The sequence below is a fragment of the Cyprinus carpio genome, chromosome B18 (genome assembly GCF_018340385.1).
Source record: "Cyprinus carpio isolate SPL01 chromosome B18, ASM1834038v1, whole genome shotgun sequence".
NCBI classification, from domain to species: domain Eukaryota; kingdom Metazoa; phylum Chordata; class Actinopteri; order Cypriniformes; family Cyprinidae; genus Cyprinus; species Cyprinus carpio.
In genome coordinates, this window is record NC_056614.1 from 27,694,187 (window position 1) to 27,838,365 (window position 144,179).

General features: G+C 35.0%; 1 protein-coding gene across 1 annotated transcript; it reads left to right on the forward strand.

Moving 5' to 3' along the window:
* Positions 1-4,165: 4,165 nt before the first annotated feature.
* On the forward strand, positions 4,166-68,485 carry LOC109063204 (sucrase-isomaltase, intestinal-like). The gene is made up of 47 exons (XM_042743639.1): positions 4,166-4,404; positions 5,405-5,528; positions 11,479-11,564; positions 11,644-11,764; positions 12,376-12,485; positions 12,569-12,723; positions 15,580-15,751; positions 16,636-16,735; positions 16,993-17,105; positions 18,501-18,626; positions 19,429-19,560; positions 19,695-19,811; positions 20,832-20,945; positions 21,597-21,681; positions 22,408-22,525; positions 24,035-24,206; positions 25,683-25,799; positions 26,241-26,395; positions 27,191-27,275; positions 29,410-29,466; positions 31,046-31,170; positions 31,959-32,047; positions 32,654-32,703; positions 32,844-33,017; positions 36,482-36,625; positions 36,755-36,949; positions 37,819-37,973; positions 38,704-38,872; positions 39,950-40,046; positions 43,274-43,386; positions 43,765-43,890; positions 44,972-45,103; positions 45,284-45,403; positions 46,187-46,249; positions 46,696-46,812; positions 47,935-48,025; positions 48,119-48,146; positions 48,489-48,507; positions 48,764-48,880; positions 54,770-54,918; positions 62,327-62,411; positions 62,638-62,694; positions 62,874-62,998; positions 63,256-63,344; positions 64,346-64,395; positions 65,027-65,188; positions 67,464-68,485. The coding sequence occupies exons 2-47, from the start codon at positions 5,405-5,407 to the stop codon at positions 67,536-67,538; spliced, it is 5,175 nt and encodes a 1,724-aa protein (XP_042599573.1). The 5' UTR covers positions 4,166-4,404; the 3' UTR covers positions 67,539-68,485.
* Positions 68,486-144,179: the final 75,694 nt, after the last annotated feature.

Genomic DNA, 144,179 nt, shown 5'->3' on the forward strand with positions numbered 1-144,179 from the left:
TAGCCAGAAACTTTATGGTTAAAACTGCAGTGTAAGAAGCAGATTTAGAAATTAACAAAGCCAGTAAGATGCAGCTAACAGGAAATGTTCTCAGATCTTTGGCTAACGTTCGGGCAAAATTGTAAACAAACATTCTCCCAGTATGTTACCTGATCCTTACTAAAGTTCTCAACACACACACACACACACACACACACACACACACACACACACACACACACACACACACACACACACACACACACACACACACACCACACACACGTTTGTTTTTGTGTGAATTGTGGGGACATTCCATAGGCATAATGGTTGTTTTTATACTTTACAAACTGTATGTGCTATTGCCCTACACCTAACCCTACCCCTTACAGGAAACATTGTGCATTCTTACTTCTCAAAAAAACTAATTCTGTATGGTTTATAAGCGTTTTGAAAAATGGAGACATGGTTTATGTCCTCATAAGTCACCCTCTCCTTGTAATACCTGTGTCATGCCCATGTCATAATACAAAGTTGTGTCCTGATATGTCACAAACACACACACACACACACACACACACACACACACACACACACACACACAAATTACACATTGTTCATTGTTCATTGTTCATGGAAGATGCTTTTTTCTGAAACATTTTAGTTGGATATTCATCTTACATTTTTTAAAATGTTACAACTTGTTTCAGAATGTTCAGAAAACATTCAAAAGTAATGTTCTCATAATTTTGGATTGTGATAAAAATGGAATGTTTAATAATGTTTGCATATCCAAGAAAGCAAAATGTGAACATTCAGAAATAACATTTTCATAACACAATGGGAAACGTTAGCAAAAAATTCTTACGTGGAACATATTTTGTTAGCTGGGTTACTGTATTTTTTTTTATTATTATTATTATTTTTTATTTTTTTTTAAGACTAGTAAAACATTTCCATTGCTGGTATATTTTCTAAATTTATAAATAGAAAGTAAAAGTAAACACATTTTTTAATTGGGTTTTCATTCATTCATTATTGTTATTATTATATGATTAAGTCCATGATATTGTATTAAAGCAAAATTTTAAACACATTTTGGGTTCAGTAAAACTTTTCATGTTTTTGAAAACAAATTACAAATAAAAAGCCTGTGTTAAATACAGCTAATAGTGTGAAATATTATTGCAACAAACTACATCAAATTTTTCAGGATTATTATAATTAATTACAAATGTATAGTATTTTTTTTAATTTTATTTTTTGTAACATTATAAATGTCTTCTCATATGATCAATGTAATCGGTTCTTGCTGAAAACATTAACTATTTTACAAAAACCTACAATGACCCCAACCTTCTCAGATTCATAATGTCATGTGTTATTGTATTATTGCCAGTGCTCTCGTGTGATTGCCCATAAATATCTTTTCATGTGCAGAGTCCAACGCTGACGACTTTTGCCCACCACAGCCTTATTTGAGAGACATCCAGCCTGGTAATTATTAAATGAGTCTCTTTCTACTGCTGCCTGTCTTTCTATACAGATCTAGCGGATGACTTTATTTCCCTCATAAAGTACCATCACAGCTGCTCTGTGAGTGTGATCAGTGTGAAGAACTGGAGAATCATTAGGGCATAGAGTCTAAGATCATACTTTGGAAGGTGGCTTGCATGTGATGTTATTGCATCATATTACATGTTGTTCTATTATTTACACTTGCATTATTGTTGTATCAGGAACTGATAAGGAAGGTTTTATGTGTTCATGCACGTATAATTAAGATTAGGAGCTGATATGAACATGTCAGTCAAGTACAAGTCAAAAAATCTTCGAAGAATTTGGGTAGGATTCCTGTTGGAAATCATCATAACTTGGTTTCTAATGGTTTTTTTTTTTTTTTTTTTTTTTTTGATGCAAAACAAAAACAAAAAACAGATCTGCCAGAACAAAACATTTCTAGTAGGATTGTATGGATTTTAATATAGTAGAATGATGTCTTAGGACATTAACAGGAAATTAAAGGAAATCTGTACAATATGACTAAAGCTCTGATTAGGATAATGCAATATCCAAAAGAAAGGCTTTTAATAATAACAAATAAATAAAAAGAATCTTGTTTGATTTCCGCTGGATTCCTTCAGGATGATTCTATAGTACTATGATACTTTCATTTAATTTTTATATGTATATGTGTGGCTAAGATGTATTAATACACATATTCAGTTTTATATATAACTAAGTCTATGTATTATTGTCTATTCATATTATTATGCTTTTATGTGCAGATTTGTTATGTGTAATTTTTTTTTCTTTGCAATATAATGTTATTCAATGACTGTGTGTCTTGTTGTTAGCGTGATATGTAATCAGTTGTATGTTGATCATTTTTCTTCTTCTCAGGGATGCTGTCTCCTGGTCTCACATTATTCTCCACTGCAGTCTCTGCTCTCAGTGCAGTTTGGCTGTATTTGTGAATTTCGGCTCAGCTCTCCGTTTCACTTTTGTTCTGCATCCATTTTCCCACAGGCGACTCCAAATCTATTCTCACACGTCGGACCTGCAGCTCCAATCCAATTCTGGTACCTGAAAGTAGAACTGGCAATTCAGTGGTGAGGTATTGATTCCTCTCCGCTGTGATAGCTGCTCGCGTTGCTCTTAACCTGATATGGCCATCAGAGCTTTACTGCGGGCGTACAGGCGCATCTGAAGAAATTGCTATGCTAGCTCACTGGAGAAAGCATGATGCCTCAGCACTAGCTCTGACTCTAGTGGTATCATCAACATGGAGTAGTTTTCAGTGAGCTGTTATATCTGAGAGACCGCTTCAGTTTCGAGTGCTAAAACACACCATAGGCTCTATGGGTCGGGTTCGGCCGAGTCCCGTCATGCAGCACTTTTCTGTAGAACTGATAACCCCAAATGGTTAGCTTTCAGAGTAAACAAGATGTGAATATAGCGACTGGATTGAACTCTGGTCATGCTCTCAATGAAACTTCTAAGAAACAGCTAAGAGTCCATCGACAATCCATCAACACAGCAAAATTATTATTTTCTTTCTCAGTATGTTTGTCTTATCTCCAAGTACATGTTTCTAAACATTCACAAATCAAGATACATTTACTTGAGAAGCAAAATGACAAGATAAGTTGTTTACTGAAAAAAAAGTGATTTTATACTTAAAACAATAAAAATGGGGTCAGAAAAAAAAAAAACTTGTTTCCCTTTAAATTAAGGAATATATATTAAATATATATTAAAGTGAATTCATTAATTAATTAACGGAAAGAAAAAGGAAAGAAAAAGTGAACAGTTGCTGTTGAACAAAATATTATGTCTTTATAAAATAAATGGTTATTTATATAATGTTTTAAATTAATTGAACTGAATAAACTGATTTTCTTTTTAAAAGTAAATTAAGTTAATTCTCCTTACCCCACTAGTAGATATTTCCTTGTTTTAATCATGAAGTCACTTAAATGTTCAGAGAACAAGATTTAATATCTTTTGATCTTTTTTTTTGTCATGAAGTCACTTAAATGTTCAGAGAACTATATCTATATATATATATATATATATATATATATATTTATATATAAATAAATATATATATAAAATAGTTTTTCTGTCTATCCAACATAAAATGGACATGCAGAAATTTCAACACACCTTCAGAAAGGCATTTTTTGTCCCTCACTCGCCAATCCTTTCGGGTCAAAGATCAGTCCTCAGATCGTAAAATAATAGGCTCATAAATGGCATGTGCAATTGGTTCATTAATATGTACTTATTAGTCTGCGAATAATTTTATGTCTCTAAGCTTTCATTCACTAAAAGGAAATCACATATTTCCAGCTTAAATCTGAACGTCTCATGAAACCAGTCTCGTCTAATTGCTTCTTTCAAGCTTTTTGAAATAGTTCATGCAATATTTTTGGAACAGAAAATATCCTGCAAAATTATTTTTGTTCATCACAGATGTGGAGCTAAAGACCCGCAACAGCTCAGTTATTTGACAGCTAAATCCAGTGTGGAGGATTGTAAAAAGTCCCGATAAACAATGCAGTGATAAAGTGGCCATTAATATCATTTCAGGTGGATAAGATGACTCTTACAATGTGAAGAGAGAAGAAATGCTTCATCATGTCTTACATAAACAAACAGCACGGCATGAAAAACATCTGGATCAGTCTGTGAATGATTCCTGAATTGTCTCAAGGAGCGTTGCTCCATAACCATGACCTTTGGTAAACCATCACGTAGTGTAAGTTCTTGTTGTAAAGCTGTAAATCACAAAAAAAAACTACTTAGGGTTTTAATTTCACTGCTACATAAAACAGACGGTCCAGCTCTGTTCTTCTTCAGTGTGCTCTGACTTCAACTCGCACACAGGACTGGAAAAGGAAGGAAATAACAACAGTCAAGGTAGGAAAAATACAATTTTAAATGAATATATAAATATATTTTTATGTTAAAAATAGTTTTTTTTTTTTGCAATTTTTTTTATGTTTTAATATTTTTTTTAATTTGCATTAAAATTTTGTCCACTATACAGTATATAAGTAATATACAGTATATAGATTTAATATAATATAATTTATTTATAATTTATTATATATAATTAATTAATATAATCAATAGAATTTATTTTAGTTTTAAGATGTCCTTGTATTAGTATTATAGCTTAAATGCAGTCATGTTTGTTGCTGTAAAAATATGTAAATTTTTGTTATCTTGACATGTTTATGACTCTTAATAGGCCATTTGCTACACATACAAATGTTCAGTTGTTTAGCAAGATGAGAATGCTTTGCAAACATTTTATCTTGATTGGATTGTTTCACCCCACAAGCTGCTGTGAAAATGAAAAACAATCAATTTAACTTTGAAGGGCTGAAATTAAATTGATCCATAAAAACAATTATGTGGCTTTTCTGTCTCGTCATGTGAGTCTGTTCAAGCGAACAATCTTTTTTTTTTTTTGTTGTTTGTTGATGAGTTGTGTTTTGGGTTAAGATGGAAGAAGATTGTAGAGTGTATATAGTGTTGTTATTTTTATTATCTGGCTGAAAACAAACTGAAAATAGACAAATGCAGCATGAAGTACTTCTTTTTGAATGCAAATGGAGAAGAAACATACAAAACATGCAAAACACAGATTGGGAGACACACACAAAAAATAATTCACTATTGAGAGAAGTAACAAACATTTATTGTTGGATGTTCCAAGCCTTTCACCCTACACAGGACTGCAGTTGTTGTATTTTAGAAGGGTTTAACCCTTCAGAGAGGGTTTTAATCTGTGTGAGTGTGAAATTAGCATGTGCATTTCATACACAGACTCAAGGACATGTACTGTGTATGTCAAAGATGTGCAAGGAGATGAATTATAGGATGCTTATGGTTGTGTGTGTGTGTTGATCAGATGGGAAAGCGGCGCTTCTCAGGGCTGGAGATGTCCTTGATGGTGTTGTTTTTGTTGGTACTGGTGGTCGCTGTCGCAATGGTCGTTCTACTGGCCACTGGGGAACCAGGGACGATGAAAGAAGGTTGGTGATCAGACAGCAATAATTTGCCTTACAACAACTACAGAGGCTCATACAGAGACACAAACACACAAGCATAAACTCTGCAGGGATAAAAACACATCTGGATGTTAGAAACCCCTGGCAAGACCAATAGGCTAATTTACAAAGGTATTTCTATGCAAATTAGTTTTCTTTAAAAGTTAAAAAAAAAAGTTCTAAAATAGAAGAATAGAATAAATGTTTTGTGTGTTTTTGTTTCCAAAATATAGAATTTTGTCATTTTCCAGTACAAATACTTATTAAGAAGCAAATTTACTACTAAGATATTAAGTCTTGTTTTTTGAAAAATTTTGTTGAACGTTTCTGAGTTTTTGCTTAAAAACATAGTATTTATATATAATTCAGCTGATGTGTGGTCAGAAGTGCATTTTATTTTTATTTTAAGTCCAAATTTCATTTATTGTATATTAATTTTTTGTAAAATAAATAAATAAATAAATAAATAATACTTTTATTTAGCAAGGATGCATTAAACAGATCTTAAGCAACATTTTCACATGAAAAAAAAAAATAAAAATCTTATTTTGGGTAAGAAAAAAATAATCTTATTTTTGTTTTTGCATTTTGAATTTTTCTGACCCCATTAGCAGATATGTCTTCTTGTTTTAAACCTAAATTTAATATATTTTTCATAAAACAAGACTTGCTTCTGAAGTAAACATATCTTGATAAGAATGTTCAGATATTTGTACTGGAAAAAAAGACAAAAATACTGAATAAGAAAATCATTGTTGACAGTGAAGAAGTTCTTTAGAAGACAAAAAATAGCAACATTTAAAATAATAAAAATAGTTTAAGATTCACCCTGTCTGATATGAATTATGATTTAATGACAAAAGAAAAACAGCCAGTATTGTATCCATGTTTACAACATTGTGAGTTTAATCATTTATCCAGTATACAGTAGTAGGAATGACCTGTCTAATGTTTAACACAGTTCTATAATAGAATACCAGTTCTTTTACATACATGCATACATGCATATATTCACCTTATATTCAATTAATTGTGATATTGTGACAAAAGAAAATTTAATAATGTATCCGATATTGTATCCAGTATAGTAGGAATGATATTAGACACAAAATATATTACCTTACTAATTATATATCACACACTTTTTTATATATTGTGTACTTTTTTATATATACATAAAAGTAAACATACTGTCCTGTGGGACTGCAGCTCTTGAAAAGCAGTTTATTAACGGCAAAAAAACAAACAAAAAAACAGCAGCCATCTCGTCAAGGACAGTGAGAAATGTGAGTTTTTGATGTTGCACTAAAGTATAAAGAATATGTCCATCCTGATTGTTATCAAGGACACCCAGCAGTGAGAAAACCAAAAGCAGAGGCAGAGTGCAGAGGCACTGGTGAACGGCTCGCATGGGGACGAGAGCTCAAGCATGCACGGACTGCCTTATTATGACAGCTGTCACTCTCAATTTCAATTTACTACCCTGATGTTGGTCAAGTGGTTTTTATTTAAAGGGGACAAATTGAGCCTGGGACAGCTGGTTTGGGTGAGGCGAGTCTGTATGCTCTCAGATGACCTTGTTTTAGGGGTGCCAGGGTACGGATGGAGATCAGGTTACAAAATGAACAGATTTCTGGAAAACATCATATGTAGCATGTTTTTAAGAGAAATGTGGTAGTGTTTGATATACGATTTTGGTCAATGATTACAGAATAACGTCTGTCTGATTATGTAATATGTACGTTTGAAGAATTCTGGTCTTGTATGTTTATGGTGTATGGCAATAAGCCAGTGTTTGATTACTAGTGATTGTACAACAATTAAGGGTTACGTTTAAGTTAAGTAATGTGTTAAAGACATTACATTTAAGTTTTTGTTTAATAGTTTTTGTGAAGCTTTTATCCAAAGCGACTTACAAATGAGAACAGTAGAAACAATCAGATCAACGAGAACAACAACGGTATACAAGTGCTATGACAAGTCTCAGTTAGTGTAGTACAGAACACGTAGCCAGGGTTTTTTTTTTTTTTTTTTTTTTTTTGGGAATATGATATAGAAAAAAAGAAAAAGGTAAGTACTAGTATTTAGTTGGTTAAGTGCAGGCGAAAAAGATGAGTCTTTAGATGTTTTTTGAAAATGAGTAAAGACTCAGCTGTTCGAATTGAGATCGGGAGGTCCATTCCACCAGCTGGGAGCAGTCCAGGAAAAAGTCCGTGAGAGTTTTTTGAACCTCTTTGGGATGGCAACACAAGGCGTCGTTCACTTGCAGAGCGCAAACTTCTGGAGGGTGCATAAGATTGAACTAGTGAGTTTTAGGTAAGTTGGCGTCGTGCCAGTGGTCGTGTTGTAGGCAAGCATCAGTACCTTGAATTTGATGCGAGCGGCTACTGGTAGCCAGTGTAACCTGATGAGGAGAGGAGTAACATGGGCTGTTTTTGGCTCATTGAAGACAAACCCTCGCTGCTGCATTCTGGATCAGTTGTAGAGGCTTGATAGTACATGCAGGAAGGCCCGCCAGGAGAGCATTGCAATAGTCCAGTCTGGAGAGAACAAGAGCTTGGAGCAAGAAGTTGGGTGGATTGCTCTGACAGGAAGGGTCTAATCTTCCTAATGTTGAATAAGGCAAATCTACAGGACGCCGGGTCGGTGTAGCAATATGGTCTGTGAAGCTTAATTGATGATCCATCACAACTCCTAGGTTTTCTGGCTGTCCTGGAAGGAGTTATGGGTTTGACGAACCCAGCTGTATAGAGAAGTTGTGATGAAACGAGTGGGTTAGCTGGAACCACCAGCAGTTCAGTCTTAGTAAGGTTGAGCTGAAGGTGATGGTCCATTCATCCAGCTAGAAATGTCACTCAGACAGGCTGAATGCGAGCAACTACCGTCGGGTCATCTGGTTGGAATGAGAAGTAGAGTTGAGTGTCATCAGCGTAGCAGTGATAGGAAAAGCCATGCTTCTGAATGACAGATCCTAATGACGTCATGTAGATGGAGAAGAGAAGCGGTCCAAGTACTGAGCCTTGAGGAACCCCAGTAGCAAGTTGTTGTGTGACTTAGAAACTTCACCCCTCCAAGACACCATGAAGGATCTATCAGACAGGTAGGAGTTAAGCCACTGGAGTGCGGGTTCCAGAGATGCCAATCTTTCTGAGGGTGGACAGGAGAATCTGGTGATTAACAGTGTCAAAAGCAGCAGACAGGTCCAGCAAAATGAGTACTGAGGATTTTGAGCTGCTCTTGCCAGTCGCAGGGCTTCAGTAACCGAGAGCAGGGCAGTCTCAGTTGAGTGCCACTTTTGAAGCCAGATTGATTGCTGTCCAGGAGGTTGTTCTGTACAAGAAACATAGAGAGCTGGTTGAACACAGCTCGTTTCGAGTGTCTTTGCAATGAATGGAAGAAGGGATACCGGTCTGTAGTTTTCTAGAAGTGCTGGATTTAGAGATGGTTTCTTCAGCAGTGGGCTTACCCGAGCCTGCTTAAATGCTGAGGGAAATGTTCCAGAGTGAAGAGAGGAGTTGATAATGTGAGTAAGTGAAGGTATGACTGAAGAAGAAATCGCTTGAAGGAGGTGAGTGGGGATCGGATCCAGAGGGCAAGTAGTGGATGACTGGACAGGATAAGTTTGGAAACGTCCGTCTCTGAGAGGGAGAGAAGGAGGAGAACGAGTGAGCATTAGTCGTTGTGAAGTTATCCTCAGTCTGCGGCGTGGAGAATTGGTCACTGATGGTTCTTGTCTTATTTGTGAAGAAAACTGCAAAGTCATCAGCTGTAAGAGTCGATTGAGGAGGAGGTGGAGGCGGATTAAGAAGAGAAGAGAAGGTTTTGAAGAGTGTCCGAGCGTCACAACAGTTGTTAATTTTGTCGTGGTAATATGATGTTTTAGCAGTGAAGACGTTTTGCAGAGAAGGAGGAGAGGAGAGACTGATACACACTGAGGTCGGTAGAGTTTCTTGATTTAAGCCATTTCCTCTCTGCAGCCCTGAGTTTAGAGCGATGTTCACGGAGTACATCGGACAGCCAGGGGGCAGATGGGGTGGTGCGTGCTGGTCTAGACGACAGTGGGCAAAAGTTGTCCAAGCAGGAGGTCAGAGTGGAACAAAAAGTGTCCGTAGCACTGTTCGTGTCCAGAGCTGAAAACTGCGGGAATGAAGAGAGTGGAAGGAAGTGAGGATGCAACCACAGAGGATAGGCGAGATGGAGAGAGTGAGCGTAGGTTTTCCGTCGAAAGGTGACCCGCGTTGGAGCGTGTGCCGCTTCAGGAGTAAGTGTTAGATTAGCAGTAATGAGGAAGTGGTCTGAGGTGTGCAGTGGAGTAAGTAAAGTGTTGTCCACTGAGCAACAGCGCATGTAGATGAGGTCCAGTTGGTTGCCCGATTTGTGAGTGGCTGTAGTAGAGACTCGCTTGAGATCAAATGAGGCGAGCAGAGTGTTGAAGTCAGCAGCCTGGGGTTTATCTAGGTGGATGTTGAAGTCACCAAGCAGTACCAGAGGAGTACCATCTTCAGGATAATTTGATAGCAGCACGTCCAACTCCTCCAAGAAGTTTCCCAATTGACCTGGGGGACGATAAATGACCACAAAGTGGATTTGAACAGGGTGGGTTACAGTAACAGCATGTGATTCAAATGAACCGTGACCTGTAGGTGGTGGTTGAAGATCAGATTTCCAATCTTTCGATATAAGGAGACCAGTACCTCCACCCCTCCCAGTCGTACGAGGGGTGTGGGAACAAGTGAAATGAGTGGAGAGGGCTGCGGGAGTGGCAGTGTCCTCGGGTTTGATCCAGGTCTCAGTCAGTGCCATGAGGCTTAGACCAGAATGAGTAGCAATAGAAGAAATGAAGTCTGCTTTGTTAACAGCGGACTGGCAGTTCCAGAGACCAAGTGGAATAGAGAGCGTCGGAGTAGAGGTCAAGGGACAGGCCTTAGATTTTGTCAGGCAGGCCTTCCTTCGACGTACATAGCGGGCTCTCCGAGTGTTAGTAGTGATAGTAGAGATCTGAAAGCACATAGTGACTACAAGTGACCAAAATAAGTATTTGCGGAAGAGCTGTACAAAAATTGAAGGGGAGAAAAGCAATACTCAAGTGCCCTGTCGGTGTCCTTGCTCGGTGGAGTCGCGCAGGTAGAGTCGATGGTCTTTACACTCGTTGGTCTTCACACGAGGAGGCTTCACACGAGGGCTGCCGCGACCGCTGCTGCGGTGACACCTACCACTTATATATTTGCCTGATTACCTGTGATTGAAGTCAGCTTGTCACGCCTCTCTATTTAACAGACCGAAACTGTCCAGTCCCGCGATAGGCAAACGCAAAACCAAACGCCACAATTCACACGTAACACACACAGTGATTAAAGCAAAGTTTCCCTAGCAACGATAATCACGCAGTACTCTAATGAGAAAACGAGGTAAAAACACTTACAAACTGCTGTCCTTCTCTGTCGCTCGACTGTTTCTTCCAGTGTTTGATTACTAGTGATTGTACAACAATTAAGGGTTACGATTAAGTTAAGTAATGTGTTAAAAGTCTGGTCACAATTGCATTATAGTTTTTGATATATATATTAAGAAATTAATTATTTAATTTAGCAAGGGTGCATTAACTTGATCAAAAGTGAGACTAAAGATTTACTTTGTTCCAAAAAAATTATATTGTCAAGTAAATTCTGTTTTTTTTTTACCTATCTATTCATAGAGTAATCCAGAAAAAAATAAATGCATAAAATATGAAGCAGCACAACTGTTTTCATCATTGATAATAAAAAGAAATGTTTATTGAGCAGCAAATCAGTATTGGAATGTTTCTGAATGATCATGTGACACTGAAGAATGGAATAATGGCCGGTTAATATTAAGCTTTGCAAAAAAAAAAAAAAAAGTATATCAAAATAGTAATTTGCTATATTTGTCAATTTGTCCCCAACTTTTGCTTCAGGATCAGATCCAGACATCGTCCCAGAATGTCCCAACATTCCAGAGGGAGAGAGAGTGGACTGTTTCCCAGATGGCAGCGCTTCTCAGGTAAACTGCAGTGGATATGGCCCACATTCCATACAAATTCCCAGCATGCTTTGCTAAATCTTCTTATGTGTCCTTACAGCAAAAATGTTTGGAAAGGGGTTGCTGTTGGAGCCCCTTGAGTGAGACTAACGTCCCCTGGTGCTTCTTCTCCAAAAACCACGGATACAGCGTGGTCAGTGAAAGCAAGCCAGACAGCACACGTGAGTTCAGCCTGTACCGAGATGATTCCGTAATAAAACATTATGATACGTATCATTGGCTTGTAGATAAGTCTTTGTATTAGCTCTTTTGTCATGAGCAAGTTATTCAGAGATTATTTTAAAGTTGGGAGTGATGTATCGCCACAAGATATCACCATTGTACCCTTGAGCAAGGTTATATCAGGAGAATAGTCTCTTTTCATGATGCTATTATATGGTGAAATTGTGTGAAACAAACTCTACTGACCTTGGTTTTGTAGTGACGAAAAAAATGATAAACTGTTTTCAAAGAAATATTTCAAGGCTTTTTGTAAGCTGCTTTTAATAAGGGTTGAGGATTGCAATAAACTCTTTATACAACTAGTACACATTTGTGCGATGAACATAAATGATATAACCATTTGGATTGTCAAGGAGAAGTTTGCTTTTACTTTTCTAAGCAATCAGACTTACTAAATCCCATGGGCATTAAATGAGGGACTCGAGCCATTTCCTTCAGAAAATGTTCAAATCTGCTTTCCATTGTACTTTGAAAAGTTTGCAATTGACCATGTAGCAAGTAGAGCAAACATTTCACAAAGACCTCATGGAAAATGTTTGCTTTGCTGCAGATATTGAGGCCAAGCTGACAAGAATGGATGCCCCATCTCTATTTGGAGCCGATATTAAAGAGTTGACCTTCTCCGCTGAAATGCAGACAGAAAACCGTCTTCGATTTAAGGTCTGTTTACGAACTGTCACAAATAGCCGAAGCAATGTGTAAACACATCTATAATGCTGTGCAATGTTCTCTTTGTCTACCAGATCACTGATGCAAATCAAGCCAGGTTCGAGGTTCCTCATGAGCATGTGCAGTCCCTTTCCGACACTCCCAGAGGACCCCTAAAATATAGATTGGAGCTGATCCAGAAACCCTTTGGGCTGAAAGTTTGGAGAACAACATCTCCTGAAAAACTCTTGTGAGTGGGGAGCTTCTCGTCTTTTGTCTTCCTTTTCACGCACAGATCATATGTTGACTCTTTGTTGTGAGCTTGGTGCATTGCTAACAATGCAGCACGAGTGTTTCTTTGCCTAAATGAATAGCAATCACAACACCAAAAACACAGAAATTAGAGGCATGAATAGAATGAGGGAATCCGGCGAGGTCTGAAAGAAGCCTGAAGCAATGCAAACAAGCTTTTTGGAAAGCAGCTGGTCTTCGTCTTGCTGTCTATGCGCCGTTGATGGAAATTGCTTTGTTTCCTTTTGTTATTGTCTGCCGTCATCTGTGTGTTTTTGTGTACTGTTGAAAAATGGCAGGAAGGTTATGAGTAAATCCTGATTCTGAATTTGAGTTTAATTTGATCATTTAGGAGTCATTGGATGCTACATGCACTTTTACAAGTTGTTTGAACTGAAATGTGTGTTGGCAGTGTGTGTACACAACCACCGTATAATGATAAATATAAACGCAGTGTTTTTTTTTTTTTAATCTAATTAAATCTTTTGTTTTTTTTTTTTTAATCTACTAAAATCTTTACCGTCTTTGTGACATCACACAGACAGGCTCCTCCCATGATAGTTTGATTGACAGTAGCGTTTCAGCACAGACTGGACTGGTGTCTTACCTTAGACCCGCCCTGAGTGACTGTCATCATCAGTCCTCCATTGTTTCACCACCGGAGCAGATGCAGACAAGAATGTCTCCTAAGCGATTGATGTGTTCTGTTGTTGGATGTAATAATGAACATAGCAATCATCATTTACTCCCAACATCTGAGCCGCTCAAGACGCAGTGGATTACGTTTCTTTCTGAAGGGAATGCGCCCCCGATCTACCTAAATGCATCTATCTTCACGCGAATCATTCGTGATCCAGCTTCACCTACAGAAGAAGTGCGTATAGGTTTTTTAATGAATCTTTGCAATTCGCCTTTCCTAATAATGTGCCAATTAGCAAGTTTCACGATGAATGGGGCTAAAGTAAACAGTCTCAGTGGTTCGGAAGAGAGGGCGGGTTCAGCAGAGCTCATTAACATTTAAAGGAAAATGCTACAAAACGACTTGTTCTGAAAAGGGCTGTTTTTGAAAGGGGGAAAAAAGGTGTTTTTTTACACTACCATTGAGAACTTTTCACCAAACTCTTTTCATTAAGAGCCTAATGAATCATATCAACTTGGGGAAAATGGGCATCAAAAGACCCCTTTAAGTGACTATCAGGCCTGCTTTATGAATGTTGCATCTGTCACCAAAGCAATTTATTTCAGTTATTTTCAGTCAATATACACTCTAAAAAATAAACGTTTGTCTGAGTTGAATTTGCATCTTTTTAATAATAAAATTCTTTTTAACCAACAATCTACATGCAGTTAGAGGAACTTAATTTGTAACACATTTTTAAGTGAATTGCTACAAAAATAATGATTTGTTCCAAGTAATTGGAAATAACTAGTCTTACCTGTTTAATATCAATAGCTAGCCTAGCACATCCTAAATGTAACTTATTTAGCATGTAAATCAAAAGAACAAAAAAGATATTACTTGTCATTGGCATTAGTGCAGTCATCGCTAATAGAGTCAGTGTAGTGTTTAGCTTACTATTCAGCACAATAGTACCCTTCAACAACAGACTCATAACAGACAATTTCATAGTTACTATAACTTAATTTAAAAAGTTAATGTAATGATCAACAATATTATGTCAACAGAACTCAACAAAATAATGTTTGCAACTTGAAAGTTTAAATTTTAACATTTAAAATGTAACTTCAGCATTTAAAATTCAACTTTAAAGCATTCAACAGGTCCTTCGATTTACTTTTTAGAGTATTTACTACTACTACTTAACCATTGTTTTAACAAAGACATATGTAAATGTTTACCATTTAATGGTAATATACAAAAAAAGTTTAAAAGTAATCAACAAACTGGTAACCTCTGTCCTTATGGCCATTATCAAAGGAAATGCCCAATGTAGTAACACCTGATTTTCATTATGAAGCAGTTCTGTTTTACATTGAAGCACTTACTGTATGACGGCTGTTGCAATGCTCAAACACTGCAGATGCAAGATGTGTGAAACAGAGCTTATACGTACATGAAAGAAGAAAATAATGATCTGAATTAGACGCTGATTCCACATGAAATATTGTCCTTATTAAAACAGCTATCAACAGCAGGATTGCCCAAAGAGAAGTAGATCTTATTTACAAAGAATACAGTGATTTGCCACATAAAGTACAGAAATGGAGCATTTTTATGTTTTTGCTTCTGTTTTTTTAAAGTCATTTCCTTTTACGTGACCATAGTCACATCTGTATGGGTGTTGCGAAACAATCAATGATTGGTAATCTTTTGTCTGATAAAAAGCCTGACTTAAAAGCCTAATAATGATGTTTTTATTCATGTTTGTATTCTGCTTGGACTGATATATCAGAAGGAGTGGATGTGTGTAATAAGCTCATTAATCTTATCTGTAGTGATGTTATTTTTAAAATTCCTAGTAGAGTTTTAGATAAGAAGATGCACATGTAACAGAATGATTCACAGCTATAAGTTTAGGTTTCGAGAATAGGAAGTTGTTTTCGTGGTTACAGCAGAAGATGATCTTTAGATGACCCATCTATCAGTGTTTGACATTTACTCTGATGTACATGTGGTTTAGTTATGCATTTTCAATGATTTTGGACCCCTCTGTATTTGAAGACATTGTTGAAGGCTATGACCAATCTATTGGTCAGCGAACATGTTCTTGACAGGTTTCTTGATATTCACCCACAAACTCAACTGTGCGAAAACTTGTTCTTCACACCATCTCTTCCTCTCTTGCTCTGTCAGGTTTGACACAACCGTTGGGCCGCTGGTTTTTGCTGATCAGTATCTTCAGCTCTCAGCTAAACTCTCCTCTCACAATATTTATGGCCTTGGAGAGCATGTCCATCAGACCTTCCGTCATGACACCAACTGGAGGACCTGGCCTATCTTCACAAGAGCTGCTTTTCCCAATGGAGTGAGTCATAACATTTAGATTTTCACTATTCCAAACCAGTATGACTCTTCAGTAAAAATACATGTTTTTAGGTAAGTTTTTTTGAAGAATATTCTGGCCACTCTGAGGAACTGAGGATGTCAAGCTTCAAAAGGATGCAAAAGCATCATAAATATAGTTCATAAAACTCATGCACCAAATTATATATCTTTAAAAGACATTTGACTGACATTAAAATCATTATTCTCTGAAAACTAATGCTAAAGGTTCATTGAGTCAGTGACTGGATCAGGTCTGATTCACGAAAAAATAATTTAGAACAACATTACTACTTTTCTGAGGAGGTCTAGGGTCGATATCAAGATTTACAGTGAATAACTACTTATAATTTTTGAATTATTTTAGATGACTTAAAATAGTGCATGAGTCATATAGTATGGACATTTTTATAATACTTTTTTTTGGCAATTTTTTTATGTATTTAATCTATTTTTTTTAGAGCTCAACTGCCCTAATTATAGATTTTATTTTATTTTATTTTATTTTATTTTATTTTATTTATTTTTTTTTTTTTTTTTTTTTTTTTTTTTTTTTTTTTTTTGTGAGAGAATATTTTTTGGTTTTTGGTGATTTTTTTTTTTTATCTATTTCTAACTGATCTGACTTGTATACATTACTTAAATTTTTTATAACCCAATGTAATCAGGTTGACTTTGCCATATTAACTATTATAAACATATCACGTGTAGCACTTTTTTTATACAGTGTAACATCTGTGAGATCAATTTCTGTGTAGTATTATGTTGACATTTGTATATCAAGATCATGAAACATAAATGTCCAGATTAACTGATTAAAAGATTGAAATTTGCCATCACAAATCCTAATGTCTTTTCTTACCGCAGGGCACACACAACCTATATGGCCATTACCCCTATTTCACATGTCTGGAAGATGCGAGCGGCCAATCCTTTGGTGTTTTCCTCATGAACAGCAATGCTATGGGTAAACAGACCCTCTCTTGGGTAGTTTTATTGTGATAGCTTTTTTTTTTTTTTTTTTTGCATTGCTGGTCACAATCATGATCTTTGCCGTGGGCTGAAGTCATAATAATCTTTAATAAAATGATTTGTGATGTCTGTGCACAGAGTGTATAGTATGTTTTTATGTGTTTGTGGGTTTTGAATGGCTGCTTTTGTTAAAGGTTAGCAAATTAAAGCAATTTAAGTTGTTTATGTCTGTCTGTTCATGGCTGTGTGCAGAAGTGACAGTCCAGCCTGCTCCAGCCGTAACCTTCCGGACTATCGGTGGGGTTTTGGATTTCTACATCCTGGTTGGAGAAACACCGGAAACAGTGGTGGACGAGTTCACGAAAGTGAGTATTGCAGGCGGATATATAGAAACACCAGCAACACTTGTAGGCGAAGTTGTTAACACTTTGGAAATGCTTTTTTTTCATGATAGAGATCCAGCATGATGGACACTACTCATGCTAAGACACAGTGAAACTTGTATGTACTGTAGCAAATAGGGTAATTTCCATTTCGTTCTTGTCATTTCTCCACTTTCCAAACAGATTTAAAGCAAAAATCTCATAAAGTAAAAAAAAAAAAAAAAAAAAAACATATATCACATTGATAGCTTGTATAGGAATTTGTCAGATGTTTATTCTCTCACAAATGTTACGTATATACAATATTCTTATTGGTCAATCATAGTATTCTGCAGTCAAATATTTTAGTATATTGACCAAAAAAATAAATAAATACAAAATCTGAAAAAAAAAAAGGTCTGAAATGCTTTATTGTGATTCTGGTCATTTGCGGCACTCTGCATTCAAATGTTTTAGTAAAATAACCACTACATCTTTTAATTACAAATTAATTTATTAATTACAAATATTTTGAATTATAAGTTGCAACTATTATAAATTCTATTCACATGACAAAATATTATATGATAATTTATTACACAACTCTCACCAAACTGCATAAGTGACTATTGTCCTATTCAAAATCTTATTTAATTTAAAAGAAAATGTTCAAATCACATCAATTTCAGGTTATTATTGTTAACAAAAACTAAAACCATAAAAAAAGTATTTAAATGTGAACCGAAATACAAGAAAAAAAAGTTTTATTTATTTATTTTCAGCTAGTTCCCAAGACACAATTTTTTTTTTTTCTAGAAGTGAAATAACTAAAACTAAAATTTTAATTAAAATTAATAACAAATATATAGACCCAACTATATATATATATATATATATATATATTTTTTTTTTATTGAATATATATATATATATATATATATATATATATATATATATATATATATATATATATATATATAAACTTTACAATTTTTAACAAATATAAATGAGAAAAAACCCATCAAAATAACAAAATAACTTTTATTTAAATTAAAATAAAAACAGAAAAAATAATAATAAAAACTTATTCAAAATAATAATAAAAACAGAAATAATGCATCAATGATAGTAAAATAACACATTTCCATGTATTTATTTATTTATTAATTAGTAAGTAGCCATAATACACAGTTAGCCAGTCATTATTGTAAAGTTAGCCCTGACAGCGTGATGAGGATCACACCATGACCTTCTTACCAAAACTTCATCAATGCTAATTGGCATTAGCTCTTGTCGAAGGTTGAAGTAAAATCATATAGGCCCAGATGAGGTTTTTGGATTAGCCTGAGGGAGTCCTGTGATGTTCAGCATGTTTAACACTGCTTTATGTGTCTCCAGCTGATTGGCAGGCCTTTCATCCCTCCGTACTGGTCTCTGGGCTTCCAGCTCTCTCGCTGGGACTATGGCAGCCTGGAGGAGGTGAAGAAAGTCGTGGAGAGAAATCGACAGGCCGGCCTTCCGTATGTAAGTGCCAGGAACAGAAGGAGGGTCCTCGCTTTGTTCTACAAAACTTGATTCCACCCAGTACTTCAAAGCCACAATCGAGAGCATGGAACCAAGCCTACTGATTCATGAATAATGACTCCACATATGTGCATTTCACCTATACACACAGTTAGGAGCGTTTAGCACCTTATGGTGAGGCTCTAATTGCCAAAAGATGGACTGAAGCTCAATGTTTGATGTAATTCGAACAAAGAGGGCATTAGCATGTCAGGATATTGCATCTCCGCCTGATTAGCATTAGAAAATTACTGGCAGGAGAATCTCACCATCTGCTGATGGTTGATGGAAGTCAAGCCTTCCAGAAAAATCAAAACAGACAAGAGTGAATCTACAATGTCAGCATGGAAAAGAGGCATTTGCCATTGTGAAGGCTGAAGTTGCTGACTCTAAAAGACGAGACTGCAGTGAAACATGAATGTTAACAACCTGTTTACGCTCTTAAAAATAAAGATTCCAAAAGTTGGTTTTCATAGCAGTGCCATAGAAGAGCCATATTTATTTCCCCAAAGACCTTTCAAGAACTAAGTAGTTCTTAAAATAATCACTATTTTCTTAGCCTAAAGAACATTTAAAGAAACTTGTAAACTTTTGTGCAATTGAATGTTAAACGTTCTTTATGGAACCATCAATGGCAATAAAGATTTTTTAAGAGTGTAACTTTGACTTTAAAGTGAGGCAGGATATTCAATGAGAGGAAACTTTAATTTCATGTTGATTTTACCAGGACTGAAAGCTGAATCAGCATTATTTTGTGTTCCAGGATGTCCAGTACACTGATATTGACTACATGGAGAACAAAAAGATCTTCACCTATGATATGGAGAAATTTGCAGAGCTCCCTCAGTTTGCTGACTACATGCATGATAAAGGGCAGAAATACATCGTCATACTGGTGAGCCATTGATATTGCAGTTTCATTCATGCAAGTTCTATAGGTTGCCAAGTTAGTTCTGGGTTTTGGATGAGTTTTGAGTCATACTTTTCCACCCCTTGCTGAAACACCTCAAAACTTTTTCTTCTTGGTAGGATCCTGCTGTATCCACAGGTCAAAGGATAAACGGACCCTATGAAGCACTTGAGAGGGGACATGCAGCTAAGGCTTGGGTCACTGAACCAGATGGGGTAACGTCTTTACTGGGAGAGGTAAACGCCTTTACTGGGATCTTGGCATTACATTGGTTAACTGTTACTAGGGTTTAGGATTGAGAACTGATTATTTTTCTTTAAAAAAACAAAATGTGTTTGGTTTTAGTAATTTTTGTTGGACATCTGAATTTTCACACTGATGTAGACACTGCATACTGTATTGCATTGCATGGTCCTTGCTGGTTGAAATACACAGCGTGAAGAGGTTTTACTGTATTTTTGATCAAATAAATGGAGCCTTTGTGACCAGAAGAGACATAAGTATAAATAGTTATTTTGAAATAGAGAATTGGTGCTACTTACTCAAAACAACTGAAAGAGCCAGAATCATTACATTTCTTACAATTCCCATCCACTTTTTTTAACAATTAAACATTATTTATTGGCCAGTGCTGTTTTGGGAGACAGTTACAGTATATTGTACTGACTTAGTGTAGGAATTAGCATTGTACCATATAAAAACTAGAATGAAACAGAATAAGAGACATAAGTGAATGATTGAATGAAGAACATCTGGAGTTGCCATGTGATTTGCCATGAGAGAGACCATTAATTTACCATCTGTAACCTTGAGTTAGATCATATGTCAGTCACCCCTCAGGGCAAAAAGGCACATATCACATGGCGATAATATCACTTATGATTATTTAGCCGATTAGGCACAGGCAGATGTTAATTGCTTTTTTATGGTTTTATTTCAGGTCAGTGTTTGCATTGATTTTGCATTAGAGTTTAATATCACGCTTTCATGCAGCTCAGAGCCACGTGAGATCAGAAACAGAAAAGAACTCAGGAGGGAATAGAAATGCCAGTGGCTTAAAAACTTAAAGCCATAAATAAAAGGAAACATGTAGACAGGCTGGGTTTTTTGCAGCTCTAAATGTCATCCATGACCAGTTGTGATGTCAGTGAGTGAATCTCTTGTATATTTGTTTGATTTTGTGTTCGTGTGTTTTTTTTTTTTTTTTACATTATTTTAATGACAATTAAGCGTCGTTCTCCCGTCTCATGTTCCAGGTCTGGCCAGGGGAAACCGTGTTTCCTGACTACACTAACCAGGCTTGCATTGATTGGTGGGTTGATGAAATTTCCCGGTTCCACAAGGAAGTCAAGCATGATGCTCTCTGGATTGTAAGTAACCCACAGAGATCATTACCCATGAGCAAATATTGAACTAAACATTTTACCTCTTGGTGGAAAGGTCATGAAAGGTTGTGATCATGAAAATCTTCTGATTCCAATCTCTAACTTCTTAGTCTCCAAAATCAATACTATTTATGTCACTGCATCAATATGTATTTATCATGATATTCGAACACAGCAAAGCTCTATAAACATCTGATCTAGAATACAATATAAACTGCAAAAGCTTTTAAGTCAACCTGAAATCAAAATCGACCTTGCTTATAGCAGTAATTCATCAATCTCCTATTCGATTTGATTATATTCAAGTTCATTTGTATAGCGCTTTCACAGTACATATTGTTTCAAAGCAGCTTTACAGAATATGTATGTTTCAAATATTACAATCAAGCACTACCCTCAAAGAAGAAACTCATTTTACACCACCAATCAATTCCTGACTGATAAAATCAAGTCCAGCCCTACGATTTCTCTCGCAGAATATTCTGATTCAGAAGTGCATCATTTTATGAAAGTAAAATGGTTGTGAATGCCATTTCATGTTGACTTTAAAGCCTCCCTAAAGGGTTTTGCTTTAATCTCGAGACAATTAGCCGCCTGAATTAGGGAGCGCTGAACTAATTGCTGTTTTATTTCTAAGACATGAATGAGGTGGCCAATTTTGTGAAGGGAGGCATCAACGGCTGCACTGATAACAAACTCAACTATCCTCCATTCACCCCAAGTGAGTTTAAAATGCATCTACGGCTAGATTTATTCTTTGCTCTTTGGCGGTCTGGGTTAAAATGCACCCCAGAAAAAGCAGAGGACGATTACGCCCTTTTTTATTTTTTTAAGTATTAGTTATGTCGCGATGACACAATTCACGCAATCAAATTTCCATGTTTTGATTGAACCTACTGTAACGCCGCATCTTACGTTACACTGGATCCGAGCGATGCAATCAGGCGACGCAACAAAAGACAATAGAACCCATTAAGAACCTCATCACGTAGCGTCGCTTTTGTCACGTCGTGCTGCTTGCATCCTGAGTCGAATTTTCCTTTCCCAAGTCCAACTGTTATTGCAAGTGAAATATTGTCCATAAAATATCTTTATTTCATAAAAATTATATTTTATTTCACCAGAAAATATAGATGCCCACAGTGGTCTCAAAGTCCCAAGTCCTGAAGCAGTTTTTCAAATTTGAGTATGATATCATAAAATAGGTTCCTGTAAGCTATCATGGCATGTTCCCAAAATTGCAACTAGGGTGCTCTAAAACGTAAACTGATATTCTATTTAGAATTTATTATATGAACCGAAATGTACTTACTTTGTACATTATGTACATAATTTCTTTGCCTTTGAGGGTCACATCACCTGACACCCCACTTTAAAAATGGCTGTTACGCCCCTGTCTTCAGCATCTGTAGACATCCATCCTCATAATTTCTATTCAACTCTACAGGTATCCTCGATGACCTGATGTACAGTAAGACCTTATGCATGGATGCTAAACACAAATGGGGGAACCACTATGATGTCCACAGTCTGTATGGGTACTCTATGGTCCTGGCCACTGACAAGTAAGTGTTGGTTTTTCCACATTTTGTATGCAAATGATCTTTGTTTTGATTGACTGATGCTGCTTTCAAGTCTTGTCAGAATGATTACTGCAGATGGATGGTCAAATGTTAATGTGCTCATGGCTGTTTCAACAACCATGATGATTTTGGAATTATGTTTTTGAATCATTTCAATAGTGGTCTGGTTGGTTGTAGAATGTTGTGAATGTTAGTGTATCTCTACATATATTAAAGTACTTTTTATTAAATTCTCTTTAACCCTCTGTTGCACCATGTTGCCTGTGGATAACAAACTAATTTTCTTCATTTTGCAAGCACCTGATTTATTTAAGTTGAAAAGAACATGGTTAATAATGCATGGATTGTTTTTAATAAACCAATAAAAGGATCTAGGTCAGACTATATCCTTGAGGTCATTTTTCTTTTTTTTCTTTTTTTTTTTTACTCCAGGATGCATATTTTTACTTTGAAGCACTGTGATATGAAATATGATTCACATTTCTTTATGAGTAAGCTTAATTTTTAAACAGCTGGAGTCAAATAAATTATCTGTGCATTATAAGGAATTGCTTAAATGTGTTTGTTTTCAAGCAACATTGTGTGACAGTGGTATAGATATGAACAATATTGATATGAATGTATTGAATGCAGATGCACTAGAGAATATCAGAGTTATGTAATGTTTTTTTTTTTTTTTGTATTATTCATTCTTAAACACCTAAACCTTTCTTTTTAGTATTTACTTCACATTTAAGTCAGAGTTAAATATTGTTGTTGATATATGTATATAAATGATCATTTATAATTTTATAATCATAATTTTATAATCATTTTAATAATAATTATTATTATTCTAATAACAAGATTATTATTATTGTTGTTATTATTATTATTATTATTCAGCATTTTTTATTTTAATTTCCAAAGAATAATAATAATAATAATAATAAAAAAAATAATAATAATAATAATACATGAGGTCAGTTGAATGCAAAAAAATAAATAAAAAAATGCTTTTTTTTTTCTTCCCTAGCGCATGCATTAGATGATTAAAAAACATGTTAACTAAAAGTTTAGAATTGGTGTCTTTGATGAATGTTGGACAGCAGAGCACACAACAGGTGCAAGTCAGTCACAGCACTGGTGACTCAAGCAGCGTCACCCGTGACTCAGTGTTTCACTAACGCACGGCCAGTTTTGTCATATAGCAGGATGTTTTCCTCAAAGGGGGGTGAAGAGAGTTAAGTTGTATCATGCTTGTTCTTTTTTCCCCTCCTTTCATTTTCAGCAGGAAATCTGTTTTACTCATCTTGTAATTTCTACATCATTGATTTGTTCCACTCTCGTTCCTCTACGCCCCCTCTCTCATTTTGCTTAACTCCCACATTTAACTCCTGCCTGTGTGTTTGTCATCTCTATGCATTCCTATGCCACCCAGTGGCGTTGTGTCTTTGTTTTATTGTGGTGCCAACACTCCCAATGCATCTAATATTGTGTTTCTGATTCCAGGGCATCAAAAGCAACGTTTGGGACGAGCCGTTCCATGATCTTCACCCGCTCCTCCTTCCCTGGGGTGGGCAAATACTCTGGGCACTGGTTGGGAGACAACGGTGCCAACTGGAATGACATTAAGTGGGCGATACCCGGCATGCTGGAGTTTAACCTCTTTGGAATCCCTTATGTAAGTGGTTTGACCCCACAACATGGGTAATTGATGGCCGACAGCAGTCTTCATAACACAACAGCCCCACTGAGAGACATGGAAAGCGTTTGGAGAAAGTTTTTGCTTTTGATTGAGTTTCCATGAAACGCAATGAGAAATTGAATGGGCATTTGGACTCCGTGTTCAGGTTGAATTGAATTAACATTGACTGGCCGACTCACCAGTCAGATCCAATGAATTTATCAAGGGTTGGACGATGTAAACATTTATTGCTGCACAATATTACCTGATCACCAAGTGTTTTGGGATTTGTATTTTGTGGTAAATCAAGTTATATTTATTATAATACTTTTTTTTATTATTTTATTATTATAACAGTACATATCTGGCGCATATTGCTTTCTCATTTTTGGTTCAGTCAAGTATCAACTTTGTTTTAGATGCTTCTTAGAAAATTTCATGAGGGATTCAAATAAGTATAAAGTTATAAAATATTATAAATAAAAATGAATATAAAATATAGAAAAAAAAACATATATATATATATATATATATATATATATATGAAACATTAAATATATATGTGTGTGTGGTGTGTGTGTGTGTGTGTATGTGTGTGTGTGTGTGTGTGTGTGTGTGTGTGTGGTGTGTGTGTGTGTGTGTGTGTGTGTGTGTGTGTGTGTGTGTGTGTATTTAATAATAAGGTCAGCTGAATGCAAGGAAATTTAATTAAGTTAAATCTATTTTTCCCTAGTGCATGCAATATATGAATAAAAAACAACTAAAAATATTTAAATGCAATAAAATTGAATTGAATATTTATTTGCTCTAGTGCATGCAATAGATGATTGAGAAACGTTTTACCAACTAAAATACATTTTTTATATGATCTGGGAAGATGAGGATGAGAAAACACGAGAACAGGAGACTTCAGAAAAACTCTCAATTTGCTCTCCAAATCATTGCTGCCTAGCAGAAAAATTGAGATGTCTTTTGGTGATTTTATTATATATATATATATATATATATATATATATATATATATATATATATATATATATATATATATATATATATATATATATATATATATATATATATATATATATTTATTTATTTATTTTCTTCTAAGTTTAGGAGATTCTCACTTATGGCCTCTTAACTTTAAAGAATCAGATTTTTCACTTAAAATTGCTCATGAAATATAAAAATAAATACAAATGTGAAATTAGTCTTGGAAGAGAATGACATCACATTTTATGCTTTTAATTGCAGAATGCAGATTTTGGTATTTTGGTAAATATAAGCACAATCTGAGACATTTTTGATCTCTTCTGAAACTCTAGGGAGATGATTCTCAGACTGTTGACTTTTTCATATATAAAATACAGAGTGTCCATTTAATCTCCATTTAAGTGCCTTGCTTTTTTGGTGGGAAATGTTTGAGATAATAAGGAGTGATTTTTCCATGAATCTCATGATGTTATTCTGCAGATCGGTGCGGACATCTGTGGGTTCTTTGACGACTCAACGGAGGAGCTTTGCACACGTTGGATGCAAGTGGGTGCGTTCTACCCCTTCAGCCGTAACCACAACGCACAAGGTTATGCAGTACGTATTGCCCTTAAATACTCATAAACATTCAGTCTCAAAGTGTACGAAGCGTCATCTTCTTCAAACATCTGTGCTATGGGTTTCTAGCCCAATGGGCAAGCCTCTGAATTACAAACTTGTCCTCTCTCATTAAATGCTATTTGTAGAAGATTTATTTCTCTAATCATTATTGTGAGATTGGCGTGAGAGAAGCAATCAGACCTCCGGAGCGAGAGTTTGAGAGGGCAAATGAGGATGAATGGAAAATTATATTCTTGGTGAAATTAGATGAATAAGATTTGACCTTTTAGTCGGAGAGTAATCATTCCATGGCTGTCTCCACGACCGATGGCTCTCCGCCATGATGAACATATTATCTGTATCCACACAGTAAAATCCATTTCTCTCTTTGCTCTTCAGCTTTCTCTCCCTGACTGGTTTTATGGCTCTTTCTAACAGGACCAGGACCCTGCAGCATACGGCTTTGACTCTCTCGTGGTGAACACCTCCAGGCATTACCTGAACATCAGATACACACTCTTGCCGTACCTCTACACTCTGTTCTACAAGGCCCATGTTAACGGAGAGACCGTAGTGCGTCCCGTGATGCATGAGTGAGTTTGTACGCACATGCAAAGAATCCTAAAGAAAATATAAGAGTTTCCATAAAAATATGAAGCAGCACAACTTATTTTAACATAATTATAATTATAATTTTTTTATACAATTATAATTATTAATTATGCTAATTATAATTAATGTATTTTAAGCAGCAAATCAGCATATTTGAATGATTTTTGAAGGATCATGTGACACTGAAGGCTGGAGTAATGATATTTGAAATTTTTCAAATGGTTTATTAATAACAACAAAATTGAACTCGTTTCTATTTCCTTTTTTCCCCAAATATAGCTTTTTTGTCTTATTTTGTCATGTTGTGTGTTTTGTTTGTTTATTTGATTGATTGTTTTTTATTTGTTTTGTCATATTGTGTTTTGTTCTGTTTGTTTATTTGATTGATTGTTTTTTTTTTTGTCATATTGTGTTTTGTTCTGTTTGTTTATTTGATTGATTGTTTTTTTTTGTCATGTTGTGTGTTTGTTTTGTTTGTTTATTTGATTGATTGTTTTGTTTTGTCATGTTGTGTGTTTGTTTTGTTTGTTTATTTGATGTATTGTTTTTGTCTTGTTTTGGCATGTTTTGTTTTGTTTGCTTTATTTTATTTGTTTATTTGATTGATTGTTTTATTCTTGTCTTGGCATTTTTTGTTGTTTTGTTTGTTTGCTTTGCTTTGCTCTGCTTTGTTTTGCTTTATTTGTTTGTTTGATTTATTGTTTTGTCTTGTTTTGGCATGTTTAAAATTCAGAAGTCAGGACAGCTTTATAAAAATTGTTTTTCCTTCTCTACAGGTTCTATTCTGACAGTGAAACCTGGGCAGTACACAAACAGTTCATGTGGGGAGCACATCTTCTCATCACACCTGTGCTGGATCCTGTGAGTGAACACACACACACACACACACACACACACACACTGTTATATGACTTCCTGTAAGCCCATGTGGATGACCTCCTCTGGGACAAATGTGAGGAAGATGGGACTTTTTCTCACTCTTTTCATTTCCATTGCCTCCTTTTCTCTCTTTCTAATGAGATCGTTGACCTCATTATGAAGAAATTAGAACTGAATGTAGATCGCGGCCATGTGAAAATGGGTGATGAATTGTTTGAAGAGTCTAATGTGCCTTCATGCATTTTATCAAGAATATGGCTGAAACATACTCTTCATGTTCAAAGAGCTTCCCACGAGATCACGGCAAAAGGCCCGTTTTGAGAAAGTTTGATGCATATACGTCAAAAGACGCCTGCGTTGGGGTTATTCAAATCTTCAGAGAGTGTATGTGATGTAAACACTTTAATCAGCGGCAAAATCCATATGCATCAGCTGCATAAAAGATTATGATAATTACTGGACCATGTGGTACGAAAAAAAGTTATAAGGTGCTATAACAAGTTGCAGGGAAGAAAAACTGCTGTTGTTTTTCATCTCGCAAGCATTAATTTAATGACACCCGACATCTAACTTGCAGATCAGCTGAACTTTGATCTTCTCAACATGGGTTTTGACTAGGGAAATCTATTCCCACCTTCAGATTTTTTTTGTCGTCTTTTTTAAGTGCTCAAATGTTCTCACTCATCTTCGTGCTCTCAATTAAAGAGTCAAGTATGTTGGTGAGCTTCAAAGAGGGAGAAGCCACCACTGTGTGAAGGTCAGGACTACTTTCAACTCCCAAAAAAAAAAAAAAAATGTTGTCTATATGGCCAGGCACAAAGAAAGACTAACCAGTCTGTGGCTTTGAGAATGACAGAACAGGCTTTATATGTTTAAGAAGATCGGGCAAGTTTTACTAATTCAAAAAATATACGAATTATATGTGTTTTTTTTCTATACACTGTCGTGCAAAATTTGGGGGTTGGTATGATTTAATAATAATAATAGTAGTAGTAGTAGTAATAATAATAATAATGATAATAATAATAATAATAATACATGCATAAAAAGATGCATTCAATTAATCAAAAGTGACATTAAAGGAATTTATTTACAAAATAATTATTGTTCATACAGGAATAAATATTGTTCTTTAGAACATTCTGTTCATCTATGTTTTCTGCAAAATATTAGGTCGCACAAATGTTTTCAGCAACTGATAATAATAAGAAGCATATTTTTGAGCAGCAAATCAGCATATTAGAATGATTTCTGAAGGATCATGTGACTAAAGACTGGCATAATGATGCTGAAAATGCAGCTTTGAAATAAATTATATTTTAAAATATATTTAAATAGAAAATAGTTATTTAAAATTGCAATAATATTTTTCAATATTACTGTTTTAATGTAGTTTTGAGCATAAGTGACTTCTTTACAAAAAAAAAACTAAATCAACCCCAAATTTTGGACGGTAGAGTATCTATTTTATTTTATTTTATTTTAATTTATTTTATTTTATTTTATTTTGACAAGACAGGATGGATGCATGCTTTTATTTTTTTTTTTTTTTTTTTTTTTTTTTTTTATTTTATTTTATTTTATTTTATTTTATTTTATTTCATTTTATTTCATTTCATTTCATTTCATTTCATTTCATTTTATTTTATTTTATTTTATTTTATTTTATTTTATTTTATTTGTTCCCTGTTATCCCTGTTTTATATTTTAGAGTCTAACTATGCATAAAAATAAAAAAAAAACACTATTGTTATCTTTAAGTCACTCGTGGTCGGGTCTTCGGTGCACAGTGCTTTCAGCTTGATATGAATATCATATTTGAGTGCCACCATCTGAAGTGTACAGTGGGTTTTCCCTCAGGCACAGGGATGAATCATCTTTTCTTTTGATTCGTTTGCTGCTTCGCTTTCTGTCAACTTCTTACTCTCCAATATCTCACTCATATATTCTCTTTCTGAAGCTTGAAAAACAATGACAGGAAGAGCAAACCTCTCAGAAAAATCCCCACTGGTGATGGTCTGCCCATTAGTTTAATGAATAATGCAAATGATTAAACCATCAAAATAATGTCTATCTTTATGTTCAGCTGATTTTCCTGTGTTTATTATTGTTTTAGGGTGTTGAATTTGTGAATGCCTATATCCCAGACGCCATCTGGTACAACTTTGAGACGGTAAGACCATCCTCTGGCATATTAATGCGAATGTTAATTTGTGGGTGAATTATTCCTTTAAAATCTGCTTGAAACCATTGTCTTCTTGATCCTATTGTGAGTCTAAGGCAGAGGCTTTCGTTTAAGCATCTCTAGAGTCTGGTTAGTGCTCTAAGAGCCAGATTAACTAGCCCTGATCAGATCACTGATAGGACCAGTCCCTTGCGTCTGTGTGTTGCGCGTCTCAGAACGGGTCGATTACAGAAGCCGTGATTGGCAAAGCAGGGCTTGAGTGACCCTGGCAGAGCGAGAGAGAGTTTGATGGAGAGGAGCGACATGGAGAACCTGATTGGATCTGAAATGACTTATGGATAGAGCGGAGACTCGATGTCTGTCTCGTCGTCTCGGCATTGACCTAGTCACACAGTCAGAGAGAGGGGTGAGGGGTCTCAAGCTAGAGATGGGAAATGCATGCAGTTTGTGAGGTGAAAAACATACTGAAAGTACAGTAAGTGTATGTTAAGTTCAGTTTCTACTAAAATATAATGAATACTTAATGTTATTACTGTAAATTAATATGGGATCTCTGTCAAACAGTGTAAGAAGCTTTCAGAATATCTTTGTCACTTATGTAATTTTATTATTTTTTATAAAAATGGTGGTGAATACCAAGTTATCAACGTCTAGCAGAATCTATGACTCTGTTCCTAAATCCAGCAATCCAAGTTGTTAAATACTAATATATTTATATCAATACTTTATGTTTTATATTACATATATTTATTCGAATCAATACAAAAATTATTAAAGGGGTCCTGATCTAATTCTAAATTAACACATTTTTGAGACTATGATTATTTTTTTTTTAATGATAAAATATCATAATTTATCTCTTTTTTAAAAAATAATGGTATTTAGATTCATTTAATTTAAATAATGTATTCAAATTAATTTGTATTTATGCATTTTGTTGTTACTGTCATGCTCCCCCTGAAAAATCTACAGGAATACACAATAATAATTACAATATTTAAAATGTATATTACAAGTTTGGGGTTGGTGAGATGTTTTAATGTTTTTCAAAGAAGTTTCTTTAGCTCACCAAGACTGCATTTATTTGATTGCAAAATATAGTAAAATTAATATTGTGAAATTATGTTACAATTTAAAATAACAGTTTTCTGGTTTAATATTTTAAAATGTAATTTATTCCAGTGAAGCTGAATTTTCAATGGTCAGTCTTCAGTGTAACGTGATCCTTTAGAAATCAAATTATTTTATTTGAAATATTTCTTCTTATTATTTTTATTATTTTATTTTATTTTATTTTATTTTATTTTATTTTATTTTATTTTATTTTTTTAACCTGATATATTTTTCAAGGATTATTTGATGAATAGAAATTTCAAAAGAACAGTATTTGTTTCAAAAATAAAGTCTTTTGTAACATTCAAAATAATTTTACTGTCACTTTTGATCAAATACATGCATCCTTGCTGAATAAAAGTTTTTTTTTTTTTTTTTTTTTTATCATGTTGATTTTTAAACAATAATGTATTATGCAATTTATTTACAATGTGATTTTTGGTTTGTTTTATAGGGGGTAAAGATAACAGATCGCAAAGCAACAATTAACATGTACCTGCCAGAAGATAAAATTGGTTTACACATGAGAGGCGGAGGCATTCTGCCTGTACAGAGACCAGATGTCACCACTACATACAGGTAATGATAATAAAAAATAAAAAACATATAGCCTTAAATGACTAAAAAGCTTATATTAAACTACTGCTCTGTCACTAAACCCTATCCATGAAAAATACAGCCATTAAACACATCTAATGCCCCAACAAACAGTATCTCATTTTTAGAGATTGCATTATAGTATTTTGGACAAATACTGTGGTATTCTTTGAATTACCATAGTATATGAATATGAAAGCCATTCAGTACTTGGTTCTACGCATCACTATAACATTTAATATTGCAAATTTAGTTTATAATACTGAGAACGGACAAATATTTATGGTGTTGTGTTTTTGTGCACCTGCGTCTGTGTTTCAGAGATTTATTGCTTGTTTATTATTCCTGTCAGTGGTAGTTCTGTGTTTTCATTCAGCTCATTCCTGTTCATCTGATTGAGGCCTGAGTTTCTATTTAACGTTTTGAAGATAGTTTGAATTTCTCTTTGTTTTCAGTAGCAATTGTTTTATAGTGCTTTTATTTTCCTCTGAATATGACACCTTCAGCAGCAGAAATGGACATGCACTGTATCTCTTAAAGTATCTTTTAGGGTGCGCTAGCATTCAAAGTAGGGGTGATACTCAAATGCATCACAAATACAAGGTGAAGTACAAGTTATTTAAAATTAACTCAGCTGTGCTGTACGGTGTCTGTGACATATTCACAAACAAGAATCCCATCTGAACTTCAAAGGATCCATTTTCTATCTGCTCTTTAGTTTCTGGTAAAAAGTTATACGTTTGTGTGATGAAAGTTGTGTGTTCCCTCAGTCGGCGTCATCCCATGGGACTGATCGTCGCACTCAATGACAACAAGGCTGCGTCAGGCGAGCTATTTTGGGATGATGGAGACTCTCGAGGTATTTCGGAGGGGCTTGCTAATAATTCAAAGTTGTTTTTCTTCTACAGTTCACTGTCAGAAACAAAAAACTTAAATTTCTACTTAAATTTATTCAAATGTTTTCCCTTTTATTTATTTATTTATTTATTTTTTTTTAAGTTTATTTATTTTATAATGAAGTGCATAAAAACACAGGATATATATATATTTTTTTTTTTTTTTTTGCAAGAACAGTTATAATTTAACTTAATGATTGATATAAATTCATGGAGCAAACATTTTGCTTGGATGCGCCCAAGACTTGTAATTTTAAATTAGCAGAATTTGCAACATCAAAATGTTCAATAAATTAACAGTGCCAAGAAAAAAATAAATGTTTGAGTTTGCAAGGCATAAAAACACATGAGCTTGAGCAACAAACATGAGATGTAGTGAAAAAGCAACACTGGCTTGAAAATCTTTCAAATTGGTCACAGGTTCATTCTTGTTGATGCCTCTTATAATAGTCTTTTTGAGGCTATATTTAGATTTATCCAAATGTTTCTTGGAAAAACAAATAATCCTTGTGTGACTCACATTTAAGTTGATTGGTCTCTCATAACTTTTTCTTCTGTCTGCTTCTTAGATACTGTTGCATCCGGTGATTACATCCATTACCAGTTTTCCGTGGCTAATGTACGTCATCCTAATGTCTCATTTTTGTTTGTTTGTTGGTTTTTTAGATTGCATTACATTGCATGTCCATCTATTACAAAAATCTGTTTGAAAATTTTATTTGTTTTTTTTTTTGTTTGTTTGTTTTTTGGCTGGATCAGGGTATTTTGTCAATGCAAGTTGCCCACAGTGGATACCAGGATCCAAACAACTTGAAGTTTGAGAACATCACAGTGTTGGGAGTGACTGCAGCTCCAGCTCTTGTGACCGTTTCAGATGGCAACACTGTTATCTCTCTGTCTGACTCCCAGATTCAATATGATATTTACAAGCAGGTAATCATAGTTTAAATATTTTTCTGTTTTCTGTTCACCACCAAAGCCAATATGTTTAAAATAGTTTATTCAAGAACAGGGTATAAAGGACATAAGTTATAAAGAAGTTAGTGTTATTTTAGCATCATTGAGATACTACACTGAAAAAAAGTGATGCTATTTTTTTTTAAGGTAAGTGGATTCAAACAATTTATCTTTTTTTTAGTTACTTAATATTTCAAAATACAAAAAAAAAATTTAAGTTGAAAGTAGTAGTTTTAATGGGTCTATAGCTAAATTTTAGTAAATGTATTAAATTAAGAAATGTTGTACTGGGAACTAGCTGAAATATAAGATTATTGATTGAATAATCAAACGTGTACTTTTAAAGTGCATATATATATAAATAAATATATATAGATATATATATATAATCGTCAAGTTTGAATTCATAATATTTTTTCAGTTCGCTGCTAAACTGCTTTTAGATCTTTGTTTCAGTTGTTTTCTGTGGTTTGAAATCTTACTTCATACGTTTCAAAGGCTTTTATCGACAATTTCAAATAGTCAATTTTGCATTTGACCCTTCACAGGACCTCTGCAATTCGACTGGGCATGCTCTCAATCAACTTCTGGGCCAAATCCTGACTGATAGCAAACCCATTCTTTCATAATAACTTCTTGGAGTTTTGTCAGAATTAGTGGGTGTTTTGTTTGTCCACCCGCCCTCTTGAGGGATTGACCACAAGTTTCCTCAATGGGATTAAATCTGGGAGTTTCCAGGCCAGACCCAAAATTTCACATTCTGGGTCCCTGAGCAACTTAGTTTATCACTTTTTTATGGTACGGTGCTCCCATCGTGCTGGAAAATGCATTTGTTCTTCACCAAACTGTTGTTGGGTTGTTAGTGAGGGTGTTTGGTACCATTCTTTATTCATGGCTGTGTTTTTTGGCAGAATTGTGAGTGAGCCCACTCCCTTGGATGAGAAGCAACCCCACACACACATGGTGTTTTTACTGTTGGCATGACACAGGACTGATGGTAGTCTCACCTTTTCTTCTCCGGACAAGCCTTTTTCCAGATGCCCCAAACAATCGGAAAGGGGCTTCACTGGAGAATTAGACTTTGCCCCATGTCCTCAGCAGTCCATTCACTATACTTTCTGCAGAAGATCAATCCTGTCCCTGTGGTTTTTTTTGGAGAGAATGCTGCCCTTCTTTGACCACCAGGCCATCTTCCAAAAGTCTTCGCCTCACTGTGCGTTTGCAGATGCGTTCACACCTGCCTGCTGCCATTCCTGATCAAGCTCTGCATTGGCACTCCGATCCCGCAGGCTGAAGAGATGATCCTGGCGCTTGCTGGACTTTCCTGGACGCCCTGAAGCCTTCTTTACAAGAATTGAACCTCTTTCCTTGAAGTTCTTGATGAACCTATAAATTGTTGATTTAGGTGCAATCTTAGTAGCCACAATCTCCTTGCCTGTGAAGCCATTTTTATGCAACGCAATGATGGCTGCACGCGTTTCTTTGCAGGTCACCATGGTTAACAATGGAAGAACAATGATTTCAAGCATCACCCTCCTTTTACATGTCAAGTCTGCCATTTCTAACCCAATCAGCCTGACATATTGATCTCCAGCCTTGTGCTCGTCAACATTCTCACCTGAGTTAACAAGATGATTACTGAAATGATCTCGGCCGGTCCTTTATGACAGCAATGAAATGCAGTGGGAAAGGTTTTTTTGGGATTAAGTTAATTTTCATGGCACAGAAGGACTATGCAATTCATCTGATCACTCTTCATAACATTCTGGAGTATATGCAAATTGCTATTATAAAACTTAAGCAGCAACTTTTCCAATTTCCAATATTTATGTAATTCTCAAAACTTTTGGCCAAGACTGTATATTTATTTATATATATATATATATATATATTATATATATATATATATAATATATATATATATATATATATATATATGTTCACTTTTGTATTGAAAGTAACGTTTGTATTGTTCTTGCCTTGTAATAATATATATTAAAAATTGACACTATAATAACAAATTTTGCATTACAGTAATAAATAATACAGCAGTATGCAAACATAAATGATGCACTGCAACTGAAGTAAACAATGAAAGCCAGCAGGCAGATAAATTGACAGACACCCCAATCTAATATTTTTATTAAAGCCAAGGTTTTCTCAACAAAAAGCCATCTGAAAATAGCCGTCCTTCAAAGGGCTTTACAGAATTCTCCGAAATGTATTTGCTAATTTGACATTCTGGGAACATCTCTAAATGAAGTGAAAAATGAAAATAAATAAATAAATTCACAGCCAACGTAACGTAATTAGGACTGTGAGCCAGTCCAACAAACCATGTCCACAAAATGAAGCCTGACTTGTGTGTAATACGGAGCAGGATTCCCTAGGGTGCCAGGAGAGGCCCTGTCATTCCAAGTGAGTGTCCAGGGATGCTCACGGACCAGAGATTGAATTTGTCAGGGCTTTCAAAAGCACACACGCATTAGCCTAAGATGAAGGGCATCACTTTCTCTCAGAGCTCAAGGTCTTGGAATGACAACACGAGGACATGCAGACTTTGGTCTTAAACTACGCATGACACATTAATGTCAGCTGCTATAATTTATGGCACATCCTCCAACTAACGCAAATGCAACAGTGTTTGTCATTTTCGTCATCCACATACTTTAACTAGAGGCATTATCGGCTCTGGCTAGGATTCTGATGAGAATACACCTGCTGTCTTTTTGTGTGTTATGAAAGACAGATGGGGCCAGAAGTCTTTAAACGAAACACGTGAAATTTGATCATAATTTATGGTACATCATCGGTGCTCGCTAGGATTCTGATGTGAATATACCTGCTGTATTTTGTGTGATATTAAAGTATGGAAGACAGATGGGGCCAAAAGTCTTTAAAGGTAACGTGATATTTGACCATGTCAACATGTGCTATTTGTCCGTGTTAATATGACAACATGCACACCAACCAATGAAATTTCTGTATTTTGGACTAAATTTGCATATGCAATGCAGCGATACGTTGGTATATATGTATACAAACATCAGATGTCATGTTTATTTATGAAGGATGTCTTAATGGTACACTGGTATGCATGCATGCCTGCAAACATGGCCAGAATACACATACAAAAAAATAAATAAAAAAATGTGTTCATAATTGATGAACATTGTGTCTTGACATGGCCAAATTTTACATATTCCATTTAAAGACCATTGGCCCTATTCCCTGCCATATTAAAGGGGTCGCAAAATGGAGAATCAGATCAAAATGTTCTGACGTTCACAATTTACAAGACTTTGTACAGTATGTACTCAAGGAGGCGTGCTGAACAACTCATGTCTGTCCATCAATCACAAGAGCCATTCTGCTGTTAGGTAAAGAAAATCTGTTAGGTCTGCTGTTAGGTACTTCATTGAGTATTTTTGGTCTTCTAGGTGCTAAATCTGAAAAATCTGGAGCTGGAACTGGGGAAGGACTACACAGTCAACTGGGAGGCCAAAATCTCTGCAAATATTGATTGCTATCCTGAAGGGGGTGAAAATCAGGCCAAATGCGAAGCCCGTGGCTGCATATGGGAGGTCAGAGAAAGACAATATTCAACCCTGTAATTTTCAGATAGAAAGTTTGGTTTGATGTCTGTATATGGAAAGTGAATAGCAAATTTGTACTTTTTGCTGTAACATGAATGTTTTTATTCTCTTACTTAGCCATTAAGTGTCCCACGGTGCTATTACGCCGAGAACCATGGCTACATCACCAGCAACAAGGTTGAGACACCAAGTGGCATCACTGTAGATATAGATCGCAATACTGAATTTCCAAGTCAGCGTTCTCGATCTCGAGACATCAGCAAGTTACGGGTGGATATCACATACCTGAGTGGAAGAAGCCTACGCTGGAAGGTATGCTTTTCTAAATTTAGAATTAAGAACAAAAGAATGACTGAATATACAATTTACATTTATGCATTTGGCAGAATCTTTTAGAGGTTCAAAGAGGTTCTCTTGTGGTAGTTACTAATGTGGTAGTTTTTACTGTAGTTTTCACTGTGAAAATTGTGCATGTCCATTTATTAAAAAAAAAAAAGTATTTAAGTATTAAGTTGGTGTATATATATATATATTATATATATATGTGTATGTATATATATGTATGTATATATGTGTATGTATATATATATGTGTATGTATATAATGTATGTATATATATGTATGTATATATATGTATGTATATATATGTATTGTATATATATATGTATGTATATATATGTATGTATATATATATATGTATATATATATCTATATATATATATATATACTATATATATATATATATAATATATATATATATATATATATATATATATATATATATATATATCTATATATATGTATATATATACACACACACACACATATACATACATTTAAATTCAGGCATTTGGCCCAAAGAACCTTTCAGTAAATGGTTCTAAGATTAACAATTTATATGTAAAGAACTTAATTTAAAGAACCATTTTTCAACTATAAAGAACATTTTGTGCAATAGAAAGGTTCCATGGATGTTGGAGGTTATTCATGGGACCATAGATTTGGAACCTTTATTTATAGGAGCATTGGGAATCAAACCCATAAGATTGGCATTACTAGTGCCATGCCCTATTATTTGAGTTTTTTTTATTGATTTATTTTTTTTTCATGAGGAATTAAGAAAATAAATTAATACATTTATTGACTGAGATTAAATTAAGATTTTGTTCCTATTCATCTAGATCTTTGACCCAGAAAATGCACGCTACGAGGTCCCCGTTCCCCTCCACCTGCCAGCCACACCAGAAACAGTGGAAGAAAACAGAGACTATAGGGTTCAAATCAATGACAAACCATTTGGAATCCAAGTGATCAGAAAAGGAACAGAAGAAGTTATGTGAGTAACCTGAAATACTCTGGTAACAGAGTTCAGAGAGGTTCTTTTGGCAATATGGTAGTTAATAGGTAACTGCAAGGTATCTGCATAGTAAGTTAAGTTATAAGTTATAGTGTGTATTTTATCTGCTGTCACCAGGTTTTGAGGTTTTTCACCATTTGTAATCACCTTATACAATACATTTATATGTATGCATTTAGCATATACATTCATGCTTTTGACCGATCTAAAGCAATTTTGCATTGCATTCAAGGTATATTTTTTAATGACTTCATGTATTTCCTGGGAACTGAACCCATGACCTTGGCTTTACTATGAACATGCTCTACTGTTTAAGTTAAATGAATAAATGTTTTTACATGTTATTTATTTATTTAGAAACTACATTAAATACAAATTTAATATATCGTTTATATATTAAATAAAATCCATACATATAATAAATATAAATAAATATATAGTTAATTTTAAAAGCAAGACTAGCATGCAAAAGTTCACCAAAGGTATTTCAACTACAAATTAACTGGATAAAGCAACAATGAAGCAGTGTTGTAAAGGAGCACATGAGTTGAACACAGAAATAGCTCTGAATAGCAGTGCTGATGGTACACTTTCAGGGTTTCCTGTGAGTTTTAGGATTATAAAAGCACAGTTAGCCTTCTTAATGAAAGCAACTTGTTCTTCAGAAGAGATAAAACAGTGTTCTGTATTGTTAAATCTCATTCTCTAGATGGGACTCGGCGGTGCCGGGGTTCACATTCTCCGATCAGTTCCTTCAGATCTCCACACGCCTTCCCTCGGAATATGTCTATGGTTTTGGTGAAACAGAGCACCCTACCTACAAACATAGCCTCAACTTCCACAAATACGGCCTGTTTGCGAAAGACCAGCCTCCAGGGGTGAGTGTCAGAACCAATGGTGATGTTTTACAAGCTTTCCTGAATGATAAGTTATCTGCGCTTTACACATCACGATACACATGGCCATGGTGTATAGTTGGGTCACTCAGTACAGTAATCAAAAGCAGTAATGCTATGACAGTTCACCTCAAACATGAAACAAATACAGACATAAATATATAAATAAATTATGACAGTTCACCTCAAACATGAAACAAATATTGAATTAATTATATAGATTATTTCAGTTTTGACATATTTTTTTCCTTTTATTTATTATTTATGTAATAAAAGCAACCTTTCTCAGATTTGATTTAATTTAATTTTTGTTTAATTATTGCATAATTGAAATATGCTTATTAAAATGAATTTAATTATTGCGGTGTTTTCACATTACAAATAACACATAAAACATTAAAACATGCACATAAAAATATATATTACAGATTTACACAGTAAATAATGTTTTCAAATTTTTCAAAATATGATAAAAAATATTAATATAGTAGTACTGTTAGTATTATTTAATTATTGTATGTAAATTATTGCATAACAAATACCACCATGAAATATGCTTTTTATATTAGAATGATTTCTGAAGGATAATGTGACACTGAAGACTGGAGTTATAATGCTGAAAATTCAGCTTTGATCACAGGAATAAAATATATTTTTCAATATATTCACATATGAATTGTTTTAAATTGTAATAATATTTCAAGATATATAAAATATATAAGTAGGTTTCAGAGAGTTCCATACAGGAAGATTGATTGTAGCTGAGGTCTACTAACTGTCCTGTTATTGGCTGTCAGTCATTCATACTGGACAAACTAACAACCTTATTCTCTGACTCACTTCATGTCACAATGCCCAGAGAAACACAAGCAAAGAGAGAGCTTTGTGAAGGAAGAGAGAGGGATGTAATTAGGTTAATTAAAACAGAGAGATTTGCAGGGCTCATTCCTTTAAGCCAAATAAAAATCTCTCATTAACACTTAATTGTCTGTTAAACACTGAGAACAACTGAAATTGCATCACAAACTCAAACTCTAATCTCTTTCTCCCCATCTGCAGTACAAGCTGAACAGTTATGGAGTTCATCCTTTCTACATTGGTCTGGAGAAATCCAAAAATGCTCATGGTGTCCTCCTGCTCAACAGCAATGCTATGGGTGAGTGAAACCAAACACACTAAACATTTGTGTTTCACCTGGACACACAGGACACAAACTGCACTGGATGGTCTTTCTTGTAGGCTGAGATATCTTAAAGCAGCCTAAGATGGTTTCCTGGTTTAAACTGTTCTAGCGGTGTAAAAGCACAGAAGACATTTTCAAAATAATTTAGTCAGTTACTTAACAACTAATCAGGAGTTGGAAAATAAAATTGTTATATAGTTTAATAATAATAATTTATATTAATTATTCATTTATTGGAATTATTTTCCAATGTTTTATTGAATATTTTATATATAAATTAGGAGGATGTCTTACATTCTTTTGAACATTTTATTAGACCGAATCTGTGTGTGCATAAAAATGTGCTTTTAAGATAAGAAATTTTGCATTTAAGTGGATGTCTTAAATTATTTTGGGTGTTTTATTATTCCGAATATGTGTGTGGTTATAAAATAATAAATATTACTGAATTATGTTTTACAGGAACATACGTGTCTTTCTACTTTTTAAAAATCACGTTTCATTTAATGTGATATTTAATTGTGAAAATTACTAACAACAGTGTTTGACCAATTTCTTTGACCAGAAAACCAATTTACCCTGATTTCAGTTTTTTTTTTTTTTTTTTTTTTTGGATACTTTGAGAGAGAGACATTTAAAAGCAGCATATACATGGTTTTGGTGCAAAATCTGTTCCAATTGGTCAGCAGAAACATCATGATGTTGTAAAACACCTCATTTAGATGACAAATCGCAGAATGCATTGGAAAGAATCGAGAAAAACATTGCAATTGTAGAATAGAACAAAGACATTCCAGACTTTTCTGTTAGACAGAGTTAAGTTGTAAAAAACACAGTTGTAAGTGCCCTTCACATTTCTGTTTATGTAAAGGGCACCACAGTAGCTCCGGGAACAATGTTTTTATTGTCTATTTATGAGACTAAAAGTCGTCAGTCAGCCACTTGCTGCATCTTTAGCATTAGAACAAAAAAAAGCCATCGCTTACTAGCTCCAACGCTGGCGTGAGTTTTGTCAGCAGGTCTTAAGGTCGTGATTATAGCGGACGCTATTTATCAGAGGCGAGAGGCTGTCATTGAGCTTTAGTGTGAGGAACGCTTATGCTTTTTTTCTTATTTTGCTTCTTGAGCTTATTGTGCATTGTTGTGATGGTGGTTTTGGGGTTTTTGTGGTGTTGTAAAGTCTTCTGCACTTAACCGCTGTCTCAGAAGCACTCACACACACATTTTAATTCTTACATAAACACACACGCGCAGGCAGTCGAGTAAATGAGCATCCTGAGAACCGCAGCAGGAGAATAGCTTTGATGTGGTTCACGTTACCCAGAGAAGTTCACAGTAGTGCCCTTCAGTTTGAATGCAGATGTGTTTAACACCTCAACGCATACAGAATGACACAGAAATGGAGGCTTTCAAGACCTCTGAAATGATTTGAAGGTTTTATTGCGCGTGTTGACATACTCTTTAGTCGAGGGCAGCCCTATTTCTTTTGTAAAAGGAAGTTGGGAATGTAAATACTGAAGGACTCTTTCCTTTTTTAAATTAGCTAATAGTTTAGTTTTTTGTCACAGTCCAGCAAAATCACATTTGGCAGCTTGTGCACAGACAAAAGCAATAAAGGCACTTTCAAAATAATAAATCAAAGCCAATTACTTCACAACTAAATTGTGGTTGGAAAATAAATGTAATTTACTGAATAATAATAATAAAAAAAAGGTATTATTTTTATTATTCATATTATTTATCTTACGATTTATAAGACACGTCCATAATGAATATATTACAGCCAATTATTTCACGGAAGAATTTTAGGCCTAATAAAAAATAAAAAATAAAGGAAAAGCTCCTACAGTAATGAGAATTTACTGATAATAAAGGGAATTATATATTCAGGTGCATCTCAAAAAAAAAAAAAACATTTCAAAAGGTGAAACTTTCATATATTCTAGATTCGTTACATGTAAAACATTTCAACAGTTTTTTTTTTTTTTTTTTTTTTTTTGATTTTTATGTTGATGATTAGATTTTAGATATTGTGAGTGAAAATTCCAGTATCACAAAATATTAGAATATTTACATTTGAATTTCATTAAATGACCATCCCTACAATATACATTCCGAGTAACTCTTGTTCTTTGAAACCACAATAATGGAGAAGACTGCTGACTTGGTCCAGAAGACAATCATTGACACCCTCCACAAAGAGGGTAAGTCACAGTTGCAAAGTTGCAAATGCAAAGTTGACTGGTAGGAAGAAAATGGGTAGGAAATGGATCACAAGCAACAGGGATGACAGCAAGCTTGAGAATACTGTCAAGCAAAGCCGATTCAAACACTTGGGAGAACTTCACAAGGAGTGGACTGAAGCTGGAGTCAGTGCATCAAGAGTCACCACGCTCAGACGTCTTCAGGGCGTCTTCAGGAAAAGGCTACCATGCCACCTCTGAAACATAAACCACATCAGAAGCAGAGAAAAGAACTGGACTGTTACTCAGTGGTCCAAAATCCTCTTTTCAGGGAAAAGTAAACCAAACTGAGAGACCATTTTGAAGGCTCAGGAAACCTTTGCATGTGTTTTGAGTTGATTAGCTGATTGGCATGTTACCATTTTCTAATTTGTTGAGATAGTGAATTGGTGGGTTTTTGTTAAATGTGAGCCAAAATCATCACAATTAAAAGAATCAAAGACTTAAACTACTTTAGTCTTTGTGCATTGAATTTTATTTAATACATGAGTTTCACAATTTGATTTGAATTACTGAAATTAATGAATTTTTCCACGATATTATCATTTATTGATATGCACCTGTGTGTGTGTGTGTGTGTGTGTGTGTGTGTGTTTGTGTGTTTGTTTTTTTTTTTTTTTTTTTTTTTTTTTTATCACACACACACAAACAGGCTTCATTTTCTTTATCCAATACATAATTGCACATTTTTCTATTTTGATCTTGGGATGAATTGTTAACTGGACGTGTTTACTGGACCCATAGACCCATGGACTTAAAACCACAAAATTCTCATTTTATGTGACCCTTAAGATGTAAACATTGTCCAGTGTGCTGTCTGTCATAAAAGCGTTAGAGGGAATCCACTATTGCTGTTCAGAGACTGTAAGTGTAGGTGTGTAAAAAATAAGCTGATGCGACACATTAAGTCATAGGGATGATGTTATCCTTATTTTTTTTTTTTTTTTTTGCTCTTAGATGTGACCTTCCAGCCTACTCCAGCTCTGACCTACCACACCATCGGAGGTATCTTGGACTTCTATATGGTGATGGGACCCACTCCAGAAGAAGTTGTTCAGCAGTACACTGAGGTGTGTGTGTGTGTGTGTGTGTGTGTGGTGTGTGTGTGTGTGTGTGTGTGTGTGTGTGTGTGTGTGTGTGTGTGTGTGTGTGTGTGTGTGCTATTCAGAAGAAGTTGTTCAGCAGTACACTGAGGTGTGTGTGTGTGTGTGTTTCCTGGCTTGATGAGGTTTAGAAGGTGTAGTCTATCTGAGTAATTGCACAAAGTGTAATCAATATATGAAATGCATAAATGAAGTACATAAATATTTATCTAAAGGAAGCTCACTTGTCACATAGACAGAAGGGGCTATTAGATTCTCTTAAGCCACTTGAATATTTATGCCCTAAAATGTATTTGCATAAAATGTAAAATATTTTTCTCTCGGTTTGTGTATTTTGTCTGACAGATGATCGGCCGCCCGGTTCTTCCAGCCTACTGGTCGCTCGGATTCCAGCTTTGCCGCTACGGCTACTCCAACGATACGGAGATCGCGGATCTTTACAGAGACATGAAAGCAGCTCAAATACCTTATGTAAGAATCTCATCTTGTAGTTTGTGCATGTGTCTTTCAGTCTCCTCCTGAACACAATAATAAACACAGTTACGTAACTCTCACCGACCTTCAAAACTTGCATTAGAACTTCAGGAATATTGCGTTTCTCACTTTAAATACCCCAAACAGTTATTTTGCTGGGATGTGCAGCCTGAATGATAAAAACTCAGCATTCTGTAGCTGTATTAAGACTTAAAATGGTAACTGGAGTGAGTCACCAACTCATAAAGTTCATAAAAATGCCTCCATGGTCCTTTTATTATAAGTTTCTTCTAAGAAAAGCATCACTGGTATTTATAATTGCTCATAGTTTGAGCTAACAAATTGAACAAACCCCCAAATCTTAGTATTGTACTCGTCTTGCACTGTCTGCTGTTTAATTTTCAAGGGATTTTAGAAAGGTGTGTACTTTATATATTGGAACTTTATCATCTTGGAACTAAATTACACTTGGCAGCTTGTGAATGGACAAAGGCAATGATGAAGACACTTTCATAATTAATAAATTAAAGCCATGTATTATTCATGTTTTTTATTATTATTTTTTTATTGCAATTATTTTCTGTACTTTTGTTTATGTAATATTTTCTCTATAATTAATTTGAACTAAATTTGTATGTGTGCATACCAATGTGTTTTTAAGAAATATAATATTACAATTGTTTTTGTTTGTTTGTTTTTTTGTTTTTTTTTTTTTTTTGTTTTTTTTATGTATGTTGTATAAAATTTTAGGAATATGGTAATTGTATGTGTGTACGTGTGTGTGTGTGTGTTTTTGCTTAAGTAAGAGGTGTGAGATTTTGTGAGAGAGAGAGAGAGAGAGAGAGAGAGAGAGAGAGAAGTTCAGTTACATTAATTAGAATCTGATAGGAAATTGTGAACATATTGTGAAAATTTCTCATCCCAACCACCCAGAGCACCTTGACAAATGCATAGCAGCTGCTTACAACATAATACCATCATTAAAGGCATTGCTAAGTTTGCGCTCAATTACTCAGTCAATTTGGAAGTTCACATTTAAGTTTAATAATTATAATAATTGACCTTTGATCCCTTAAAGGATGTGCAATATGCAGACATTGACTACATGGAGAGGCAGATGGACTTTACGCTGGACCAAGTGAATTTTAAAGGACTGCCTGCTCTGGTGGACCAGATGAGGGCTGAGGGAATGCGTTTCATCTTCATCCTGGTACAAACTATTCTCAATTACTAGGAAAAACAAAGTTGTTTCCATGAAATGGTAACTGTAATGAGAACACAGCAATCGATGTAGTCTGACATCAATACGGTCTTCTTATTCTGGCCAGAAGCATGCAGAGAAATGTATTCTGTACCAGAACTACATGCTTTGTTTGTTTGTGTGCTTCAGGACCCGGCGATAGCTGGCAATGAGACAAAAGGCTCCTACCCTGCATTTGATACCGGGATTGAAAAAAACGTTTTCATCAAATGGCCTCCTGAGCTTAGCAATGACATTGTGTGGGGAAAGGTATGACAAACACAAGGAGGAAGAGGAACATATATTGATTCAAAGTCAATACCTCATAGTTTTGTTGACAGTATATTTTGCTCTGCTCTGCGGCACTAGTTTGAGGGCCTTCGTGTTCTGCAGTACATTGAACTCTGTTTGTAGCTTGGTTTGCTTGTGTTGTTTTTTAAAGAAGTATAATACAATGTATTTTTTCCAATTTAGTCTTAATTGGGAATAACCAATGGAAGGCGGTTTAATTAACCCCTACTTCAGTGAGTAGAAGTTGAACATCATCTCCAAAATGGTGATGAAGTGAAAAAACATGTTGATTATTTTCAAATGCTTGTGGAAGAATTCAGAATTCAAGTTAAATGAGGTTAAAGTTGCCCAATGCAAGTTTCTGACTGCACTAAATCATAAAATAACATAATGCATTTGCAGAAATTCAGGAAACATGCTAAGTTCACATATTTTTTTTTCTTTGAAAAACAGCCAGGTATTCTAATATCAAATGTGTTGGAATGTCTGTTTTTGTTTTGGTCTGTGTGACTCTGCCCTCTGCCAATGTACCCAATAGTATTTTGGCACCCCAGGTTGCCAGTTGGTATAAAATAAAACATACCACAGCCATGAAAGCCAGCAAACAAACTGGGTCAGAGATTGCATATTATATCCAACCTAAAAAAGCCTCGCCATCTGTATAAAAAGCTCTATGAACAGAGGCAAATTAAAATGTGTATAAATCAACTCATCAATGTACAGTGTAAGACTTGTCAAAGTCTTCTCTTCTGTCTGTCATAGGTATGGCCTGACTATCCCAATATCACTGTGGACAATTCTTTGGACTGGGATACTCAAGTGGAGGTATCTGCCTCTCTCCCTTCATTATCTTTCTCTATAAATCACATTCTTTCTATCTCTCTTTAATCAGAGAACCGGACAGCTTTTCTCTTGTCCCCCCATCCAAGTCTATTCATTCTGAAATCATCAGTACAATGGGCTATAATTGCAAATGCAGTCAAGAGGGATGAAGGTGACATCATAGATACTATCAACCAATCAGCATGTAGAAGACCCATTTAGCACATAACAGTGTTATACTATATCACCCACTATTATATCAGCCAATCAGCATGTAGAAGACACACCAACAGCCAATGAGAACAGATCAGAAGTAAATCAGCACATTGTTATTTAAACAAATTAGCATTTTGCACTGCTGTAATATCTAAAAAGCATGTAGTGATCATTAAAGCACTGCATCCAGCCTGCAGCAATTATAATAATGTTTGTTTCACTTAAACTTTCAGCTATTCAGAGCTTTCGCAGCGTTCCCTGATTTCTTCAAGACCAGTACAGCAGAGTGGTGGGGAGAGCAGATTAAAGACTTTTACAACAACATCATGAAGTTTGACGGACTCTGGATCGTGAGTGCTTTGTCTTTTTCATTTCCATGTTGGAGTGAAAAACAAAGAAATGTAAAGTTATGCTTTATTTCGATAACTATAAGTAACTAATAAGTATGCCAACTCTTGGGATTTTGCAAATATCAACAAGCTCTCATTAGTTAGTAATATAACTTAACGTAGCGAACCATCAGAATAAAGTGTTAGCATATATTAAGCAGACTGTTTCATGTACCTAATGAAAAATAACTATACTAAAATGTATTTGAAATACATTTATTTCATGCCTAGTATACTACAAAGACATTTACATATTTATGTACTTAATAAAAATACCCTGCAATTGTACTTTTAGTATACTAAAGTGGTATACTTAAAGTCTGTTAAATTGCACAAATTAGCATGTTGTACTACTGTAATATCCAATCAACACGTAGTAATCGTTAAATTGTGTGGAATTAGTGCTGAAGTCCAACTAAAGATATACTGAAGTATATTTGATTATCCTGAAGTGGAATTATTGCAAGTACACTTCAGGTACAATTTAAATATCTTGTGTTTAAAGACTGATATTTTTCAAAGATCATACAATCCTCATCAATAGTGACATTAAAACACATTTTAGACAAAATATTAAGAAATGTGCATTGTGCACAAGTAGTAATCCAAATAAAGTTTAATTATAATTTTCATAAGTCTGGAGCGATATGTCAGTAAATATGTTAATAGGTTTAAACTATACTTAGTATTAAATGAATTTAAATATATAACTACTTTTTTTTTACTAGGGGTAAGCAGACAAGTAAGCAGTCAGTTTTATGAATTAAAATGGTAAAAGATATTCTTTGAGCACATATGTGCCATTACATGATGTTGTTGCTCACATCTAGCAACACATCGTAACCGATAAATACCCTTAAAAATCAGAGGAAAATGATAGATTCATAGGAATGTTGTTGAAATCTTGTTGTTGATTGTGGAATATGTCCTACTTGACAAAGTCATGGTGAGCTGTGCAAGAACAAGTGAAAATGTTGCATAGCCACACCCCGTTTATGCACTCATTTGCATATGGTCACAGTTTTCTCCTTTGCATTCTTTGAATGATAACCTTGTCATTGTGTTGGTGCTTTGCTTTCTGAAGACATGAATGAGCCGGCCAGTTTTGTGCATGGCACCGCTGGAGAAAATTGTCTAGGGAATAAAGATTTGGAAGATCCTCCATACATGCCCCGTAAGTTCCTATGAGTGCACGATGGTCAGCATTTACACTTGTATTTAGCATTTTCCCTCCAAAATTAATCGGGATGTGTGTGACCTTTCCCAGCACTGGAGTCCATGCACAGAGGTCTGAAGCCCTTCGAAATTTATCGTGATTTTTTAGGACTTTTTTAGATTTTGAGTAATATATCCAAATTGTGTTTTAATTGTGTTTTTTAATATTATAAATTTATTGTTGTTTTGATTGTGTTTTTAATTTGTTTTTATATGACCATGTTTTTTTGTATGGTATTGTTTTTTAATTGTGTTGTATACTAAATGGGAAAGTTTTGCAATGAGAATTTTTATGTATTGGTCTTCTGAGGCATCAAAAATGTCCTGACATTTTTTAAATATGGTGCAAAAAGAAAAAAGGAAAACTAAGTGCTAAACTGTATCTATACTTCTTTTTTTTTTTTATTTATGTTTTTGTTGAGTGTTTTTGGCATCCCTTACGTAAGTGCCTCTCTCATCCTGCCGCAGCACTTGCTATTGATTTTTAATTTGTGCTTTATTTCCTATCAAACAATGTTTTTAGTTCAATTGGGCACATTACACTAGCATGCAGCCATTACACTGCCTATAGAGTTTATTTATTAACATTTTGGAGTTGGCTCTTGTGGCCCTGTTTTTACAGAGATCTATATTTGTGTTTCTCTCTCTCTCTATGTCTCTTTTCCATTCTCATTCTCCATTTTCGCTTGTGTTTCAGACTGGTGCTGATATCTGTGGCTTCTTTAACGTTGCTGAATACGAGATGTGTCTGCGCTGGATGCAGCTTGGAGCTTTCTATCCGTTCTCCAGAAACCACAACACCATCAACATGCCAGTAAGAACACAGCTTTAGAGAAGGCTTCTTTAACGTTGCTGTAGCTCAAGTGGTAGAGCATTGCATTATGAAGTGCAAGGTTGGGGGTTCGATTCCCTGGGAACACATGATAGGTTAAAAATTGATAGTCTGAATGCACTGTAAGTCGCTTTGGATAAAAAGCGTCTGCTAAATGCATAAATTTAATTTTAATTTTAATTTAAACACAGCTTTAGAGAAGCTTTATTCATGTATTTTAAACCAGTGTTAACCAAAACGTAAAAAATCTTATTCTAAGCCTAGGTATAAGGTTAGTTTAATCAGTCAAATTGTGTCAGAGCCGTTTTTACCTTCAAAAAGGTCTTATGCTTTTCAACACATTATTATAATTTTTGGATCTAAAAATGGGGATTTTGATACAGAAATTTGTTGTGCTGCACATTTGGTTTTTATTTATTTATTTATTTTTATTAATTAATTAAAATCTGTATATTTCAATTCAAAAATCTGATTTAAAAAAAAAAGGTCCAACTTTGCTGAGCTTGTTTGTAGGGGTGTACAATATGTTTAGAAAAATAGTGATTAAACATTAGAAATTTGTGATTAAATATTAATATACATTTAAAATATAATATAATATAAAATAACAATTTTATTTAAAAAACATTAAACTAAAGAAATATTACTGTTGTAAAATAAAGAAATGAGTATTTGAATGAGAAAATAATAACTTCTGCTTTTCTTTGTCTTATTATTACTAAGCTAAAATATTAATCTAATAAGAAATATCACTTTTGTAATATTCGTAGGGGTGCACTACATGGCCAAAACAATTAGTGATTATATATCAGTATGCCTTTAAACAAACAAACAATTTTTTATTATTATTATTATTTTACAGTACAACTTTTTTGACAATTTTACCAAGCAATTTTTGGTTTTATTAAGCTTAATCATGCTCAGAAAATTGATGGATGTGACAGGGGACATGTGGGGCCATTGTACAGCAAATAGTGTGAAACGGACCTTAATTGAGTCTTTTATGGCGTTAAGCCTGATAATCAGTGACAGTGAGTGATGGGCATCAAAACAGAGGGTGAAACAAGATAATGTCACTGTACAGCGATGACAACTTCCTACATGAACGCTTGTCTGTATGACGCCCTGAGAGAGTAAAAAAATGATCCGTGAATCACTGAGACAGACAGTAGCTCCAATTGAAAAGGGCCTCCCACATGGGCTCTGACTAATATCTGGGATCTGCAGACAGGTGGGCTGTCAGGTATTCACTCCGGCACTTGTTTAAAATGTGACCTTTGCAAGTGCTGGGACCTGTCACAAAAGTCCAATAAGCCCGGGGAGTGAGAGGGATCGATATAGTGTGGGGAAAATTCTTCAGTGAGTGGATGTGGCAGCTTTGTTGCTAACAGATACATTTGGGGTATAATTAAATGGTCAAAGTTATTCAGAACCCTCCTGGGCTTCAGTCATTTAGAAATGGCTTTGCTAAATGAGTGATTAAACAAAGGACGAACAAACAGAAATAGAATTTGGATTGGAAATGTAAAATATATTTATTTAACTTAATTTCAAATAAAATAAACCTAATTATATATATATTTAACTTAATTTCAAATAAAATAAACCTAATTATATATATATATATATATATATATATATATTATTTACTATGGTGTTTGCTTAAATTAAACTCGTTTCATTTAAAATAAACTTAATGTAATTATATATATTTACTATGTGTTTGCTTAAATTAACCTCGTTTCATTTAAACGTTTAATTAAAAATAATTTAATGTTCTTTTTATTTAATTTAATGTTTTTTTTTTTTTTTATGGTTAAAGGAAAATCTGTAGAGAATCTGTAGTAACTGTAAAATCCATTAAGATTTTCTTTAAATATCTTTTGCTATCCTACTTTTTTTTTTTTTTTTTTTATCCTGTTGGTAATTATGACAGTCCTTTTGGGAACAGGGTATTGGGAACTAAAATATCAAGTTTTTGTTTTGTGTTATGTTACAATCATATGAGAATTTCTGTTGCAATCCTTCAGGATTTGTTGCAAATTATGACAGAAATTGGGGTTGAAGACATAGCGTTTGATACTGTATCTGCTCCCTATCATTTTGCTTTCTTTGTTAATAAAAATGGCGAAAATAGCAATAGAGAAAACATTTGTGCAATATTATATGTGCATATTCCTTTGGGATTTGGGCTAGAGTAAAACACAGAAGTAAAAATGCTAACAAAAATGCTTTTAAAATAGCATGAAATGTATTAATTCTGGTATTCGACATGTACTGAAAGAGACCAGGGAATTTAGAGGGCTTTATTAAAACAAAAGTGCAGAGCAGTGCTTGCACGACAGCATGTCTGCACATTTTCCGCTGGTGTTCTGCCGAGTCATTCACTTGCTCCGGTGTGGATGTGTTCTCCGTGTGTCTCAATGACAGTTTCAATAAGAGACTGTCCTCAGCTGGCCTCTACCCTGCGCCTGCACGTCCCCTTGCTGCTGTAATTACCCCTCCAAGATGTCATTAGCTTTAATGTGGCTGCGTAGGCAAATGGAAGGTCATCCAGAGACAAACGGCAAAGGATGGAGGGTGTCAAGGTGATAGAGACAAAGACATGTCAGATAGTGAATAAGAGACACTTAATGTAATCAGTTTTGCGTCATGTGTATGGTAGTGTACTTCTAAAAGTTGAATAAAGTCACTTAAAGCATTCAAAGTATTTCTATTGCAGGAAATGGACTAATATTAATTACCTTTTTTAAAGCAATGGGCTCTGACAAGCACTGGTAGTTGCCAATCCTGGTTCATGGCTGTAGTTTTTTTATTAATTTTATTAATTAATTTCAGTGCTAATTGTAATTATTTTAGTAAATCAAGTAAAAATAAATGAAAGTAAGAAATTATGTGTTGACAAGTAGCTAAAATAAAATAAAATAATGTCAACATATCAAAAACTTATATCATCAAAACAAAAAAGTAAATAAATACATGATCTAGAAATTGTTTTATGTAATCAAATTAAATGTTAAAAATTGTGTGTGTGTGTGTAAGTGAGTGACATGACATACAGCCAAATATGGTGACCCATACTCAGCATTCATGCTCTGCATTTAACTCATCCAAAGTGCAAACACAAAACAGTGGTAAAAAAAAAAACGTGAAGTGAAAACAGGAGCGGTGGGGTGGGATTTATTTTGTGGTGCGGTGGGAGGGGAGCAGTTGGGGGTTCAGTGCTCAAGGACACCTCAGTCGTGGTATTGCTGGCCCGAGGCTCGAACCCACAACCTTAGGGTTAGGAGTCAAACTCTCTAACCATTAGGCCACGACTTCCCAAGTATCTATATGTATGCGTGTGTGTGTGTGTGCGTGTGTGTGTGTGCGTGTGTGTGTGTGTGTATATATATATAGCATTTTTCATGATTAATATTGTTGCAAAACAGCACTTCAGGTCCAATAAGAAAGAAAGATAGTAAGAAAGACAGAAGTTGGTTTCTGGTAAAACAATAAAACAAAATACATGAATTTAAATAAATAAATGATTGACATAATTTTTAATTGTCATTCTCAGATCATATTCATATGCAAAAAAAAAATAAAAAAATAAAAATAAAAACATTCGTAAAAAGTGTCTTTATGTTTTCCAGTTGTAAACAAGTTTACAAGATCAGGAATTTACATACTTATGCAAAATATTTAGCAGAAAATTTTGCAGAATATTGTGAAATTCTCAGCTCCGACCACCCGTTTCAGTAGAAACTGTATGTTGAAGTTCAAGTGCAAAACAAGCTGGTGGGGGGTAAATGATAGATGAACAGACAGTGAGAGAAGTTCAGAAAGACCACCTTATTTGCTCCTAATATCTGGCAAACTCATTTGCCAGTACAAATATTCTGATGCTGATGCCAGCTGACAGAAAAAGAGAGAGAGAGAGAGAGAGAGAGAGAGAGAGGGAGAAGGACTTCTGCAGCGCGGCTCATAATTCTTACACTCCTGCAAGTGTTTCCAAGTTAGTCCGTCTCTCCATCACGCTAAGTCACATGCTAATGGAGTCAGAGGGCAGTACATTTGGAATAATGTGGATTTTTGTCTGCAAAGCAGGAGTTGGCTTTAACAGGAGGAAGGTCTAGTTCATTCAAACTCTTTAACACAGAGACATTAGCTGTTCCCATTACATTAGCAGAAGGAGTTTTCACTCTATGAGTGAGAGAAGGGACAATACTAAATATTCTAGAGGTCAGAAGGGCAAGAACAATATAAACTTGTTTGGTTAGGCTGCCATTAATATTATTATTATTATTATTATTATTATTATTATTTTATTTTTATTTTTTTTATTTATTATTATTGGCTGGTTGCAGCCTCATGCTGTGGGGCTGTTTTTCAGCAGCAGGGGCTGAGGGACTCATCAGAGTAGAAGAAACGCTCAATGCACCAAAATTTTGAGAAAGCCTTAATGAAAACCCAGTCCAGAGCATTCAGAACCTCAGACTAGGCAGAAGGTTCACCTTCCAACAGGACAATGACCCTATGCACACAGCAAGAGAGGATTATAGACAGTAAATACAGTAAAATAAGATTTTTTTTTTTTTTTTTTAGTAAAATAACCCTAAAAGCCAGAAATCTTTTTCTGAAAGAGTATCTTTGTGTTTTCCAATTTTAAGCTAATTTAAATATCCTTTGAGCAAGATAAGTTTACATAAGAAGCAAAACTGCATAAGATATTGAGGCTAATTTTCAGAGAATTTATGTTTAATATACTGTAATAATATTTTTTTGAGGCAATGAGATATATTTAAAAGCAGGTGAAAAACAATTCAATAACAAGACTAAATATATCTTTATTCAAGAAACATTCTCTGAAAATGAGCTTTAATATCTCATCCAGCTTGTTTTAAGGACATTTAGAGGAGCTTTTTTTATGCCTTAGTATAACATCCAGAAACTGAGAGGAGTTCTCACTTCATAAAGTGTTTAGTTCATGTTTAAGTGTTAGCCCGCATGCATTAGCGGTCAGACCTGTGAACGCGTGGCACTTGAGAAATAATTATCAGATATAGTTCACCTTTATATCTGTGAGCACATTAACTCACACCCACCGCTCTTAACAGCACTCAGACCCACACACAGTCCACATCCTCTCTCTGTCTGACAGAGGATTAACATTCAGTCTGTACACACACACACACACACACACACACACGCGCGTGCGTGCGGGCACAGATGATGAACGGGGTGTACAGTTATGTCTGGATTCAGCGGGACACAGCTGTACAGATTTGGATTGTGCAAATATGAAATATAGTTCAGGGCTAAAGTATTTATTCCCATGGTGTCACAATGCATAATGCAGAACATGTGGTGTTGTTCCAGATCTATCTGTTTGCATAAATAAATAAATCAGTTACTGAGAAAATGCAAAACATATTTAATAAAATACTCATATTAACTGTACCTGTTACATATATATATATATATATATATATATATATATATATATATGTGTGTGTGTGTGTGTGTGTGTGTGTGTGTGTTTGTTTTTTATTATTATTATTATTATTATTATTATTATTATTATTATTATTATTAAATAATCTTTTTACCAATAAATTCTAATTTATTTAATTTGATCACTTCAATTTTACATGATAAATTTTGTTGAATAGCAACTGTATATAAAGTAGTTCCATACAATTATTGAGCAGGCTCAAGACAAAACTGGTAAGGAAAATATTTGTAAAAATTATATCACAATAAACAATAAAATTATCCTAGCATGTACATTGCAAGAGAGGAGGAGGGAGCTTTGCATGAGAATCCATTCAGGTTTTCTTCAGCAGTGCTGAATGACTGTAATGTGATGAGTTTTGTGATGTTTGACAGAGGCAGGATCCCGTGGCCTGGGGACCGGAGTTTGCTGCTGCGTCTCGTGATGTGCTGAACATTCGCTACACCCTCCTGCCGTATTTGTACACACTGATGTATGAAGCCCATGCTCACGGAAACACTGTGGTCAGACCCATGCTGCACGAGTAAGTGTCCACCATTTAGTTGACCCACAAATGAAAATCATCTGCTCACTCTCATACAATTTCAAAACCATAAGAAAGAAAAAAAAAAGTTTTAAAACCAATTTAAAAACTGTACGTGACCTTGAACATTTTAGAAATGTTTCTTCCTGGTTATGCAAACGTTAAGCAAACCTTCCATTTTAGCATTTTGCAAACATTGTGTGAATGTTACTTTTGAATGTTCCCTGAACAATCTGAAACAAGTATCATTTAAAAACTCTAAAAATTCTACTAAAACATGAAAAATGTGTACGGGTCAAAGATGAGATGTCCCATTTTGGTGACTGCATCAAATACATTTACAAAAGGGATTATTATATATGCAGACAGCATATTAAATCATGTTAAGTGTCTACTTTAATGTTTCAAATAACTTTTGTGAAGATAAAATCTCAAAATATGGATGAAATAATGCTCCAATGCATTCAGCATAACAAAAATATGTACATACAAATGAAATATGTGAAATATAAGTGAACATATTAAATTTATTATATTTTAAATGATTAAAAACTTGCTGCTGACAACTGGGTAAAACCTAGTGGTTGCTCAGAAAAAAATAAAGCTGCATTATACTTTTATTGTTTTGATGCTTGAAAACCCTTTTTCATCTTTGAGTCATATAATGTTTTGTGGTAACGTTTAGAGAACATTATTAAATACCATATAACTTTGAACAAACGTCTATTGACGTTACTTAAAGAACTTTTATTTTTTTGATGATTGTTCGGGCCACCGTATCTTTGGTTTACTTTCGTTTTCACTTGGAATGACTGGGCGGAGTTTTCAATTAACGGCGGAAGGATGGAGGATATAAAGGAGATGTGACGTACCTGAGAGAAGCGCGTCATCAGAAAGTTTGTGTGCAAGGTTTACAGGTGCATTGTTAGGAGTTCATGGGTTCCAGTGAGGAGTAAAAATACGGCCGCTTGGAGTATCTTTCCCTGTGAGTGATGTTTGAGCGGCGTGTAGTTTGACTAAACTTAAGCGTGATGCTTCCAGACCGTCTGTATTGGTGGAATATTCCAACAAAAAGCTGGCCGTTCATCCTCCTGTCCTGGTGTCTGACGACAACCTGCTGTTTCAGCTTCCTCACGTTTGCAAACTGGGTCAGTAGCCTACTTGTACGCCACCCCATTTCACACATTACTTCACACATACCCCCTCACATTAAATTCCTATTCTGTATGCTTTTTATTTTCATGATTATGCAAATGTTATTTTTGCTCTTTAAGACTGTTGGTTGATATTGTTCAGATTTAAGAAACAATAACAAGTTTTATTTAATGTTTCTTTCTTTCTTTCTTTCTTTCTCTCTCTCTCATCTTTTTCTATGGTCAATTTATGAATGAACTTGGACGTGAAACTGCCACTATGGAAAATAATAGAATGACGCGGTTTCTGCACGTACATCTCATCTTCACGTGTCAAGTGAAAAGTTGTGAGCTTTGTTTTTTTATGACCTTTTTTGTCATGTTGTTTTTTTTTCTCATGGACATTATGGAATAAATTTCCCTTGTGAATTATTCCTTGGACTGTTTTTCATTATTATTATTATTATTATTATTATTGTAACAGGTGGGTTTTTTTGCTATCCTGGGTTAACTTATAATTTTTTTGACAGGATTTATCTTGTCTGGCGCCCGAAAATTTTCTTTAAAAGCGTTTATTTGAGCTAGGGCGGCCACCACCGTTACAGAGTGGCGCCCGAACAGGGACTTGAAAACTTAAAGACCTGAACATTTATTGTGAATTGTTTTGTTGGGGAATTATTGAAACCTTATGGTAAAATTGTTTAGGGTTATTTTTTTTTGTACCATAAAAGAAAACTGTTTTTGGAAATTCTGTGCTTTTGATTACGGGAGTGTTATTAATTGGGAAAAGTTTTTTTTTGTGTGTGTGTGTGAACTTTTGAATTTTGAAAGTGGATGTGATTTATTGAACCCTTGAACAGAAATGTTTTAATTAACAAGGATGTTTTGTCTATGGTAAAAGTTGTGAAGTTTTTGTGGAACTTGTATAAACTGTGTCTGGGGACGTTAATTGGTTCAGTAGAGGTTAACTACTTGTTGTCTTTTTATCTAGCCATTTCTGAAAATTGCTGTTTTGTGAATAGTGTGGTGCTTGGAATTACTGACAAACACAATTATTGATTTACATATACATTTACTGATATTCTGCCCAACATTTCTTTCACCCACACAAGCACAACACATATGGCGACTTCCCCTCTTTCCCCATCCACATTTATAGAAATGGAGTCACCTCCAGACATCTCCACTCCTGTATGGCCACCAGCAGTGCGATCTCTGATGCCACCAGTAGCTCCACCTGTGAATCAAACCCCTATTCCCTTCAGCCCCATGCATCCTGTGTCCCGTATGCTAATGGATTCTCCTGTTCTGGCTGGCAGCACACCCATGCAAACAGTCACCTGGGCACCCCCAGGGGATAACATGCAACTATGTACATCATCCGAAGGAGGATCTCTCTCAAGTGCTCAGCATGACCTACCCAACGTTCTACCAAACTCCTGGAAAAGAAATCCAAAAGTTTACTTCTCAGGTACAAGGGAACTGGGAAAATTTATTTGACTTGATGAAAAGACAAGAAAAAACCATGAATGATTTTACCCAAGAAATGAAAGCCACTTCTACTCAAAACAAAAATCAACTCTCTGAACTCGCTGCAAAAGTGGAGGATAACAAGAGTCAAGTCTTCACTCTGCTGACCACTACCAAACAACAAGAGGAATCTGAAAACAGACAAGTTGATTAAAAGCTATGAAGCAAATGATTACAGCTGAACTCCAAAAGATGGAATCTACCTTGGTGTCAGAAATGCGTTTCATGGTGGATCAACTCCAGTCAGAAGTTCAGCAGGACATCAAAGCTGTGCAACACACATTTCAAACAAGCCATGATCGCATTACTATAGAACTTCAGCAATTTGTCACCCAAAATAACCAGTTATCCAAATGTGTAAAGGAGTTGAGAAAAGAGATGGAGAAAGGATTTCAGGATCTAAAAAATCAAATTGACGAACAACAAAAATTGGCACCACAAATTTCCAGCTCCATTATTTCAACTACGCCATCTGTGTCTACTCCAGCAATTCCTTCAACTTCTTCACCCCCCTTCCCCCCACACCTATCGTAAAAAAGTGATCATATTAAATTAACTTTTTCCCACTTTTGGTAGACCATCAGATGATGCAGACCCCCTACTGTACTTAACCAAATGTCAGGATTTCTTGGCCCTTCATCCCCTAACTGATACAGATATCCTAGCCACGTTCCGTACTGTCCTACATGGAACTGCACGTGACTGGTGGGAGGTCAGACGTTCCAGCATCTCCACGTGGAGTGAGTTTGAGGCTGCATTCCTTTCTGCATTCTTGTCTGAAGATTATGATGATGAACTGGCTGAACGGGTCAGAACAAAAATTCAAAGTGAGAAAGAATCTATTAGAGACTTTGCATTCTCCTACAGAGCCCTTTGTAAAAGGTGGAAGGCAGATCTAACTGAAGGTGACATTGTTAAGATGATACTTAAGAACATCAAGCCTTACCTTGCCAGCCAATTGCGTAGTCGGGTGAGTACTGTAGAAGAATTAGTCAAGTTAGGACACCAACTGGGAAAAAGATTATGAGCAACAGCTTCGATATGAAGGGGCGAATGGGCCCTAAGCATCCAGCCACATCACAAAGAGCCTCATCGAACCAACCTGTTGAGAAAATCCCAGTTCAGTGTTGAAGATGCCGAGGACAGCATCCGCCAGGCAAGTGTCCACACTATATCCCTCCACAGTCACCTCATCAATCATCCGGTCACCAATATACCAGCAGCAAATATCCTTATTCATCCCCTCAGACAAGGGGTCAGTCTTCTAACCACTCAGTTACTGCTACAGAAATGCAGAAGCCTCCAACTAAAAGCAAGAAAGCCTCTATCTTCACAAACCTTAATGCATCGATGACAGTACCTCAGCAGTTGGTTGTTCCCGTTAGCATTGCTGCATGGACTGGAAAAGCCATTGTTGATACTGGGGCAAGTTACACACTCATTCATGAAAGTCTCATGAAACAGCTCACATCACCAGATCAGCTTCATCCCTGGTCTCGTGGTCCTCTCTACCTAGCAAATGGAGAAGCAGAGATTCCATTAGGATGGATGAATACCACCATACAACTCCATGACCAAGATTTAACTATAACTGCTGCTGTTTCTGTGATCACAAGCCCTCACCTATGCTGTAGTTCTGGGGTTGGACTTTATTTTCTTCAGTGGAATGCAGCTTAATGTCACAGATCCAAAATATTCTTTCAAGTTTGCCCCTGTAAAGGAGTACCCCTTTCAACCAGGTAATGCTAGTGTGCCAATTGTGAGTCCCCAATCTGAATACCTGCAACAGAAGAAATCAACACAGAATCTGTCCCTGTTGAGTTCTGTTCCACCTCCATTCCCCCAACTGCTAATACACCAATCTGACCTTATGGACGAAAAAAAATGTTAATCAAAAATGCAGTAAATGAAGCTCATTTACCTCCAGATGGTAAACAACAGTTGCTCCACCTCCTGAAAAGCAATCCTCAGGTATGTACTCTCCGGACTGGACGCACTGATGTTCTGCAGCACCACATTTATACCACTTGTCAGGTACCCATTGAGCAAAAAACCATACCGTTTGTCCCCTGTTAAGCAACTTTCCATGGAGGAATCTAAAAACATACAAACGACTCCAAGAAGTAGCATTCTGGCCAGGCATGTGGTCTGATGTAAAACATCATGTGAAAACCTGTGTGAAATGTCAAATAATAAAACATGACAATCAAAAACCTGCTGGGAAATTGCAGCAAACCACTACCACTCACCCAAACCAAATGCTGGGAGTTGACATCATGGGTCCACTACCAAGAAGTACAAACCAAAATGAGTACTTGCTTGTGTTTGTTGATTATTATTCTCGATGGGTTGAGCTGTTCCCCATGCGTAAATCCACTGCCTAGAATGTTGCCTCTATCTTTAGAAAAGAAATCCTGACTCGATGGGGGTGTACCAGATTTCATCCTCTCAGACAGGGGTGTACAGTTTGTCTCATCTGTCTTCAGAGAGTTGTGTGGAAATTGGAGTATTACTCCTAAATTAACTACCGCATATCATCCACAAAGTAACATAACTGAACGAGTGAATCGTACTCTCAAAAGTATGATGGCAGCATACGTGGACGATAACCACAAGAAATGGGACCAGTTCTTACCTGAATTCCCGGTTTGCTTTAAATTCAGCCATACAAGAAACCACTGGACTGTCTCCAGCAGAGCTACAGCTTGGCAGAAAACTTCCAAGGTCCAATGGACAAGATGCTCGATAGGGCTAATTTAACCCCAGATGCTGCTTCCTACGATGTGGTCCAGCATCTTCATCACTTACAGGCCCAAGCCAAAGAAAACAGTAGGAAAGCAAAATTGAGACAACTGAGAAAAATACAACAAACAGAGAAGAGATTTAACATTCAACAGCAAGGATCGTGTATGGTTGCGTAACTTCCCACAGTCCAGTGCACAACATAATTTTAGTGCAAAACTAGCACCAAAGTGGAAGGGACCTTACGTATTCTGAAGCAGCTGGGTCCTTTGAACTATAAAATAGCCCTGGAAGACACCGGAGAAGATGTCCGTATAGCACATGTCTGTAATTTAAAAATGTGTTTTCAACAGCCGAGGATTTGGGAGTCCCAGGAAACACAAAAACTACTTGACCTGTTTCAAGAAGCCTCTGATGAGGAAGAAGAATTTCTAGGTTTCTAATCCATGCTTTCTTTTAAACAACCATGGGTTGTTTTCTTCAAGGGAGGGAGAGTGTGGCAGTGAAAAACTTCGGGCCACCGTATCTTTGGTTTACTTTCGTTTTCACTTGGAATGACTGGGCGGAGTTTTCAATTAACGGCGGAAGGATGGAGGATATAAAGGAGATGTGACGTACCTGAGAGAAGCGCCGTCATCAGAAAGTTTGTGTGCAAGGTTTACAGGTGCATTGTTAGGAGTTCATGGATTCCAGTGAGGAGGAAAAATACGGCCGCTTGGAGTATCTTTCCCTGTGAGTGATGTTTGAGCGGCGTGGAGTTTGACTAAACTTAAGCGTGATGCTTCCAGACCGTCTGTATTGGTGGAATATTCCAACAAAAAGCTGGCCGTTCATCCTCCTGTCCTGGTGTCTGACGACAACCTGCTGTTTCAGCTTCCTTCACGTTTGCAAACTGGGTCAGTAGCCTACTTGTACGCCACCCCATTTCACACATTACTTCACACATACCCCCTCACATTAAATTCCTATTCTGTATGCTTTTTATTTTCATGATTATGCAAATGTTATTTTTGCTCTTTAAGACTGTTGGTTGATATTGTTCAGATTTAAGAAACAATAACAAGTTTTATTTAATGTTTCTTTCTTTCTTTCTTTCTTTCTCTCTCTCTCATCTTTTTCTATGGTCAATTTATGAATGAACTTGGACGTGAAACTGCCACTATGGAAAATAATAGAATGACGCGGTTTTCTGCACGTACATCTCAACTTCACGTGTCAAGTGAAAAGTTGTGAGCTTTGTTTTTTTTATGACCTTTTTTGTCATGTTGTTTTTTTTCTCATGGACATTATGGAATAAATTTCCCTTGTGAATTATTCCTTGGACTGTTTTTTTCATTATTATTATTATTATTATTATTATTATTGTAACAGGTGGGTTTTTTTGCTATCCTGGGTTAACTTATAATTTTTTTGACAGGATTTATCTTGTCTGGCGCCCGAAAATTTTCTTTAAAAGCGTTTATTTGAGCTAGGGCGGCCACCACCGTTACAATTTTTTAAAAGGTTTTTTTTGGTTTATTGAGGCCACCAAGGAAAATCTGTGAATGTAACGAGGCCTGTGGATAAGTGATGACAGAAGTTTCCTTTTTGTGTGAAATATCTCTTTAAGACCTTCATTCATGTCCTGCTCCTTCAAAATATATCTTCATTACACCATCTTTTCTTTCTGACACTATTTTCAGTCCATCCTCTCGTTTCAATTACATTTCCCCCAAAGCATCATGGGAATGACTAATCAGAACTTGGACCAAATGCTCTGTGTCTGTATTGGTCTTATATTACTGTATCCATTTTTTTTTTTTTTTTTAAGCTTACTGTGTTATCACTTCTCTGACCCGTCTAACCTTCCTTTTCCGGAATCTGCTATTTTGTTCAGTATCTTAACCTCTGTATGTTCTCATTTCTTGCTCTAAATCTCTCTCTTGCTCATTTTTTGTTCTCTCCCTCTTGAACTGTACAGTGTTGAGTGGATGATGTTCTCAGTGCTGTGTCCTTTACTGTAGGTTTGTCACAGATGAAAAAACCTGGGGCATTGACAAACAGTTCCTCTGGGGTCCTGCTCTTCTGATAACACCTGCTCTGGACCCGGTATGAAAAACCCTGGCTATATTACTATACTAATGTAATACTACATTAGTGATAATTGTAATACTTATTACAAATAAGTAATTGTTAATATATATACAGTATTTCGTGTGTGTATATATTCAATCAGAATATATACACACTTACACTTACAGAGAGACTTACAGTTCTTATTATTGTTTGGGTTCTTATTTATGAATTGTTTTCTCATTAATTTTATTTTGTAAAGGGCGTTACTGTGGTCAAGGGATACCTGCCATATGGCGTCTGGTACGATTACCACACGGTAAGCATTTTACCAACATGCAAGTAAGCATTTTATTAGTCAGCATTCAAATCTTTATTAGCATGTCAATTTAACAACCAGTCATAATGAAGCTAGCTTCTGAAACAAATTCAGCCTGCGGTACATTGTCCTCTATATATTGGGGCCTCTTATCTGCTTGTATGTGATTTATCATCCAGGGTAAAGCTATAAGAACAGCAGGAGAGTTTGTGGATATGGATGCACCGTTAGAGAAAATTAACCTGCATGTGAGAGCAGGCCACATTCTGCCCTGGCAGAAACCAGAGAACAGCACACACTACAGGTGAAGTGATGCTGCATCTGTGTTAATACCTCTTTAATGGGCCATTTTGCTATACTTGCTTAGGCTTCTTGCCCCACAAACAGTCAAGTTTTCTTTTATATGCCCATTTTCCAATTTCTCCTCCTTTAAGAGTTCACACTGTTGTTTATCAAGATGAGCAAGTGCCTGAACACTGAATAATTAATATTATGTAAATGTGAGTGGTTGTATGTTTATATGTTGTACGTATGTTTAATGTGTTTTGTTTTTTCTTGTAGTCGTCAGAATACTCTGGGTCTGATTATTGCTCTTAATGATGGAGGTGTAGCAAAGGGATCCCTGTTCTGGGATGATGGAGAGGGAATCGGTGAGTTTTGTGTGGTTGTGTGTCTGTAGGAATGGGAATCATGGGAATTTGATGGTTTTGACTCCGCTTGATGTTTCCTCTTCCATTAATGATTTATTCAACCCGGTTCACAGGAAATATGTGGAAATACAACAATTCTGCAAAATGATTACATTGCTTCTTGCAGCATTTTGTGACACTTTAAAAATGAAATGTTCAGGGAGTAGTGCTAAAGTTGCATTCATTATTATCCAAAACAGACAAAGTTGATTTTGGCAATGTCGGTTGTTGGTTGCACATATTGTGGAACTGAAATGTCCAGTAAGTGGCGCTAAAAGGTTCATGGTCTATTGCGTTTGACAACAAAATAACACCTACACTAACCCCTACTTTATACCTAAACGATAGCATTAATAAAATAGATAAAAACACATTTTTTCACTACTTAAACTAACACATTTTGACATTTTGACACTTAACCAGCTCCATATGTATAGATTTGCTAATGTAGTAAACTTGCTCTGTAGCGCACCCAGTACAGCATTGCACTCATCATGTACAGTACTACGGTAAAGCATTCTGGGGTCATTACATAGTATTGTGCAAAGAAACATGTGCAAATAAGTCTTGATTTAGCACTAATCTGTCCCTGTAATTATAACTTGTGTGAAAAGGAATACAAGTTGTTAGCATATTACTGCCACTGGTTTTCATTTTAGCTCGAAACTGCAGTGAATTGTATGTATAGGCGTGTTTTTGGAGTTTAGCAAAGAATCACATATTTCCAATGAACCTGTGGTGGTTTTATTGTTTTGTTTGTTTTTTCATAGTAAATACTGTTATTGGTAACATATTTAAATTTAAAGTCTTATCAGCAATACAGTCAGTAAAACCCCATTCTGAAAGCATATCTTTATATATTATTTTGTGTATGTTGTCTTTAGTTTTATGTAGATCATTCTAAAACCATTTATCACAATGTTTCCTCTCTTAATATTCTTGTTTATTCTTTCTCCTTACAGATACTGTCCAGAATGGCCAATACCTCTTGACATCTTTCTCTGTGTTTGATGTAAGTTAATATGTTTTGAAGAAGTGTGCAGTTCTTTCCAATTTATTTGGACTGTGGTCATTAGATCCAATGGGGAGTCCAAGATTGTCCATCGCACTTGAAGCCAAACATCTGTGGCCACTCTCTATTTATAAACAAATCCAGATCCAAAACTATTTCATGCTGTAGCAGCTCAAGGCCACTTGGCCCAGGTCAGAGCTCTCTGGACGTTCTGTGGGTTTGATGGCGTACTGTATGTGGCGAGATTATTTGAGCGGTGGGGAAAACACGGCCCTGTGGAGTAGAGAACTGTTTGTAAAACGAGGTCAGACTCAGCTAGGTTGAGTTGTCTCGGCACAGATGTTACATAAATACTGAAACAACTATTTTCTGTTATTATTCATTCTGTTCTAGTAATATCTAAGTGAGAAAATCTCAAGAAATGGGTCATATGTCCAATTTATTTTTATTTATTTTTTTGCATTGTGACATTATTTTCATGATAATCAAGTGCATTTTCCCCACAAATATTTATTACTGTAATGTATCTGAATGTTTTAATGTCAGCACTAATCATTTGCAATAGCATTTTTGCTCATACTGTAAATGGGCATGTGTGCGTTACACCTGTGTTGTGTGATTATGTTTATAGCGTACTCTTACCAGTGAGGTTCCTGTAAATGGCCTGGCCGAGGCTGACAGACTGACCCTGGGTGTCGTGAGGGTTTGGGGTATAACAAGCAGTGTCACTCAGGTTACCATGAAAGTGAATGGAAAACCTGATGCCAACTTGGGATTCACATATAACTCTGAGGTGAGGTGATTCATGCAAACATGTACTTTACTATGTGTTTTTTTTTTTTTTGCTATCAAAACCATTGATACAGTTATTAAAAATGGTACCTTTTATGTGGACAACAAGAGGTGCTGCTTAAAAGAATAAAATCTATTTTATTTTAATTCAGTTTTATTCATTGGAAAATATACTGTACATGTAAAATATCATGTTACCTTGCAATGTTTAAGAATGTAAAATACCAGATAATTGTATAAATTATATTTATTAATTATTTAATATTATTTAAATTAGTCATTTTATATGCATATTTGAATATGCATTTTAAATTGATTGTTTTTGAAGCTATGTATTTGCCATTTGTTAGCCGAGTATGTTGTATATAACTTTTATGACAATGTTATTTTAATTATTTTGTTTATTATTATTTATATTTTTATTTATTATTATTTTCCTGAATATTATAAATAATTAAATTATTTAAATTTAAAATAATTTATACATCATGGAACTATTTATTTGCTGTGTGATTATAAGAAGTTATTTTTTATTTTTAAGGAGATTTTAATATTTTTATTTTAATATTTAAAAAGGAAATCATAAAAAGGAATAATATTATAAATAATTATAGAATTTAGATTGAAAACAATTTATACATATAAGTATATATTTGCTGCGTTTAATTTATCCTGTTCATATTTCACCCCAAAATCAATACAAAAAAATATGAATTTATAATGTCCTTAAAAATTATTTATTTTAACTGAAAATTATTTACACATCATGGAAGTTGTTTTCTGCCTTTAATGTGTGCAGAGGACAATAATAATAATAATAATAACAATAATAATAAAATACAGTAATGAGAATCATTATTGAGAATAATTTAGAAGGTAAACTTCTGAATGCATTCACCCCATTAATTCCTTCTTTTATTTTTTGTAAGATGTTTTCCTAGTCCTCCATACCTTGCCCATGCACTTTGTGCTTGATGAAATACATAGAGAAGTTTACATTCTCCTGGACTGTTAATATATATATATATATATATATATAGAGAAGTTTACATATATATATATATGACTGTTAATATATATATATATATATATATAAAGTTTTATGTGCATCGACCGCACCATTTCTATTAATAAGACTGCAGGCTGGCGCTCCAGAGACTTATACGAGTCATGAGAAGAACTGAAGTGGGGGTGACAAACAAACTGTGTGCATGTGAATCTGAATAACTAGTGTTCCAGCCCACACTACATCATTTATCTTTCTTAGTATTTCCCGACTGCATAATAAGTCTGAAAGAGGCGAGGCAGCTCCATCTGTCTCCATGTGTGTGTTTGTCCTCAGTGGCTTATGTCAGATCAGAGGTGGCGTTTCCCAACGATTCGCTTGAACATCTTTTATTTTTCTTCATCATGCCATTATGAGGTCATTGACTGAATTGGTCTGTAATCACACACAAATTTAAGCTCTTAAAGGAATAGTTCACCACCAAAAATGAAAAAGTGCTGTAAACGTACTCACCATCAGGCTATCAAATATTTAGAGGAGGTTGTTTCTTCATGGGAACAGATTTGGAGAAATGAAGCATGCCATTGCTTACTCACCAATAGATCCTCTGCAGTGAATGGGTGCCGTCAGAATGAGAGTCCAAACAGTTAATAAAAACGTCACAATGCACAAATAATCCACTTTCTATGAAGCGAAAAGCTGCATGTTTGTAAGAAACAAATCCATCAAGACGTTTTAACTTCAAACTGTCGTTTCCGGTTAAAATATGTCCATGATATAGCTTTCTCCAGTGAAAACGTTGCCTCATCTGAATCAGGAGAGAAATATGCACAGATCAAGCATCGTTTACAAGCAACAAGAGTAAGAAACAGATCTAAACAAATATGTGTGTGAATTTTGATGTGAGAGGACAACAGGAGATTTTTTTATTTTTTTTTTACTGTAGGAAGCGTCTTGGATTATGGACTCGTATTTTGGCCAAAAACAAATGTTTTAAGTTAAAACACCTTAATGATGGACCTGTTTTTACAAACATATGCAGCTTTTGGCTTCACAAAATGTTAACTAATGGACTGGAGTGGTGTGGATTACTTGTGGATTATGGTGATGTTTTTATCACCTGTTTGGACTCTCATTCTGACGGCACCCATTCACTGCAGAGGATCCATTGGTGAGCAAATGATATAGAGCTGAAATTTAACTTTCATTTTGTTTGGAAAAATGCATTTTTCTGTTGGATTAACGCTCTCTTCCTTTCCCTCAAATTCAGGAGCTGTATTTTGACACAACATCACAATCTCACACCATCGAAACACCTTTCACTATCACCTGGACCACAGGATAGATATGGACACAAGTCTACGGAGACGGACTTGACCCAAGAGCAATCGCATGATTATTTACCTTTATTTATGAATGTTCAGTCAACTAGTAATTTATTTAGCATTTCTGCTGGAGGCTTTTTATGGATATCGTCTGGACTTAAAATATGAAATTATTTCTTCTAAAATAAACGTTTGACGTTGTTTTTGGTTTGGATCTGATTTTAAAAACTATTAGTGGTTGTGCAAGTTCAGGCCGAACTTGGAAGGCTGGATCTGTAATGCCGGCATTTGGGGAAGTGGAAATATAATGATAACCCTTAATTATCGACAATCACAGCTTTTTAACGAGAAAACCTCTTAGCGGCGGCTACCTGCCGGGCGTTCTTCACGCATGAGTACAGTTTGAAGTAATGATACAATAATCAATTATTCATTCTACAGTAAACATAATGATATCAATTAAGCAATGGAGACTTCTAAATTGATTTCTGCTCTAATTGGCAATCATTGCGAGCTGGAGAGATGGACGCCGCAGGGAAGAGGGCGGGAAGGGAGTGCCTCCGATATTTAGACGCTAGCCAAAAACAATGATAATTGAGGAGCTTTTTTTATCCGAGTGTGAAACAGGATGGAGCCGTTCTGACTGAGAGTTTAATTATTTGGGTTTTCTATTATGTGAAAGGGGTTTATCTAGAGCTTGTATTTAATTAGCGAAGAACAAGTCCTGCTTTCCGTGGTTTTTACAAGAAAAAGAGCAGTTTTCCTTCTCTAGTCAGGCAGTGAGGAAACATACAATTATTCATGGAGTTTATACAAAGTTTCAAACTTCTGTCAGCTCTGCCTGAGTTGGTTGTGTTAATTTTACCATTAGAAGTTCAACGCTGTCCATTAAGTGATATATGAAAGAATAATACAGCTGTAACGTGGAGAAAGATTTTAAAACTGCAATAAACTGATTTATACCTCAGGAAGCCTGTGACTGATTTGACTTGCTGATTTTATGGTAATATTTGCTTCTTTCTTTTGTTTCTTTCCTGTATGCAAGCAATCCAGACATCAGTCAGAAGTCAGGTGCATTAAAACAATCAATCTGATTCAAATAAATCAAAAACAGACAGAGAATGTAGTCTTGATTTAACCAACCCTCCAAACAAAGACTGGGATTGAGAGGAAAGTACTCATGGGGAGCAAAAAAATAATAAAAAAATAGAGGGTAACAACAAAAAGACGACATGAAAGATCAAACGCACACTCAAGTGACTTCAAAGCATCGACATGTGATTGTGAGTGTTTGTGACGTTTGTATGCTGGAATACATTACACAAAACATGGGTTAGGGACAAAAGTGCAAAGAAAACATTGACGCGCGCTGATCTAGAACACTAACGCTTTGTTTCCACGCAGGTTACAGATGTGACATGATTTCATGTCAAATATTAAAAATAGAATTATATCTGGAGTTTTGTGATGAAGAATAATGTGTTATAATCAATGATATTACACTGTATATTGTTTGACTCTTGTTATTGTCAACTAGCCTAAAGTTAAAACTATTAAAATTATTTTTTGTTATTTGCAATAAAGTTGAAATAAAACAAGTAGATGAAATACGTACACTTCAAAACATACTGAAGTAAACTCACTAAAACTTTATTTTTTATAAAAAAATAAAAATAAAAAATTACAAAATCCTACAAAATCACAACAAAATTACTAAAATTAAATATGAAAACTGAAAATACAAAAACAATTGCTTGTCCCAAATATCAACAAATAGTATAGTCTATACTGAAATAACACTGGTTTCACAAACGCTATGTTAACAGGTGCAATTTTGTAGTATTAGTATTAAATGTGAAATTATATATATCACAAACGCTATGTATATATATATATATATATATATATTAAGATTAATAAATGCTACAGAAGCTTTGTTCATTGTTTGTCTATTTTAACCAATGTACTTCATTAGCATGTCTATTTAAAAATTTATTTGTTGAAATACAGTAAAACAGCACCTGACAGTATAATTGGGTTCAAGTCTTAAAAGATGAGAATTAAATATATATATAGGAAAGAAAAAAGTTTATTCAAATAAAACTTCTGTGAAAACTTTTAGACGGTTATCTTTTAGACAGACACTTTGCATTTTGTCAAATAAACCCTCAATACTAATAGCTTTCCATTATGATAATTTGCTAGCAATAAAGCTAATAGCTTTCTAAGATGGAGATTATGTTCTTAAAAATGCGATGCTGGGATTGAAAGAGATGCTGAAGGCCTGGGTTGATCTCAAAACACACATGCACGCTTGTACTGTCAATCTTAACGCGACGCTAAATCGCTGACAGACCCAATAACAGGCGGCTTCCTCACGAGTCATTTCACCACGTGACACTCGGTGACAGGGCGGCGCGCCCACGCAATTTTCCCTTCACTCGCGCGCCACTGACGACAGGGGGCAGAGAGGGACGATACCTGGTAATTGCAGCTGCTTATGCTTCACTTCACACCGGCTGTGACAGGTGTGTGTGTGTGTGTGTGTGTGTGTGTGTGTGTGTGTGTGTGTGTGTGTGTGTGTGTGTGTGTGTGTGTGTGTGTGTGTGTGTTTTGAGTCGAACTGAAAATATTCGGTCTGATTTGAAATTCTTTTCTATTTTGCTATGAATTGTGCGGGTAAACACCGTTTATTGTGCTTGCGTTTCCCACATGCGCGCATACTGACTTCTAGTTTGCAAACAGTAATTTGACGCAACAAACAGTTTGGCTGAAAGGAAAAATACCCCCCGACAAGCAATCAGAATATATATGATGTTTAATAATGTATATCCTACCGCTACCTATGTGGAAAAGGATTTTTTTTAGGTGCTGCAAAATAGAAAAGCACAATAAATGCACATATTTTATTTTATTTTATTTTAATATTTATTATATATTTGTATTTAATTTGTTTAGTTCATTCTTATATGATTTAATCGTGAGCATTAATAATTTTTAATGATGATAAATAATTTTCAATTCATTTGAAATTATTGAGTTAGTTAGCTACAGTGAAATAAAAACACAAAGAGGATGAATGCAAATTGTATTTAATAATCCACACTAGGGCAATAGACCGGATGCCAAGCAGAGAACAGAACACAACTAATATAGTGGAGCAAATGAGGATAATTAACCAGACACACCTGAACTAAATGACAAAATCAAACATGAGGGAAAACTGGGTCACAGAACACATGAGGAATAAAAAAAAAAAAAAAAACGGCCTAAATATAGTTTAATCAACTTTTAATATTTCTTATTTGAAATAAACTTGTTACTTTAAATGTAAAGTCTTTGCAAAACAATAAAACTATTATTCTGATGTGATGGGAAAATCTTGTGTTTAGCATGAATGTGCAAATGAACAACTTTTCTACAGTGCTTTCTACAATGAAAAATAATCTTGTGAATGAAAAGGCTACAATATTTTGAAAACAGCTATGGTCAGCAACGATATGTCATGTTTCTTGAAAACTGTAGGAAGTATTTTTTATATTATATTATATTATATTATATGAGTATATGTATATGGGATTATAATCATTTTAATTATATATCATTAAAATATATAATTAATGTTATATAACTGTATTTTATAATTACATATATTTTATTTTGTACATTAGATATATTATTAAAATAAAAAAATAATAAAATAAATATAGTTATCAAATATATAATATATAATATTATAAATTATATAAAATGAAAATTATAATTATATTATAATAAATTGTTTTATAATATAATACAATATAATATAATATAATATAGTATTGCTTAATTTTAATAATAATAACATTTATCGTAAAATGCAACTTGTTATATTTCTTAATTGAAATAAGACAATCTATGACAATATTATTCTGAAATTAGGCTTTAATCACTATTGAAAGAACACAAGTTTGCACTAAATTTGTAAAGAGTGGTAAAGTTTTTCTCTGTTGGTGTCTGTCTCAAACATGGCGTCTCTGTTTGACCCTCAGCATTCATTCTGCTGTAATTTTATCTGCTTTTAGTTGGGTGTTTGCCCTGGAGAGTGTTGATTTGAACTGTACAACTCCTGAGGACCGATAAATGCGCTCACAGTCAGGTTATTACCTTTCCGTTTAGATCCAGCACTGCATGAAGCTTTACATTTCAAACCAGATGTAACACATTTACAAAGTTGATTCTGCTGTAATTCCTTCACTGATTCCCTGCAGTGTTAGTCTCTGCTCACACTACAAGATTTATTCTTCAGCTGTTTTGAAACCCTAGCTTGTCTACAAACTCTTTATAATTTAAAAGTCAGATGATAGAATTGGAATTTAATCAAAGCAGAATTTTTGTATAACAAATACAACTAATAAACTAAAGTTGAAAACAGTGATGAACTTCAGCTTTTCACTACATATTTAACATTATAATACAGATTAGATTATTATTATTATTATTATTATTAGTAATGTCCATATGAACAACTTTCCACATTGCTACAAATATTTTGAAAACAGTTAATATCAGCATATTAGTGTCATGTATTGAGTAGGTTTTTTCTATTCTTTTTTCTATTCTATTTTATTTTATTTTATTTTGTTATTCTATTCTTTTCTATTCTATTCTTTTCTATTCTGTTTATTATTGTTTTTTTTTATATTTTTTTTATATTTGTATTTTTTAGAAGGTTTTTTTTTTTTTTTTAGAAAATGTGTAAAAATATAATTATAACTAATAATAATATAACACTTCATTGTATAAGTTGTATATATGTAAATTATAATAATTATAATAATTAATTATAAAATATTAAGTTAATTATAATAATTACTGAGTGTTTGATAATGTTTTATAATTATGTTTATTATTTAGTATTTTAGAAATAATAAATATAATTGTAATTATAAAATTGTATTAAATTAAATAATTATAATTTATAATATAACACTTTATTGTATACTAGTTTGTGAATATGACAAATATAATAATTATATTATATTATAATATTTTATTATTTCATGTTTAATTATTGCATTTTATATAATTACATAATAAATATAGATATAATATAATATAATATAATATAATATAATATAATATAATATAATATAATATAATATAATATAATATAATATATTAGTTCATATATATGTAAAATGGCACATGCATTCCATGAAATGTATTCAAACAGCTTCTTTGAAAAGTTTACTGAAAGACTACAGTTCCCCCAATGCAACCATCCATGACCAACCAAAAGAGATACGCTGTTTTGTCTGAAATGGCTTTTGCTGTTTTCGCTCCATAACGGTCCCTGAGATTGAATGGGATTCCAGTTGGCAGTTTAAATCACAGGGTTTGCCAAGAGACCCATTTCATTAATAAGTGAAGCACAGCACCTGACATAATGGCACTCAGAGCGTCAGTTAAGAGAGTGTTGTGCAAAGTCAACCGCCGCTGTAGATGGACATCGAGCACACGAGGCCAGAGCTAAATGCTGCTTTAATTAATACACATCTGCTGTCCTCACAGAGCCGCAAGGTGTGTCACAGGTGAGCAATCAGTGTTACCATCATTTCAGCAGATTGCACTGTCTATAAACATAAAATATGAATCTTTTAATGGGTGGACATTCACTGGGAGATTTCTAGAGACAATCAGGACAATTTATAGAGCGACGGTTCTTGCCAGTTTCTCGCTTCATTTCACTTCCCCCTTTAGACCTGCGAAGTCAATCTGGATTCATCATTTTTAAGCAGATTTGTGTGGGTCTGTGGCTTGCATCTGATTTTGCAAACAAAACCTCAACAAAATTTAGAAATGCCACTTTGACAACTGACTGAAATAAAATAGCCTGAAGTTGAAATACTGAAATTACTCAAACTAAAAGTGCAACAAAATAAATGCAAGCTAAATAGCAGTACTTTTAAGTTGAAGTACTAAATTTACTAAGCTAAAAGAGAAATAAAAATTAATTATTAGAAATATTTTCAGGTTTAGGTTGAAGTACTGAAATTACTAAAATGAAAACAAATGAAAATAAAATAAAGTTAAATAGAAATATTTTTAAATTGAACAAAGTAATAAATTACTAAAATTAAATAGAAACAAGAATATCAATATTTTGAAATTTAGGTTGAAGTTCTAAAGTTATAAAAATAGAAATAAAATAAAAGTTAATAGAAATATTTTTTTCATTTAGGCTAACTTGAAATACTAAAATTATGAAACTTAAATGGAAATAAATATTAAAAATAGAAATATTTTATGTTTAAGTTGAAGTACTAAAAAACTAAAACTGAAATAAAATACATAAATGCTAAATAGAATAAAAAGAATAAAAGATTAATTAAAATGGACAAAAGCCCAATTTACTGAAAAAAAAGAGAAAATAATAAAACTTAAACTAAATTTAAATTTAAAATGTGGTTCCTTGGTGTCCATCTGATTTAACAAACAAGACTTAAAGGTTAAAAATTATAATTTTAAGTGCTAAAATAAATAAAGAAAAATTATACAAGCACATAACAAAATTATATATATAATAATGAATAATGATAATCAATTATAAATATTGAATATTTTGGCACAAACTGTGTTGTATAATATTCTCTGTGTATAATCAATGATTAATAATTTTTCATAAGATATATTTTTTTTCATTATTTTATTGCATTTTATTTATTTATTTTTGGTTTCTAACCCGTTATCAATGCTGAATTAAAGTTTTTCTGGATGTAGTTTTGTAGATTTGTTTGTGTTTAAAATGAAAGAAGCACTGACACCTGTATTTTGAAGGCTAAAGACAGCAACATTATTAGATTTAACAGAAATGTGCAGACAGGATCAAATCCCCCCACAACAGAGGCGTAAACACAGAAGCCAACCACTAAACTGATGAAATATCACTAAAGACACGATCATGATCATTCAAATAATTGCTAAAAAAAAATTTTAGTGCGCATATTCCAGACACTTCTAATAAAGTATCATTGCTTCTTCTCAAAGCATCTTAATGACCCTTCATCTCCTCTCAGAAACTCTAATAAAGCTGTGTGCTTTTTCAATCAAACCACAAGTAGTTGGGTGACCAAAATATGAGTCGTTTTATATCATCGCAATGGTATAAATCATATTATAGTACGTGTGTGGCAGCAGATGTTTCTGGCTGAATGATTTTAGTGATTTTGTGATATTTTAGTATTATTGAGTTAATATTATGTGTTTTTTCTTTATAATATTATGGGGGGGGGTCTTTTTTTCTTTTCTTCTTTCAGTATTGTAGTATATAGCCAGATTTGTTAAGTTTAGTTTCTAATAAATAAATAAAAAAACTATATCATTTTCAGTTTTATTTATAGTTATTGTAGTACTAAAACTAAACTAGATGAAAATTTCAGGTGTAATTGAGTCGGAATATGAGCGTCCAGCCACATGCCAGTCATCTTGTCTTAAAACATAAAAATGACTTTGTTTCTTGTTAAGTCATCACACTGTAAATGGAAGGTCATGTCGAGCGCATTGCATTGTGAGAAACCGTTTATCCTGCAGTGTGCTCTGATTGCATACTACACACTTTGGCAAATGTAGCAAGTCATGAGTATTTCATGCAGAAAGTTTGCATACTGTGTGGTGCTTGAGGATGAGGAAGGACTAGATGACATTATGATTGTTTATTTGTTTAAAGGAAGCTTCATGCTGTATGACATGTTAGTCCAACAGATTTAATGGAGCATTTAGGCAAGTATAATAATTTGCTTCATCGAGGCATGCATGACTCAGTAGTATTGATTAATGGAGTTAGCTGTGGCTTTGTTTTTAGATCGGCTAAAAGCCACATATCTCCAATGGGCCATTTTTTGTACACACAAAAAAAGAAGTTGGAGAGCTTGTTAGATCTGCTCTGACAGAATTATCTGTTTTAGAGGTTCATTCATTCAACCTCTTTTCTGGTTAAATAAAGGTTATTAATTATTAATATATATATATATATATATATATTATATATATATTTTTTTTTATTCCTCTTATGCTTTCCAGTGCTTCATACAACAGTAATATTTTAAATATTACAAAAATTGCTGCTCATATAGAAAACAGTTGTTTTAAATTGTAATAATATTTCACAATATTATGGTTTTTTTTATTAATTTTTGATCAAATAAATGCTGCCTTGGTGAGCAGAAGATATTTCTTTTAAAAAACATATTTAAATTTAAATATAAAATATAAATTTAATCCCTTTTCATATGTTTTTATATATTAATGTAACGTATTACAAATTTGTTGCTTTTTCTGAGCATTGGTTTGTTTTATCTCTCTTCTTGGGAAATTTATTCTGATTGGACAAATGCTAATATACTGTATGCATCATATATCAATATGGAGAGGTTTTGAAGAATGACTTGTGTTTGTGCAAGTGTGTAATGATCTGTCACAGTCATGTGCAATCCAGAGCATCGCTTTCCTTCAGCACACACATGGATCAGAAATTTTATTTATTTCAGTGGTCATTAAAAACCCCAAGCTCTTTCTTACTAATTCTAGGCTAAGTTTAGCTGCTGACCCAAATGTAACTCTGTCATGTACAATCGGTCAAATCTGTCCTCCACACTGAACCACTAATATTGCAAATGAAACATTACTTATAGATAGGCACATACACGTTTTAATTTCACATTTAAAGATTTTTTTATCATTTCAAATAAAAGTATTCAACGGTTTTGTTTAAATATCAAAACAGTAATAATGCATTGTAACTGCAGATTAAATGCATTTATGTCCTGCATTAAACAGTGTGTAAATGCATCTAAATGCCACTTCTAATGCAGCTTCTGTGTTTTCTCTGCATTGCAAAGATTAATTTTGTCAATACTGATTTAATTTGCTTGGTAACAGCGCAAATGACTTATTATTCTAATTGACTGAAAAGATGATGCAACTTAAATAAAAAAAAAGGGGGGGGGGGGTGACTTATTGGTAAAAAATGCCCATAAAAGGTAAATCAATTTAAACTTATTGGAAAATATTAATTTCTATCACTGATGTGAACAGATCACCACACAGAATATGAAAAATATCAAAAACTTTAGGAGTCAGCTGTCCATGGTAGTCCTTAAGATATCAGCACAATAACACACTCAGCAAAATATTGTCTATTTTTCGTTATCGATACAATCCCAGAAAATATTGAGATATGTTTTTGTCAATATCACACACCCCTAATATATTTAACGTTTTGTTTAGAATTTTTTTTTTTAAATAAATATGAGAAGTGCCCTTTTTTTCCACATCTGTGCATGTCCCTGCTTATAAAGAGGGGCTCTCAGTTTGTGTTATTTTGCATGTGTTGCACATGGAGCAAAAAAAAAAAAGAAGAGAGAATGACATTTACTTTCTTGTGCCTCACTTTAAGCCCTTTGTCCTGTTTGAATAACATATAACTCCTTTACATATTTCATTGTTGAGCCATTGTCAGCTTTCATGTCTCAATTGAAATTCTACCCTCTAAAGCAAAAGAGGAAAATTGAATATGCGTCCAACAAATCAACATATGACTAAATTCGGTTCCATATTTTATTCATCAGCAAGCAGTTAGCAAATGAAAGAAGTGATGTGGTTGCAAATGGAAGGGCTGAGAGATTGTGTGCCTTGATTTTAAGCAGCAGTTGTAATGTAGTGTCCTCTGGGCCTTGTGCATTATGCAAGTGAACATCTTTTTCCCCTCAATAGGGATGACAGGGACGCATAGAGTGGCTAGAAAACATCATTTGAAATATAAAAGATTGTGTGATTTCTCTCTCGCTCTCTCTGGGTGTGTGTGTATGTGTCTGGTCTTGGATTTATTCAAATTAGCAAATAATGCATGTTGTCCTACATGATCTCATTAGCATTAAATGTAAGTTGATGTTTTTTGATGGGTTTTTTTCTTTATTTATTTATTCACTTTTTAGCATTTTCTTTGGATAGACACTGATTTCAGAGTTGTTTACAGTTTTCATTACAGAAATTTTCATAAATGTAATAAATTTTTATTACAATTACAGTCTATATATATATATATATATATATATATATATATATAATATATATATATATATATATATATATATATATATATATGGGTAAATTCTATGCATTATGCATTCTATAAAACTGAACAGAGGATTAATAAATTTTTGTACATATCTAAAGCAGTAAATATATGTTACAATCTGTCCAAATACTGAAATTGTTCACATATGTATTTTCTAACAGAATAATTAGACACGAATATGTAAAAATAATAATGAGATCACTTTGTATTATACCATGTCAGAAGCATAACTAGCTGTCATGTCAGACAATATCAGCAGACATTTCTCAGTTATTACAGACATGAAGTTTATTATGGATCTGTGTGGAGCCTCTCAGACAGTTTGTTCAGGCATCAGCTCAGGATGAGGAGGGAGCCGCTGTCCATGGTGCTGAATTGCCGGTTGTGTTGTCTGTAGCAAAGTCTGCAGAGGTTACCTTAAACCCTACTGACTGACTGAATTAATTGCTTACTGATTGACTGAATTATTTAATTAATGTTACATATCAAAGCAAGGTGCTGTTCTGGCAATTCCAGACTGCTGAGAAACTGGAGTATCTCTTTGCCTGTATTGTTGTGTAAGGACAGATATCTGAGTGATCGAGAGCTTTTTGCGATTGCCTGTTGCTCCAATACACAAGTTAAAAAAAAAACAAAAAAAAAGGAGCAAACTCTTGTAATCTTCTCCCTCTTTCTCTGTCTCCCTCTCTATTTTTACTTGGCCAGCATTCACTGTCAACCTAATCCTCTTTGGTTTTGAAGTTTGCACTGTGTGACTTCTGAAACAACCTCACATTCTGTCATCAGATGCATGCATGCAGAAATAAAATATGAGAATGTGAGAGGAGAAATAATAACTGATGGACAGAACAGAAGAAAAGAAAGATGACAAGGCGCGGAATGGTCATTTAGCTGTGTGAAGCCAGACATTTTAAGCAAGCAATAAAGCAGATGAAATTGCATTGAATTTGTTATCATTATTATGTTGAAACCATCATAAATTAAAGATATATCTAGATCTATCTTTACAGTAATAAGATTGATCTTTGGATGGTAAATTAGTCTTGATTTTAATGAAAACAATGTCAGATTGCACAATAAATGAATGAATGAATAAATAAATAAATAAATAAATGTGAACTAGTGGGGCTCTAGTAAGCTGCTTCTGTTTGTTTGCTTTTTTTTTTTAAATAAATATCTTAATGTACTTAATATATGTAACATTAAAATCCTTTTTAATTTTGACAAACTGTTTATCATTTAGTCTAAGACTTCAGCTCTGCCGTAAAAATATATTTCACTGACTAATTTCTTAATTAGTGTGAGGAGTGTACATAAAATCAAAACAGTAGTTTTAGTTTTAGTAGTTACTTTACTTCACATCAATATTTTACTTCACATTTCAATTAAGAAATTAGTCACTAACATATTTTTTATTGCAAAACAGAAGTCAAATATTGAACCTTATTTATTGAAGCTTCTATTTATTTTCCATTAAAGTAATGAGATTGGGGTGAGAAATTGTGCTTGATCTTTACTAAAATAAAGGCAGAATGGAATTAATTAATTAATTAAGAAAACACAATGGTCTGTCATTTGGTCCAAGATAAGTAAATATTTGCAATATCTCACTATATCACTATATCTCATGATGACTAATTTCTTAATTAGTGTGAGGAGCAGCTGATATAAAATATAGGGCTATAATAAAAGTCCTGTTTTGATTTTATTTAGTTTTCATGGTGAAGATTCATTACCCAACATCCAATTAAAAAATGAAGTGTGCACTGAAATATTGATACTTTACTACACATTTCATTATAATTTCATGCTACTATCATACTACTCTTTTCTTCAGGTTTTGTGAGATTCACTCAGCTAAAGGTGAGCTCAGGAATCAGATGTGGAAAAAAGCAGACACTGACAATAGCTCGGGAAGCTGTGTTTGCATTATTTCATGCACCAAGTACATTTAATTACCAGCTTTTAATTACTGCTTTGCGGATTCATCTACATCACTTTTTTTGCCACCAAGCTCAATCTCACCAAGCCCAATCTGCTTTTAGCGTCTATCTCTTCCTCACCTCGACTGGCCGAAAAAAAGCCTTGCAGATAATTACTGAACATGGAGATCGCTTGCTGTGCGGTTTGGTTTAATTAGCTCTCCTTCCTTCATCTCTGCCTCTTTTCTCATTTTCTTTCCTCCAAGCTGGCCGGCAAGAGGAAGTGTGCAAAATGCCCAAAAGGTCACTGATGATTCATATATGGCCTGCTGTTTCTTCCTCCTGTGTATTTTTGGTTGTTTGTAGCATTCTGCTAAACTCCTGGTGGCATTTGAATACGACACCGAGTTCTGCTGTTACCGAAGACCTCCAAAACATATGGATTCACTTCAGCAAATGTCAGGCATTAAATTTGCTGTGAAACACTGGGCTGGCGAGCAGATGGTGAAGTGAGACGACAAATATTAGCAATGTTGGAAAACGGAAAATGATTGAGTTAAATATGACAAAAAAGGACATTTACTAAAATAGCAGTTTTGTCTTGCGCTAACAATCATTACAATCTGTTCCTCATCATTAGCTGTGTCTGTTCACGTATATCTGCATCGAGACAAGGACAAAGTCAAGGAAAAATATCTCAATTATGGCACACAGGGAGTTGAGTGCAGGAAAAGCAGCATCAATAGTGGAATGTGATTCAGTCAGCACTTACGGTCTTCGTTTGAAAACTCCATTTTTCACCGATGACATCTTTCAAATGACGTAAATGAAAAACTGTTTATTTCTTCCTTGCAATTAAATACAGTGTAAACAACTTGTTCATGAGGCTCTGCAGTATTTCTATGGAAGAGCTTTTGGGGCTTTATTTAGTGTCTGGAATACTGTAGTCAAAATATCCACTGATCACAACCATCTGTGTCTAATTAGGCTGTAGCTATTTGATATGACTTGATTAGTTTTTAAACGAAAGTCTCAACTGTAAAAGTCTGTGGTTTGTAAATCATTTTTGTTTGTTTGTTCATTTATTCATTTATCTTAGGGGGTGCCCTGGAGGCCTCTCAGGCTAGGCTCACCCCGGACGGACTGCCTCCAGGGCAGTATCGGTTCCAGTACCCATGGCGGAGCAGACAGTTCAGGGTGCAGGGCGTAGCAGGCAGTTCAGGTGGCCATGGGAGAGCGGGCAGTTGAGGGGGCCATGGCTGGACGGAGACTTATAGCACCAACCCCCCCCCCCCCCAAATAAACATTTCTTGGGGGAGACTCCATGCCCCCTGGCTAGAACTGGCTCTGGGCTGGGCTCCGAAGTCCACTCTGGGCTGCATTTTGGAACTGACGACCTCCCTGGGCTACCCTCGGGTACAGAAGCCCACTCTGGGCCAAACTCAGGAACAGGAGACCTTCCAACAACCCTCTCTGGCCTGGACGTGGGAGCAGGGGCCCTCTTTGGGCATGACGTGGAGACAACAGTTCTCTGTGGGCCAGACATGGGGGCTGGAGCCCTCTCTAACATTGGTCAGTGACTAGAGCCAACTCTCAACTCTGGTCAAGGGCTTGAGCCCTCTTTCGACTCTGGTCATGGGCTAGAGCCAACTCTCGACTCTGGCCAAGGGCTTGAGCCCTCTCTCGACTCTCATCAGGGGGTAGAGTCAACTCTTGACTGGTCAAGGGCTTGAGCCCTCTCTCAACTCTGGTCAGGGGCTAGAGCCAACTCTCGACTCTGGCCAAGGGCTTGAGCCATCTCTCAATTCTCGTCAGGGGCTAGAGCCATCTCTCGTCAAGGGCTTGAGCCCTCTCTCGATTCTTGTCAGGGGCTAGAGCCAACTCTCAACTCTGGTCAGGGGCTAGAGCCAACTCTCATCTTTGGTCCTCTTTGGGCTAAGATGAAGTAGATAGCTGTGGTCAACATCGGGTTTGGGAGTGAATTGGCTGGTGGGCTTGACGTGGGCCGGCAGGCTGGACAACTGTGGGGTGGCAGCTGTTTCTGGGCTGAGGACAGAGACGGAGCTCGGAACTGGAGACAGGAAAAGGGATGTGGATCGGAGTGCTGAGCGGACTGACTGGCAGGCAGGGTTTGTCAACTTGGCCCCTAGGTCAGCACTAGCAAAATTTGTGCAGGTTGTACCAGTGGGCCCTGTTTGAAATTGTTTAATTTGTATGTTCGATCTATTTATTTATTTGTGCTATTTACACAATGTTTACGATTTTTCAAGTTTGTAAGCAACCTGTCCTCCAACTAATACGCTCGTATAGGTCGTTTGTCCAAATCCCTGAAATACGACCCATCAGAGCGTATACTACAATTGCGCCCCTATCGACAAAAGGTCGTTTTCATATTAATGTTTTGTACTCTTTTATTTGCACTGTGATTTGCGTTTCGTGTAGCTCAGTTGGTAGATTATTGCGTTATACTTTGATATGCAATCATGCTATCATGGGTTCGATCCCAGAGAACGGACGTACAGGTAAAATGTATATGCTCAATAAATCATAATTTAGCATGATTTCTGTGAGGGTTAGGTTTAGGGGGTGGGGTTAGGTGTGGTCATTCGAATGAATAAGCAACCTAGTAAAATATGTACGAATTACTGTGAGATTGGTGTAAAAAGTCCACACATTGCATTTAAATAAACATGCGTTTTGATTGGTAATGACGTTATACGTCATTTTATGATGACAGACGCAACGCGATACTGTCATTCTTTTTACGCCCGCTAGAGGCCGCTTAACTTTAAAACGTAAATATAGGTCGTAATAAGGTGCTTGCACAAACGACCTATATGGTCGTTTTTTGTTGGAGGACAGGCTCGTTGTAAGTGTCCAGGTACAGAAACCGAATAATCAAATGTAAAATAGCACTGCGTAGTCTTCATTGTAAAAATTAAACATACAGTCAAATGAAAATTTATTTAGGCACTTCATTTCTCACATTTCTCACAGTTTATTTGTTGTTATTAGTTTAGAAAATGGTAATAAAATATGACAAGAACAAATTCATCTTGATAATGTCAGACAACTTTGATAGAAAGGTATGTAATGGATTACAATCAGCTAAAGATTCAGACAGCTGTTAGTATGCCAAATTGCCAATATTTATACAACTATCAATAATTTGTTGACCAATTACCAAACAATGCTTTATTTAGTTCAGTCTGTGGTGTAAAAAGATCAAATTAGCAATACCAGAACATGGTCAGGTCAAAGTGTCTGAATAATTTTTGGTTCTAATTTTTTTCTCAATTTTACTGGTAGTCCACTGTATGAAGAATATTTGGGTAATAATATGTCACAGTTTGCTTTATTTTGTTATGCTCACTTACATAAATGAACTATAATGTCCTGCACCCACTAGTAAAAAAAATATCAAAAATTATATCTGGAGTGGTGTCTGAATAATTGTTGGTTTGACTGTGGATTAATTCTTGTTAAAACTTCAAAGTAATTCAGTCAAGAGCAGTGAGTGATTTTCTTTCATTCATTTTCTTGGATTAACATTACAGCAGCTAGTAAATTAGGCGCCGTCACTTTAAGAGACAATGCATCCATTATAATGAAACATATCCGATTTCTTTCTCCACTGTTTACTTTCACTTAAGACATAAGTGATACTTTCCATGATGGGTATTTTCACATAATTTTGTATGTATTCGTCGATATAAGAGGAAGAAGAGGCAAATTCGATGTTCAAGCGCTTGGAGACGTGTCTCTCTCCATGCGTGGGTGCTGAATTGGACTCTTTCACATTTTTGCTGTTTGCATGTTTAAACTGCAATTTGTATTTGTTCGTTCAGGTGCAGGAGGGTGCAAGGAGAGCTCGGTTCGGTGTTGCTGTCTGTGAGACACGTCTCTCTGCGTGCGCACCGAACACGGTGTGTGAGTACTCAGTTGTGTCATGTGTTTGAATGCTTTGAACTCTTTTAAATGTTTAAATTGACAAGGCTTAAAAACACGTGCAAATGATAAGCTTTCATGACGATGCGCAGCAGTGGCCTGTCAACTGTCCTGAGCTCTTTTTTATGTTTTAATTGTTTAGTTTGTTGAGGTTTAAAGGGAGGCCCCCCTCAGCCGTGGTTCCCTATAATCATCACAAACTCGTGCAAATGATAAGCTTTCATGACGATGCGCAGCAGTTGCCTGTCTTATCTGTATGTATGTGCGTGTGTACAGTATATATGTATGTAAATACGAAGCTTAAAATCAATTGCCACTTCATATAATAATTAACTGAATATATTATATGAATTATAAACAATTACAAATAATATAATATAAATATAATAAATAAGTAGCTGCAAAAGTCTGGAATTTTGTCTCTAAAATTCTTTGATTGTAAACTGCTTTAATTTAAAGCGAGAGATACGGGAGAGTGGCTTCATTTCATCAGATATATTTCACTTTGCTCAAAGCTGATTGGTCCAGTTTGGGTTTGTGATCTCTAACCCAGAATAATACCTGCTCCGGAGCAGGGTAGCCGTGTAGCGCAAGTTACCATGGTGACGAAACTGCTAAAAACCAACCCACCTTCTTGAGCCCGAAAACTCAGTTTACTAAATGTTATAATTACCAAACTAAATGTGAACTTACCTTGGTAAAAACTGAAACCGGCTTCCTGCTACAGGCCACAGGCTGACACCTGGTTGAATCAACAAAAACTCAAAGTATTATGTTATCTGAACAAGATTTAACAAGATATGATAAATCATGTTTTTTTTTTTTTTTGGATTCTTTAGTTAACAGATGATAATAAAAGTGGTTTTATATATATATATATATATATATATATATATATATAATATGGTAATTTGAAGAACCTAATATGTCAATGACATCAAGAAAAAATATCTTGGTAGGATTTTAGATTCTCAGTTAAATTTTAAAACTCATGTTACAAAGTTGTGTAAAACAATTAAAGTAAATCTTACTAGCTTTAGAATAATAAGAAATTATTAACATATGATCATGTTTTTTTTGTTTTTAAATTTGATGATATTATCACACATGGTATATGGATTAGCTATTTGGTCTCAGACAAATCAATCCATAATTAATCAGGTTAAATGTCTTTTCAAAAGATTGAATTTTTTTCTTTTTAGAAGGGATTTAGATAATTTTATATAGTTTTCAGATAATATGTTATTATTTTATTTTGAGCTTTGCTCACTTTGCCTTTTTTCATTATGTAAAGTTTGTGTTTAAATGTTTAAATGGTCTTGCTCCTATGCCCTCATGTACATTTTTGGAGAGGTTGCAGGGAAGCAGTATATCTACTAGAGTGGCTTCTAGTGGAAACTGTAAAGATATACATTGTAAAACATCATTTGCTCAGACTGTTCTCTCAGTGAAAGGTGTAAGCTTTAAAAGATTTAAAATCTACTGTAAATTATAATCATTTTAGGAAAGCCACGGAATGGTACATGCATGGGATGACTGTTGTTTCATTATCATCTATGTTTATTTTATCTATCCCTAACAAATAAAACATTAAATAAATGAATAACATTTTCTTAAGGTGCAACCAAACTGCAACAAAGAACTCTTGAAAATCCTTCATTTTAAGAGAGTGTTTGTGAGATGTAAAAACTCAAACTGAAGTGAGGTGGCTGTTTTGAAGAGGGAGCAGGTGGGTTCTCACTGGGGCAAGCTGTTCTTGAAGATGATTTGCAGGCATGTTGCTTGCTTGCTACCTGTCAGAATCGAAAATTGTAATTCACTTTCTGAAGCTTCCAGCTGTGCTGCATAATCCCCCTCTTACAGTAAAAAAGTGCATAAAAGAAAGCCTCTCCAAATGTTTTTAATGGGGAAATGAGTGTCTAATACATTCAGACCACAATAAAAGAGCAGATAAAGGTTATTCTCCATCCAAAGCATGGAATCAAACTCTCTGTCATTTTATTTCTTCTCACAAACCTTTAAGTAAAAGGAGTCACATGTCCTTATGTAATGGAGCTAGGAGATGGACGACCTGCTGTGTGGAGCATTAGTAAGTTCTAAGTAATGAAGGCTTTTACGAGATTACATCAGGTTTAGATGTGAGGGAGAGTTTTGTAAGACAGATGCAAGATGCATTTTTGGAAGAGGAATATATTAAGAACTTTAAATGCATGCTAAGTGAAATGCTGAGCCTATTGTATTTTTAGTTACTAGTTAGTTAGTTAGTTAATAAAGCAAAGCAAAGTAAATGGATAGTTAACCAAAAAATTAAAATTCTGTCATCATTTACTCACCCTCAAGTTGCTCCAAATTTGTATGAGTTTCTTTCTTTTGTGTGTGGTTAACCAGTTACTGCTCCCCATTTACTTTTCTTTCTTTTTTTTTTACATCTCACAATTCTGACTTTTTTTTTTTCTCAGAATTGTAGGATATAAACTGAGACTTTTATTCTTCAGACATTTTTTCTCAGGAATTCTGACTTTTTATTCTCACAATTAATTGTACGTTTTTATCTCGCAATTCTAACTTGATAACACACAACTGCAGCTTATTTCATGTGATTCTGACTTTATATCTCACAACTGCAAACTCTTATAGTGCAATTCTTTCAGAATTTCGAGACAAAAAGACAACAGTTAAATAGAAAACAGTTACATTTTTTATCATTAGTTATTGTCTTAACAAAGTTTTTATAAAATGAGGATGAAAAAAAAAAAAAAAAAAAAAAGATTATTTTGTTTTTTGTTTAAGAGAGGAAATCATACAGGTTTGGAACAACTTGGATGTTTAGTAAAAGATGACAATTTTCATTTTCGGGTGCACTGTCCCTTTAAACATCATGCATTCTCATAGCTCTTTTTATTTCAGAAGTTGCTGTATTAGTAATGAACAGTTGCTAAGTGAGACTAATAAACATTTTAAAGAATGGATTTTTAAATTATTTTTTAATTATTATTTATTTTTTGCATTTTAGGCAAACAAATTAATTGCAATGAAAGGACGGGCCATTTAACAACAATTAAGCAATTGAGTAGTTAGATGTGATGTTTAACCCACTCCATGGGAAAACCTCAGCTGAATAAAACAGATTGAGAGACAAATTGTGGATGAACGGCACACCCACTGTTGAGCAGTGGGCAGCAGTATCTCAGTATGTAAGGCGTACGGACAGATGCTCACATTATGAGTGGGGCGGGCGAGGGGCGGATCTGTGCCAGTAAGAGCAGCTGGGGCAAACGCTTGCTGGAGACACTACGACCCCCTTGTGTTCTTCCAATGTACCGTCTGTCTAATTGCATTAATCTATGACATCAGAGACCTGATCTATCATATAATGATGGCATTATCTCTTTCCCATGAAATTAAATGCATAGAGAGTTCTGCTCGTCCAGGATCAGTGCTGCCATTCTGGAGGCCCTTTAACACATAAAAAGCATGTATGTTTTGTGTGTTTGTGTGTGTGTGTGTGTGTGTGTGTGTGTGTTGTGTGTGTGTGTGTGTGTGTGTGTGTGTGTGTGTGTAAATACACTGAAAGAAGAAGAAGAAAAAAAACAGTGTAGAAACATTTTTTCACTTTATAAATAAATAAAGTAATGCATTGAATTAAAATTAGTAGAAAGTAGAATGACTGAAATATTATTTCCTAAAAATGTACTTTGTTAATAAACAATTCTTTGTTTATTCTTTTAACTTATCTATTTATTTATTTACTTACAGTGTGTATCTGGGATATTATATTTAGCTTAAACTAAAAGTAAAACCCTAAAAAATGTTACTTGAAATAAAATACATTTTACTTTGTTAAACTTGATGTAATAAAATTACTGAAATAAAATTAATAAATTATATTTAAATATATATGTTAAACAATAAAACAAAAAAGGGTAATTGCGACTTTTTATTGCAACTTTTTTATTGCATGATATAATCTAAAAATTGTGAGAAATAAAGTTGGAATTGCAAGATATAAACTCACAATTCTGAATGTTTTCTCCCAAATCTGACTTGATTTCTCAGAATTTCAAGTTTATATTTCATAATTCTGACTTTATAACACAGTTGTGACTGTGCATAGTGCAATTCTGGGAAAAGTCAGAATTATGAGAAGTAAACTCACAATTGTGGGAAAATTGCAATGACCCTTTTTTATTTAAAAATAAATAAATAAATAAAATTTAAAAAACTAATAAAAATAACAAAAACACAACAAAATTCTTTCAGAACCCTGAAAAAAAATGGAATGGAATGGAATGTCCCCACAATTCACAAAAACAAACGTGTGTGTGTGTGTGTGATTTATTTTCAGATAAACTGCCACCCAGCATCCTCCAAGCATCATGGTTTCAAGCTTTGCATGCAAGCACCCGAAACTGCAGTTTGTCCTAGCATTTATTTTTGGCAGCACATCAGCTCAAATTAGTTCACACATGATCTTCACAAATTCCTGCCTACCTCAGAGGACCAGCTGGGAACACAGCGGTGGCTCTGTGAAATAAAGCATGTGAGCTTACCCATAATGCCTCCAGTGCCGGGAGTATATCAGCACACACTGATATAGCTTGACGTCATTGAGCTCCTGTAGAGGTGCACTGCAGTGAAGAATACACCTTCATTTTGGATTTCAGGGTAATTTTGATGCTCTCTTCCCCCCATTAAATGAGCAAGCACTTGTTTATTTTTGAGCTTGTGTGTGCAATATATTGTCTGGTGCTGGCTGCAACAGTTTTGCCTGCCAAAACAAGCAGTCAGTGTGCATCTCAAAGAGCCTGGCTTACATCCAGGAGCACGGCCAGGATGCTTTCTCACAATCAGTTTATTTCAGTCACCAGAATGCAAAGCATTGACGTCTTCTCGGTGATGTTGTCATTCAGCATATTGGTGTTCTGTTTTTTAACAACAAAATGCCCCCAAGCAACAGGGCTGATGTATGGAAACTAGTGAAGTGGATTGACAAAGAAAAGGAGAGAAAAGATTAGCTGCCTTGCTGTCAACTGCCTAGGCAGCTACCTACTAAGGCAGCGTCATGCAGACTATCAATCCCATTAATCACAGTACATTGTGGAGTGATTCTATCAGATGGCACGCAAATTCTATTGTATATCATGTATCATGGAACCAAATTTTATAGTGTATTCATGTACCATGCTGTTCACAGGCTATATATAGGGTATATATCCAAAAAAAAATTAAAATTAAAAAAAATGTTTAATGGGAGTATATTTTGTATAGTACCTATATATAATGCTATTCTTGACAATGTTTTTGCATCAAAAGAAAACATAATCATATTGTCTGGATGTTGTGTCGAGTTGCTTCAGCACATTTATTTTCATTCTGTGTTGTAAATTATCCACCTTATTTTGCAACTTCAAAGTAAGCTATTTTCTATGAATGTTTGAGGCTTACAGACTTTTAGTTTAATTAATTACAGGAATACAACAGCATCCATACAGAATCCATCATGACATCGCTCATCGGTTACTCAGGAAAATGGTGTATATAGGCAAATAAATATAAGAATAAAAAAAAAGTGCACTAAATATAAATCTATCTGCATTATAGTCACATTTACAGTGTGTTATAATAATGAATTCAATTTACATGAAAACAAATACCAGTTTGCGATATCAAATGGCGTTTATTACTGTTTTTGTACAACTGGAAGTCAATGACGCCAGAAGTCTCGCACATTCAGATGTACATTAAAATGAGGTGGATAGCTTTGCCCCTTTCAAGTAAAGTCCGTTTACTTGACCGCCATATTTGCAATGCCTCTGGGCAGCTCAAACAAGACCAAGTGCTATCTAACATGCCTGTTAGAACCTGTACCCACTAAATTGCTGAAAGAGTGTATCAAAATAACGCTTCTCAATATTATTAACTCGTCGTTACCTTTAGGTCACGTCCCAAAACCACTTAAGCTGGCGGTTATTAAGCCTCTTATTAAGAAACCACAACTAGATCCTTGTGAACTGGCAAAGAAACAGACCCATTTCAAATCTTCCGTTTATGTCTAAAATTTTAGAAAAAGTTTCATTTTTTCACAAGATTTTCAGTCATGTTTCAGGTCCCACCACTGCACAGAAACTGCACTTGTTAAAATTACAAATGACTTGCTTCTTGCATCAGGCCAAGGCTGCATCTCATTGCTAGTTTTACTTGATCTTAGTGCTGCGTTCGACACTACAAATCATGACATACTCATAGATCGATTACAAAACTATACAGGTATTCAAGGGCAAGCTTTAAGATGGTTAAGATCAGGGATAGGCAGCTTCGGTCCTGGAGTGCCGGTGTCCTGCAGAGTTTAGCTCTAACCCTAATCAAACACACCTGAACAAGTTAATCAATGTCTTCAAGATTACTAAGGCTACAGACAAGTGAGAGTTTTTTCAGGGTTGGAGCTAAACTCTGCAGGACACCGGCACTCTAGGACCAACGTTGCCTACCCCTGGTTTAGATCCTACCTGTCAGATCGCTACCACTTTGTTTATTTAAATGGGAAGTCATCTTTATTATCGCCAGTAAAATATGGAGTGCCACAAGGATCTGTCCAAGGTCCTTTGCTATTTTCAATATACATGTTGCCCCCTGGTAATATTATTAGAAAATACGGGATTAGTTTCCACTGTTAAACTGATGATACTCAAATATATCTTTATTTAAGCTAACAGAGTGTGTTAAAAATTTTAAAGATTGGGTGGCCAATAATTTTCTCATGTTAAATTCGGATAAGACAGAGATATTACTTATTGGACCAAAAACAGTACACAGAATCTCTTGGATTTCAATTTGTAACTATGCGGATGGAATGTTACTTCCTCTACAGTCAAAAATCTGGGTGTTGTATTAGACAGCAACTTGTAATTTGAAAATAATATTTCCCATGTTACAAAAACAGCATTCTTTCAACTTAGAAAAATTGCCAAGCTATGAAACATATTACTTGTTTCTGATGCAGAAAAGCTATTGACATCCTGTGGTAATAGGATTTACACAAGCTTCAGTCTGGATCCAGAACACCTGAGAAGAGATGATGGCAACCCCTCAGAGGACCTCAGATGATGCCAACCCTGAAACAACATACAGAACTACCAAATTTTGCTATAAGTTTGGTTGTATCATATAATAATTGCTGTTAATAGTGTTCATCGTCTGTTTGATTACGTCTTTAATTAATTTTTCCGTACATTTCTGCCATATGTACATAAACTGACAGTCACCACTGATAACCTACTACTAAATATTGTAGAAACTTAATTTTCTGTAAAGATTGCTTTGCAATGATTTGTATCGTAAAAAGTGCTATACAAATAAACTTGAATTGAAATGAATCCTGAAATCTCAAAAACTGAAAGATTGTTGTCAGAGATATGTTGTAACATCTCTCTGACAACTGAATGCACTCTTTGGGAATATATTATTTTGGTCATGAAAAAAATAACATTAATAAAAGACATCAAGCCTCAATTTCTGACATAAACATAAAGATTTTTATTTAAATATATTTAATGTTCTGCTGCATTAACTCGACTTTAATACTTTAAGGGAGTTAGGATAAGACAGATGTGCGATTGTGTGGTTTGTTCCCGACCCTGTCCATCAGAAGCAGATTCGGGTCTCGAAACACTTGTGAAACACCCCGATGCTTTGATTAGCCTTAGTCACGTGACATACTGTAGGGTGTTTCAAATCACACTTCGGAGGAGTGTTTTGAAACATCTGCCCTTCGGGATTTCTACACATTTGTTGAAACGTCTGTTTCGCGTCAGCCATCCCTGTCATAAAGTATAGGAGTGAACCATCTTTGTATTTCTATAGTCTTTGATAGCACCCATAGATATGGACATAGCTTTGTAACTTCTCATGATTCACCACATGAACGAGTGATGTCCAAATGGTTTGTGACCGATTCAAACCGCTGTGCCATAACTATCATGGAAAGGAACCGACTCAAAAGGGTCATTAATTCGCGAGTAGGAAATTGTAAGTCTAGTGTTGCCATTTTTGACATGACTGATTAGATCTTGGAATGCTCGACATTGGCAGGAAGTGTTAACGTTCAACATGTAATTTCAAAATGTGTCTTTTGTTCTCAGTTATAAAACTGTTATAACTGTTCTGTTCCTCTGATTGGTCAGCAGCTGTTTTTTATTTCTCAATAGAGCACAGCTATGACCGCTTTTTTTTTAATTTATAAAACTGTTATAACTGTCCCTTAGCAACCAACCTTAGAAACATAAACAATCAATAATCTAGCATTTAAAACTGTTCCATGTATTATGTATTTCGGCAGAATTACCTGTTTCTTATTTATTTAATGATGTATGAGTGAACCCTGCTGGCGTTATGTTGCCTCTTTCATCTTTAACTTTGAGACCCCGCCCGTCTTCCTCATTAGATGAGAGCAGAGGTGGGTAGAGTACCCAAAATCTGTACTCAAGTAAAAGTAAAAGTACTTAAAGAAATATTTACTCAAGTAAAACTAAAAGTAATAGTCTGAATAGTTACTTAAGTAAGAGTAAAAAAGTATTGGATAAAAAAATACTCAAGTAGTTAGTTGCTAGTTACTTTGGATTATATACTGTATATCTCTAGTCTATTTTTATTTATATAAAGATACAATTTATGTATGTGTGTGTGTGTGTGTGTATGTATATATATATATATATATATATATATATATATATATATATATATATATATATATATATATATATATATATATATATATATATATCAGCCTTTACGCCAGTCTTCAGTGTCACATAATCCTTCAGAAATCATTCCAGTATGTTGATTTACTATCAATGATGTTCTTTTTAGCTTTCTATTCATCAAAGAATCCTAAAGAAAATGTCACAGATTCCAAAAATTATTAAGCATCAAAACTGTTTCCAGCACTGGTAATAAATCAATATATTAGAATGATCTTTGAAGGATCATATGACTCCGAAAACTGGAGTAACAGATGATGAAATTTCTGATTTGCATCACTGAATTAAATGATATTTTAAAGTATATTAATTATGTATTATATATGTATAAATAACCTCTGACACCGAGAAGAGTGAAAACTCCTCACATGACGGCTAAATTACCTGAACATTATCGAACCAAATGCACATTGACGGATCTTCTTCCATCTGTTCTGCAAATGTAAAATGTATATTTCTGCAAGCGTAAATATTGTGGAAAATCAATATTAATTGTGTCTAGGAACAGAGCTAACGAGGGTTTGGAGGGTATTCATTTCATACTCTGTGACAGATTATTTAATGTAAAAATTATGCATTGTATTTAATTTATAAGTTACACGTACAACAAACTGGTAATGTCATATGGTATTGTGTACTGTAATCAAATGTAGCCTATCTAAGTTATACCTGTTGAACCGTAGACAGCACACGCTGTGTTCATTTAATAAAGATCTTCATCGCTACCAAACAATAGCCTTTGCGGATTTGATTTCTGCTGTAGATCCAAAGCCACGTCTTCAACGCTCTTAATGTTCTTAAACTTTCTGTTACAACTCTAAGTGAACTGCTTCAGACGATCAGCGCACGCGGCAGGGAACTGAACGAATCATTCAAACTGATTCATGAGCCAATTCACTTCTTTGCCAAATGGTTTGATCAAGCTTTTGAACAGAATTGACTCAAAAGAATGAATCATTCACGAATGGGCATCGCTCATTGCCAAGAGAAAAGTAGACGGCATGTTTGGAGTAAACTGAAGCATTTATAACTTGTATTGCATTAAGATAAAGTAACGAGAGGAATGTGGCCCACAGTAACGAAGTAAAAGTACAGTTTTTTCACTAAAAATGTACTTAAGTAAGAGTAAAAGTACCCATCTTTAAATATACTCCAAAAGTATTAGTTACCCAAAAAATGTACTCAAGTAAATGTAACTCGTTACTACCCACCTCTGGATGTGAGGCATGTTCGGAACATTCTCTTGCGTTTGACTGTTGCTGTCAGGAACTATTTTTTAGCGGAGGGACAACATTTAACGAACTTGTTTCAAAAAAGTAACATTTCAGTACATACATTTTTGGTTTTAATATATTTTATTTTTTATTGTGTGTTAACCATTTTATAAAAGCAATAAGGTACTCAAGGCCATGCTGTATCGTGAATAAATCACGGCTGAAGGGGTTGCAGGCACTTCTCTTCGCATACATACCTAACAATGCCCTTCAGCCGTGATTTATTCATGATACAGCACGGCCTCGAGTAACTTATTGCTTACTTAATGCACTTGTTTGGAAACACAGGTCTGTCAGTCGTTCCGTGTTTTGCAGTCCATGAATGTAAAATGTTAAACAGACTGACTGGTTTTAACACAAACCTGAAAACAAACTGAAGTCTTGCTAATAGCGTTCCAAGAGAAATTTCAGTGCTTCTGGAACATCAAATAATATATAATTTTAGTTAATTCTCTGAAAATAAATAAATACTAAAAGTATTACTGGTGGGCTGTATTTTAAGTTTCATTAGTTGCACATAAATCTGTAGTGGAAAATTGTATTTGTCTTAAGTACAGGATAATGGCAGTGATGAGGCAGCTCTTAGAGTCGTGGTTTTGGCTAAATCAGACTATCAACCTGAATGTTAGTTTGTTTTCGTTTACTTTGCTTTTACCTTCCATATTATTTAACAAATGCCTATTTTAAAACAGGCAAATTGAATTACCTAGCTTTTAGGCTTCATAATTAAAAGTTATTTTACCCTCACAGGCCAAAATAATGGAGGTGCCTCCTTGTAGCCTTGAGATTCGAACACACGCTGAAGTTTGTGATGCACACAAACTTGTTTTCCTATGTGTTCACTCTGTGAATTACGACTCTTCTTAATACTACAGTAATTTCTCTGTCCTTTAGCTTGCTATGGACTAAACTTATGTTGCTTTATTAGCAGCCTTAATTTTAGAAATACACACTGTTCCTGTCGCCTGAACCCTGCGACCCTGGTGCTTTGATTTGGAGCCAAGTTCAGATGCACTGTGTTTTTATACAACCAGGCCTTGTCCCTGGAGCCGTCCGTGTAGATAATTAGAGCACTGCCTCAATGGCACTTTCAGCCTTTTTAATATATTTGAAGAAATGTTTCATGAAATATTTAGTCTATTAATGATGGAAGTGTAAAACCATGCAAAATTCATTATCGATGGTTAAGCCAATGTAAGTTTTATGATGAAGGACTAGATTATTTAATACTATCAAATGCTTGTTTGTTCAATGGTTTTACTTCTGTCAAGTTAATTAGGCAAAAAATAAATATTAGTTGACATACGCTAAGAGTATAGTATGGTATATTTCTGAGTTCATTTTAAGATCTTCATATTGAGGAAATCTGAGCGCAATTTGAGATATCTGATGTCTCCTGAAACACTTTTGAGATTAACAAGTTAAATCTTATTAATCTCAGTGTTAAAGAGATATCTTTCGTGATGTTTCTTTCCTATGAGTTGATTTAGTCACAAAATAGCTTGATTTAGTTATAACACCCACAGAATGCATTCGTGTTTGGCCTTGTATAACCACAGTTTCTCTGCAGTTTTGGTTTTTGAGAGCGATTTAAATGTTTTGTGTTCGAGCTCGTTGAACCTAAACTAACAGGAGCTCCCTCAGGACAGGAGGAATGAATGACAGCGTGAGGCCTGTAATGATGGCCGCTGGAGAAACGCTCCTACTGGGAATGGCAGACTGGTATGATTACTATTGAGCTTCTAGCCGTGACCCTGGAGACATGCTACATTTGGGTGTAGATTTGAGCTCCATCAGGCCTTGAGAGCATTTGGCCTAGGAGAGATGGCACGGTGTTCAGTTTCGAGCTATAAGTCGTCTGAACACTGCTGCTCATTTTAACCATCACAATCTTTTCAAAACACCAGCAACAAGTATCATGAAAAACAAAGTGCAATTGATTGTCACATGACTTTCTGATGCACATCTTGGATTAGAAACTCTTTCCATTAAACTTTATGCATTTATTTTTACCTGATAAAGCACATTTATCCATCTCAAGTGAATGTATACATTTGTTGTGTGAATTTTAGGAACTTTTCTTTTTAATTTTTGTGTTTCCATCAAGCATTTTTTAAGCTATTACTCTAAAATTGGTAAACCAATATGCACAATCCCAATTTGTACTTCTGCATATATCAATATAAAATCTAACACCACTGCATCTATTACAATAATGTAATATTTGCAGTATACGTATATGTTGTTTCAAAAACATTTTATTTCATCATTCACTTTTATTGGGAAGGAGTAGGATGAATGTTCTGGTTAAAGATTTGGTATGACATGAGGATGAGTAAATGAGTTTCTGTGCGTGAACTACGTGGGATCCTTATTTTTTTAATGATGAGTTCTTTGTAGGACGTCTGACTCATTTTTCTGAACTGAACCAAATCTGTCCCTTCCTGAGCACAATGTTCTTGAAAGAAGGGACAACATACACGTAAGCAATTCATTATTATTTCACTGAATTACCAAAATTGTGCTGTTGTCCTAAAAAAAATATTGTGATCTGATGTTTTTGTGTTATATTTTTATATAATTTTTTTTGATACTGCATCAGCGCAACATAAAATCAATGTATTTTATTTGTTTGAATACAATAGGAATAGATGAGACTGTTGTTCAAAATGTTGGAGTCAGTAAGACATATGTATTTGTAAGAAAATTATACTTTAAATTCAGCAAGAATGCATTAAGTTGAGAAAAAAAAATGCTGTTCTTTTGAACGTTCTATTTATCAAAGATCCTGAGAAAAAAAAAAAAAAAAAAAGGTATCATGGTTTCCACAAAAATATAAAGCGGTACAATTGTTTTCAGTCAGAAATGTTCCTTGTCCAGCAAGTCAGCATATTAGAATGATTTTTTTAACAGTTGATAACAACTGATAATAAGAGTTCATTTATTAATTTTGAACTTTGTGTTTTATGAATGATTTTGTTTTTATGATATATTAATGTTTATGAAAGCTATTTTAAATTCTAAAAAAAATTCACATTATTTCTGTTTTTACTGTATTATTAATCTAATAAATGCAGCATTGGTGAGCAGAAGAGACTTATTTCAAATACATGAAAAAAAATTTACCGACACCAGCATTTTTAACAGTAGTTTATAGCATGATCCTGAATGATTACCATATTCATGCACCATGGTATGAACTTCAAAGAATGTCCAAAATACAGTTTAACTCTTTTTTTTAAATAATAATATACTATGGTATTTACATGCTTCTCCAATACTTCAAAGAACACTGTGGTACATGGTACTATTCGTAAGTGCACAAAATCAAAGGCCCCAGTATATCCGTGATGTTGTCTTCCCTCAGACATTTTCCAGAAAGTTTCTCAAAGTTCTCCTTTTTCTTGGTTAAATCTTGATGTATTGGCTGAATTTGTCCATTTTTTATTTTTTTTTTCTTTTAGACAGGAACAAACTGTCGCTGTCTGGAATTACTGATGCTTCAGCCCCTGCAATGACAGGAAGCGATTGAAGAGAATATGGAACAGCAGACAGATAAATCATATGACACAGCAACCATTTTAAATGACAAACATTCTGACCCCCAAGTGTCCTTTTGGTCAGTTAATACTCACCCGTTTCCCTCGGCTCATCGCTCACACACAAACGGATGTCATCCAGCAGTACAGATCAACCTCCAGACTCTGGGCTTCCTAACATAAGTCAAAACACATACACTAAATTTTCACTACAGTGATAGTTATCGTGATGTAAGCTTTACGTTTAAGCATTTGGTAAACAATATTTTCCAATAATGACTTACACCGCATTCAAGATTCTTATTCGTGCTTTCTTTCCCTGGGAGTCAGACCCATGACACTGCATTTATTTGATCAAAAAAAAAAAAAACTGTAAAAACAGTAATATTGTAAAAATATTGTTACAATTTAAAATTACCCTTTTTCTATTTAAATATATTTTAAAATGTAATTTATTCCTGTGTTGCAAAGTTGATTAATTTTCAATATCATTATTCCAGTTTTCAGTGTCACATGATCCTTCAGAAATCATTCTAATATGCTGATTTGCTGCTCAAATAAATAAATAAATAAATAAAATAATATAAAAAACTTGATTTTATGTTGCGCTAATGCAGTGTCACAGCTTATCACAACTTAAGTAATTACTGAACCCTCTGAGGTCATTCATAATTTTTTTCAGGGACAGGGCTGTTTTGGTAATTCAGTGAAATAATAACGAATTGCTTAAGCGTGTTGTCTCTTCTTTCAAGAACATTGTGCTCAGGAAGGGACAGATTTGGTTCAGTTCAGAAAAATGACTCAGACGTCCTACAAAGAACTCATCACTGAAAAATAAGGATCCCACGTAGTTCACGCACAGAAACTCATTTACTCATCCTCATGTCATACCGAATCTTTAACCAGAACATTCATCCTACTCCTTCCCAATAAAAGTGAATGATGAAATAAAATGATTTTGAAAACATATATTGCTAATTAGCTGCTCAAGAAACATTTATTATCGTCATCAGTGTTGAAAACAGTTGTGCTGCTTCATATATTTTTGGAATCTTATATATATGTTTTTTTTTTTTTTTTTTTTTTAGGATTTTTTGAACAGAAACGTCAAAATAACATTTATTTGAATAGATATCTTTTGTATCGATATAAATGTCTTTACTGCCACCTTTAATCAGTTTAATGCATCCTGGCTGAATAGAATAATTAAAAAAAAATAAATAAATAAAATGGTGACGTACTTGCATTAAGATTAAATTGAATTCTAGCTTTCCGTGGGTATCGAACCCAGGACCTTTACATTGCTAGCACTGATTCTACTGTTTATGCTACAAGGCAGGCTTTAAAATGTAAACATTACACATTTCACCAACTGTTTGCCTCCTTGTTTTTCTCTCTGTTGAGTTCATACAACTAGTTCACTTGTGTTTTTCAACAAACCTTTCCATCAGAGGTATGAAGAAAGCCTGAAAACCTAAATTGTTATCTTTTGCATAAAACATTGTTCACCGATGTCTGCTTTACACCAAAGCTTGTATACAGTTTCCCCCCTGAACATTTGCTTTTGTTTTTCTGTGCCATAATTGTAGAGGTAGATGTTTTATACCCCTTTTTGGGTCTTCTTTTTCTCTTAGATTTCACTATGTTTAAAGGAAGCTGTTTTTGGCAGTGTTACAGGGGCCCATCTTGAGCAGTTATGCCTGACTGCGGCTCTGCTGGAAAAATCGGAGGGGTCTTTTCAGCTCTCGGAGCTGCGGGAGGATCAAGCAGGTGTGCGTGCAAGACGTTTCATTATTTCTCTGAGCCTTCATCTGCATTGTTTGTGTGTGTTATTATTGTTTATCTTCTGCATTGTTTGTGTGCATGCTTTCTAGCTTCTCATTAGCCAACTGTCGCAGGCGGTTCTGATGTCGGTCCAGACGCCGCTGGTGTTCACGGGGTCGTTGCGGGTGATCCCGCGTCCTCGTTTGCATCGGAAAACGAATGGAATGTCGAAACTCTCCATAGGGCAGGTGCTGCTTTCTCTCCTCTCTGTCCTCCCATCTGCCACATTAACGCACCGGGGTTTGTCACTCCCTGATATTTTTAAGACAGCAGCGAAAAGTGGAATAATGAGCTCATCTCTTTTTTTAGTTGCATTTTAATGATGACTCATTTCTTCACCAGGACACAGGACTAAGGCGGTCATATTTAAACAAAACCTTTCATGGGTTTAAATAACCTTTCCAGCCAATCCCAGTTATTGCGACTGGATTTTGGATACACACTTTCATTAATTTCCTTTTACACCCCAGACAGAGTTCCAGAAATTGGCTGATAAACTTGGGGGCATTCGATTTAGACATGGCTACTCGGTCTAATTTGCAGCTCCCTGTCAACATAATTTCGCTCTGCCCTAATCTAACCTTTTTTGTCTTGGACAATTGCCTTCCATGCTGCAAACGCTAGTACGAACTTGCCAAGGAAACCTTTGGTCCCTTCCTTGGTGACCCTGAACCCTCGTTAGCATGATGGGCTCTGTCTTAGCTGGTGATTATAAAGTCATTTCACGGTCACATGACATTGTGACTGCAAAGAAAATGAGAGAATTTCCGGATTCAGTGAGATTTTAAGTGTTGTTGGCATTAAATGAATAGTTCATGATGTTTCAAATCCATATGATGTAAATTTGAAGAATTTTATTATTTTTAAGACGATTCATGGTGAATTGCACTACACTAAGTTTTAAAAGTTTAAAAGTCTCTCATTCTCACCAAAGCTGAATTTATTTGAATAAGCATGCAGAAAAAGCTGTAATCTTCTGAAATATTATTATATTTTTAAATGTAATGTCTTCCTGTGATTCAAAGCTGAATTTTCAGCATTGTTACGTCAGTCCTTATAGTGTCACATGATCCTTCAGTATTCATTCTAAAATGCGGATATGCATCATACTTTTTTCATAAGAACTGCATTTATTTGAAATAGAAATCTTTTAATTTTCATAAGAACTGCATTTATTTGAAATAGAAATCTTTTAAATTCTCCTGATAACCCCGAAACGAAACTTAAGTACACTTTCAGTTTTGATCGTACAGAGAAGAGCAATACATCAATGAATCTGTAAAGGGTCTACTTTTTTTTTTGTATACAGACATAATAACAACAAAACTTTGTGCCCTTATAAAATAAAGCTAACAAACAGGAGTGCTGTCTGCAGCCTTTGGCTGCGCTGATCTTCAGTTACAAACGCGTCATTAAAATGAACTGTAACTCAGTGAATACTCAACGAAGACATGAGAGAGATATCTATAGAAGCCTGACATGTCTACTTTTAAACTAAACGAGTGCTGCTGAAACACAAATATTCTGTGATAAAGTAATCCATATGAAAACAACCCGATGTCCGGTTTTTCACGTCTTCCTTTCATTATCTTCTAATTGCGACCACGCCTCCGCGCCGAGCGCGGCCTTTGAATTCAAATGTTTCACTGAAGCGCGCGGCTTTTGAATACGCCCACAACAACAGATGACACGCAGCGAGATTGTTCTTCAAGTTTTTTTATTTTACTGTTTGCTTTGCGATGAGAGGAATAAGACATAATTCACCCAAAAAGATTTGATGTGGTTGAGGATTTGAGATTTTGGATTTTAAAAAAGAATGGAGCACTTTATTCAGCAGAGATCATAAACATGGAGTAAGTCTCTTTTTATTTATTTATATACTTGTACTAGTTTTCACATAACGTGTAAACATTTTACTATAGACTTTTTTTCAAAGACTTTTTCCAAACTATAATTCCTGACTAAATGTATAATCAAGTGAAATATATGAAGTTTCACAATAACAATATATCCACTACTATACCATTCAAAAGCTTGATGTACATAATAATAAATGTAACATAAATGTAACTGTAATTGTAGAAATTGTCAACAATCATCATGCTGTTCTTTTCAATTTATCCCCCCTAAAAAACCTAAAAAAAAATATTCTCAGCTCTTTTCAACATTAATATAATAATAATAATAATAAAATAATACTACTAATAATAATGATAATAATAACAATAAATGTTTTTTTAGTAGAAAATAAGATTGTTAAAAGGATTTCTGAAGGATTGTGTGACTGGAGTAATGATGCAAAAAATTAAGTTTGAAAGTCAGCTTTGATTGTTCCTAATAAACTGTTTAACTGCACTCACAAGTGAATATTAAATTATGTTGTGGGATAATTATATAATTCTAAATAAACTACAAACATAAAAATTATATAGATTTATTTTGTCCTCACATTCTTTCTTGTTAACTCATCGCTCTCAGTGGCACAGCTGACTGAATGGCTCATTATGCAGGCCTTTGTCTTCTCAGGTGTGAATTCATGATAGTTTGACGCCTACTCGCATATGACTTTTAACCAACAAAAAGTGTCTTAGAAAATTAAATCATATATTGTTTTTCTGTAAGTGAGTAAACAAGATGTTTAGAAAAAAAAAATTCTAGGCTACAAGCTCCAGTTCTCTCCAAATTCCTGGGAACACCCATTTTCTATATGTGTTTTATTGCCTTTTTCAGTATTTTAACATTTTTTGTTTTTCACTAACCACGCATAACATCAAAAAACACAATCCTGTGTAACATGCTGCTCACATATTATTATAGCCCAGTGTGTGCTTATTACAGTGAGATTAGACTTTAGCCATTTAGATATTTATAAGAAAACTGAACAAAGGTCAGGGCATGACAAAACTTCTCCAGGCCCCAAAAATATTACCCTTAGGACTTTATTTGAAATAGAAATCTTTTAAAGACTATAAATGTATTTTCTGTCACTTGTGATCAGTGCATCCTTGCTGAATAGATGTATTAATTTCTTTCAGAAAAATAAATCCTACTGGCCTCAAACTTTTGAACCATAGTGTATTTGCATTCAGATGAAATAGTTTTCACAAAAGTATTCTCCTTTTGTATTCTGTAGAATAAATAACACCACACTGGTTTGATTGACTTGAGGGTGAACAAAAAATGACAGAATCTTTGTTTTCAGGTGAATTCCTTTAATTTGAATTTTTCTCTTTATTGGATCAATAAAGTGCATCTCTCTTTTTTAACTGTAGCTTTTTTGAAGTCACGGCAATGAAAAGAATAGACAGATATTAGCTGTATGTTTCTGCTCTCACAGAACAAAGCTTTCCAGTTCACTGTAAATGGGAGGTGAGCAGCACACTTGTGTGGGATTGACAGTTAAGCAAGCAATAAGACAGTCAAAATGTGGGGAAAAGCTCAAATGTATGCAAATGAGACTTACCAATTAAAATACCAAGTTGAGCCAATCACTGTTTTTTTATGTTTGTTTATTTATTTATTTATTTATTTTTATTGACATAAAGAAGTTTTCATTATGGCTGGGTTAACAAAAGTATATTAAATCAACATTGCATGTATAATTTGGGGATTCAGAACTGAAAAGACATAAAGCATAGTAGACAACAGCAGTGAACTTTTACTGTAACCTTACGGAACAAAACTATATGGGAATGTACTGTAAAATATAATGTGATATACTACATAGAATTGAAAACTAGTGCTTATATTTTTCAATATACAGTAATATATGAAATGACAATGTATGGATATTGATACATACAAATATATTTATGAAGACAAAGATAAATCTAATATTTATAATGTTTGAGTCTTTATTGCGTATATATTGCACATAGATGCTCCCATATAAATGTGAATGTGTGTACACACATTCATGCAGTGAGTTAAATCAGATCTCTGGATCCCAGCATGCGTTGCTTCTGACTGTTAAAGTAGAGTAAAAATTAAAAAATAAGTGTTATGTCATGTGTTTTTGCTCAGTTTTAATATAGGGGAGATCTGTTAGTGTTCAAGGTTGCATTATTTTTGAAATGTAAAAGTATTTCTGGTACAGTATGTGTAAGTTTGTGGGGTAACCATTGTGTAGAAGAGTATAGCCTGTGTTTAGGAAGACAATTGGCCATACACTGTTAAATTATGTTACTTCATTTAAAAAGTAATGGCTGTGCAATTTTTATCATAGTGATAGTCTGTTCACTAGGTGCTTTATTATGAGCAGGTGTGCTTATGCTATTGTAAACTAGCTCTATTTTAAAATATGAAATGTGTATATCATATATATTTACATATATGTGGGTATGTACTGCATGAGTAAATATGTTCAATATATTTTTACATATATGTATATCTATATATTATATATATAAATTTTTTTCAATATATGAAAGCGGCAATTCCTTAGATATTATTCAATATATTGTCATATATTTACACAATATATTATTCTGTATAATTTATCATTTAATATATAGATCATTCATATATTAGGAAATATATTTTCTTTGCGTAAGGGTAATGACTGAGGTTTTGTAGGTTTCTGATTGTTATTTAAAAGATTGAAGTGGCTTACTTAGTTACTAGTCATTTAACAGATGCTTTTCATGTAAGACAGCTCACAGTTCACTAATTGTAAGTCCAGTCTCTCTGGACCACCCTAAATGTTAAGTACCTTTCTCAAAGGCACTACAATTGTGATCTCAGCAACTTTGTAATTTCTGGCTCACCTTACTGGAATTAAACAGACAACCTTTGTGTTAGCAGCCCAGATCGCTCACTATTAAGCTGCCACATATATTCATGGAGGCTGGAAATAAACACACCTCCTGCATAATTGGCTTGCCCTTTTAATTCGCCACAGTGATTATTCAAAAATGTCTGACTTGAATTCATGGTTTGTCATTTTATGTGGTATAAATATTGCATGAAGAAAATATCCCAGGGTACTGTTCAAATTAAAGGTTAATACTGTGTGTGTGCTATGACGGGATGCACTATAGTTTTGGTTTTGTTTAGGATGGGATTAGAATTATAATGCAAAAAGTTTTTACACCTTGCATGACTTTGCATATTTTCATAACTTTCGCGACTCTTGAAACCTTCTGTAAAAAAAAAATAAAAAAATAATAATGCCCAGCATGAATGCAAGGAATGCCAAGAGTCTAATAAATAAATAAATAAATCTGTGCATGTCAATGTAAAATAGCAAGACTCAGTTATTCTATTTGACAATATGTACACAGCTGAACAAAAGTGTATGAACAAAAGCTGTGGCCTTGAGTACACTGACTGTGTTTTCATATAGATCAGCAATAGAGCTCAATGGTACCATTCTAGAAATAAAAACACCATTTAAAATGTCCAAAGCAAAATTGATTTTTAGCATATTGATTTTTAACATAAACTTTCAAGACAGATGAACCACAGCTCAGAGGTTGATAAATGATTATATATGCTTATGCAGATGCTATAAATCATACTATTTTTTTATGCAAAATGCCACATTCTCAGTGAAGGTTTACACCAGCAAGGGCACATGTTTGGCTGAAAATTTTATTTCTTAATCAAAATAGATTTGGAGAAATGTAGCATGTCATCACTTACTCGCCAATGGACCCTCTGCAGTGAATGGGTGCAGTCAGAATGAGAGACCAAACAGCTGATAAAAACATCACAATAACCCACAAGTATCCCACATCACTCCAGTGCACCAGTTTGTTTGTAATGTTTGTAAGAACAAAATCCATCAAGACAATTTTAACTTCCTTTTTAAACTTCCTCTATCCACAATATTGCTTTCTTGAGTGAAAAGTTGTCTTGTCTGAATAAGGAGAGAAATGGGCACAGATCAAACACTGTTGACACAGTTCGAAAGAGTTCTATAGAAATATGTTGGTGGATTTTGATGTGAGATACAACGGGTGATGGACTTTTTCACTGTTGCAAGCATTATTATGGATTATGGACTCATACAGTATGGTTCAGCTACCAAATCAGACATCAAGAGACTACGACAGACAGTCGGGACTGCTGAGAGGAATATCGGTGCCCCTCTGCCCAGCCTCCAAGATCTTTACATCTCCAGAGTGAGGAAAAGGGCTAAGAAAATCACCTTGGACCCCTCACACCCAGCCCACTCTCTCTTCGAACTGTTACCTTCTGGCCAGCGCTACAGAGCACTGACCACCAGAAGAGCCTGGCACAAGAACAGTTTTTTCCCCCAAGCTATATTCAGCCTGAACAATTAAACTTTCATAATTATGCATCGTCTATCTATGTTAGTACATAGGTTTAAAGTTAAAACACCTTACAAACATGCAACTTTTCACTTCAAAAGATGTTAATTGTGGGACTGGAGTGGTGTGGATTATGTGTGGATTACTGTGATGTGATGGGATGGCACCCATTCACTGCAGAGGAGCCATTGGCGAGCAAGTGATAGAATGCTACATTACTCCAAATCTGTTCAGGTTAAGAAACAAACTCATCTACATCTTGGTTGGCCTGAGGGAAAATACATTTCAGTTTTCAATTCTGGGTGAATAATTCCTTTTAAAATGGAAATCAGTAGAGTTTTTAGAGGTTATATGAGGCTAGATAGGTAATTATTGTAAATGTTAGCTAGCTACTTAAACATGATTGTGAATTGTCACTTCAGTCACCTGACTGAGAGCTACACAGTCTCCCGTTTATATATTTAAAGTGAGTGCTCACTACAAAGTGTGCAATCTGAAACCAATTTGGTCATTTGATCTTGTGCAACTAGCTCATATGAACCTGTGGTCAGTCCTACTATCAAAGACTCCCAGTTTGAATTCCTGCGAGGCCCATCAGAGTGGTTCCACCCACTCAGAAACACTGCTAATGTGTTGAATTAGCTTCTGTAGCATGAACTCTTTTGAAAACACCACTTGGCTAGACTGTCATTTCAAGTAAATATCATCTGGCTGACATTGCAAATTCATGAAACTGCTTTTCAAATCTGCTATGGAATATAACTACACACTCTCCAAATGTGCTACTCTTGTTCTGATTTAATTTACCTGCTCTATTATTAATCTTAATTGCCTGACTGGCCTCTCAAGTATTTAGCACTCAACACCTGATTTGAATCATTTACAGAACACAAGTCATAACCGGAGAGCATGGCTAAGATGTTGGTATGTAAAGATGTTTAACCTTTAATGGTGAGAGCCTGGAGAACAGATTGGTTTGGATTTTTTTAGCTCACTATTTTGATAGGGCAGAAAATGTACATATGAGGATGTTTCAATAAATAAATGAACAAAAGGTAGATTCAAATAGGTATGGAAAAAATATGACAAAAATTACGAATTAATCATATTGACGGCAAACGTTTCTTATTTAAAGCAATGGAGGACCCTGCACGTCAAAAAGTGACGCCAAAGAGTCCTGGCCAAGTGTCAATACGTGACGAGTTGGGAGTGAGAATGTGTTGGTTATTTGGAACTTTCTATTCATTAAAGAAAAAAAAAAATATTACATTTATTTATGTATGTGCTTTTATTAATATATAATGTGTTATTAATGTGTTAAAGTTTCCACAAAAAGTATTAAGCAGAGAGACTGTTTTTAACATTGATAATAAAATTAAAAGTATAATATTAATATATATTTAATATATCTAATAATAATAATAATAATAATAATAATAATAATAATAATAATAATAATAATAATAATACTTATTCCTAGAGCACAAATTCAGCATGTTAGAATGATTTCTGAAGGATCATGTGACACTGAAGACTGGAGTAATGCTGAAAATTCGGCTTTGATCACATAAGTACAAATTCAATTTTTAATATTTATGAAAGTATAAAGCGATTATTTTAAATTGTAATCAAATTTTTATTATTACTATTTTTGATCAAAGATGCAGCCTTGGTGAGCAAAAGAAAGAATAAGAAACTGAAAATATTTTAAATAGTAGTGGATATTATTATGTTATTATTATATATGTGTGCAGTTATAAAATATCAGACACATCTTAAGAGGTCTTTTTTTTTACTACAGTGCATGACTTAAACCTGGAACTGAACATCAATCCCAGCATGAGTCTGGCCCACAGGAGGAAGAAATAAGACGTGACACCAATATAACTGACAAAACAGATGCACACTCCATAATGCACCAGCAGGACACGGAAACCGCCGTTGCTTTTGTTTCCCAAGGCATTAAGAAAGGCTTTAAATAACTCATTTGGACATATGGACGACATCACTGCTTTACTTGGGATGCTTTATGCATATTCCACATCGCATTACACAGGTGCAGCACAATTAGAAATAAAGAAAGAAAGCCTCCTCTTGTCACTTACTTTCTCTCTCTTGTTGTTGTTTCTTTATGTTAGCCAGGCCTGTGTCTCTGCCCACCTGTCTTCTGTGGGCACAGATTGGGGCAGCAGACGTCCATGCGGGTATTTAGATTTGTGCACAAAGCCTGGTGAACAGGAAGTTGGAGGGACTTGCATCAAAGCCCATCTGCTCTCTACAGCTGGCTGCCTGACAGCTGGAAATTGATTCTACTGAGATTGGTACCTGTGTCTCAGACTCAGCACTGCATACAGCCTGACCAGTGCATTAATGCAATTAATTTAGCGAGCAGTCTAAAAGCCAAAGATGGAGAGCGAGAAAGAGAGATGCCAATAAAGTCATGCCATCAACACTATCATACCATCAACAGTAATGCTGATACAGTGCTTTGAATGGAGAGAGAGAGAGAGAGAGAGAGAGAGAGAAACTGTATTGCTTTATTCCATGAGGTTCATGCATCTTCTGAAATGCTTAGTGCTTTAAGTCTGACATCAGCAACATAAAAATAAAAATAAATAAAAACTTCAAAGTTGTCCTAAGACAATAACGCAGTTTGGTTTGAGATTGTAGGACAACTTTGATGAAAGATTTTGATCGACTTCAGATGTTGACTAGTATGTATATATATATAATTACCATCATCATCATCATTATTATTATCTAGGTTAATGATTACTGTTGAAGGTCATACCTGAGCAATTTCTAGACCCCTAATATATATAATGACATTTTTGCAAAAAAAAAAAAAAAAAAAACATCAGCATATGCAGCTAATTCCAAATATCCATCAGTTATGAGGCTTTTATGTATTGATTATAATTTTTTTTTTTTTTTTTTTACATTTTTTACATTTACATTCAATATTTTTATTTTATTTTATTTTTAATGTGTCTGCACATGCTTAAAAATGATATTACATGTTATTCTACAAGCCTGTAACCACCTAAATCAGAGATGATAGAAATATTTAACTCTTTATCTTCCATTAAAAACATTTACATGTTTGTTTAGAATCATGTCACATTTGCTTACCTATTTTTGTAAAGTTCTGAGTTATCATTTCGAAATTATAGGCTTTGGGGAATATATTTGTTCATTTTAATCTAAGCCATAGGCTATAAATAGACTTATGTTGAAGGTGTGACCCAACCCATATACTGTATAGGCACTCTAATATCATAAAGACTTAAGAGTGAGTCTAGGAACACAAAACCCAAATTACCTCAGTGCTGCAAATCAACAAAACATTGCAGTGGCAAGGTTATCCAAACACCATGTTTTCTAGACAAAATCTACAAATGACATTTCATTTGTTTACATTACTGTCTGCACTACTGTTCTTTCACTACTTGTGCACTGCACTGGCTAAACAAATATGCCATTTTGTCGTACCGATAAGACAGAGAAAATGAAAAACACTTGAGAGAGGCTAAAATGTGTTCTCTCTTCCTGTTCCTCTCAGACTGAGCTGCTCTGATTCAAGCAGAGAGATGGTACAGGATTGATTAGACTCCAGAGAGAGCGAGAGTGAGCGAGGTTTGATGTGTGAGGATATGAGCGAGGCTCTCAGCAGGCCTGGGACGAGCTGAGTGCTGACAGTCAGGAGTCTGCAGGCGGATGGATGCTGAATCAGCTCTCCTCATCTGACCACAGAGACACTGGGTCTGACACCAACAGCCAACGGCCCATAAAGACGTGCCGTGTGTTCACAAACAACATTACAATAGTACTTCAGCTGAACGCTGGCCTGCGGAAGAACCAAAAGATGAAAACGACAGCAATGATCGATCATGAAAAATGTGACTTGATTTCACCTTTGAGCATTATTGATTTTATGCGATAAAAAAAAACAAAAAAAAACATTAACATTAGCAAAAAAAGTATTCAATAAATGAAATTGTAGAAACTTACTGTGCAGCATTTTTATTCTCCAGACCTTTGATGAAACATTTTGAAACATGGTAAATCAGTGAGGAGTAATTTTTTTATTGAATAAAGCTTTCAGTTTTACAATGCTAAAAACATAATTTTTCATTCACTGGTCAATTTTGGCTAATGTGTCTTCTTTCAGGGAACAGAAAACCTCTAAAATACACATTTAAGTGTTTATTTCAATCCATATCTTTAAAGGCTGTTTTCTCAAAATATTTCTTTATTAATGAGCCAGAAATCTCTATTTCAAAAATGTTTTTTCTTCTACCTATTGACAGTATTTTCTGATTTAATATGTCAACAAAATTAAAAAAAATAATAATAATTTTGAACCTTTTCTATTAAATGCATGCAAATGAATATGTTTAACTAGATAATGCCTCATTTGCATATTTAAACATGACATTTTAGATATATAATTCAAAACAACCTTCTTATGAATAATCAACTGGGGGAGGTATGGAAATACTGTAACTATTAGTAAATAAATAAATAAATAACCTTGTTCACCTGTGGAGTCTTTCCTTAAAAAATTAAATAAATAAAAATTTGCAATTAAAGCCAAATTACCACAGCCAGAAAAAGAAAAAACACCCATGAATAATGAAACTTGATAAATCCTTGCTAAAGAGTTTCTGTTTTAGTTTGTGACAGTATTTCTTCACAGTCGTGAGATGCTTGTTATAATCTTAACAGCATCATCAGGAGTTTGAAAGAAGAATGTGAACCTAGAAGCAGAACGTGTTTAATCAGGTTTCTGGTGGCATGAGGGGCCCGAGGGGCCCAGACTCAATCAGGACAGAGCCTGATGGACTACCGAGAGGACACAGTGAGCAATCTGATCTTGTCATCTACTGAAGAGTGAAGATGCCTTCACTGGACTGGACAGATATCCATGTTTTCATTAAAAACTGTATATATATATATATATATATATATATATATATATATATATATATATATATATATATATATATATATATATATATATATATATATATATATATAATTAACAATACACTTAAAACTTAAAATCTAATAACATAAAAATTACAAATTTAATAAAAAATAAATTAAAAAAATAAACAAAATATAGATTGACATAACAGTCTAATGGTTTGGGTCATGTTATACAATTGTTACCAGACAAATGTCATAAATAAATAAATCAGCATTGTAATGCTTTTTGTATGTCTTTAAGTGTCAGTTCCATGTCTTTTATTTTGAAACGTAGTTTGCTTTTTTTTATTTTGAAGTATCACCATTTCTTGTGAGATCTTGTTTTATTCATTGGCTCTCCAGTGTTTGAATGCTGAAAAATGCTTCCTTCCCTTTCCAGTACATGGAGGTAAGAAGTCATGTCTCAATGCAATGTGTGTGAATCACATCCTATCCACAAACTAATGACCTTTCCCAAATGTCTTTAGTTGTATCTTGTTGTCAGGCGATCTTGTTGCATTGTTTACCCTTGTGCATTTACAGCCCATATGTTTGCCTTTGTGTTTATCATGTACTTTCCAGTGTTGTTGTTTATAGTCACAGTGAAGTTGCTATCTAGAGTTCTTCTAGTCAGGCCTCGACTATCTGCTCAAGTCCTGCTTTGTTTTGTATGTGATTGGAAGCGAAGCCAGAGGGAGACTGAGAAAATGACAGAGATAAATTGAATGTATAGAGGAGAAGGAATACTAAAAGAGATCCTGACAGAGAGCGATAGAGATTTGGGGAGCCACAGTTTCTTATCAGTAAAGGTCACTCGAGCAATTACTCGACATATTGATGAACGCACGCTATCAGAAGGCATGTGTTTTGTGGACTGAAGGTCTGTTGTTATTTTTCATGGGAATACATGCCTGAAAGTCTTGCTCTGTGACTTTTATTAAAGTATATGGCGAATTCAAGGTCTTTCAAATATTTACTGTAATAATTGGAGCTCGTTTTCATGGGCTGCATGTAAAGTGAATTTCATGGGTCAGACAGAGGACGAACTCAAGCTGCAAATATTGATTATGGTGAAGTTAAAATGTTAAACATGGAAACAGCAACTGCATATATATGGGAGGCTGATTATAGGGCAAAACTGTTTAAGAAAAAGAAAGAAAGAAAGAAAGAAAGAAAGAAAGAAAGAAAGAAAGAAAGAAAGAAAGAAAGAAAACTATTTTTTTGTGTGTATTTTACAAATTACATAAAAATTCATGAAACATTTACATACAGTACATAACATAAACATTAACTATATTTATTATGATGTATTGGTTATTAAAGGACATCCATTTTACCATTATCTATCTATCTAAATTTTAGGGTTTAAATTTGTTTTAAAAGAAGTTTATTTTGCTCGCCAAGACTGCATCATTTGATCAAAAACAGTAAAAATCAGTGTACCTATTAGTGAATATCATTTCAATTTAAAATGTTTTCTGTGCAAATGCATTTTAAAACGTAATTTATTTCTGTGGTCAAAGCTGAATTTTCAGCATCATTACTCCAGTCTTCAGTGTCACATGATCTTCAGAAATCATTCAAAAATGCTGATTTACTGCTCACAAAATATCTGGTTATTATCAATGTTGAAAACAGTTGTCCTGCTTCATATTTTTGTGATGATGATGATGAAAAATGTTTATTTGGACTAGAAAAGTCTTCATTGCCACTTTTTTTTTAATCAATTTAATGCAGCTTTACTGAATAAAAGTATATTTTCTTTATATTTTAACTTCTTACTGACCTCAAACTTTTGAATGGTAGTGTATGTGTGAACATATTTGTTGTGTAACAGTGTTCTCTCTTTCTCTCTTTCTTTTGCTGTAAAACTTGTGAGAATCCGATCGTTCACCCTGAAAGTCTTTTAGAGTTCACTTCTGAACTTTCTCATTTAGCAGATCGATCAGTCGCTGAGGACTCAGTCCGGCAGTAATGAATACCCACTGCTTATTTCTCTTTCTCTCGCCACTGATTTTAGCGTCCTGTTGAGAAACACTTGACTCGCTGAAAAGAGGAACACACGCACTCACATAGACATAGTTTACAAGTTCAATATCTTAATATTTTAGCATGCACTGTGGTTTTACAGTACCATTGTTTACTGCATACCAGGTTAAGCGTCATATCACAAGCTACCTTGGTATTATTTTTGAAGGGATTTTTGTTGATATTTTTTGAGTACACAAGCGTGTATGTAGATGTAGGTGGCATCCAAACCAGCAGACATAACTCCACTTTTGATTTCATGGTAATTGAAACTTTAATACTCAATTTTATTTTTTAAAGACATGTCAATCTCTGTCTTCACACATCAAGAGAGTCTTTGGGATCTTTTTTCCCCTCATGGTTTCCCTGGCAACACGCAGTTCCAAACCGAGAGCTTGAGTTTTTTCCTCATTTCCTCACATCTTTTTTCTCAGTGGTAATCTGTCAGGTGAAAGATGCAGATTTTCTGACAGGCAGATGCCCCGGGAGGAGGCCACAGGAATGAATGAGGGGAAATTGATTTGTTCAGACGCCCGCGAGGCAGAGCGGGGAGAAGGATCTGTACTCGCTTACACTGATTGATTTCTGGGGAGATGACCAGGTCCTGTTCCCCTCCTCACCTGATGGCCCGAGTGAGAGGATAACAAAACGTCCCTCAATCTATTTCACCACCCCCCTCCTGATAAATTGAATTGTTACACATGAATAATTTTTCCGGTACATGGAGCCGAGTTACTCTCAGTGCATTAAAGACCGGAAGCCTTGCCACGTTCTCTATGAGTGATGGAATAAAAATCCCCAGCCTGGTTTTTATTTGCATGATGCTTTTACAAACATGAATGCATGATGCAATCTTCAATAAATCTGGAGAATAATACAAATGAACATGTTAGAAAAATAGACAGTGTCATAAAGTTTGCACACTTCTGATTTCTTTCAAGATGATGTGAAATTGATTTCATGCATGAAAATACTTTCTTGTGTGTGTGTCTGTATAAATGTCCCAGGCCGTATTGGGCACGCTTCATCAGTGTGTATTATTCTAAAGAAAAATATGTTTGTTTTGATCATATTTCATCAGAATGTAGTACATTTGGGCTCTGAAATTACTTTTCTTTCCTGCTGACATATCCAAGACCATGCAGCTGTGGAATAGTAATATGATAGTCTAACTTTTCAGGATGAAATCAACTTGCACCCTACATTGTTTCACTGCTGAGTTTTCTGATTAATTCGGAAATAAGGCACATCATGAAAGCTGAAGGTGAAATGTATCATTTTACTCTGCTGTTGGTTGAACAAACTGATCCTGCCCTAATTCATCAGCATCCTGTTTCATGTTTCTTGCAGTTACTGAGTTTTCTCATTTACTGACATTATGATTCTGTATTTATGAGGATAGATAGATAGATAGATAGATAGATAGATAGATAGATAGATAGATAGATAGATAGATAGATAGATAGATAGATAGATAGATAGATAGATAGATAGATAGATAGATAGATAGATTGATTGATTGATTGATTGATTCTCTGGTGTATAAATAAGTGCTAAATCAGTCTGAAAGTGCTCTAGAAGGAGATCTTGTTCTCAAGTTGATTAAACAGTTTCCACATGATCCACAATAATGTCAAACATAGCTCTCAGTGTGGGATTGTGGGAACTTGATTCCTGTTTCAGTATCATGAGCTCTGAGACTTCTAGTCATTCAAGTTAAACACTTGTCGCTTTAAGAGCTCTGATTCTGTAGTTTTGATTTTCAACGTCGTTTTTTTGCTATCACTCAAGCTAGAATGAACATAAACCTAGATCAACTCTTACTCTTTCTGTGAAATGCTTCCTTAACCAGGTTAAGTGCACTCTGTGTGTGACTTCATTTGCTTTTAGAGTGGAGCTCAAGCATAGCCGTTCTCTGTTCACATGTCTCTGCAGCAGAGGGTGAACCGCCGGCTGGCCCACCGCTCTCTGCAATTTTGTAACGATACCACCGCCAAGCTTGCAAGCTTTTGGATTGCACAGCCCATCAAAGACTTTGCCAAGTCATTTATTAAACATGGCAGGAGCCTATCACGGGCCCACATTGCTTGTGCTTTCTTCCTGCCATGTGCGGAAAGCTCTGACGCCTTTCTCCCCGTCTGGGTGTGCATGCATCCTGTATTCTCAACAAATCCTTTTGCTTTTTCCAAACGTTAATACGCTGAGACTACAAAAGCAAACAAGTGACTTAAATAATTCATTGTGCATTGCAAGATATACATAAGGGATAAGGTGCCGTCATTATTGCAGAATAAACCCAGACAGAGCGATCAGGAACCAGACATGAAGCAGATTACATGGCTACTTAGCAAATAAATAAATAAATGGACATAAAATATTGATTTTAGTTGAAAATTTTCCATTATATGAGAAGAAAGAGAGTGGCCAGGCATGGTTTATTGCTATATATACACATTATATTCATATTAAATAAACACATCAAATTGTTATTTTTTACATTTGCAAGTGCAAGTACATTTAGATATGAGTATGAAAATGTGAAATTTGAATTAAAATTTTAATAGAATATTTACTACCTCTAAATCTGAGTTATTTCATCTGTCATCCATCCGATCCAACTCTGAGGTTTTCCATCCATCTATCCATCTGTCCATTCATCCATCTGTGAGTTTTTCCATCCATTCATTTATCCACCATTCCACTACTGAGGTTATCCATCCATTCATTCATCCATCTATCTGTCCATCCACTCACTTCTGACGTTTCCATTCATCCGTCCGTCCGTCCATCCGTCCATCCATCCACTCACTCCTGAGGTTTTCCATCCATCCATCCACCCATGCACTTCTGAGGTTTCCATTCATCCATCCGTCCATCCATCCATTCATCCATCCATCCACCAACCCACCCACTTCTGAGGTTTCCATTCATCCGTCCGTCCATCCATCCATTCATCCATCCATCCACCAACCCACCCACCCATCCACTTCTGAGGTTTTCCATTCATCTGTCCATCCATCCGCCGTCAATCCGTCCATCCATCCATCCATCCATCCATCCATCCATCCATCCATCCACCCACTTCTGCGATTTTCCATCCATTCATCCACTTCTGAGGTTTTCCATTCATCCGTCCATCCATCCACCCACTTCTGAGGTTTTCCATTCATCCATCCATCCACTTCTGAAGTTTTCGATTCATCTACCCATCCATCCATCCATCAACCCATTTCTGAGGTTTTCCATCCATCCATCTATCCATCCATCCATCCATCCACCCACCTACTTCTGAGGTTTTCCATTCATCCATCCATCCATCCATCCATCCACCCACTTCTGAGGTTTTCCATCCTTCCGTCTGTCTGTGAGTTTTTCCATCCATTCGTATATCCACCATTCCACCTCTGAGGTTTTCCAATCATCCATCCAGCCATCAATCCACCCTCTACTGAGGTTTTCCATCCATCCATCCATCCTTCCATGAGGTTTTCCATTCATCCGTCCAGCCATCCATCCACCTAGTCCTGAGGTTTTCCATTCAGCAGTCCATCCATCCATCCATCCACCCACCCACCCACCCACTTCTGAGATTTTCCATCCATCCATGAGGTTTTCCATTCATCCATCCAGCCATCCATCCACTCACTTCTGAGGTTTTCCATCCATCCATCCATGAGGTTTTCCATTCATCTGTCCAGCCATCCATCCACCCACTCCTGAGGTTTTCCATTCATCCGCCCATCGATCCATCCATCCATCCATCAACCGACTTCTGAGGTTTTCCATCCATACATTCATTCAACCACCCATCCAATTCTGAGGTTTTCCATCCACCCTTCTGTCTGTGAGTTTTTTCATTCATATATCCATCATTCCACCTCTGAGGTTTTCCATTCATCCGTCCATCCATCCACCCACTTCTGAGGTTTTCCATCCATCCACCCACCCACCTCTGAGGTTTTCCATTCATCCATCCAGCCATCCATCCACCCACCCACCCACTTCTGAGGTTTTCCATCCATCCATCCATCCATCCATCCAACCACCCACCCACTCCTGAGGTTTTTCATTCATTCGTCCATCCGTCCATCCATCCACTTCTGATGCTTTATGTATAAAAAAAAAAAAAAAAAAAAAAAAAAAAAACTAAAAAAATTGGAGGAATGCAAAAGGGTGATTCCGAGTGTTTTCCATTTCGTGTAATTACCCGAAGGGTTGTTAACTAATTACAGACACATAACGATGGAAAAACACAAATAAGAGATGTTTGCAAAGGCAGGTAAAAATGTAAATTGGTCAGATTGAGAACGCACAATTGCCTATAATTAGTTGTTATTGGGGATGATAGGCAAATTTCGGATGAAAGAAACTGCAGCGTCAGGCTCTCGACAGCTGTAAATGAATGGCTGTGAATTCGTACGTTTTCGGCATTATGAGACAAGAAGGAGAGAACAAGTAAAACTAACGCCTGGAGTTATGAGTGAATCCATGTCTGTTAGGCGAGTGAATAGGTTTTTAATTTAAGATCACAGCAGTGCCACTTGAGAACTGAAGAACATTTCTCAAAGACGTCTCTTCAGGCAGCGCTGTACTAATTGAATAGGACGAGATATAAAAGTTTGTGGCAGTTCATGACAGGGCACAACTCGGCAATGAAGTAGCCTTGTTTTTTTGTTTTCATTGAGGTAAACATCCACATACCAACAAACTCACTGTGTCCTCAATGATTCTAGGCTGTTTCAGTCCTAATCTTGAGACACCTGAGACATGTTTACCACAGACTTGTCCTTCAGTCAGTATTACGCTTACAATAGAAGTCCCCCAGGCGAATTTTTAGGATAAACACTTACAAAAATTGTTTGGTAAAAATAATAGAATGTTTTTACTTGAACCTAAATTGTTTTTTTTTACAACTTCTGGTTATGTTACCAAAGTGATTTCTAAAGACCATTGTTTTTTTCTGCTGACTCCAAACTAAATTAACTGGGTTTTTTGAGAGATTGGATGTAACTTTGCTCAGACAGGGTTGGTAAGTGATTTCTATCTCTTTAAGCGGTTTTGGACCAGCTAAGCAAGTTCTGTAGAGATTAATGGGGATGTTAGCAGATAACCTTACTTTTGGTTTACATGTAAGTTTACATGCAAGTGTTATGGATGCACCTGCAAATAAATATTGCAAGTTATGTACATTTTCTTTGTGCAGCAAGTTTGTATGTAAGGCTAAACATTTTCCTTAATAATAAGTAAAATTATTGTCTGTGTTAAATGTTAACCAGTACAAATTCCAAAATCTTAAAGGAGACCTATTTTAATTTAGTGAAGTCACTTTAAAAATGAAATAATAAATATTAATAAAGAAAGATGTTAGTAAAAGTTTCATTAAGAGAATTAATGAAATGAATGAATTAAAATTTAAGGATTATATACAAAACAAGTTTATTTTTTAAGATGTTGAAAGAAAATCAATGCATGAAGTGCAATAAAAACTGAAAATAAATGTTTTTTTTTTTTTTTTTTTTACAAAATAAGCATCTATATTTATGCATATTTTATACATTTCAAAGTGCTTTACGAAGCAAAATAAACAGACCAAGAAAAAGAATCATGAGTCATTTAAAACTCAAAAAATAAATAAGGAAAGACCGTATGTAAGTGAAAGTTTAATTAAAAAATAAAAAGCAAGCATAATATACAAAAGAGGTTTTGTGTGATTTTTGTTTACTTTTTTTATGATCCAAGAAAAGAAAACCAATGCATAAAGTGCGAAGCTGAAAAGAAATGCAAATATCTTGGAGTCAAACTCTTCACGTAATGGAAAAGTTGTGGCCTTTAAATGAGAAATCCAATAAGCATCTCACTGTCTCTTTCCAATCCAATGATTTTTAATGCGGAAGGGTTCAATTTGTGTACTGATGCATAAGATATTTCTTGTTTCCTGTGAAAATTGCCTTTTTGTGATCCCAAATCTCTGGCCCTTTTGGAAACACTGATTTGGATACTGCAGCCTGTAAGTGACAGATGTGCTCTCAGAGTTTATGAAGGATCTGATGGAATATGTGTGACTGTATTTGCCAGATACTCGAGTGGTTTTGGCTGATGGGTGAGAACTCTGGGGTTTATTACACGTCTGACTCAAGGGTCATTTCACTCAGGGCGTCTTGACTGCCTATCTGTGAAAGAGGCACTCTGGACTTTAAGGCATAAAAGCCCCTCATAAAGGTCATCACAGAGGCAGAGTCACGGGCCCATGAGGCAGCAGACAACATGTAGTGGCATGTTTTTATATCAAGGAAAGGTCATCACAGAGGCAGAGTCACGGGCCCATTTTTTTATATCAAGGAAACTGATGTTTTTGCTGCAGAGCTTCAGCCAAATATCGATTAGTTTTTCTTTTTAATTCTTATAAAACTAATTTGATTATATAAGAAAGCTGCAGAGTTCAGCAACTGCTTTAAATGCCCTTTTTTAATTAATTTTCATTTTTTATTTTATTTCATATTTTTATAATTTACTATATTATAAATGATTTTATAATTACTTGTAATTATTCATAAATTATTCATCAAGTTTTCCTTTTTCTTTGGAGTGTTACAAGCTGTTTGTGAATAGATAAGATCCCTAAAGTTGCAAAAACTAAAGTCTCAAACCCAAACAGATATTATTTATAAAAGTTAAGCCTCGTCCACACCCTCCTAAAATGCCTTGTTTAAATATGCCCCCACATGTCTAAGTCACTATGTGGTAAGATTTTCGTAATGCCACCCAAATGTTCACGCAAAGAAAGAAGCCGCTGCCAGTGCCATGTTGTGGAAACGCTGTGTGTTTCGGTGTGAAAGCGTAAATACTTTGTTTGGTCTTCCAAAAGAGGACACAACTAGAAATCAGTGGTTAAATTGTATTTACAGCACTGTTCCAGAACAGTCCAACCCAAATATTCAGATTTGTGCAGCACATTTTATGGAGGACTTTTTCCTGATCCTGGGAGTGAAGACTGCAATGGTGGCTGTTCTGACTCTCAGTCTATAAGTACGTTTACATATTTAAAGGATTTGCCACTGATGATTCAAACATGAGTTTGAGCAGTAGTTCTCAATTCAAGTCCTCGCGCCCCCCTGCTCTGCAAATCTTGTATGTTTCTCTTATGGCTTCAGACGTTTGTTCTATTTGAACGTAAGAGCCCTGCGAAGTGGACATCACAGGATATTCCGCCATGATTCCAGTTCAAAGTGAACTGAATTCCGTTTATAGTTTATTGGTGTGTTAGAGTGTTGTAGGTGTGTGTTGAAGTTGTTGAGCGCAAATCCGTGAATGAATGTTCCGAAATGAAGTAAGCTTCAACAGATTTCCCCTGCTCAGGGAGTAGGGACCATGTCAATGGGAACACAGTTCATGCATGGAGCTCACTTCTAACAAGCTGGTTATCTGAATCAGGTGTGTTACCAAAGAGAGACATGCAAAATATGCAGAGCTGGGGGGCGTGAGGACTGGAATTGAGAACCGCTGGTGTAGAGCAGCGCTTGTTGTTTGTTGTTTCTCCGATCACAAATGCAGATATGGTTTTATGTTTACGTGGCATGGTGCAAAGCAATGGAAAATAATGTGGTTTTTGAACCTTAAACCACATAAACACATTGCATTACGCTAAATACACAAAATAATGTTCTTTTTAGCAACATCATATGACCCCTTTAACTTCATATATTTTAGATTTAATACTTATATATTAATTATTTTATATATTTTAGTTGTCTCCATTTGTCTATATTTTATTTTATTTATTTTTAATTATTTTATTACCATGATTCACGCAAATAATGTTGTTGCATGGAAAAGATCTCTTTTCTGTGTGTGTGTGTGTGTGTGTGTGTGTGTGTGTGTGTGTGTGTGTGTGTGTGTGTGTGTGTGTGTGTTGGTGTGTTCCACTGAAGAAAATAACAACATACATGTTTGGAATGACATGATTTTTTCATGAATTTCAATTTTCATGTGCACAAACCTTCTAAAGAATAACAGACTGGCAGAAGATTTGTTTTATGAAAATAACAACATACATGTTTGGAATGACATAATCGAAGGGTTGTGAGTTCGAGTCCCGGGCCGGCAGGAATTGTGGGTGGGGGGGGGAGTGCATGTACAGTTCTCTCTCCACCTTCAATACCACGACTTAGGTGCCCTTGAGCAAGGCATCGAACCCCCAACTGCTCCCCGGGCGCCGCAGCATAAAATGGCTGCCCACTGCTCCGGGTGTGTGTTCACAGTGTGTGTGTGTGTTCACTGCTCTGTGTGTGTGCACTTCGGATGGGTTAAATGCAGAGCACTAATTCTGAGTATGGGTCACCATACTTGGCTGAATGTCACGTCACTTTAATGCTAGAATAACAGACTGGCATCCTGCCACAATATACAGATGCAACAATTCTGGGTAAACATTGTATGTGATTGTGCACTATAGGAAACATAGAGGGAAAAAGATTTATTTGACATTGTAAAACATTATTTTTGTATTTGGTGCTTTAGGGCATAATAGAGATGGAAATGACAGATTTGCTGCAAGTTGATGCGATACAGTCTCATTTTTTCACTAAATTTTGCAGTTAAAATAAAAAGTGGGTCAGCCTGCTATCGGAAATGAGAAACGTTTGTCATTTACCTGACAGAAAGAAATCATCATGAATGCATACAAACCGCACAAGTTCAGCTTTGCTTTCACTTTTTGTTGGTGAGAAGTTCATTCCCTACCTAATCGAGACGGCATGTCAGAAATCGCAGTTGGATTAATTGAGTTGTCTCAAGATAGGCGCTAAAATCAAAGCTGTCACCTTCAGGTACACCTGTACTGGAGTGAAGGCTGAATGAATTAGCATTCAAACTCATTCTGTGAAGGACTTGAGGCCTCAAAAGTGGCAGATCGTGCATTTTAATTCCAGCAAAAAAAGCTCATCAGGAAATCCATTAAGAGAAGGCTCTCCATGTCAAGTCGGTCACGTGACATGCACTTCCCAGCCAGACGGAAGAGTGCCAGATTGCTTTCCATGTGGTTATTTTCAAAACATCAGTGCAAACTACTCTTTTTGTTTCTCTATAATTACACACACAGACTTGAATGCATTTGACCAACAACATTTCCCTCTGCTTACTGTTAATATAGGTTAAAAGGATTTGTTTCGTAATATTTGCATTATGAAATCCCCAAAATAGCCCTGTGCTTAAGAGGACAGCAGCTTGTTAGAAGTGTATTTCATTTCTCTTGAAACTCACCCAAGCAAAACGCAACAGTGAGCACCCACTTTTTTTAGTGGCCTTGGTTTCTGCAGTGCTGTTTTCCCCATTTATCTTCTCCATAGGGAGTTTTGAGCCTTGAATCAAACCAGCTAGCTTCCAACTTTTAAACTTTGATATGAAGCTAAAACATGTAAGATGGGAACAAACAGGTGTAAGATGGTGAATTTGATGTCCTCTACATATTGCAATAATGTACCGTAACAATACAATATGAAACTCTGTCTATCAGAATCAGAATCTGCTAGCTAAGTGATAATAAATCAATAGTTTTAAAAAGTGATTTTTCAATATTATTTACAGCAAAATATTTTTATTATAAGAGGCAATAAAAAGTGCATCAAAACCACACCATCTCTGTTAAAAAGTGAACTTGATGTTCAAAAGTAAACATTTAATAATGCATTGAATAATTGTGTACTTTTCAGTGTAAGTTAAATGTTTTTTTTTAAGTGTTTTTTTTTTTTTTTTTTTTTTTTTTTTGCTTAATTATCCATATCTAAATATGAGGGGCTTTTCATTTCCAACCCTGTAGTTTCCAATTATATACAAATACCAATTTATACAAAATTAATTAATTAAAATGTGCTGAAAAAAAAAACAAAACAAAAAAAACAGGATAATATGATGCAAAAATATGGTGTGTGTGTGTGTGTGTGTGTGTGTGTGTGTTTGCATTTTATTTATTTTTAATATTCAGTCTTACAAACTTCTGATATAATTTTCAGTGCAAACTGTGCATTGATTTCCATAGATTTCTTTGGTATATTCATTGGTAGTGAAGTTTGGCATGTATATAATTTGGTGTTTATTTTAAAAATGAAGTCAAATCCATGACTTGTGGCTTCTACTGAAGCACATACCATTGCTTAGTAATTTCAGAGCTTATGGTAGGTCTGCCTTGAAAGCTTCAGTTATTTTTTTAAAAATCTTTATTTATGGAATATTACCTCTGAAACCCAGCTGTGCTCTGTTTCTCTGTATTTATTATGTAAACAAAAGACTATTAACCAGGGAGAAAAGTTTTTTTTTTTTTTTTTTTTTGATATGGAAGTCTGCTTACTTATTTCCTGAACTTTTGCTTTCAGTTACTTGTGATATAAGAAGACCATTTTAGTCTCAGTAAATTGTTAATGATAAGTGAGATGCTCTCCAAACAGATTATATATGGAACTGGGAAAAAAAAAATTATTCCAAGAAAGCTACTGAATTCCTCCAACCGCAGCATGTTTTAGTGCAAAAATCAAATTAAATATTAGAATCTCGTGTGTGATATTGAGTGGCGAAAAATGCTCACTTGATCTTTTGTTTAATTAAAAACAGGCTTTATTGAAAAGCCTTTCCATAAAAAAAAAAATAATAAATAAATAAAATAAAAGATTTTAAAATGCATTTCAGTTACAATTGTTTGAAATGTGTCTTACCTCATCTGTCAAAATGTTTCCAGAATTTCACATCATAACACCAGATTAAGTCATAATCAAAAAATAACTTTTATTTCTTAAAGCCACGCTTACGAAAAAGAAGGTTATTCAAGTGTGTATTAGTATACTTCTTTTAAACTAAAAATAGGAAAATATGCTTTTAGTTTACTTTTTATGGACTTCTCAGAAATGGCCTTTATGTACTCCTCAGAAATATAATTAAAATGTCATTTAAGTATACTTGACTTATACTTACAAAAAGCCTAAATATATTTTAGCTATACTTGTGCTCCTGCAATCTGTGTTTTCATTGTTATATGGTAGAGGGCGCTAGTACACATCTTTACAGAATTTCCAAAAAACACAAGTAAAGAAGAAAAACAAACAACTAACAGATACTAACACATGTAATCGAACACAAACATCTGACATGAAACAGCATCAAAACTGTAACGTTATGGAATAAAATGTCGACCGATGAAGAGGTAATAATTACAGTCAAGCTTTGGGGTGTTGATCGACTCCATCTACGTTTTGATTATCATTCTGAATCCAATTCATACTCTTTTTTTTTAATCTTTTTGTTCAAAATATTATTTCTATATTTTTTATGAAACTTACCCACATTAAAGTGTTTTTAAAAAAAAAGAATGCATGCAGCTTTAATAAAATGTTTTTGTTTACAAGCAGATAACCTGTTCTTTCTTTGGATGTTTTGTATGTTCAGATATTCATATAACAAAATATATACAAATTAAAACCTAAATATGGACATAGCAGTATACTTAAAATATGATGTAAAGTTCACTTAAAGAAAACTTATGAGTATACTTGCAGTATAAAACTACTAAACTAGTAGTTTACTGAGACTATACTTCAAAGTGTACAAAGTATATAATAAGTAAACTATAATAAGTAAATTAGCATACCTATAAGTTCCCTTTTAGTATAATTGCAGTACAACTACAAACATAGAGGTAAACTAGTTGTGTACTTAAAGTTTGCTACTGTTATACTTAAAGTATACTTAAAAGTATACTTTTGTATACTAGAAAGTGGGCCAATTTAGTCCCAAGGAGTATTGAAACAGTACACTTACAAGTATACTACTAGAACACTGATATTTGTATACTTGCTATATAAAGTATACTTAAAAATGTACTTAAACTTTACTTAAGTTTAATTAATAAAATAAACTTGAAGTATACTACTTTCTGTTAAGAGCAGTGGATTTAGAAACAATGCCAGTTGTTTTTAATCCATCATTTAGATGCAGCTCTTTTCAGGCCATGTGTCTGATTCAGTTTGCAGCGGCGGTGGGCTTTTATGAACAGAAGGGACGGAGCCACTGTCTGGTCCAGTGTCCCCGGTGGCTCCCATCAGCAGATGTGTTTGTCATCATGCTGAAATGTACCCTGATGTTACATAAACTTCCAAAAATCTCTCTGCTGCTGCTATGAACTACAGGTTGACTTAACCAACATGTTAAATTTTACATGATGGTGCATGAAAATAAGAGAGAAGAAAGGAAAAAAAAAAGAATTATATAATCGCACAGTCATTCTCTTTCTCTCTCTCTCTCTCTCTCTCTCTCTTTTTTTTAACCAGTCAAAAGTTTGGAATAATTCATCTTCATTGAATGAAGTCTTATGCTCACTAAGGCTGCATTTATTTGATAAAACATACAGTTAAGACAGTATTGCAATTGTTTATTTTTTAAAAGATTTATTTTGTTCAGTATTGCTTTATTTATTTGATGAAAGTATTGTTTTTTTGTTTCATTTTTAAATTCTTCAGTGTCACATGATCTTCCGAAATCATTCTAATATGCTGATTTGATAGTCAAGAAACATTTTTTTTATTATTATCAGTAAATACAATTATTATTATTATTTTTTTTTTTTTGCTGCTTAATATTTTTGTAAAGAAAAATAATAATAATAATAACGTAATATACCATTCAAAGTAATTTTTATTATTATTTTTTTAAATTAAGTAAAAATGCATTAAATCAAAAGTAAAACCTTTTAGAAATGTTACATTTCCTGAATTCTGTAAAATAATAATAATAATTATATATATATATATATATATATATATATATATATATATATATATATATATATATATATATATATATATATATATATATATATATCCCATGATATCTATTAAAAAATAAAAAAAATAAGCAGCAAAAACTCTTTTTGACAGTACAATATTAATAAATGAGTACAATAATAATTGCCAGTAATTAATCACAAAATCAGTTTTTTAGAATAATGACTAAATGGAGACTTTTGAAGACTAATCTGAGACTTCTTTTGGTATCATATTTTCTTAAGAGTAAATGATCCAGTAATCTGACATTCATCTCCTCTTTAGTTTCGGAAGAAATCTCAATAACGCCTCTAATGGTTCTTGAATTTGTCATGTGTTGTCATATCAGAGATCTTACGACATTCATCATATTATGTGAGATGTTAGGCCCACATTTAATTTTATATGTTAATTGTCTTATCATTTGTGTTCTAAATCATTTTAGGAGAAAATATGTACTCTAAATGAAACACTGAGAATTTCATGAAGTCTTTTGAGTTTTGAGAGAGCAATCTCTGAGCAATGATGTTTCTGTCTGGGTAGGAAAGATTTCATGGCTATTATACGTCTGTACACAGACCTGTAGCCTTTGTTCTTCACAGACTGTTCTGATACCTGAATCCACATACTAAAATCATACTTTAGCCTGAGTCTAATAAAAACCGTGTTTCTTGCGCACTGCTAGCCTCTAATCACAAACACACATTTTTCAGTTCCTCGATCAACCTGTTGCTCTTGGCAACTGCACGCCGTCAGTGTCATTCAGACCCTGTTTATTTAGCATGTCAATCACACTGTAATTATGCGGAGGGGGAACCTCTTGTCAAGCGCTGCCTCGTGCATGCCGTAGCTGACAAAGAGAGTGTAATTAAAATCATTATCCGCTAATGACTTCTTTCATTCTTCTTCAAAACCAGGTTCCATTACCACATGCCTTCTCTCTCCGCATTTACAATGTGACATTTATACCATATAATTAGTGTTACTTGTGCTTTCGGCAGAGTTAAGAGATAATGCTTGCTGTATTTCAGCAAATGTGGAGGTGCTAGACTTTCTTCTGTGTTATTCGAAAGCAGGTATTTACCCTGTATAGCTTGATACACATACACACACACACACACACACACACACAAAAAAAAAACATTTCCCCCAAAATAGCTTGATGAATGATTTTTCAAAACATGATGTATGGATAATAAAGTAAACCTAAGTTGCTTCAGTCCAGTAAACGTTCATTCTGAAATATTATACAATATTATATTATACATTATACAAGTTATTCTCGCATTTAATTTATAAAATTCAGTAAAGATTTCACAACAAAAAAACACGTGAACCACAACCTGAAGGTGGACATTTGTAAAATTTTATATATGTGAAGTGTAACTGAAGTGCATGTTGTTTTTGTTTTCCTGACAGTAAAAAAAAAAAAAAAGCCTTTTGAATGGATAATAATTCAATATAATAATAAAGCCTTTTGAATGGATAATAATTCAATATAATAATAAAAATTATATATTTTTTTTATTATTATTATCAAAAAATAGTATGTAAAATAAGCTGGCAATGAAATTCTGGGATTTTGTGTACATCTCATTGGCATATAAATAATTATATTTCCGCTTTATATTGCCAAGATATTGATGTTGGGATTTTGTGTACATCTCATTGGCATATAAATAATTTTTTTTCAGGTTTTTGTTGTATATATAATTTTTTATATTAATGTTGTAATTATTGTTTTCAGTATGATTTTTTTATTTTAAAATTATTTATTTATATTATATATAATTTTTTTATTTTAAGTTTATTATTCTTGACTGTATGCTGACAAATTTTATATTGCCAAGACATTGATGTATATATTATTGTATACATTAACATTGACATTCTTCTTGACAGAATGCTTGTAAAAAAAAAAACACTGTATTTGCATATCTATTTGTACTATAATTGTTTTCTACAGCCAAAACTGTCCAGGGGTTTAACATATATAAATTAAGTATTTGTCTGGTCATGTGATCTCAACATGGCTCCCATTATGTTTACACCACTCTAATGCACAGCAAAACAGCTTATACTTTTTGATGTCAAAATGGTATTACGTTTTGCAGAGTGACGTGACGTGAGATACAGCCAAGTATGGTGACCCATTCTCAGAATTAGTGCTCTGCCTTTAACCCATCCAAAGTGCACACACACAGCAGTGAACAGCAGTGAACACACACACACCGTGAACACACATCCAGAGCAGTGGGCAGCCATTTATGCTGCGGCAGTTGGGGGTTCAGTGCCTTGCTCAAGGGCACGTCAGTCGTGGTATTACCAGCCCGAGACTCGAACCCACAACTTTAGGGTTAGGAGTTAAACTCTCTAACCACTAGGCCACGACTTTCCCCTCCACGACTTTCCTCTTAAAGAACAAATAAGAACTCGCTTCATCAAAATAGTTTGCCATCAAAGCGATCATCAAAGTAAACATGTTCAGATTCTGAGGCGATGAACTCCAGTATGATGACTAGTGAGGGCTTTAATGTGAGTGGACAGGAGTGGGAAAGAGGGATTGTGGAATATCAAGGTGAGTGCAGGGGCTTATGGGATAATTGGACCTTTTGTTGATGGAGTATGGCAGGTGGCATGGCCATCTGCTGATGGCTGGTAGTGGTGTGGAGCAGGCAGGGGTGTCGGGACGTCCCTGCTGACGTGATGCTGAGAGTTACTCTCCATCACTCGCGGCTCAGTGCACAGCAGGTGAGAATCAGATGGTGTGGAGAGGTGAAGGCAGGCAAACGCTCCATCACAGACCAGCTGATGAGCAGCTCTGGTGGAGCAACACTCCAGATACATGGCCAAAAGGAAATTAGCAGGAGCATTCCTGTGTTGCTGCCTTTTTAAAAAAAATTTAAAGCATTTTAATGCTTTTATATTTATAACACTTTTGTTTAAGCAGCGAATCAGCATATTATAATGATTTCAGAAGGATCATGTGACACTGAAGTAATGATGCTGAAAATTCAGCTTCGCATCAGAGGAATAAAATTTTAAATATATTAACAGTTCAATCTACCCATATGTTTATTTAAATGTGTTATTATGCTAAAAGTGAACTAACCAATATGACTATTTTAAAATAATGTACGTTTAATAGTTTATACCATGGATGGGGACAAGAAAATGTATCTTATTTCATTAGCACATGTACACATGTAAACACCTTTCTTATGGCCAGCATTTGTGTTGTGTAAAACAGTGGTTAATGTGTGCAATATAGCACCACTGTAAGGCATTTCTCATATTTATTGCCATATCAAACCACACATACACACATATAGCTGGTCTAATTTTTGCTTCTCTGCAAGGCCTGTTTCATTGTACTGGTTATCCTGAGGGAGAGCTGGTGACTGCGGTGGAGCTTTGCTAAAAGCCGTGGAATAACAGAACGCTGTGCACATGCTGCGAGGATAGAGGAAATGACCCGAGCCCTGGAGAGCTGTTTAAAGTTTTACAATCACCAAGTGGTAAAAGTTCTCCAGTCCTAGCACAGGCTGACGGCTGACTGAAGAGTGAGGAAAATTCCCAAACCAACCCATGCAGGACAGGTGCTTGGACCAGACATTACTCACAACCTGATTTATTTTCTGAAGAAAATTCAAGTGGTGCTTATAAAGTTGCTGCCAACTTTTTAGAAATTGTGGGTGATTGCCAGTGCATTGCTATGAGGTCGCTAGAGTGTTCTGGGTGTTTTAAAGTGGTCCTATTATTCTTTTTCCACTTTTTTCATCTATAGTTAATGTTTTTAATGTTGCTGTTTGAGAATAAAAACTTCTGCCAGGTTACAAAGCTTAAATTTCACTAAAAAAACAGATATTGTCTTTAACAGAAAACACTTTTCAAGAACTTAAACAAGCAGCTCCTCTTCTTCCGGATATTGTGATGTTACAGTGTCACTCATTTAAATAATTCCCATCCACAGAATAGGCAAAGGTTGAGCTGGTTGACCTGCACTAGAGAACATAAGTTGCATCCCAAATAACACACTGTACACTATGCGCTCAACTGTGTAGTGTATGAATTTAATAAGGTTATTGTCATTCATAAACAAAGTCTGATAGCCCCTCCTCCTCCGCTACGTAGAGTGCACAGTTGAGTGCGTCTGAAATCGCGTAATGTCTGAGTAGGTACTACATTTGAATTTGATCTTACTTCACAACCATTAAAAAAAAAGTATGTTCTATAAAGTATGAATATGAATGAAATTCAAATGAACTACATCCACAATGGTGTTACTGTCATGTGACCTACTGGCTCCAGTCGCATCTCTTTACTGCTATTCATAAATCCTCTCCTGTGGCCTCATGGGACAGTAAACTGTCCATCAGATTCACACTACAGAATCTCAGCGGAAGTAGTAGATGTTTTTCTCGTACTGTTTTTCAAATACTATGAATTAGGATTTACTACTCTTTTGGCATAGTTTTTTGCATACTATAAGTAGAGAAGTATTTCTACTTATAGGTTTTTTTTTTTTTTTTTTTTTTTTTCAGTTAATTGCAAAATCCGGGTTCAGTGGAATTTTCAGTACTCGGAATTTTCAGTGTGAATGCACTACTCGCACTATTTTAGAATTTAGAAGGGGGATAGTATTTAGTGTTAAGGAATTTTCAACAACAACAAAAACAACAACATCTGAACCATTGTGTAAAATCTGTGCTTGTTTACTCAGGGTCTGAATTTGACTCTAATTGGTATGGCAAAATTGACACATCATTAATATTTACAGCTGAGCAGATAAAAACCACGATTATGGTAAGGGGCGTGTCATTTCTGGAACACGTTTCAAGCGGTTTGTCAATCATGACACATTACAAAACCAATCACAAATTTTTTTTGTATTTCAGAAGGAGGGGTTTCATTGAAACATGTATTAAGCAGTGTGTTCCAGACAGACAAGGAAGAGAGGAGCTGCAATAATTTTGTCGCAGTAATGTAAAATATGTGAAAAATGCATCTTTGGACCAATCAAGCATGAAAACCTATTCTACTACATCGAATATTTGAGAATTGAATCTTTTTCTACTACATCCCAAAATTTGGAAAAATAAGGCATGAAAACCTATTCTAAGTGTTTGGAGTGTTTTTGTTAATTTCTGGATTTGTTTTTGTTTGTTTCTATGTGGTTGCTTACTGGCCGACTCAAGAAAGTCTGTATAGTGGTCTCTGTATGGTTCAGGTCTCTTCTTTAGTGTATAAAACCATCACGTATATCATATCATATCCAGCAGCCTAAAGTCTTCACTTATAGTCTGCAGTATCATTCATATCCGCGATGACGGGTGAATTGTGTGTAAAATGTGAAGTTTAATACTAAGGGTTAGAGGTTTGTTGTCACTTGCCTTTCCACTAACAAGGCAGAGGAGAACAGATGCAGCTCTGCAGTTGGCTGAGAATAACAAAACAACACACTGTCACAGCAGAACGACTGTTATGAGGAAGGAAGTGGAAAAAATATGGTGTGTCCTCAGCTTAAACTCGTCGCCAGGTTCAGTGAGCACCGCGCTGTCACTAACAAAGAGTGAGATAGATGTGCCCAAATAAATACCCCAAACTCACATAGCAAAGAGAGGTGAAAACGAAAGAGAGAGAAACTGCTTTTGAATTTCAACAGAATGGCTGCGAAGATTATCTGTCCTTTCTTGGCTATATCTTCTTTTTATTGTGTGCTGACAGTGAAGCTGCATTGAAACGCTTAGTGTCCCTACGTAGTGTTCACATACTCAGCAGAGGATTTCTGTAAGAGTACATATCACTTGACTAAATTTGTTAATTCATACTTTCTCAATTCACATAAACTTTCACTTATCCACCTCAGAAGTGTTTATTCAGCAGCTGTGCATTAGTATAAAACCAGAAGGTGCAGCCGATATGAGTCATTATCTCAACCAAATAGTTCAATACGTAATATAAATTAACAAAGTCACACAAGATATATTATTTAATAATTAAATATGAATTAAATAATAAAGCATACTGTATATAAGTTAATATAGTTAAAATGCCTCTATTATGGGTTATGAAAGGTTCATATTTTGTTTTGGGAGTCCTCAACAACAGGTCGACATGCATGCAAGGTCAAAAAACACTTTTATTGTCTTATAATATGCATTTATTTTTTCCTTATTTACTCAACAACTCCCAAACGATTCGCTCAACCATTAATTTTTCCAAACTCCTCCTTTGTGTGACGCTAATCTGCGGTGATTGGTCCGAATGGTCTCATTTTAATTTCAATTTAGTTTCAATGATTCAGAGTCGACTCTTTCTTTTGAGAGACATTAACATTATACACGGTGCAATTTCAGATTTAAAACTTTGCAGAATGTTTTCATTCACTTAGAGCTGTTTTACACACTGCACGAAAGGTAATTTTCAAAAATCCATAATAGGGGCACTTTACCCCACGGTTGCCCCTTCTGGTTTTATACTCATGCACAGCTGCTAAATAAACACTCTCCAGGTGTGCAAGCTAAATGAATAGGCCAAAGCAAAGTTTACCCACACCTTTTGTAGTATTGAAATGGTGTAAAATTTACCTGTCCTTTATCTGTGCACTTCTCTGTGAAATGACCAGCCTTTTGTTTTTAAATTAACTGTTATAACTTAATGATTAGATACAGGCTGAGCATCTATGGATGTTTCTATGGAGAACTGGGCAAAGATCAATGCAATGCTGGTAGGCGGGGTATGTGTGACCCGGTCAGAGAGTAGATCAGACCCATTAATGCATGTAAGACAGTTGTTTAAAAGCAGTCTTTCACACGCTTGACCTCTCCCCTGAGTGTTTATTCTGAAATATACCATTTGCCTTCAGTACGTCTTTAATACATTTTTCTCTGACATTTCTAAAAACATTCTTATTTAACTCATTCAGTCTGTCAAACAGCAGCTTTACTGGATGGACAGTGTTTTGATAACCAGACATTACAAGTGCTTGTTGCTTTGACAGTTGTTATTTCCAGCCGTGACATTTTGTTCTTGTAAAGAGTGAACAGGGGCAAATATAACTGCCATACAAAATGTATGAAAAGCGATTTAAAATCCAGTTTACCTTGAGGGATAAAGCCAAGTGAATTTTTTCACAAGCGTTCCTGAGGGAGATGACCGGCAGTGTGAGTAAACGGCCGCTAAATACAGACACGCTTTCTCTGTTTGAGGACGCTCAAATCTGTTTCTTTTAGTCTTGTTGCTCTGATTTTTTTCCTCTCTCTCTCTGAGCAGTAGTTGACCTCTAATGGAGAAAGATCTTGTGCCGTCTGTGATATTTTAAACATTAGAGAGGTAGAAGTGGCCTACAATCAGAGAGCTTTTAAGCAATATTTTGTCATGTTTTGCATAGCATAAAACATGCATTACAATAACTATTTAATTATATATATATATATATATATATTATATATATATATATATATATATATATATATATATATATATATATATATATATTATTATTATTTTTTTTTTTTCTTAAATATATTGTTATAATTTTAAATGACTTTTCTATTGGAATATGTTTTCAAATGTAATTTATTCCTGTGATCAAAGCTGAATTTTCAGCATCATTACACCAGTCTTCAGTGTCACATGATCCTTCAGAAATCATTCTGATATGCTGATTTGCTGCTTGAGAAAAATTTCTGATTATTATTAATGTTGAAACAGCGGCTTCATTTCACTATTTTGTGCAAATTGTGCTACTTTCTTTCAGGATTTGTTAATGAATGAACCATTCAAACGAACAGCATTTATTTTAAATAAAAATAATTAGTAACTTTACAAAGGTCTTTATTTTCATCTTTGGTGAGTTTAATGCATCCTGCGTGAATATTCTGGAATGATTTGGTTTAATAAATGATTCAGTGATTCATTCATAATGGCAATGGCTTTTCTGTCTGTCAACCGATTTTGAGCTGCATTCGATTCAGCATAATATTTCTACTTTGAAAAGCCAAAATAACATGATTTGAAGTCTATTTTTAAAATGAGAAAATTGGGCAGAAATCCACAACTCTGAGTTACATGGACATGATAATGGTAAATATTCACTTTGAGGCTAATAAAATTAGTTTTTACATTACATGATAAAAACCTGTTTCTCAGAAATATGTACCTTGTTTTTCCATTTTCCTTTTAGCATTTTTGCCCTGTAGAGTTTTGTCGTCTCAGCTGAGCAACTGTCTTTGGTCTTCTCCTAAAGGAAAGCTCATCTACCTGTAGATGTGACAAACATCACCTGAGGTGTTTCTCTCAATAACACGTGAGTTAACACCACTGATACTGCACACACACGTGATGTTGTGAGACCCTACGTGTCCCTTAGTGTGCGACTCTCCATGAAGCTCTATACTGCTGATGAAAGGCTGACCACATGGATGCTAACAGCGCTTTTGATGACCGCGTTCGGTCTGTGTCCTGGCGGGTTTAAATGGAAGCCCCTCGGTTACTGCACACAGGCATACAGTACAGAGCTGTTGCTCTCAGTCTTTTTGAGGGAACACTTAGTCACTGAAAGTGTTGGTAAAGCTGTTTATTTGACATTTGTCTCTTGTGGGCTTGCAAATAAGCTTCAGTAGGTTGGTTAGTAGCTCTGAAAAGGTTTAGAAAATGTTATATATATATAAATGTGTATATATATATATATATATATATATATATATATATATATATACACACACACACACACACACACACACACACACACACACACACACACACATATATTTTCACAACTCAAATTGTGAAACTTGTGTATTAAATAAATTCAGTGCACACAGACTGAAGTAGTTTAAGTCTTTGGTTCTTTTAATTGTTTAGTTAGAATTACCTTTCTAACTAAACCGGGATTTACAGCTGTGGATGTGTTTATCACTCGTTATTTCGACGAATCTGGTATGTACTGCGTTTTCATTCTTCATGTTTTGATGTGTACTGCTTACACAAATTTAGCAAATACATTCTTTATAAGCTTTCCATTGAAAAACAGCGATCTGTCGTCGATGCTTGAGGTTTAGATCTTTATAATGATATGTAGTTTGTCAAGATTAAATTTGTCCCGTTTGATTTAATCTATTCGTAAATATTGACACGTGCAAACAAGGGGAGTTGACGCCGGCATCTAGGTGCAGGTTAACATCAACCAACTTTTGGTGCTTTTGGCAGTGTGGGCAGGTTGGGCTGGTCAGCAGAAGGAATCATGAAGTGCTCCAAAATGTCTTGGTAAATGGGTGCAGTGACTTTGGTTTTCAAAAAACACAATGGACCAACACCTTGCAGATGACGTTGCACCCCAAATCATCACAGACTGTGGAAACTTAACACTGGACTTCAAGGTGATGTGACAAACATCACCTGAGGTGTTTCTCTCAATAACACATGAGTTAACACCACTGATACCACACACACACATGATGTTGTGAGACCCTACGTGTCCCCTAGTGTACTACACAGACTGAAGTAGTTTAAGTCTTTGGTTGTTTTAATTGTGATGATTTTGGCTCACATTTAACAAAAACCCACCAATTCTCAAATTCTCAAACCTCAACAAATTGGAATACTTCATAGGACCAATAAACCAATAAACATTTTTAGTGAATTGTTGGCCTTCTGGAAATTATGTTAATTTACTGTACATGTACTCAATACTTGGTAGGGGCTCCTTTTTCTTTAATTACTGCCTCAATTCGGCATGGCATGGAGGTGATCAGTTTGTGGCACTGCTGAGGTGGTGTGGAAGCCCAGGTTTCTTTGACAGTGGCCTTCAGCTCACCTGCATTTTTTGGTCTTGTTTCTCATTTTCCTCTTGAGAATACCTCATAGATTCTCTCTGGGGTTCAGCTCTGGTGAGTTTGCTGGCCAGTCAAGCACACCAACATCATGGTCATTTAACCTGTTATCCAGCACCCCCCATTATGGGACTCACAGGTGAAAGTGCCCTACATAGCTTAAACAGGAACTTAAAACAGTTCCTTACTTCAGTGCGTTACACACATAATTTTGGTGTCTTTGGAAAGAAGATCCTTTGGGCTGTACTTTTTATCAACCAAAGTTGATAATGCTCAAAAATATTAAAAGTTATAGACACTGAAGTGCCTTGAAATTTTTTTTACCACGCAGATTTTTTTTTTTTTTTTCATTTGATATAAAAATACTACATGAAATCAGTCCTGGAGCAATCTAGAAAAGTAATGGATTGAAAGTCAAATGTCTCATGAGTTTCTATTTCAAATCTAAAGGAGATACCATGGAAAATGATATTCCTGCAACCATTTTTTCTGATACTAAGTCCATAAAACACACTCACACATATATAAAAAATGTTGAAAAAAATAAAAATAAAAATAAAAAGGCGATCGCTAAGTTCCGCCTCCATCAGATGACAGGTGCGTCAGAGCGCGCGTCAAAATTCAAATAAACAATCTTCCGCCTATCTTTCTTTTTTCTTTCTTTCTTTCTTTCTTTTTTTTTTTTTTTTTTTTTTGTGGTTCGTCTCATTCTGTTTGTGACACTGTATGCTACAAAACCATGCCATTTTTTTACTACCAAGATGCAGTTTCTGAGCGTGAGTTATTCCATAACGGACACAAACAATTCTGTCCCTGAAGAACTGAAACGTAAACAAAGGAATTATCATCCATATTACAACGTTATTGTTTCGTTGAACTAAACGTGCTCCATGAGATGTCGTTCAGTGGACCCTTACCTTTCTAACTAAACCGGGATTTACAGCTGTGGATGTGTTTATCACTCGTTATTTCGACGAATCTGGTATGTACTGCGTTTTTATTCTTCATGTTTTGATGTGTACTGCTTACACAAATTTAGCAAATACCTTCTTTATAAGCTTTCCATTGAAAAACAGCGATCTGTCGTCGATGCTTGAGGCTTAGCTCTTTATAATGATATATAGTTTTTCAAGATTAATTTTGTCCCGTTTCATTTAATATATTCGTAAATATTGACACGTGCAAACAAGGGGAGTTGAGGACGCCTGGGTGCAGGTTAACATCAACCAACTTTTGGTCCTTTTGGCATTGTGGGCAGGTTGGGCTGGTCAGCAGAAGGAAGCATGAAGTGCTCCAAAATTTCTTGGTAAATGGGTGCAGGGACTTTGGTTTTCAAAAAACACAATGGACCAACACCAGCAGATGACATTGCACCCCAAATCATCCCAGACTGTGGAAACTTAACACTGGACTTCAACCAACTTGGCTATGAGCTTCTCCACCCTTCCTCCAGATTCTAGGACCTTGGTTTCCAAATGAAATACAAAACTTGCTCTCATCTGAAAAGAGAACTTTGGACCACTGGGCAACAGTCCAGTTCTTCTTCTCCTTAGCCCAGGTAAGACACCTCTTACATTGTCTGTGGTTCAGAAGTGGCTTAACAAGAGGAATATGACAACTGTAGCCAAATTTCTTGACACATCTGTGTGTGGTGGCTCTTGATGCCTTGACCCCAGCCTCAGTCCATTCCTTGTGAGGTTCACTCAAATTCTTGAATCGATTTTGCTTGACAATCTTCATAAGGCTGCTGTTCTCTCGGTTGGTTGTGCATCTTTTTTCTTCCACACTTTTTCCTTCCACTCAACTTTCTGTTTGCATGCTTGGATACAGCCCTCTGTGAACAGCCAGCTTCTTTGGCAATGAATGTTTGTGGCTTACCCTCCTTGAAGGGTGAAGGGTGTCAATGATTGTCTTCTGGACAACTGTCAGATCAGCAGTCTTCCCCATGATTGTGTAGCCTAGTGAACCAAACTGAGAGACCATTTTGAAGGCTCAGGAAACCTTTGCAGGTGTTTTGAGTTGATTAGCTGATTGGCATGTCACCATATTCTAATTTGTTGAGATAGTGAATTGGTGGGTTTTTGTTAAATGTGAGCCGAAATCATCACAATTAAAAGAACCAAAGACTTAAACTACTTCAGTCTGTGTGCACTGAATTTATTTAATACACGGGTTTCACAATTTGAGTTGAATTACTGAAATAAATTAACTTTTCCACGACATTCTAATTTATTGAGATGCACCTGTATATATTCTGTTCTAGGAAACTATGGGTGTTTAAGAACATTTTATTTCAGGAAAGTCCATTTGATCTTTATTTCACAAACCAATGATATATTAAGTAGATCTGATTTGTGACGGGGATGTCATGATACTCAATTCTTGACATAGCAAATGGAACAGGAAAATAAAGTCCAAAGAAAATAAGTTGAAACCAAGTTCTGTTCTTTATTCTCTTTCTTTTAGTCTGTAAAGCGCTGGCATCTTGACCTGGTTTGACAGGCGTGGGGTGTGACGGCTCACACTAGTCACAATCCCTCTGGAAACAAAAGGAATATGCAATGATCTGCCATATGAACAGCAGAGAGGGAAAGAGAGATACATGGAACTTATTTTATATTCTTCTAGTGTTTCTCTGAACCATTTGCATATGTATCACTATTCCTTGATTTTCTGTCGTCCTGTTCTAGAGATCTGCACTAGCATTAAAATGAATTACAAACTCGAAACCCAGAGTTAGACTATGAAAACTAACCCAAACCTGACTCTAAACTTCAAACCCCCATTGTAGTTCTATTTAAGGTTGATAAATTATTCAATAACTCACTCATAACAAATCAATTTAGTTGAGCAACTGATTCAGTGATTCAGTCATAATCATAGTTTAGTCCTTTTTTTCGTTCCTGAATGAATCAGCATTTTTGAGTGAATCATTTTAGTGAATGCTTCAAAACTTATTCTTGAGTCATTTGAAAATGTACTTTTTTATACTCTGAAATACCGGGGTATAAAAAACATATATAATACATACATATAGACATTGTATAGTGTATAATTTTTGGAACAGAAAGAATAACTTAAAATAATCAAATTAAAAATGCATGTATATATTTAAGAAAAATGTTACATTTATATATTATATATATTTATATATAATTATAAATTATATGAATTTTTAATAATTGATATTTAATCATATATCATGTAATATATAATTTATTATAATTTTAATGATATTATATAATTATATGATACTATATATATATATATATATATATATATATATATATATATATATATATATATATATATATATATATATATATATATATATATATATATATATATATATATATATAAAGCAAATTAGAGCAACTGGATGTTAATTTTATATAGACTTTCCTCTCACTGTTAATTTTAACTTGAGCACTAGGATATTAATTTCTTTCTTCTCTCTCTCTTTTTTTTTTTTTTTTTTTTTTTGTGCAGCAGGTGGTGGCTGTTCTACCACATTAGTGAATACAAAGGTAAATTGTAAGAATATAATGATAAATTGGGAGTAGAAAAGAATTCTGCTCGACACTCACCGAGTTGTTTGTGGTGTGTGATTCCTTCACCTCGACAGTCCCGTGGCGAATAGCACCGACTCCTGCCACAGCATGCTGGGAGCCATAATTATAATGTCTAAATTCAATGATCCCGCTCACAGTACCTTCTCCCCAATCCCATTTCCTGTATAATTTCAAGTTTGCTTTGTCAGTTTGCCAATAAGCGGCATGTTAGGGCCGTTACCCCAGGAGCTTTTTTGAAAAGCTGTCGCCTTTGTTTTTCTTTGCTAGTTGTGTTCATTTCATTTTACACTTCTGAAGCTGTCAGCCTGGGTGCATGGTTGGGACGGAAGCATGGGGTAGCTATTGTTTCTGGTGTTGTAAGTTTGAATTTATTCACTTTGGTGTGTCCCCGCACCTAGATGTGACATTTCACCACTGTGTTTTTAGACAGTTCATCCCTCATTGCCAAGTCTGGGGCCTAGAGAGGCAAAAAATGTGTTGTGATCTGAATTTGGGCTTTCAGCTGAATTCAGATGCATTTGCTGAAGGGAAGAATGGTGCCTGTGGGGCAGAAAATGAATGGTGTTAAAGTTTAGTTAAGGTTAGGTCTTAGGGTTTGCTTCTGTGTAAATGCAGCACCAGAGCCGCCTTACTCTTTGCCATTGTCATGACACTTAGTATCTTGTTTTAGACGGATAGCATTGCTTGTGTGGTGCCTTTGCAGACATCAAACCAATCTAAAATATTGGCACTTGTGAAAAGTTTGGGAACTATGATTTTTAAATGTTTGTAAAGAAGTCTCTTATGCTCACCAAGGCTGCATTTATGTGCTCAAAAATACAGAAAAAAAAGTTAATGTTGTGGAATATGTTGCAATTTATCAGCATATTAGAATGATTTCTGAAGGACCACTGAAGACTGGAGTAATGATGCTGAAAAATCAGCTTTGCTTCACAGCTATAAATTGCATAGTTAAATATACTCAAACATAACATGGTTCTTTCAAATTGTAACACTGTTTCACAATATTAGTGTTACTGTATATTTGATCAAATAAATGTAAAGCACAGGAGACTCAGCAAGAGCACTTTAAATTGGCCAAAAGGGACAGTAAAGATATTTATAATGTAGGGTATCAGAGTGAATCAAACAATTTAAGATTTGATCAGATTGGTGTTGAACAACCCAAAGAGCCAAATTCCACAAAGTGGCCCAGGATAACAAGACAACATCATAAATCTGTCCAGATCCTAGCACCAGCCAGTCTGAAGCAAGCCTAACCAACCAACTCTTTCATAGAACAGCTTGCAACATTCTCACAAAAGAACACTTATTGATAATCCCAACTCAGGAAGGAGTTGTCAAATTTGGGGCAAGTAACCAAGATTAATGTAAATTAGAGCCCGACCGATATATCGGCCGGCCGATATTATCGGCCGATATGAGCTAATTGCATTTAAAAGAACACATCGGCGTTTATAAACGGCCGATGAAACATAAAAAAACAGAGTCTCATGCTTCACTCATGTTATGAGTGTTGCATAGTTTTGCCCACCAGAGGGAGCTCTGCAGCTCCCCAGTTGACAACAGCGCCAGAAATCCACTACAGAAGAAAGCTATCAGCCGAGCCACTGAGATGTACTCTTTTGACGGTGAGTCTGTTGTTCGTCATGTGAAATGATTGTAGATTTAGTTCATCACTGTATAAAAAACAGTGTGGTAGTTCTAGCTAAATCATTATCACTTTCTAAATATTCTGTAAAATCACTTACAGCCGCTAATGCATTGCTATATTAGATTAGCCACAAAGCTATTACATGTTTATCAGTGGAAGAGCGCGAACGTTGGCCAAACTATAACGTTAGCGTTTAACTTATTCTAAATATATCTGCAGTGTTTCCCACATAATGACCGTGTAACTGTGGCAGTGGGGCGCGTGTAGTCAATGACTAGAAGTTATGTACAGCGTGCCTCGAAAAAAAACAACAACTGTTACGTTATTTCTAACGCAAACATAGCTTCCTTTTTAGCAGGCCCCTTAAATGCTTGCTATTAACTTGTTTGAAGGGTGGTTCTTCTCAAAATTGACAGCGGTGTGTTCATGACACTAACGTTAACCATTCAACTTCGAATTGATTCCGTAATCTTCCGGTAACAGTAGGCTAACACGTTCGCCAGCGGACGATGTTTTGTTCAGACTGCACACTGGTCCGTTGTGAATGTGTCTGTGAGAGCAAATATAGTGTAGTTACACTACAGTAGGTGCGTCAGAAATATTAAACCAGAGGGGATATGTAAATAAATGTGAGCTGAACAAGCGCTTTTTTTTCTTCTTTTTTTTTACAGATTGTTTCAAAGCAGCTTTACCAGACATAACAGGAAAATGTTGTAATAATATAGTTAAATATAAGTCCATAGGTAATACCTATTGCTTGACAAATAAAATATATATATGTATATATTTCTCTATATTTCTCATTTTTGCCTATGTGAGATCCCTGTTTATTATTATTATAAATTCTAATGATGACATGAGTAATGATACATGGTGATATTATTAATACACATGCTTATTCTTTCTCTGTCTCTCTTTCTGCCCTACAGATGGCTGAAAAAGGTGAACGCTGTAGCAGCAAAGTGTGGGACTACTTCTGCAAAGATTCCTCTAATGCAGTGTATCTTTTGGGTGAACGCTGTAGCAGCAAAGTGTGGGACTACTTCTGCAAAGATTAGACTGGTAATCTAAGGCTTTTTTTAACATAATCCCTTCTGGAAAATGGTTTATACAGCCCACATAAGGCAGATATTTTACTATTGAATGTTGTGTAAATGTAGTTTATAGGAAATGGGTATAATATCCAGTTTATTTTCAAAATCAAAATATCGGCTTATAAATCGGCTCTTTTCGAGTTAATATCGGCATCGGCATCGGCCCCCAAAAATCCATATCGGTCGGGCTCTGATGTAAATGTATTAATGTAAATCTGTGATAGAAATCACGAGCTGAAGATTTTCTTCTAGTCCCCTTTTGACCTCTGTTTCTCACAGAGAACACACCCTCACATGTACAGAATGGCAGAGAGACTGCCTTTGCATGTATATATGCACCAAAATGATGCTAAAAGGATTTATGAGCAACTTTCACTTCTATGCATAGCTCTATAACATGTACTGTACCACACATTTGACTATCATGTCCCAATCACTTATTGTGTATGTATTTTGAATAACTATTGAATAATTTATAGGATTATATTCATGTTGGGTATGTATGAGTTAGAATTTTCATGCTTTAAACGTTTCTATGAATCAGTACTTTGTCAATGGCCAAATTTATCAGTCACATTCGGACCATGTAACTGATAAGATCACATGTTGATTTATGTATTGGGAGGAGAAACATAACAACACCCAGAGCTAAGACAATGTCTAATGGGTCAAGATTCCATTTGCGATGTGTCCAACAGCCCAGGTTAAATACTCAGGACACCATCAAATTATGTTTTTGCCTTTTATTCATTGCTTTTTGCTTTAGGCTTTTAGCCATGTTTTTTGCCACTGCTTTTTGTCCGTGAATTCTTCGAGCACCGTTCCAGCGTGCTCTGGCTTGAATGCCAGCATCTCCTCTAAAACCATGAGGAGAAACGCCATCTAGTCTCGTCAAACTTTACTCTTTTCTTTCTTTTACTTTAGTTTCTTTTTTAATTTCCGTTGAGAGTTTTGTGTTTTGCCGCAACGCCATGTCTCCGAGTTCACCTCGAGCCTGTGAACGCATCAAAACTTCAACCAGCCCACAACTCTGCATTTTCAGCCAACGGCCAACCATTGGCTTCCGAAGACGTGCGTGTGTTTATTTATTAGATTAGTTTACATTGTCTTAGATTTATCCCTTACAGTCTAATTTATATTGAAAAGAGGAGTATCTTGTGTTTTGTGCTAATTAATAGTGTTTTCACTATATTTTGGATATTAATATCCATTGCAGAGTTAATGTTATATCACCCTTTCAATGAATTGCTGGCCGACTCAGTGATCAGCTGTAGAACAGCGATTCTGTTCAAATTAACTAAATTGACCTGTTTCCCTTACAATAATGTAGAATTATACATTTATAAAGCGTCCTATAAATAAATGGATTCATTAACAATAATAAGAAATGTTGCTTGAGCTGCAAATCAGCATATTAGAATTTCTGAAGGATCATCTGACACTGAAGACTGGAGTAACGATGCATTTTGCATAATTTACTCAATTTACTCAACCTTGTGTTGTTCCTTATGACTGTATGACTTTCTGTCTTCCATGGATAACAACAGAAATTATCCCAAATTATTATTATTATTATTTTTTTTTTTTCATTAATGTCTTCAGAAATGTCAAAAAAAAAAAAAAAAAAAAAATCATAAAAGTAATTCACACAGCTCATTATCTATATTCGGAATCTTTTTAAGTCGTATGATTACTTTGTGCGAGGAACAGTTAAAAAAGTAACAGTATTTGCAGAAAATCTTCCTGACTGCTGTTGATCTCATTTACACTGCGTTTTCTATTTAAGTTAGTCACGTTTTGCCATATTTGCACTGAATGGGATTTGAAAGCTGTGGTGAAAGAGGAGATTTTCGGCAAATAATGGCTTAAGTATCAGTCTTTTCTCACACAAAAGCTTCAATAGACTTGGAATAAAGTGCACAAGTCAAATGGACTGCAGTTACCGTGTTTTTTTGGAGTCTAACAGGCCCAATCCCCATTATGTGGACATTCAGCAGTATTTTTTCTTTTGTGTTTGACTGAATAAGGAGCCCACTGTGTTGTCTTCCAGTCTGCTGTGCTCTGTCCAGCTGTTTTTGAACACAGGAACATGTGTGAACGTCCAAATCTGCCAATTTATACTCAACAGACAACCCAACAACTAGTCGATTATGAATATAGTAGCAAGTAAATGTTGTCAAGATGTTTATTTTTTGGATGAACTGCAAGTTGAAGTAGTGTCTTTTGAGTTTAAATGGTTTAAAACTTTTTGCAGAAAGTTGTTAATGCAATGATTTTCTCCCAAAGACATTTCAGTACTGGCTGCTATGCTTTTGCGTTCAATTTTTGCTCGTATCTGGGTTCAGATACGCTCATGTGTCCCAGTTGTACACACACAATTATATCAGACTGGGGTCCATCGTTGAATGTGGTAATAACTGGATTTCGACCAAGTTCTGGATCAGGATATGACAAGTGTTCAGCAGTTAATTAGACTGGAGAGCAGAGCTGGAGCTTGCTGCTCATTTTTTGGCCTCCTCCTCCTTGACACGTGTAATGTAATATCAACACTGTTCTTCAGGGCTTTCTCTCCAAGACCTAAAACTCTCCTGACAGTGTGGCTGACTTGTGATTCATCAGCTCTGTTCCAACACCTAGCTAAGGGATCGTAGGTTTGCTCCGTACATGAAGGCTGTTGCAAACAGCAGCTAAATTATGCTGTTTTTAAGTTGCCTCATTTCAGCCAAAATTGAAGGCAGCACTGCATCCTTTGCAAATTGCATTTGAAAAGCCAATGCCAGAATACTGTGCAACAAGGTCACTAAAAAGATATATTTTTTTTTTATTATAGATATAAATAGTAAGAAACTGTAAGAGCAGTTTGCTGGGATGCTAATCCAAATTCATCCAGCAAAGGCAACATGGATTTTACAAATGTAGTTATTAATTCAATAATGAAAATTATGAATAAGAAATGCCCTGTAAAGCCTGAAATAGAAATTATATAGAAATCATACAGTACAAAATATGGTTAAAAAAATCTATTAATATTTTTGCTTATTTGATGCA

Bases quoted from the DNA above. Each gene is read 5' to 3' on its own strand.
- LOC109063204 (XM_042743639.1), top strand. From the start codon at position 5,405: ATGGGAAAGCGGCGCTTCTCAGGGCTGGAGATGTCCTTGATGGTGTTG. The intron at 24,207-25,682 runs GTAAGTGGTTTG...GTTATTCTGCAG, and splicing joins ACCTCTTTGGAATCCCTTAT to ATCGGTGCGGACATCTGTGG. The intron at 45,404-46,186 runs GTATGACAAACA...TGTCTGTCATAG, and splicing joins ATGACATTGTGTGGGGAAAG to GTATGGCCTGACTATCCCAA.